Source organism: Xenopus laevis, chromosome 2S (genome assembly GCF_017654675.1).
Source record: "Xenopus laevis strain J_2021 chromosome 2S, Xenopus_laevis_v10.1, whole genome shotgun sequence".
Lineage (NCBI taxonomy): Eukaryota > Metazoa > Chordata > Amphibia > Anura > Pipidae > Xenopus > Xenopus laevis.
In genome coordinates this window covers 125,313,515-125,434,018 of record NC_054374.1, presented here as the reverse complement: position 1 = coordinate 125,434,018, position 120,504 = coordinate 125,313,515, and the positions used below count along the sequence as shown (strand labels likewise).

The following is a 120,504-nucleotide window of genomic DNA, read 5'->3' as shown; positions in this document are numbered from 1 at the left end:
GGGCAGATTTACTAAGGGTCGAATTTCAAAAGTTAAAAAAACTTAAAAATGTGACCCTCGAATTGAAATCCTTTGATTTCGAATATCGAAGTAGAAGGATTTTTAGCGATCGATTCAAAGGATTTTTTGCGATCGATCGAAGGATTTTTATTCGAACAAAAAAAAAATTCGAAAAGTGCTCTGGAAGGTCCCCATAGGCTAACATTGCACTTCGGTAGCTTTAATTTGGCGAAATATGAAGTCAAAGTTTTTTTTAAAGAGACAGTACTTCCATTATTGAATGGTCGAATAGTCAAAGATTTTTACTTCGAATCGTTCGAATCAAAGTCGAATGGTCGAATATAGCCTATTCGACGGTCGAAGTACCCAAAAATTTACTTCAAAATTCAAACTTTTTGAAATTCGAACCATCACTCGAGCTTAGTAAATCTGCCCCTTAAAATCGAAATTTGACCCTTGATAAATCTGCCCCATAGAGAATCCTGAAGGTGAAAAACATTTTCCAATTGTTAAAGGGGCCATCTGCTATCGAGTTCTGCATGAGCTGGAGTATTTTCAGATTTGAAAAAAATCTTGAAAAAGTTTTTTTCTCCTTTAAAAACTGGACGTAAAAAATAGAAAAAATAGAAAAAGTCCCAGAAGGAGCTTGGAAAGGCAGGGCAAAATTCGAGCTCAGGCGTAAGGGTAAATTGTATCCTGTATCACATGGTGACTTTGTTATTCAAATCTATCGAAGTACACATAAATAGGTCGAAATTCGATTTTCTTTTTTCACCTCGATCTTTGATAAATCTGCCCCTAACAAATCCACCTTTCTTTTATACATGTAGGGGTGCCACCTGTATGGTTTGGACAAAGACAGTTGGTTGAAAGAACCTGTCCCAGAACATGTAGAAAACTGCAAATTGAAGCCTGAAACTCCCCAAATCCTGTTTATTGTGCCATAGCCCAGTCCCATTACATCATACCCCACCCCTAAACATCATCACACCAACCCTGATGTCACAGTCCCACCACTCTGATGTCATGGGCTCTGCCCCTGGATAATCAATGTCTGGTTCCCAAACAAGCAAAAGGTGGGGGGAACCCTACATACATGTTAGCACCTTGGCAGTGGTCATTTAATGGTTGGGTGCAATGCCCATAATAGACATAGTGATAAATAATGTAGATGAGATGACCAATTGTGAGCAATAGAGGGCCTGACTTCAGGATACCTAGAAGAAATAACTGGTTTATAGTATGAGCACTGTTAAATCTAAAACAGTAAGACAATGCCCCAAACTACTACCTGACTGCTACTAACATGATCTTCATAAGATTATTCTTATATAGACAGACCCACGGCTACATTCTGGAGCTATTGCTGGCTTCAGGTACCAAATACAAGTATCATAAATCATTTCGTGGTTCCCACTATCTGTCACTTTTAATCTCCAATGGACCTTGTTTGATGATCCCCCTAATTATAATAAACTTGATGTCCATTATGCTACCAAAAAAAAACAAAATCAGTTGCGGCTAGTAAGTTTATTATGAATGTTACGCATATGTTCACTATTCTGTACTTTAGATTTCAATGTCATTCTACCAATGTACAAAATCTTACAAGGACACTCCCATAAGTTTCTTTTATGTGTAGTTAAATATGTGATTTCATATTGTTACTGAGCAACATCTAAAGGACAAGGAAACCATAGTTTCCTGGAGGGGTATCAGGCACATACGTCTTCCAATAACAAATACAATTTACAAATAGCCTAAAAGAGAAGGAAAATCATCATTACAGGGAGAAAGGCCAGTTATTATTATCGCTTGCCTGAGACTTTGGGTACCAGCACCAACCTGTGACACTATTGTAGAAATGCCACATCATCATCTTCTTCTTACACTTGGTGGCTCATTTATTAGCCATAAGTTGAGGAGTAGTAATATTTTTATACACCAAAATTTGGATTTTCACTGCTGTGCACAGTGGCTGCAATAGATCACTGGAAGACAGAAGAAGATGGTGACATGAGACTCCTACAGTAGTAACTCAGGTGGGTGCCATTTTCAGTGAAAAGGAATGCCGACCCAATATCTCAAGTAACTGATATTAATTATTGGGGTACAAGGGGGTAACTGACAAATTAGAACCCCCCAGTGATTTTGCCTTTCCTTTTCCACTAAAACCACTGAAAATAACACACCGTTTTTGGGACTTTTCTGTATACACATTTTACATTATACATTTCTTAATGCAATTGTAGATGAAAGCAGCATTTGTTTCTCTTAAAACGGTTGTTCACCTTTGAATTAAGGGGCTTATTTATCAAGGGTTGAATTTCGAATTTGAAAAGCTTTGAAACTCTAATACAAAAAGACCAACCGAATAAGTCAGTTTTTGATTGAATAGGTCTGTATTCTGTAATATAATAATATTTTCTGTAGTCTGTAATAGAGCATTTGATTGAATTCGAATCAAAGTTTTTCCCAAAAAAAACTGTGATTTTTCAAAGTCCACCAATTGACTCCAGAGAAGTTCTAGGAGGTCCCCCATAGGCTAAGACAGTAATTTGTCAGGTTTTAGATGGCGAATGGTCGAAGTCGAATTTTTAAAGAGACAGTACATGATAAATTTCGATATTCTAATTTTCTCTTTTTTTTTCAAATTCGAACAGAATTTGGACTATTCCCTAGTCGAAGTACACAAAAAATAGATTGAAATTAAAAAAATTTGAAATTGAAAATTCACCTTGACCTTTGATAAATCTGCCCCAAATTGTTAGTATGATCTAGAGAGTGATATTCTCAGACAAGTTGCAATTGGTTTTCATTTTTCATTATTTGACGTTTGTGAGTAATTTAGATTTTTATTCAGCAGCTCTCCAGGTGGCAGTTTCAGCAATCTGGTTGCTAGGGCTCAAATTACCCTAGCAACCATGCATTGATTTGAATAAGAGACGGAAATATGAATAGTGGAGGGACTGATTAAAAAATGAGTAATAAAAAGTAGCATTAACAATACATTTGTAGCATTTGTTTTTTTTTAGATGGGGTCGGTGACCCCCATTTGAAAGCTGGAAGAAGAAAGCAAATAAAACAGAAACTAGAAAAAATAATTAAGGATTATTTGAAAAGTTGCTAAGAAAAGGCCATTCTATACCATACTAAAAGTTAACTTAAAGGTAAACCACCTCTTTAAAAAGTCAAGTGTAAATGATTTCAGGAGTCAGCACCAGCAGTGCATAGGGCAGCCACCAAGCAGGTATTTTACAGTCTGTTAGTAAAAATGCTGCTTGATGCCAATTGTATTAATGGGGGGAAACAATAGAATAGGAAGAGCAGTTTTCTCTTCCATTAAAGGTGGGAACCCTAGCAGTTAAGAGTATGGATTCTTTCAGACAGATGCTACTTTTAATAGCAATTAAGTTGACACATGAATGTTAAAGCCACTGAACTTGTTTAATGCATTAAAGCAAAGTTGCTTTTCTCACTACAAACACCAGGTGTCATTTCCACACTCACCAACAGAGGCCGCTGCTACACTAACAGCTGCGTAAGCACACTTGCTGAAGTTGCATAGCTCCTCCCCCGAAACACTGCCGCCCAATTGGACACAATGACGGACGTCAGAACACTGATGGCGCATAGCTTGTTCTACTTCAATGCGCATGCCCTGATTACGTCATGAGAGCTGCGACGACCTATATGAGCCGAGTGAGACAGTGACTCGCTCCTTTTCTTTCCCACCCTCCGCCTACAGTGGTCGTTTCTGCGTGCTTCGGCGGTATAACATCTAGGCCGCTAACATGATCGTCTGCAAGGACTGCATTACCGGTGAGTTGGCTCTGGCAGACTGGACGCGTGATGGGGATTAGCGGCAACTTTTGGAACATTCCAGCACTACCCCCGCGCTCAAGCCAGGGCGATCACTTTCAGGTTTTGATTAGGAGAGACAGTCAGGGGTTAACGGAGAGCGTTACGATTTCTAGTCCGGTTATTACTGCGGATGTATATGAAGTCTCGGACGGAGGGGCGGCAGCTCAGGACGGAAAGAAAGCGGTGGCCCGTATAATGGTTGGGAACTGTCCCCCTTTGTCGCCTGAAATTCACTCGCTTTGTGCCTTCGCGGACTATTTTTCCGTAATTCGGCATGCAAGTACCGGCATTTTTATTAAAAAATAACTATAAATGAGATATATTTTTCCTTTTTCAAAGACTGGGGTACAGAACCCAACATGTGCTAACTCCAGACTGCTACACAAGTCGGTCCCAGTGCATGCTGGGTATCGTAGTCTTACATTAAACTTGGCAGTTGAAAAAATTGTTACACAAAAACTACATTACCCAACATGCATTGGGAGACCCCGGATTGGCACATTAGGGCAAGAAAAACTTTGGCTGGTTTCCAACGTACAAACCAGCCAAAGGCACAAAAAGTAGCCCAAATCCATACCTTGGCTAGTTTGTACTTTCAAAACAAGCCTGGGTTTTAATTAAGTAGCCCAATTTGGCTGGAAATCCGCTGTGTGTGTGTGATCGGCGAGACTTTTCACATGGCTACAAATGCTGTGGGGAGGGATGCGGCCATATTGCTTCCGGGGGCCCATTCCCTGTAAGCTTCCATTGGCATAGGCAGGGGCTTAATGTTTATGGGTCACATGCAGTGATTGCTGTCACTCTGCTGATGCTAAATGTCCACAATTGCATCAATATCCCCCTGACAGTGCTGCTTTTGGCCATTTCCACTAATGGAACCCAATTCCATGTTGTTAGTTGCCCGCCAGCATATCACAAACTTGTCACTGGAGCCGATTATCTCATTACTAGGCTCCTACTTTCCCTAGCAACATGGGATTTTGAACAGCACTCTGGCAGATTAATAGGAGAGCATCTGAATAAAACTCAGGTTATTACAAATGTACTACTGTAGCTTTCTGGTATCAGCGATGCCTGCTAGTTATTGAGTATTCTTTGTGGGCCTTTTTTAAAAATTGCCAAAATTCTCTCTGCTTGCAGGATATGTGCCAAAGTCGGTAAAGCTGGACATAGACGTGCAGATAAACCTGCAATATTGGATGAACGATCATGCGGTGCCATCTCCCGACCTGCCACTAACCATTCCGATCAAATAAAGTAGTAAAAGAACAGATCAGCCGATGTTCTGCCCCTGACAGCAATCGTACGATAGTTATGTCTGACAAAGCTGTTTACAGTCTCCCACTGAAAATGTTACTATCGGCAATACATGCAGAGATATTATCAGCAGCCGACAAATCTTCTAGCCTGTCTGATCGACTGAACGACAGGCTGAGACCTGCCACAAAAGGTATTAACATGTACTTGTAAAGCACCAGCATATTCTGCAGTGCTGTAAAATAGTGGTTTATACAAAAACATACAGAATTACATACATAGTGACCAGTAACAATACAAAGGTGAAGAGAATTTTTAGTTGCTTATATTATTTTAGTATGCCCGTCGATAAGTTGGCAATGCTTAAGGTAAATGCAAGTTGTGTGCACTTTCTTTCCATGTAATTTTCCTGTAATGTTGAAATTCTCAAATGATTCTGTTCAACCCATTCATGTGGAAATGGTTTCCTTCATCACTTAATTTTGATGATTGGATGTGAATTAATTTATTTCCACACAAAATGCACGTCAAAAAATAAGTGCTTTAAAGTAATTAAAATATAATGCCGTGTTGTCCTGCACTGGTAAAATTGATTATTGTTTATATAAATAAGCTGCTGGGTAGCAATGGGGGCAGCCATTCAAAGGAGAAAACACTCAGGTTACACAGCAGATAGCAGATAAGCTCTTGTCTAATGGTGTTATCTGTTATCCATTAATTAACCTGTGCCATACAGACATTTTTCAATTTCCACCATTGCTACACAGCAGCTTGTTTATATGAACTATAGTTGTGTTTCTGAAGCAAACAGATCAGTTTTTTTCATTTTTTTTTTTTGATATTTTCATTACTTTAATAAAACACTTTAAATGTTTTGGTGTTACTGTTCCTTTAAGCTTAAGAGATTTGGTAAATTCATATTGGGGTTTTATGGGCAGAGGCCAGTTGAGCCATTCAGAGCTGTTAATTTCACATTTCTGCCACACTGGCTGACATCTGCCCTGTTTGATGGACTTCTAAATTAGGGAATTGGGGGGGGGGGGGGAGGGAGAGGTTTTATGGCTTACTGATCAACCATGATGCAGTGAGCATTTACGCATCCATTGATAGACCATGAGCTATTTAATTGCTTTTTTGGTTTGCACAGAGATGCAAGAGAAAAATTCCTCGCGCTTTCTGTCTGGCTTAATATGTAGCTTTTCAGATTGAATAGAGGAATATAAATGCAGCCTTACTCTGCTGTTACGGACCGTCTGTAGGATGAAAAGTAACTTTTTTAATCTTACTTTTTCAGTAACATTCCTTTTGATTCTTCCATCTTGGCTGCTGCTTTTCATCCAGGAACACCAGGACTAAGCAAGATCTAGCAGACTCTAAACAGACGGATGGCTTGAATATTGAGAAATGTGTAAGTTGAAATAAACACAATACTTATTCTGCAAGAAGCTTGGTACAGATGGGACAAGGAAATTGGGCAATTTCACATATTTCTGCCACACTGGCTGACATCTGCCCTGTTTGATGGACTTCTAAATTTGGGGGGGAGGTTTTATGGTTCATGCTGATGCAGTGAGCATTTACGCATCCATTGATAGACCATGAGCTATTTAATTGCTTTTTTGGTTTGCACAGAGATGCAAGAGAAAAATTCCTCGCGCTTTCTGTCTGGCTTAATATGTAGCTTTTCAGATTGAATAGAGGAATATAAATGCAGCCTTACTCTGCTGTAACCGACTGTCTGTAGGATGAAAACTAACTTTTGTAATCTTACCTTTTCAGTAACATTCCGTTTGATTCTTCCATCTTGGCTGCTGCTTTTCATCCATGAACACCAGGACTAAGCAAGATCTTACCGACTCGAAAAAGACTTGTACATTGAGTTTTTTTTGTTTTTTTTTTATGGCCCTGAATTATTTTTTTTTTTTTTTCTTGTCGCTTAGATTGAATAAAGCCCATCATTCTCCACTGTAGACATTGCATTTTGGTTTAATCTGCAATAACTCTTTCAGACAGACTTTGATTGGCAGAACATTTTTAAAAGAAGTGGACCTTCAGTTTGTGGACAATTTTCACACTTGAGTAAAAGTATTCAATCTGCCTCTGGGCTCCAGGTTTTTAGACTCCTCTGCCAGAATGTCTTTCAACATTGTAGCGAATACCTCCTGGCTCTGAAGGGGTTTGTTACTGTGCAAAAACAACCGGGTTGTAACTTTGTTTGGATTTGGAGAATTATTGACTTGCCTAAATAAATACGCTTACGCAGATTACGTTTAAAAGTGTCTTATGTACAACTGAAGGTCTCCTATACCCTAATATTAACCTGCAAATTAGTGGGGTAAATCCTATCCTTGGGGAAACACAGATTAATGATGTGAAGTTAAAAGCAGAGCTCACACTGGTTTAATGTGGCGTCTGTCGCTGCTCTCGCAGGAATCCGGCAACTTCAATCCAGAACTAACCACTTTCAGAATAACCCGCTGTATTAGTTAACAGCTTATTTAAACACACTGGGTGGCAGTGGGTGAGTAGTTTAACTAACGCGTTTTGTGCCTACAATACCGGCACGTCCTCAGATAGAGATATAGAAAGCCTCATCTGTTCATTGGTGTGGTCCTTGCTCAGACCCCTGGTTTGTAGCAACTGCACGTGTGCTGGAAATTTCAAAAGGGAAGGAATATTACAGAAGAGCCAGAAAATGGTGCCTATGAGCTTGGCTGTGCTTACTCTGCACCTATAAGTGAGTAAGGAGTTAGGGGTACTTTCAGCGGTAATCACCTATGTGGGGGACTATGTAGGGTAGGGTTTTTTTAATCATTGGAGGGTTTAGTTATCCTTTAATGAGCCAAATCAGTCCTATCTGATGGGAAAATCAAACCTGTTCAATCACCAATCAAGCCCAGTATTTGGACAGATAACCTGCCAAGTCAGTGCTTATATCTGCCTGTATATAGCCACCTTTACCTGAAGCAAACCATTTTTATTAGATAACCCAGGGATGTGCAACTCAGAATCAACATGTTAAGTATATTCTCTTCTAGTTCTATAGCACCAGCCTATTCTACAGGACTGTACAGATATATTACACGAGTATACGTGCCTCTCAAGCTTACGACCTGACCCCCCTGCAACTATCACAAACACAAATGTACACGCATTTAAAAAAAAAAAATTTTAATAATTTTAGGGTTTGGATGGAGACTGGAACCCACTGTGAACACTGACAACATACAAACTCTGTGCTGTGGTTGAATTCAACCCCATCATTCCAGCTCGGAAAAGTAGCCTAACCAGGACTAGGTTTCTTTAAAATAAAACCAAAAAACATTGACAGAGGTGCAATAGATTAGGACTCAGGCTATTGACTAGTTCATTTGGTCATGCCTGTCATCTCAATTTCAGCTTTGTTTCCAAACTGGACAGAGATCAGGGCTGTGATTGGGCCATTGCAAGACATTCCATTTTTAGTTCTTGAGCCTCCCCAGTGTTTCTTTACCTTGTGTTTGGGATCATTGTAATAGTTGAAACAGCTTTCAGAACTTTGTGCCCAAAATTAGCCTGAGCTGCTGAGAGCACATCAACTTTAAAGCGAGAATGGAAGTGTTGACTGAAGACCAAGCTGCTGCTTTGCATATTTCTTCTGGAGAAACCCGAGCACTGAATTCCCAGGATGACGTTAATGCTCTGGTAGAATGAGCCATTAAAACCTTGGGACTAGCCATAGCACTTAAAAGAATAAGCTTTGCTGATGCAATCTTTAGAAGCCTTCTTTCCACTTCTGAAACCCCTCTGGAAAAACAAAAAGAACTGTTGTATTTCTGAAACTTTGTTCTTTTAAGGTAGCATTTAAGGCACCTAACCACATCCAAGTTGTGCCATAAAAGTTGCTCCTCATTTTGAGGGTTTGAGAAAAAAGTAGGTAGCACCACCAGTTGATTAAGGTGGAAATCTGATACTACCTTTGGTAGAAATTCATCACTCAGCTTTAAAACCGCTTTATCCACAAAAATAGAAAGATGTTTTTCAGACATTAAGGTCAAAATGCTTAAAAGGAATTTCTTCAATAGGCTCAAAAGGATCAGACATCAAAGCTTTAAGGACTAAAGGAATATCCCACAGAGGTTTCTCGGCAGTTTGGTTTAAAGATGCTTGACGGCTTGAACAAATCTAATCACTAAGGGATGGGAAGCCCATTGAACTGTATTTAGAGCAGACAAAGCTATGTGACTTTTCAGTGTATTCAAGCCGAGTCCTTAATCAAACCCCTGTTGTAGAAATTCCACTACAGATTCAGCAGTAGAGTGGAGCAAATTCCCACCATGAGTATTACACCAGTCAATGAATATACCCCAAATTCCATAATATATGTTGGGATTAGAAGTTTTCCTAGACGCCAACAGCGTGTTTATCACTTTTTCAGAGAGACCCTTTCCTTTTCACGATCTGCCTTTCAATCTCCACACCGTTAAAGATAGTTTTTCCAAGTTGGGGTGCAGAAGAGGTCCTTGAGACAGAAGGTTATAAATCAAGGGTAGTTTAACTGGGTGATCTAAGGCCATCAGGAAACAACTGTCTCCTCCACCACCACAGTAATGATCACATCCGCACTGTCCTAACAAATCTTCCTGAGGACCTTTTGAATTACTGGAAAGCCAGGGGAAAATTCCACTTCTTCGAAAATGCATCCACAAACAGGGCTCCTTTCTGCAGAAATCTGGAGCAAAATGTCTTCACCTTCACATTTTTTGCTGTTGCCAGGTCTACTTGGGGCATCCCCCATATCTCTGTTAGCCTCTGGAATACTTTCTGATTCAGAGCCCAATCTCCTGGGTAAATCTGACCTGCTGAGAAAGTCTTCTTCTGCTTTCAGTTTGCCAGAAATGTGAATCGCTGTAAGATTGGTCATATGTTTCTCCGCCCAGTAAAGGATTTTCAGGGCAATGTGAAGAAGTGAAGAGCTTCTTGTTCCCCCTCCTGTTTGCTGATGTATTTGACTACTGAGTAATTGTCCTTTACAATTTTGACTGGTTTCCCCGTAATCTGTTTTCAAAAAGCTAGAACAGCTTTCCATACTGCAATCAATTCTCTCCTGTTGGATGACCAATTCTTTGCACTCTGGGCAAGAATTCCATCTAGATGAGCTCCCCAGCCTGTAGCACTTGCATCTGTATTATTTTTTATCCAATTTGGCTCTCTTAAATTTAATATTTTTCTGAGAGTGGAAGGGTTCTCCCATCAGGTTAGATCTTGCATGGCATTCAAACTTAAGACAATTATCTGTGAAAAATTCTCGATTTTGTTTCTCAAGTTGGTCTTGTTGCAGCATCCTTGTGTGGCACATAGCCCATTTGACCGCATCAATAGTAGAAACAATCATCTGCTGACACTGTTTTACTGTTTTGCAGTTGTTTACCCGAAACATCTTCACTTTTTCTGGAAGAGAAATAACTTCCTTTATTGTATTGAAGAGGACTCCTAAAAAGTTTAGGGTCCGAGTAGGAACTAGTTGTGATTTCTGCAGGATTTACTAACCAGCCGTGCATCTGTAATGTCCTCAGAACAAATTGAGTGTGGACTTCTAATGCTTCTGGACTTTGACTCTTCATCACTACGATGTCGTTTAGATACATGTAAATCTGAACACCCTGAAGTCTTAGGTGAGCAATAACTGGTGCTAACACTTTGGTGAAAGTTCTAGGAGGCGAGCCTTCAAACCCTTTTTTTTAAAAAAATAAATAAAAAAAAAAGCTTATTATTGAAATCTTACCTTTTTTAAACTTAAATTTAATCTCAGATCCAGAGAAATTTAATGGAATTGTAGCGCTACTAGCGCAGCATTCATTCTTTTTATTCTCTTTTATCTCTAAGGCACTGAGGATTTGTTGGTTTTATAGCAAAGTTAGCTCTCCTTACAAGACAGTTAAACGTAGTAACGAGACCACAGTCCTCAGTGTTCTGCTTTTCTCCTACGTGTGGTGTCCCAGGGCTTAGACCAACGCAGCTAGTTTCTTCGGGACAACTCCACCTCTATACTATTTTCTAATTTCTGACTTTTATTCATGAATGGCTGACGCTTTATTTTTAATTGTTTGATACCATGAACTCACTTTAAAATTACAACTTAGATTATTCATCAATTGTGTGTAGATAATTTTTATTGAAAGTCACAGCACCTAATTAATAGCACTTAAGCTCTTTAATCAATTTAATTATTTGTATATAACACAATCGATTGGAATACCATTAATTGTATGTTGGTGCTAAATTGATTGAGAACAAAGCATATGATTATAATAGCACTAAGTACTTATATAATTAGATCTCCATTAAATTCAGTAAGGTAGTGTGGGGTTTTACTGCTTTACTTGTTTTTAATATCCCTATTCTGGTTTATAGACCACTACACAGCCTGAAATTGGGTAATACAAGTGAGTGAACAATAATTACAGTGAACTATATTTTTTGTTTGTGATCAAACACCCCCATATCATGATGCTTGTGCCACCATGTTTCACTGACTTCACACTGTACTGTGGCTTGAATTCAGTGTTTGGGGGTCGTCTGACAAATTGTCTTTGGCCCCTAGACCCAAAAAGAACAATCTTGCTTTCATCAGTCCACAAAATGTTGCTCCATTTCTCTTTAGGCCAGTCAATGTGTTCTTTGGCAAATTGTAACCTGTTCAGCACGTGTCTTTTTCAACAATGAAATAAGGCTACGGGCAAGTGCGCCAGTAGGCTTCCGTCTATCATGTCCTAATAAATGTTTTTGTATTTTTAAAACACCTTTTGTTATTTTTAAAAAGACTCACATCCTGTTTGTTTTGCATTATATGCACCCTTAGACTGGGATGAATGGTGAGTTTATCTCCCATATTATTGTTTCTTTATTGGACTATAGAATATTTAGGTAGTGCCTATAATTGAACTGGTATTTCAGCATCATTTTTTTTATTTCCTTTAATTTTTTAACTTTAGACCTTCTTTGATCTTCCTGGAGCTGATCATTGGCTTAGTCAGCATTATATATGTATACAGGTTATAGCAAATAGTACTAGGGTGTAACTTAAAAGATACAAGGAGGTTGGGTCAACTACATTGAACTACATGGTTTTAAAAGAAAGGTTCACCCTGGTTTTAAATTTGGTGACTAATGTGATGCTGCCAAAGACACCTATGATTAAGTACCAGAGGGTATGAAATGCGTAAGGTGGGTCATATGGGGTCAGTATGTACTATTTTTAATATGCTAGCTTAATAAAAATTTGACTTTTTATAATTCGCATTTCACGGGATATTCTTGCTAAATAAATATATGCTGGTTAACTGCCAAGGCTACCATTTTTTTTTATTAGATAGATAGATTCTGAAGCACAAATTTCCAATGAAACCCAAAACTGAAGATGGCTGGCCTTATTTTTCTTTTTTATTAAGAACCAGTGTTAAAAAACCTTAGAGCACACAAAATTGAAATACAAAGAAATAATAATAAGTCAGACAGTTATAATGAAAATCTGCTTTAGTCTTAAGAAGGTTAAAAAGAAAATATACTTTTTTGAAGTCTGAAAAAAGAATTACCTAGCAAAACCCACAGTTTGTGCCAGTGGAATGTACATTATTTGCAAGGGAAAATGACACAAGGTTTTATTTATTCCAGTTCATGTGTGGCTCTATGAACTATCTTTTAGGAAGCATTAAACAATGCCTGTGTATATGCCCCATATACTATGCTATGTTTGAAATGGAAAAATATTATACTTCAGCTTATGAATCTCCACAGGGGGTGGAGTTTTGGGCAGTATTTGCTCTGGGCCTGTAATGCATGGTTCCTCCCGGACGTTGTACATTGGGGCCCTGGATCTTCCTAGTCACTCTTGTCTTCTCCTTGATAATGTCTGTATTCTGGCTTCAGCTCCCATGTGTTCTTGTGAGTTCCTTTCATGTTGTAAATGCCGATGTCTCTCAGAATTTCTTTCAGATAGGTCTGCAGGGAATGAATAGGAACAGCTGGGTTACAACTCGTGGATGAAACAATAAAGAGATTGGATTGGTTGTACAGTCAGGTAGATTCCATTCATATCACAGGCAGAGGTGGGAGTGGGCATTTCTTCACTTGGATATTGAAGCACTATTATGATTAGCAGCCAGTCCTAAGTGACTGATTATCTTTATTTATATAGCACCAATTCTGCAGCACTTTACAGAGGTTCTATATCATTCACACCAGTCCCTGCCCCAGTGGAGTTTACAATCTAAGGCCTAGTAAAAGGGCCAGCATACCTGCCTGTGTTTGTTGGAGGAAACTGCAGTATTTAGAGGAAACCCACTCATACTCAGGCAGAACATACACATTTCTTGCAGGTAGTGCCCTGGCAGGAACTCACCCTAGGGTAGAGTCCTGCACGGGTCAATTTTTTGGGACCCGTAGCCGACACCTGCAACCCGGACCCGCATTCTTAACCGATTGGACCCGCAAGTACCTTATCCGCAACACAGACCCGCTGACCATCAAGAATCAGGAAGTGCTGTCATTGTAAACCAGAAGTGACATCATCGGAAGTAGATATGATCAGGGAAAAAAGACATAAAACAGGAAGTGCTGTCTTTGTAAACCGGAAGTGATGTCATCGGAAGTAGACATGCCCAGAAAAAAGACGTAAATATCACTATTGAGAAGACCCGTGGCCCGACCTGCATACTAGCAGAACCGCCAACCGTGTCTATACCCGCACCCGGAACTTCTACCCACAACCCACAGGGTACCGCAGGTTTTTGCGGGTAAGCGACCGCTGCAGGACTCTACCCTAGGGTCCTAAAAGTAATTTCTGCCACTTGTATCCATGACTTTTACCAAATCTCAGGAAATAAATGAGGTAGTACCATGTCTTTATACTTCTGGGTTTCTCCTAGATGTTACAGTACGATTAGACCAAATGAAATACATTATCCTCAAATAGCAGAGATCTCCCTTCTTGCCCACTATATGGAACACCCACTGGCAAACAAAGCCTTTAAATGATGAATATGACAAATTGCTGCATTATTACAATAGCCATGTGCAAATAACTCAATGTATAAATTCCTGTTAGGAGGTGCCCAAGGGCAGAAGAGACAGAGACTGGTGTCAGTGAGGTGCCGATAGCTGTAGTTTAGCTGCATCTGAAGGACTGTGGGTTGTGTCTGTGTTTTGCCTCTATTTTAGCAATTGGGAATAGCAGCATGCGTCACTTCCTTTGTTGCACAGTAACTGGCAGTTGTAGTGGTAGTTGAGGAACACAAGTATGCGCTGGCATCTTGAGCAGGTCTCACACAAACACAGGATGGGCTCATTTGTTATTGGAACACTAAAGTCCCCCGGCTGGGTTATAACATACAACAAAGGCTTAAAGCAGACATAACGGCTGCAGCCAAAAATGATTTTTTTCAATATATCTTCCTTTAAGCCTATACAGTTCTCAGAGTGCAGCTTTTTAACAAAAACCCCTCCCTCTCCATACTTGCTGGCAGCCCAGGCTCTAATGCAGGAGTGCCCATACTTTACTAATGTGAGGTCTACTGATAGGGGCATATTTATCAAGGGTTGAATTTCGAATTCAAAAAACGTTGAAATTCGAATTCAAAAAGACCAATGGAAATTAAGTCAAAGGTTTTTTTTGGTAGAATAGGTCCGTTTTCGATGAAATAGGTCTGTATTCAGCCGAATTTGAATCGAAGTAATATCACATTGAATCGAATTTGATTTTAAAGTTTTCCCAAAAAAATAAACCCATTGATTTTTCAAAGTCCACCAATTGACTCCAAATAGGTTCTATGAGGTCAACCATAGGCTAAAACAGCAATTCGGGAGGTTTTAGATGGCGAATGTTGAAGTCGAATTCCTAAAGAGACAGTACATAATAAATCATAATATTAGAAATTTCGATTTTTTTTCAAATTCGAATCAAATTTGAACTATTCCCTAGTCGAAGTACACAAAAAATAGCTTGAAATTAGAATTTTTTTCATTTGAAAATTCACCTCAACCTTTGATAAATCTGCCCCTTAATGATGTTGTCCCATTATGATCTACATCCATAAAAGCACTGTTAGCTTTCTGTTCCATGGAGAATATTACTTACATATTATATTGATTTATGGGAAAATTTATATTGCTATATTTAACAAACAACTATTTCTTATGTAACCTTAGCATAATAAATATCTGAATTGAAATCGTGAAACAGGAGGGTGATATAGACGAGCTGTTTGTTGACAGTGTCTTGAGATCTACTGATCATCAGCTAAAGGTCTACTGGTAGATCCCGATCTACCTTTTTGGCACCCCTGATCCAACGAGTGAGACAGACCAGGATTCCTATCAGCACTTGCCAAGTAGACAGTGGCGCAGCACAGTGGACACCACTTATTCTTCATTATCCGATTGCTATGCTATAAAACTTTAAAGGAGAACTAAACCCTAAAAATGAATATGGCTAAAAATGCCATATTTTATATACTGACCTTATTACACCAGCCTAAAGAAATGATCCAGGACTTCAAACTTGTCACAGGGGGGTCACCATCTTGGAAAGTGTCTGTGACAATCACATGCTCAGTGGGCTCTGAGCAGCTGTTGAGAAGCTAAGCTTAGGGGTTGTCACTAATTATCCAGCAGAAAATGAGGTTGGTCTGTAATATAAGATGATGCTACAGGGCTGATTATTAAATTCTGATGATAATTGCACTGGTTTCTGTGCTGCCATTATTTGTATTAATTACTAATCAGCCTTATATTGTGACATTTCTATTCTATGTATACTGTATATTGTGAGTGGGTCCCTAAGCTCAGTAAGTGACAGCAGCACAGAGCATGTGCAGTGAATCAGCAGAAAAGAAGATGGGGAGCTAAGGAGACATCTTTGGAGACACAGATCTTTACTGCTAAAGGGCTGTGGTTGCCTTGGGCTGGTACAGAAACCCGAAACATAATGTGAAACATTTATATCCTACTTCTTTAGTTAAGCATTAGTTCTCCTTTAACAGCCTTGCCTGTTCCCAGCCTGGTTTAAATTACCTTTTGCAAAGACAGAAGCATGTGGCACACGGCAAACTCAGCTGCTGCAGAAGTGCCCAAATGCTACTATGCAGCCTGTCATTAAGTTCAATTTAGTATGCCTGCATGCAAATATAATTTAACTGCATGAAAGGCTGCAAGAAGAAGTGCTGCTGAGCATTTAGAGTATGGCATGAATACATTCTGTCTTATTTGCTTCAGCAATGCTCTATCAACATGTGCCAATAGGACAACTGAGCTGGCAGTTTTTAGACCCTGGGTTGTTGGTGCTTCCTCATTGGTAAGTCTTCTAGTTCCTCAAGGAAAGGAAATAGAGTAGCCAAAGTGAGTTCTTCTTTGCAAGCAAAGTGCAGTTTTTAACATTCCACTGGATGGCAGCAACTGACTACATGCAACTGCCAGCTGCGCAACTAAAGGAAAAAAACTATATTATATAAGACTAACGATGCTAATAGTGCTGTTTGCAAAATTAATATTATTATTATATGGGATTATACCCCAAACCCATGTCTTGCAAATAAAATGTTATAGTTAATATTCTGAAAGTTAAGCATACTAATAGACCCACTGTAAAGTACCTGTTATCCAGAACCCTCGGACCTGGGGCTTTCCAGATAACTGATCTTTCTGTAATTTGGATCGTCATACCTTAAGTCTACCATAAATTCATGTAAATATGAAATAACCCAATGGGCTTATTTTGCTTTCAATAAGGATCAATTATGTCTTAGTTTGGATCAAGTACAAGGTACAGTTTTATTATTACAGAGAAAAAGGAAATCATTTTTAAAAATTTGGATTATTTGGATAAAATGGAGTCTATGGGAGACGGACTTTCCGTTATTTGGCAAATGTCAATTTTCACAGTAGTAGGTTCAATTTGTGAAATCAGTCATTGTCATTACGGGGCTGTTGTGTCACATTTCTATGTATAAGACGGGTGCAGCTGAAGGAACAGTCCGGCATCACTCATGTTTAATAAAGGGGTGGTTCACCTTTAAGGTAACTTTTATTATGTTATAGAATGGCCAATTCTAAGCAACTTTTCAATTGGTTTTCATTATTTTTTTATTTTTTTTTAGTTTTATAGTTATTTGTTATTGTTACTTTTTTTTACTGATCCTTCTATTCAGGCCTCTCCTATTCATATTCCAGTCTCTTATTCAAATCAGTGCATGGTTGCTAGGGTAATTTGAATCCCAGTTACCAGATTGCATAAAAAACTAATTAAAGAGCTGCTGAATAAAAAGCTAAATAACCCCAAAACCACAAATAATAAAAAATGAAAACCAATTGCAAATTGTCTCAAAATATCACTCTCTACATCATACTAAAAGTTATCTCAAAGGCATACAACCCCTTTAAGCAATATACTTTCAACAAACACCAAAGGAATAAAAAAGTAACATGAAGAAGTGTTCATGTAGCAAAACACACCGGCCAAGGACCTTGGGCAGGGGGACTGTATTCAATATGAAATAACCCCACTTAGCTAGTAAAATGGGGGGGGGGGGGATATAACAGTGTTGCAAATGGAGGTTTAGGGTGGCCCATCTTCTGTTTAGTGGCTTCTTTAGTTGGCTGCTGTATTGCCTTATGTTTTTGTTTTGAAAGATTTCCATGGCATTGTAGAGTAGATGGCACAAATTCTGGTGGAGATGCCAAGCGGAGTGCTTTTAACTTTGGCCTAGGGTTGCCAACTTTATCTTTCTATCTTTCTTCCTATTGATAACATCAAGCATCATTTTTAGTGACCAGTTGATTCTATTCTATTACCCCACTTCATGTCATGGTATACTAATTCAAAGATACAAGAAGCCCCAAGCAAATAAGAAGCAGGTGCTTGTACATACGATTCAGTAATACACTACAGGGGCTGTAGTCAGGGACAGCGGAATAACTGGTCATGGCAGATTCCAATAAAGTTGAATGTCAATTTTGTCCTGGGCACCATGAACTCATTACACTGGGGGACAATAGATACTGACCAACGCAGACATTCCCATTGTCATTCAAGCATGAGGAACAAATGTTCTGCCAGCCAACACAGGTAACAGCTACATTTCAAGAAGATAGAATTACATTAAGGACTGTAAGGGTAGGGGCACACGGCGCGATTTCGCCGCGATTCTGCGCTAAGCGAGTTGTCGCTGCGTTTTTTAAGCCGAAATAGCTTTGCTAACTTTGGCGCTGGCGTCAATGCAAATCGCGGCGAAATCGCTGCGCTAATTCACACGCGGCGATTCGTTTTCTATTGTCGTCCGAAGTTGCCTCGCTGGGCGTTTCCGGGCGACAGTAGAAAAAGAATCGCCGCGTGTGAATTAGCGCAGCGATTTCGCCACGATTTGCATTGACGCCAGCGCCAAAGTTAGCAAAGCTATTTCGGCTTAAAAAACGCAGCGACAACTCGCCCAGCGCAGAATCGCGGCGAAATCGCGCCGTGTGCCCCTAGCCTAAGAGCTGAAGGGACCAGGGCCCCAAGAATTGTAGGAAAGGGATTATGTCTTGCAATTGTCTTGCTTTAGTTGCACTACATCTACCTGAATAGCTAAAGGGCTGCAGGTAGGGTCGGACTGGTGGGTGCAGGGCCCAGCATGGCTGCCGTCCCAGGGGCCCCCACACCCCTCTACAGGGGCCGCCACCACCCACCCTCCACCACGTAAATGAAATCTGCGTTCAGCATATTGGGGGAGGGAGATCAGCAGCATGGGGTTTTTATGTTTTTTATTGAAAACTTTACAACAGAATATAAGGGATCCGCATACCTCCCAACATTTTGGGAAAAGAAAGAAGCTCTCCCAAGAGACCTGCTTATCTTAAATAGTTATAAAAGTATCTATTCTGGCCTCTCTGCCAAATAAATTAGAAATTTTTATCTTTTTCTGCTGTCAGTGCAGGAGATCGAAGAGAAAGTCGAGATATTTCAGTAACAAACCCAGGACTGCGGGCTGAGCTGTCAAAATCGGGACTGTCCCGTGAAAAACTGGACAGTTGGGAGTTATGGGATCGGTTCTGAGCTTGCGGGGCCCACCAGGTTTTTTCCCAGTGTCCCGCCTGCCCTTGGCTGCAAGCTGAAAATCCCTGTATTTTTAATATATAAATATAAATGTACTATAAAATATAAGGATATTAGAAGTCACATGAGTTCCATGAAAGTGCAAGGCCACAAGCACAATGAATTTATAGGTATAATGAAACATGTAGTAGTTTTCATTCATTGTGCCTGTGGCCTTGCACCTTCATGGAACTCGTGTGACTTCTAATATATTTTACAGTGCATTAATATTATATTAATTATTAATATTTATATTATTTAATATTTAAATAAAAAATACAGGGATGTCCAGCCAGCAGCCCTTCAGGTAGAATGAGGCATAGAGGAGGGGCAGGCAATATATGATTGACAGCTGAGAGTTTTAAATGCGTTTATAACAGTTATGGATGTTTTAATTAAAAAAATAATCTGGGTTTAATGATTGATTTTAAAAGAACTTCTATTATACAGCTTTTTATGGCGACTGGTCTTTAAAGCATGGAATACATTGTTTCTTATGGTGTGCAATTTCAATAAGTCATGATGCACAGGTCACACCTTTTAAGGAGCTGTTCACCTTACTTTTAATATGTTACAGAATGTCCCATTCTTGGCAACTTTTCAATAGGTCTTCATTTTTTATTTTTTCTACTTTAAAATTGTCGTCATGTTCTGCTTCTTTCCAGCTTGCAAAATAGAGGTCACAGACCCAAGCAGCGAACAAGGATTGCTTTCTTAGACTACAATTTTATTGTTACTTATTTATTACCCATCATTCTGTTCAGGTGATGTATTATTTCTACTCAAGTCTCTCATTCAAATCACTGCCAGGTTGCTAGGGTAAATTGGACCCTAACCAGATAGCTGTTAAAAGCTGTGAACAAAATGCTAAATAATTGAAGAAAAAAATGTTATTACCATGTAGACAGTGATATTCTGAAACAATTACAAATTGTTTCAGAATATCACTGTCTACATGGTAATAAAATTTAATTTCAAGGTGAACAACCCCTGTAAGTACCTTTATAAGAAAATATTTCAGGTGGTACATGTGGCTTGTGTGTATTATACTATAAAATAACATTTATTATACAAAATAATATGTCCTTTGTGCTTTATACTGATCTGGTAAGACTTTGCAATATGTTAACTGTTTTCTAGGGTCAGATACCCTGTCAAGTACAAAGCTGATGACTATGTTGCTACTGTTTTCATTACTTTGTATTGCTTCTATATGTACAGGTACTACACTGTTTTCACTCTGATAAAAGCCAGGTTTCTAGGCAAAGGGAAACTAGCAACCAGGCAGCAGTTTAAATGGCAAGTAGATGAGTCACTGAGTAATTAAAGTGAAACAATCCAAAAACAAAAAAGGCGGTATCACCGTGACTGTGACCCTTAACTGCATGGTAGCCCAATTCTTGGTCCGGGCCATAAAGATATTAAAGTGATGCTGACACTAAAAAATTTATTTTCAAAATATTCATCTACAATAAAGGTCATGGTAATCGTTTTCGTCAATAGTTCTCCTTTTGTTAGTAATTGGTTTTTGAAATTCATAAACCTGACTGTTTTACCAACCTGACCGTCCCTTCTTAACCTGTCAGAATTTCTTATGCTAACGGACTCCTGCTGCACAAATATGGCAGCCCCCTCATACAGGAACAGGGTAGTAAGAAAGGTAATGTAAAAGCATCAGGCAAATACTTTTATGGCAAAATTATAAATAGCATTCAAAGGCAATGATATGGTAGATAAAAAAAAAAAGATTATTTTCTGTTGTCTCTCTCTTTAATGAAAGACTTGCACTATGGGGAGTGGGTAACATGAGGGCAACATTTCAGCAAACCAGATAAGTGAAAACATAGAATGCGAATGGCATCTGCAGGGACTTATCTTTCCAAAGAACAATATGAAAATGATGCCTTTGAAGTAAATAAGGCAAAACAGTCCCAGCAGCACATGGCAGGCTGAAAAAAAGCACTGGGATTTCAGAGAGAAAATCCCTAAGGCCATCAAAGCAGTGTGTGCAAGCGTGTGCTGCAAAGTGAAGCCGGGCATCCAGCAAACGAATACAAATCAAAGGCAGCCAAGGATATTCCATCTGCTCAGAAAATGAGCCCAAAGGAGAATAATAAGAGCCATTGGAAGGAGGGTGCATATATATGCTTAATAGATGCTAGTGTTCCACGTCTGCTCTAACAAATCAAATCCTCTTATGCTCGTAGAGCACTGCGGTTAGGCTGAAATGCTGGCAAGTAATTGGAATAGGAGGAAAGTGTCACAACAGGAGTGCTCACAGGTAGGGTGATCTTCTCATGTGAGCTACAAAGCAGCAAGATGAGAAATCAAAAGATTTAAAATACAGAGATGTCGGCAAAAACTGTACGACAAGTGGCCTGTTAAATAGGTAACCCAGGTTTGCCTATATGTTTTTCTCATTTCAGTATTAGAGCCATTGTAGTCAAAAGAATGCTGTCCTTGTGACTTGGATTAAAATTCCCACATCCCTTATATGAAAACAGCAAACGCTGCAAGACAACAGTCACATTAATATTTTATATTATTATTAGTATGTGTAATTACAGAGTGCTACATATATTATGCACCACTGCCTCCCAAATGAGATGCGTTAAAAAGCAAGCAGATGAGGAAACATTCATTATTTCGGGTTTTCGCTGAAACATGACAAAACGCATTGGGATTAATATTATTAGGCAGCCTTATGGATGGCTGCGATTTTCTAGCTGCTGACTTGTGTGGCTGTAAGCATTACCACCCTACAGGGACAAGGGAGTGCATATATAGGTGGTGGTGGTGTGTGTGTGTGTGTGTGGTGGTGGTGTGTGTGTGTGTGTGTGTGTGTGTGTGGTGTGTGTGTGGTGTGTGTGTGGTGTGTGTGTGGTGTGTGTGCATGTGTGTGTGGTGTGGTGGTGTGTGTGTGTGGTGGTGTGTGTGTGTGTGTGTGTGTGTGTGGTGTGTGTGTGGTGTGTGTGTGTGTGTGTGTGTGTGTGTGTGTGTGTGTATTTATTTGATCCTGTTAGGTTTGGCTCACTAATGATATAAGATATAATATGGTAGGAGGTCCATGGTGCTGAATATGTATTACTGTCTGTACTTGTTGACTATATTAAGAGCAGTGGGGGTTAAACCTTGTGAGATACTGATTCACCTGTTGAGTGTGTTTATTGGTTACCTTTAAATAGGAAATTATGTCATGATATTATGTGATACTTGACAAAGAAGCGGGAGCTTCGAAACGTTGCAGCAATTTTTTCATATAAAGGACTTTTTTTACTTGCAATTGGAAGTCTGGACTTTTTTGTTTTGATATATGTTTTGTCCATAATTTGGACTAAGTCACTGATTGGGATACCGCTCCACACCAGTTTGTACGGATATATATATATATATATATATATATATATATATATATATATATATATATATATATATATATATATATATATATTATATATTGCAATGCAAAGCGACAAGGAATTTATAACAAAGTTGTGCTGTTAAAAAAAAAGGTTGGTTTTATTGATTCTGACGTTTAAGTTCCGTATTGGAACTTTCATCAGATAGAAAACTATATAAAATATATAAAAAACAGGTAGAAAAGCAATTAAATCTGTGTGCAAGCAGTGACTCCCATCCTCCATGAGTGATTTGACCCTATCAGCATTATAAAGCCTTAGATCGCTCACTTTCAAATAATCATAGCCGTTCGTTAACCTTGTGAGCATGCTAAGGAGCCCTGTTAGTGGCTGTTATAAAAAGATACCCAGGCTTAGCTGGAATTAGACATATGAGAGTTGCTCAGCTGCCTTATGAAACAGCCTGTGTTTACAACAATAATTTCCCTCCCTGCAATCCCAGGCTCGCAGGTACTCACCACAGGCTGCTTGGTAATGTCCACGAGATCCTTAATGTTGTAATACTGGTGCTTTTCAAATGCAGAGAACAGCATATCCAAAACCTGGTGCTTATCTACTCGAGCTCGCTTGCCATCATCCTTTTTCTTCTTCTCATACTCAATCTGCACAGACAATTATACATGAATTATCAGTCATCGGATTTCATTCTGCAGTTGATATATTTATATTCCACCAAAAGTAGGTAAACATAAAGCAATATCTATCATGGCTATAGTTTTACATAAGGATCAGCAGGACCCAGTGATAAAATGAAAATATATACAAGGCCTCTCGGATGAACCTCCTATGCCTTAAACATTAAGGGCTCACAACTGGACCTAGTGACTCCCTTTGTCTGGAAACCACTGGCAGTGTCTGTTTTCCTGTTTTTCAGATATACACGCAGTTTTTAGGCCGAAAAACAGCAGTAATGCTAATGTTTGGTGTTCCCCACTGAATTGAATGGCACCCTATCAGTGGCAATTTAATTTTTAGGCTAACAAGAATCAGTCCTGACATCATCAGGTATTTTCTTTTTAAAGTGTTGGTGTGGGGGGCAATTTAAATCTCAAACATTTACCCCTTTAGGGTTTAGAAGCACAGAGAGGTGGAGTCAGAAGCAATTTTGAGGATCTGGAGGCGGAGTTGCTGAAAATGTTCAGACTCTGACTCCTAATAACTTTAAATACAAGCACTGGAAATAATCAAATCAGATTAAAGAGCTTCTATGAAGGAGGATATCGCAGAAGCAGTTCTGTTTCTAATAACAATACTTTTGTTAATTTTGGATTGTATTTAAAAGCTGTTGTACAGCTACATGCCAAGTTCAGTTAAAATATAAGTTGCTTAAGGTTTCCCAATGGTTTTATGTAGTTTAACTTCGATTTTGGTTTAGATTAAACCAAATGAGTCAGAGGTTACATAAACAGAGTCAAGGGATTTATGTACTGACTACACAGCCCTGATATATTAGGTGCAACATTTGCTAAGAGCCTAATCATCTACAGCAATAAATTAGCAGGTAGTTGTCCATCACCTGTTTAGGTGGTTGCTGTGGGTTACTGCACCTAGGTGATCTCTGAGCCTTTTATTGCCTTCTTATGCATACTCCCAAAATTCTTGCATGGTGCAATACATGCTCCATAAACAATTGAAAAAATTTGAATGAAGTGAGAATAACATGGAATTGTAGTACGGGGAGGATCAGGGTGGAACTGGCCTGCCAGGGTACATGGGGATCCTCTGTTTCACCCCACTGTATAACATTTCCCATCAACTCTCTTGTTTCTACCACAGAGCCATGTACTACAGATCCATGTACTACAGATCCCATTTAGCATGTGTACATCTAATGGTTCATACAAGGGGTCCTGGCTGTACTCTAATGAGCCCTAGGAGACCCAGCCTGATACAGATGAGGTGTTCACATGAATTGCAAGCTAAAGTGAAACCGCAATTTTACATTCCCTTATTTTTAATTTTTCCCTCATTTTTGTGGTCCCACCTATATACTATGCATAATACCTTTCCCTGATATTACACCATGCCTGCTCCTTTGCATTTGCACACGCTCTTGCTATAAGTGGTGCACAAGCAATGTTGCAGACTAAAAAAGCAGGATTTCTGTACAGCAGACCCCACAGTCCGGGCACCCCTCTTCCCCACCGTGACCGGGCCTTGCTTCCTCTATAGTTACACACCTGAAATGAAGACATTCACTGAACTGAAGGAAAGTAGGTTTCACCACCAGCAGAGAAAGGGTGTTGATTACTATAAGGACAAACAGTTTATACAATGAGGCATTCATCAGTGTGCTGGAAGAGTTCCTACCTAAACCCAGGGAATAATTGGATTGATATTTTGGGATGAGGAGGGCTTTATTTTCCCATGAGGATCAACTGACAGTTGGCCTTCTCAGAGTTTTGCTCGCAATTCACTGAATCAATAGGTGTTTCTGAAAGGTTGAACTTCGTGGGCTTATGAAACGGATGATGTGAAAGCTACACTTGGTTGAGAAATGAGGACAGGAGCTCCAATGCATGCCTACTGCAGTCCATTGTAATTACATATGCACATGGATGTTGCTTAATTTGTTTCTTAATCATATTAACCCTTTTGCTGCAAGGTACCCAGCAGGTTTAGTTGTGCTTCAGGAAAGGCATGTTGCTAGGCAATGTATTTTCCCATAGTAAAAACACTTATGTAACAGGAGTTTCTGGAATATATTTGTTTCCCAATCTTAACAGTTTCTAGGTTACAAATGATGCAAGCCTTGTGATCTATCTCTGCCAACTGTAGACATTGTACCTTCTTTGTCTAACTGTCTTGTATAATAATAAGGTTCTGGTAAGCAAATTACCAACACCCCAAGAGCTCCACTGGCCTTTTTGATGCCAACATTTTACTAGAGGTATGGGATCTTTTATCTGGAAAATTGGTATCCAGAATTCTCCAAATTAGGGGAAGGCCATCTCTAATTGATTTCATTTTAAGCAAATAAAGTTTTTAACCATATACATTTTTCTTTAACAACAAGAGCCAAGCCACAAGCTTCTGGTGCCCATGAAAAGCTCTATTTATATGAACCCCTTATTATAGAGCAACCACCAAGATGTGTTTATTGAATTGAAGCTATCACTTACATGAACTTTTCAGCAGTGTAAAAACTAGTTATTTGGCCCCGTAACAAGATCATTGGATTCTTAACATTGGGCACAAGAATTTTTTCCTCCCTTAGAATAAATTGCTACTGCTACTTGTCAGTCAAAGTCCCATGGGGCCTCCTATGGTTCCTGGGCCTCTAGCAGTTACGCAGTGATCCCCAACCAGAAGCTCGTGGGCAACATGTTGCTCTCCAACCCCTTGGATGTTGCTCCCAGTGGCCTCAAAGCAGGTGCTTATTTTTGAATTCCTGGCTTGGAGGCACGTTTTGGTTGTATAAAAACCAGGTGCAGTGCCAAACAGAGCCTCAATGTAGGTTCACAATCCACATAGGGGTTACCAAATGGCCAATCATAGCACTTATTTGGCAGGAACCCCAGGAACATTTTTCATGCTATTGTTGCTCCCAAACTCCTTTTACTTCTGAATGTTGCTCACGGGTTCAAAAAGTTGGGGAACCCTGACACAGGGTCGGTTTCCTTTATAGTTATACCCTGGCTTTTTATTAAAACGTTCTGTGAGTTTGTAGGACAGACGCTGTTGGTAAAAAAAAATACATCCATCAAGTTCAACCTTTAGTCAAACAAAACCTCCCTACCTTCTAGTTGATCATATGTGTAGCACATAAAAGGGGTGCAGAATTTAATTTTGGTATTACATGCTTGTGCTCACGGGGGGAGGAATAAATAACTTGTGCACCTATTAATGATGACACACTAGAGCAGGATGAAATCTAGTTTAACACATGGTGTTATCTCTGGTGGCTTAAATATGGCATCTGCTTGTTATTGCACACAAAGGGTGGATTTTAGTGCAAAACGCAATCTTTCACATTTTCTTGTTGAAATCTGTCCCAAGTGTGCAGTGACAGGGGGATGCTGCCTCGCTGGTATTTCACCATCTGTTATTCCAGACAAGCCCAGGGTTGGTATTACAAATTTAGCTACAATATTGTTACCAGTAAATGTGTAATCACTGATTGCTCCATCTCTGGCCTGGCCCAGATATGACCCAATTACTTCTCCAGATTCTTCTCTGTCCCCACTAGCCAATGTACAACCTTTGCCCTACCTATAGAACCCCCACCCACCTCTTTATTTCATCATCCCATCCTCTATTTGGTATGAGACTCTATGGTTTCTTACAAAAAAAAAATAAGCTACAGATGGGGTGAAAGGCAACGGATCTGCGTTCTCTCTAATAGCCGTGTGTGATACCCTCCTTAGTGATCTCCAAACTATTCCAACAACAAGGGAGTCACTCAGGGTTGTGAAAAGGCTCCCATATGACCCTGTCCTAATTAAGCCTGGCAATTTGGATTACTGGCGTCAACTTATCAACTAATAACAATCACTCAACTAAAATATGAATAAATGTGACAGTAAGAGCAAGTTAAATAAACCTGGTAACAGAACACCAGAAATACAAAATCTTTTCAAAAACGGTCATCTAATTTAGATTACTGGTTTAACATTTAATAAAATCAGTCATTAGTGTGGAGCTTTTGATAAGATTCCCAGGGACACACCCGTAGCTTAATAGCTGTGGGTTTAGGGCATCATCTATTAAATCACTAATCGTAACTTTCACCTATGTATCCAAACAATTAATTCAAATTCCACACAACTTCTGTTCTCTAGCTTACCTACTCTTCCTTATCTTTTATGTATTTGTTATTTTATGTTCTAATAATATGAGAAAAACAAAAATAAAATCTTTGAGAGAAAAAAATTCCACACAAGACATGGAAACAGCAAGACAAGAAACTCCACATTGATGTTCATTCTGACTTCATAAAATAATGAGCATTAGGCGCAGTATTATGCTGGTGCCAGTCTTGCGTTTATGTACAGCAGCCTGTGTGTGGCCCTAAGAATCAAAGGAAGACTGGTACTAAAATCATAAAGATTTTTCCTTAAAAAAAAAAGAAAGAGAATGGTGTTTCAATTTTTTTTTTCATTTTGAAAATACGTATACTGACTTTTTCCCTATTATCTGATGCACATAGGCTCATCAACTATTTTCCATGTGATATTTAACTCTCATCCACAAAAAGCCAGTGGTTGTTTGTTATTTCACAACAATACAGCCTGATTATTTGCTTACCCAATGTGGAGGATGGGCAAAAACAAGTAAATGCATCTGAATATTACATCTTAGGCTAAAGGCACATGTGGTGTTCTCCATTGGGGGTAAAAAACATGTGCCATTAGCCTTCTCTAATTAAACATTTCACATTGCTAGATGTAAATACTTACCAGTAAACAGCATCCATTTAGCATATTTACCAGATGTTATTCCCTTTCCCTACATCAAATTCACTCAGTTTTGAAAGATCTTGGTTTTGGATGTACAAATTGTTAGGGATGCACCGAATATACTATTTTGGATTAGGCCGAACCCACGAATCCTTCGTGAAAGATTCGGCCGAAAATCGAACCAAATCTGAATTTGCATATGCAAATTAGGGATGGGAAGGGGAAAACATCTTTTACTTCCTTGTTTTGTGACAAAAAGTCACTCAATTTCCCTCCCCGACACTAATTTGCATATGCAAATTAGGATTTGGATTCGGTTCGGCCGGTTAGAAGGATTCGGCCCAATCCGAATAGTGGTGAAAAAGGCTGATTCCTGCCCGAATCCCGAACCAAATCCTGGATTCGGTGCATCCCTACAAATTGTAGCGTGTGAGATGGCGATAGCATAGAAACTTCCGAAGACTGAAATATTAGGGTAATGTTGTATACAGATGCCTATTTGACAACCTTGTTTTCATAATAATCCAATTAGCCAGTGTGGATACCATACACCGTCACACTATTTCTCTCATACATGGTGCCTCATGGTGCTACTTTGGTGTGATAAGTAAAAAGGGACCTAAGGATTGAAAGCTCCACCAAGCAAGGGTCAGATTTAAATGGAGAAAATCAGGGGAAGATAAATGAATAGGCTACCATAGACTATAGCCTAGGGGCCTAACTAGCTTTAATTATAATTTTTATATTCTTTTCTTTAAAAAAAAATAATGTCTTACCTTAGCAGCTGAGCCTGGGTCCGGGATGGATGGGTGCATGGTTAGTACCTGCTGAGAGAAGATTAGGAGGCAGACAAGGCAAGGCACGCACACATGAGCTCTCTAAGACATGACAGGTTAGGCATATGCTAAACCCAAAGAGTCTTAGAGAGCTCGGCCACACACCTTGTAACCACACGCCTTGCGTTGTCTGGCCTCCTAATCTTCTACTAGCAGGTACTGATTGTGCACCCATTCCAACTGTACCCAGGTCCAGCAGTGCACATAAATACAGAAGAAGAAAAAAAACATAAGTAACTGAAAAAAAACTATCTCATGGGTCCCTTGTGTCTCCAGGTTTCTATTGTTATGGATTCTTCCAAGGGAGACACATTCTACCAACAAGACTCTATTTTTCCCTTCTTCTTCTTCTGATTCTTGCACTCCACTGTGCACAAATTGATTCCTCCCTTTCTCTTCTCCTTTCTTATATATATCCAGGAATTCCATGATCCTGCCTTCTGCATGGGGCCAGTGGCGGGCCAAGGTGAAGGTCAGGAATGGAATAAGAAACAGAAGAGGTCGCGCCCCCCTGCCACTGCGCCCTAGGCACATGCCTCTTCTGCCAACCCCTAGTTCCGAAGCTACAGATCCTCATGCAATTTTCTATATTTATATTTGTAGTCCTATGATTTTTTGGCAAATTACCATTAGGCAGCTGGAGCAAGCTTCGATATCAAAGCAAAGAATAATCTCACAAAAAAAATTCTAGAAGAGGGAGAAAAAAAACCTGATGCTGCAAGATCATACACAATGTCACCTTTATAGCTTAGCAGAAATTCACAGCTGTAGCTGCACAGTCTGCTGGTACATCTTATGCCTGCATGCCCCCATTAATTTCACTCACTTTCTGCACTGCTGGTACACAGCCAGCCAGCTTTGCACTCCTTTCTCATCTGTTTATGGAACACACTCAGTAAAATGATTTCCAACTGCCTTTATATTCAGTAGAGAACGTTTTATATATTACTAGCTAGAGAGTCGATGTTTGGTACCTAATGTAACTACTGGTGCACATATTTCCTTGGCAAACCCCATGCTTTATGAACAGTTCATCAGAGAAGATGCAGAGGAAGAATGATTCTATACAGACTTAAAAATACAATGCCATCTGCTATCCTGATGCCATTATCTAGTGCAGGGGTCCCCAATCTTTTTTACCCGTGAGCTACATTCAGATGTTAAGAGTTGGGTAGCAACACAAGCATGAACCTGCTTTGAGGCCACTGGAAGCAACATCCAAGGGATTAATGAGCAACATGTTACTCAGGAGCCACTGGTTGGTGGTGTCTCTTAACCAAACCAATTTTGCCTGTTGCCATGAGTTCCAATCAGTTTGACCCTTCCATGTGATTAATATGGGTAGTGCAGACATTTTCTACAGGCACCAAAGCCAACACCACCCCTAGGAGTCATGATCAAGAAATTGCTAGACTTGCGGATATCCATAAAGGATCGTATGCCTGAATAGGGACATTATTTCCCATAGGCAAAATTCCAAAGACAAAATGTGTTGGTTTGGGCTGATGCATAAAAAAAGAGAGGCCATTTGTGACCTAACTTTATTCTTATAAAAAGGGAACACATTAATTTTAAATGCCCTCTGATTTTAAAATATAAAAATTCACATTGAATTGAGAATTTTGGTAGCGCCACATTGATAAAAATCTAGGAAAACAGGTTACAGCTGTCATGTACAGGGAACAACTCTCCTGAAGCAAAGAACATAGTAGCTGTAAAACATCTGTATAAATGCAGATGAATAATAAACTATGCAGTGAACAAGTTGGGCTTTTGTTTTTGCTATTTTTTGTGTTCTAGGACCTGGCATACAATCTCTGGGGTACATGTAAGACATGCCCCCCACCAAGCCTACATATATCTATGTGTTGCCTACGTTTTTCCCCAGCTGTGGCACAAGCTTCACCTATTAAGAACAGTGCCATATGACTCATTTCTGAACTTCAGAACTGTGGAAGATAGAGCTGTATACTCCAGCGCTTTGAGCCCAAAGAGCAATGCATTTCATTATAGTCACCCTGCAACAGAAAAGTGTTCGGCAGACAGTGGAGAAAATTTAAGAGGCCTTCAGGGTATACTGCTGACTCTGTAGCATATCACTGCTCATTACCATCTCTCTCTGTCAATGGCAACTCAGGAAATCGCAGAGGTCTGAATGTTACAGTACCATTATGTTTCTTGTCGTTGCTTGAATAGCAGTTGACTTACTTATATAAAATCTCTACTTACCACATTTATTTACTCCCCAAGATTCATTAACTGATACTCCCTGATCATTTTGGCTCTGGACCAACTAGCCAACCAATAGCCAAGTTTGTAAATAATTTTTCTTAACCATATCCCTGCTTATATTATAGACTCTTTATTTACTACATAAAAATTAAGGGAACTGCTAAAATGATTGAAGCCCTCTAGGAGAATCACATGCTGAGGGTGTCATGCACCTATAGTTCTTATCTATAATTCAAAAAGAGCACTTCAAAATATTGATCTTCAAATACTTTTATTCTATGCACAATAGCACTTCAATAAAAATGTATTTCAAATTGTTTTAGGCTCTTTAATTACCAATGAAATTGAATAATTCAAGATATTAATTTTTTTTTTAAATAAAAATATTTGTCTCATCAGATATATGGATAATCACTGCATTTCATTTTCCTTTATTACCATATGTTAAATATTTGAACACAATTACTTTGGGATTGAAGGGAAGTCTTACTGACATGGCCCAACAACATAATTCCACATTATTGTTATGCTGCAGACCTATTCATCTGGGCAATAAATGCAACTTGATCTGTATTGCCGATTACTCTATATAGTCATTGGTGAGTGCTCCTTTGGCCTAAACAATGTATTACAGCGAGCTATCTTCAGTTAGCTAAATTTGATTCTGACTCCATGTAGAGAGACAGATCGCTGATTATTTCTGAAACAGTACATAAATTGTAATTCATATTCATAAAGTTTATTATTTCCATAAGAAACTTGTGATACATTTTTATATTCAAGATAGTTCCACTATTTTTTAAAGAAGCATGATCAAGGCAGGATCTAACAGCCATGAGTTTTGATTGGTCTGTTACAAGAAAATAAGAGCAAACATCTGATTGGTTACTATTGGCAACTGTGTGTAATCAGCCCTACTGTCATATCCTTGTGATTGATGGGGATAGAAGTCACATAAAAAGCTGGCCATACATATTGGCATTACTTTTTATTATAGAGGGAGGCAGAATGGATCTTAGTCTCTCTCTCTCTGACTTAATTTAAAACCTTTATCCTGTTTTAGGTAGATAGTTTTATATTTTTCTTTCTATACCTGTTGCTCAGCTTTGATTGGTTTAAAAATAGCATTAAGGTGCCTTAGCTCCATTTTTTTTATTTTTAAAAAAATAAAAATAAGTAATAGTATCCAGATGTGGATTTCACCATGACCAGCACATCATGGACAGGTTTTTAATACCATTATCATGTGTTGTAGTCCTATGTAATGGGTCATATAAAGTGTATTTCATTGGGGAGGGGAGGATGCCATATTTTTGGGAAACTGCCATTGTATAATAACCTGCAAAAAACTGGAGAAAATGAAAACTGTATCATTGTATAAATTACCTCAGACGTTACCCCATGGAGCCACAACATATTAGATCAGTTTTGTTGCCTCAAAAAAAAAATCCAAAACGTTGGCATTATAATAGAATAAACATCTTTCTTTGTTCCATCAGCAATATCAAATAAAACCAGTAAATGGTTTAGACAAATTTGAATGAGAAAAATATTATTACACTTACATTGTATTGATGATTTGACACTGGTTTGTAATTTGATGTCACTGCCTTTTCTAACTGTTGTGATTGCCTCTTTGGTTTGGAAGATTCTTCAATCTGTTTTCTTAAGAAAAATAATGAAATCAATTACTGCTGGATAATCAGAACATTTCATTTAATAAGCCTTGACATTTGAAGGGGAATACATTACAGTACATTGTAATCAGGATAGGCCTAATTGATGAGACAAGCCATTAAATAGGAACAAAGGAGCTGATCTAATTGTATGACAGTTATGAAACTGTACAATTCACAGGTGCATTTATGGAACTTTGTATAATTTAATTTTTTTAAACTTTACTTTGGCCTAGTAAATAGAAATGCTAAAAAGAGGCCAATCAGTGCGCCAAAATGAGAAAGGTAACTACGGCAACTGTAAAAAAAAACAAAACACAGAGACTGCCAACTGTATGGTATAATACACTGCTCACTCTATGGTATAGTGCAGGGGTCAGCAACCTTTAGTATCAAGAGCCATTTTGCCTTCCACTAAAGAATAATAGTCTGGAGCCACAAAACATAACAGATTATAAAATTTTAAAAGTTTTAACCTTTTTTTTTTAATTTTAACTGTTACAAAAACAGAATACAACAAACAGAAGTGCAGTGTGTATGTGTAGGCCTACTTTGAAATAAATTAAACACTGAATAGCCCTATTAAATGCTAGTGTTCTCATCTGTTTAATGTGACTTCTGTTTTCGAAGCTGCATGCTGATCTTCCTTCTCTTGAGTGTGTGACCGCGGTAAGGACTATGATGAATCATCTTTCTGCGGCTCGGTCTTGCCTGTAACACCTGAGACGTCTATACCACCCTCGCACCTGCTGGCAGCTTCCTGAGTGTGCGACCGCGGTAAGCTAACCGTTAAGTTTACCGCGGTCGTACACTCAAGGAGCTGCCAGCAGGTGTGAGGGCTGTATAGATGACGTGACAGGCAAAGCTGCAAGACCAAGCCGCAGCAAACAGGATGAAGAGCCGCATGAGGCTCCAGAGCCATAGGTTGACTACCCCTGGCTTATACTTACCACTGTGACCAAAAAATCTATACTGCAAGTTTGGATTTCAAACACCAACCCCCAACCATCAAGCTATTCTTGGAGAAACTAGTTAGAGTGCAAACATTTTGCAAAACATGGGAAACTTTTATTAATATCATACCAATTTTTTATATTTGTGAAAACACAAATATATGCATGTTTCCAATTCCATGGATTGGTACATATGACCCACCCATAACCCTATAAATGGGATTATGCTGTCCCCACAGTGACCTAAATAAAAAGGCCTTACAAACTAAGCCCTGTCAGAGAGATGGAAAACCCTATAAAGAGTCTCTGATGTGATCATTTTTATTCTTATAACCGCTATGATTTATTTATTTTATTAGTTTTGTTTAAGGTTATATAAATAAAAGCAATAAAATGTTGTTATGACCAACTGTACTAGACATCCCACCTTCTGTACCACTTTGAGAAAAGTGATAATAATGGCAACAATAGGTACACAATATAAGGATTATATATATGTTTTAAGCCTTCATTGTTCTGATGCAATGGAAATATAATAGGGATGCACCGAATCCACTATTTTGGATTCGGCCGAACCCCTGAATCCTTCGTGAAAAATGTGTCAGAATACGAACCGGGTGGGAAGGGCAAAACATTTTTTACTTCCTTATTTTGTGGCAAAAGGTGACTCGATTTCCCTCTGCCCCAAATTTGCATATGCTAATTAGGATTCGGTTCAGCCGGGCAGAAGGATCCTGGATTCGGTGCATCCCTAAAATATAAACGTGACATTTTATCAATGTGGTGATGGTTTGACTTTGTACAATTACTGCTCCAATAAAAATAATTTAGAAAAAATAAAAACATGGCCAGCAAATGCCCCAAATATTATGCCCCAAATATAATGGCAGAAAACATGGCTACAAGCCTTACTAAAAGGAAACAACTACTGGGGTAATATAAAAAAGCCCTTAAGTTTGCCACAGGTCTAGTAACCCAAAACAACTAGTTATGTTTTTGCCTTTAGACAGCAGACCCCTAAATACTACCTGCTGGTTGGTTGCTTTATCTACAAAAACTTGGTTGAAGCTTTGCCCCAAGTCTAGGGTACCTGCAGTGAAACCTCAATTTTGTATACCATGATTAAGTTTTCCCTCATTTTACACTTTTTTTTGGTGGTCCCACCAATACAGAATGCATTACCTCCCGTTGAGAAGTCAATGAGAGTTATCCTAGGCAAAGCTCAAGTTTTTTGGTTGATTTAAAGGTTTTTATCTGAAAACTCGATCAATTAAGAGTTTTCAGGACATAAACCTGATCAATCAAGTGATTCGAATCAGAGTTTTTTTTCATTCAACTTTTTGACACAGTTTTTTTCATAAATACCCAAGCATTCAAAAATTCCAGTTTATACGGCAGAAAAACCCTCAGACAACTCACAAATTAGATTCTTGATAAATAAGCTTTTTTGTAAAACTTTTTTTTTTTTTTTTAATTATTTGCCTTCTTCTTTTGGGCAGTTTTCAAATGGGGGGTCATTGACACATCTAAAAAAACAAATGCTCTATAAGGCTACACATGTATTGTTACTGCTACTTTTTATTACTCATCTTTCTTTCTTTTTAGGTCCTCTCCTAGATATATTCGTGTCTCTTTTCAAATCAACGCACTGTTGCTAGGGTAATTTCAGATGAGTGCAATATTTGTAAGTATGCCTAGAGACATAGCAGTCTGCTTCTCCAGAGAATTTTTGTGCAAAAATGCATTCAGGTGTTTCACAAAAAAATGAAAAAGGGAAGGTTCAGAAGGCTTGGCACCACACTCACCTTAAACTGTGGAAATTTAAATAAATAATGCTAATTTTCCATTGTTACTAAAGGTGGCCATAGAAGTAACAATTAGGATCTTTTTTGGAAAAGCTCTTTCCAAGAAAGATCGTTCATTTCAATACATGTGTAGAGCTGAATAGTCAGATATACAAGTAGAGACAATAGAATTCTACCTGTATCTGATGATTCAGCACTGGCTGATGTTTGGGTGCCTTCAAAGGTACCTGATCAAAATTTTCCATCCAGCCTGATCGACGAGCCGACTGATATCCAAGTCTTTTGCCGACATCGGTCGGCTTATTTCCCACCATACACGCACTGAATAAAGTACAAATATTTTTCTGTACGATATTATCTGTGTGTCTATGGCCACCTTAATATTTTAAACAGCTAATTTCAACCATGCTTTATTTATTAAAGCCCCACACCAGCCATTCAAGTTTTTACAACCCTGAATTCAGCAATTTCCCATATTCATAATGAGATGTCCTTTCCTGTAATTTAGAGCTTTCTAGATAATGAGTTTCAAGGAAAGGGATACCATACATGTGCTAGCAAGTGGAGGCCTGCTAGATATCTTTCCAACTCTATGTAATAAACTACTCTGAAAGACTGTGCCATGACTACTGCGGCACAATAGTTTACTGCCAGCATATCAATAAAACTGAGGAAATTTGTTAAATATACTGCTTGGAAGAATAATGAATATTTACTCGGTGAGCTACAATTTGCCGAATCTAATTAATTTCTTTAAGCACACTGCAGGACACTGCTGCTTTGTACTATTTACAAGGGAGCAGCAGCAATGAGCGAATTAAATCTCGCAGAAAGCTATTTCAGGGTATGTAAATACTCTGAGGCTAAGGGCTTACTGTTTAAAACAGCCATGTGGAGAAGATATAGGGCAATGACTGGCATTTAGATTTGTTACCATGACAATGAATGATTGCAAAGTTTCCTTTAATAATGATATGCATTATGTTTGTGTGTCATGCACATGTTGATTATTCAGGTGAAAAACAGTTATTAAAATGCTTGTCTCAATTATTTTGATGATCACTCTTACATTTTGAAAGGCGCTCTAAATATAGCTTGTTTTAACTATGTATGGCAGTGACCAGCAGCCAGCAACGGAACACGAAAAGAAACGTATTATTAGTATGTTTTATTTATATAGCATTGACATATTCCCCAGCACTTTATAGAAATTATACAGCAGTCCCCGCCCCTGCGGAGTCCCTATCACACTGACACACTATAGTCACTATTATTTGGAACCAATTAACCTGCCTGTATGTTCTTTTTGATCTGGAATAAAACCAGTTTAAAGGAACAGTTCAGTGTAAAAATAAAAACTGGGTAAAATATACAGAACAGAACTCTACTTCCTGCTTTTCAGCTCTCTAACTCTGAGTTAGTCAGTGACTTTAAGGGGGGGTCACAAGGGACATAACTGTTCAGTGAGTTTGCAATTGATCCTCAGCATTCAGCTCAGATTCAAAAGCAACAATTATGACCCATGTGCCCCCCCCTGTTCTGTTACACATGCAGTCACTCCAGCCTTTTTACATTACATTTTTGGCTAACTAACTATATTAGAAACATTATTTATTTTGCACAGCCTATCTATTTACCCAGTTTTTAATTTTATACTGAACAATTCCTTTAAAACACACATTGTTCGTTGTTGGGTTTGTCATTCTTTACTTCTCTTTATGTTTTGGTCAAGCAGAAAGCTTAAACTCTATTTAGCTTAACAGACATTTCTAAAACACCAATACAGTATATTCTGCAGCGCAGAACAATAGATAGGTGTATGTGTCAAACACACAAATTACACTTACAGGCAAATAGACCTAGGTCTGACCTCCAGCTTCTAAAACATGAATGGGAGAATGTAATATTGGTCGCTAAATGCAAAAAAAGTTCACAGTTCATTCACAATGCAAATAAATGTTCACAAAGAGAATCATTTTGCCTTTGCAAACACTCGCGAAAGTAGGATAGAGATTGCAAATCTTATAGTTTGCGATAGTGTGCAGTGTATGTAATAAAACTTCTTAATGAAAATGTTGCTACAAAAGCTTAGGCCACCTATAATCAGGTCTTGAAGGTTAGCAATGTGCAAATTAGATTTGCAATGCAATAAAAGTCTAATTTAGGATATTACATTGAGACATGCACATTTTATTCACAAATTTGTTCTCTCTGCAAATGTTATAACATTTCCCCCAAAGGCTTTAATACGGTTACAAGCAGTGTCGGACTGAGGTGTCTATGGCCCGCCAGGGCTGCAACCTCAAGGGCCCTTCTCTATACCTCCCAACTGTCCCGTTTTTAGAGGGACAGTCCCTCTTTTGACAGCTCAACCTGCAGTCCCTTGTTTGTACTGAAAAGTCCCTTTTTTCTCTGCACTCTGAACAGCCAGAAAAAGAAACAACGTTTCTAACTTAATTGGCTTTAAGTTCAGAACAGCCACAGCTTCATATAAGATACTTTGTAACAATTTCGAGATAAGCAAATAAGTAATTGTAACAATATAAGATAACAAGTCCCTTGGGAGAAGTTAAGACTCACAGCTTAACAGCCTCACGAGGAAACTTCGGGCGACTTTGGAAAACGAAGCACTGCGTGTGCATTGTCGCAGCTGATTTTAATTTTAGCCGGCAGAGGGCAGGGGGAAGGTAGTTTGGGGAGGTTGCCACCCCGAAGTATAGGAGATTTGTCGCTGGGGCGACTAATCTCCCCGAATCTGCTTGTGTGGCCTGACCCTTAAGGGCAATTCACCTTAATTAGAAAACTGTAATAACTAAAAAAAATGGGCATGGTCAAAAAATACACCACTACGCACGCCAACTTGTTGTCCCTCTTTTTATTTCCAAAATGTTGGGCAGTATGCTTCTCATAACATGTGCCCTTCAGCACCACACTTACTCCAAAAGCTGCATATATTTTACAGCAACTGGCTGTGATCAGGTGAGGGGCCAGAGCCCAAAGGTTTTTCCCCTTTTACATTACCACGGCTAACACTAAGAAACCAAGTCTCTAGCTCAAGCCTGGGAACTGTGCCTCTAATAGTAACTTAACTATGCACTTACACATCAAACAATAAAGAAGGAAAGGCTGAATCACTGTGGGGGTGCCATAATAACCTATTTGAGCCCCTATGCCAGCACTCCTATTCACTGAAACTTTTGCCTGTCCAGAGAGTTATACCACCGAGTGCTGTGCCACGACTTTCTTTTCTTTCCACAGATTCTTCTACTGCACAGTACAAGATCCACAAGAATGAAAATAGTTGCGTAAAAGTTGCTAGAATACTAGCAGAAACAAACATGTTTTTCACAAAGAGAAGTGGCAGTTAGGTGTCTGAGGTAAGTGAAAATAATCTCTCGCTCTCCCAGTGCTCAACACTTTTAAGGCTCCAACTCAAGTGACATACGGCCACTGCCCACAAGAAGCAGAGCTGCAACCCTGTGACATGATCATTTAGGGGCTAAAAAGTCCTCAACTTTTGGAATTCTTCTCTTTCCTTTTCCCAAGACAAACATATAAAAATAAAGACGCTGAAAATGTGTTTCAAATTCTTGCACTGCATACATTTTGCACGTTTCCTAAGTACGTGTAAAGACACCACTAGGGATCTAATTAATAACATTTCATCGTGTGTCCTCATTTTCACGTTCACTGTTGCTCAAATGCAAAGTATGAAACTGGGAGGCTTCTGCTGCACAAGATTTTTTATGAAGATATGAAAGATATGGCGTTTCGTTTCAGTTCATCAAAGGAGCCTGAAATACTTTTATTAGCTTGTCTACACTTTGGGAAATAATTTAATGATTTCTTTTGCGGTCACTTTCATTACTTGAACAGCGCAGAATTTTTTGAAAGATGAACGGCTTCTACAGGAATAGTCATGGTAATGTCTCAAGTTAGAGAGACATCAAATAAAGCAGAACTCTGCCTATATCTATAGAAATAAGTCAAAACAACTGGACTTGGTGTGTTATTTTCCTTGAAGATGTTTCACCAGTCATCCAACTGGCTTTTGGATGACTCAGTCCAGTTGGATGACTGGTGAAATGTCTTCAAGGAAAAACCCACAGCAAGTCCAGTTGATTTGACTTATTTCTATAGATATACCATGACCTGGATGAATGAGAATCTTCACAAACAAAACTATGCCTAGCCTTACTCTGCCTTTTCTCCATTGGGGTAAATCTGGATATAAACCCAATAGTACTGATAAGTAAACTGTTTTGTTCTTTATCTACAGCAGGGTTGTCAAACTGGCAGCCCGCGGGCCGCATGCTGTGTCTGCTTACCATAAATAAGATTTAAAAGGTATAACTACAGAGATTAACTAGCCCCTGCATTGTTTAAACCTCAAATTCAGACTCTAATCCTTGCCCAGTGTTGCTTGTGTGTACCATTCTCTGCTTGACAAGTGCTGCTTGTGTGTGCCATTCTCTGCTTGCCCTACGCTACCTGTGGGATGTAAGCCTGTTAGGGGGGTTTGTTAGCATGTGGAAATTGTTGTTAAGGGCTCCTAAGGTGTTTGATCATGTGTTGGAGGGTTGCTGTATTATTCACAGGGGAGTATGAGGCATATGGATTTAAGGGTCTGTTTTAACATGACTTCAATTTTTCAAATATAAGTGATGAGGGATTTCCCTGCAGTGAGGACCAACCATTTGGTTTTTTGGTGTACTACCACTGTTAATGTGGATATGATCTTAAAAGTTCTTGTGGTAATATGGGTGTGGTTTACAGTGGGTGTGGTTTAAAAGGGGGAGTGGCTAACACTGACTTCCATTATCGGCCCTCCACCACATAGGCCAGTAAAATTTTGGCCCTCAGTACCACAGAAGTTGGACAGCGCTGATCTATAGTATTGTACATCAAAGACATAGTTTAATTGTTTATAATAAACACAGTTAATTTCCTTACTTATATAATGCTACAATTTTTTATGATCTGCTGTACACAAATCAAATGAAACACAATGGACTCCTTCCCCCAAACAGTCTGGACTCGTTAAAGCAATTTAAGATTATGAACCGAACCCATATGAACAGAATACAATCATTTGCCACAAATATACTGTAGCTCTGCTATTTAAAGGGGATATATACCTTGACTTTTCACTTTGCATTATTCGATTTTACATGTTAAAAATGTAAGTGCCGTTTTTAGTATATCTTTTGGATATGGTTTTTTTAGAAAAAGAAATCTCCAGCACCTCCCTTTTCCTCATTTCTTCTGTTGAATGCCTGGCAAAGTCAGGAGAGCCAACAGCCCTGAAGCTGGCCATAGACGTGCAGATATAACTTCAATATCGGACAAACAATAGTGTGGTGCAATCTCCCAACCTGCCACTAACTCACTCAAATAAAATAGCAAAAGAACAGATCAGACGGTGTTCTGCCCCTAACAGCAATCATAAAAAAGTTGTGTCCGACAAAAGTTGGTGCCAGTCTCCCACTGATCTGTAATACATGCGGAGAAATTATCGGTAGCCAACAGAATTTTTCTAACCTGTTCCATTGACTGAACGACCAACATGGCACGAAAAATGACGGGACACTCCACACGGCCCGAAAATTGTACGAAACGAAGATTCGAACGATCAAATCTTTGCATCTATGGCCAGCTTTACTCATAAGCATAACCTGGTGATGTCAGTGAGTGACAAACATAAATCGATTATTGAGAGGATTATTTGCCTGCGATAATCTTCGCTAACTCACAGTGGCCAGTTAAATGGATGTTAAAAAAAAGCCTCCTCTGGTAACTTCAAGAGTCGAATTTCCATTTTTTAAAACAGAAATTTTTAAAGCACAATCCTCCCATTGACCTGCTCTGACATCTCTAAAACCTCTAATAAATATTCACTCTAATAAATATTTATTGGTGTGTATTCTTTGTTTACTTTCTTAAAAAACTATAATATAAGCATGCTTCTCTTCTTACACACTTTTCCCAATTCGGATCTCTTTCCCTCTATTTACCTTTAGATTTCATCTACTTGAGATCTTCATGATTTTCCTTATTTTCTTATTATTTTACTTTGGCTCACACGTCCTCTCTTTCTTTCCACTTAACTTATATACATCCATATACCACTTATTTGTCTTCCTCCATTTTTTTTCTTCATATCTGCGTTCTCACTATTTTACTTTTCACACAATTCCCATGTTCTCTCCTCTATTTCTCCTTTCTCTATATATTTACTCCATATTTCTTCTTCCCCTTTTCTGTACTTCCATTTACTAACTGCTGCAATTTTTATTACATCAACCCCCTTTATTTCATGATCTTCCATTCTGCTCCATTTTGTCCCCTTCTGGCTGCAGAATAAAAGAAAAACGTCTATATATTTAAAATTATTATCTCTTGAGCGGCCACACCTGCATGAACAGTGACTGCCAGTAATATAAAATATTTCAAAACCCCATGTCACTTTTGTGCTTCTTTCATTCTGTATTTAACTATGTGTGATTGAAGAAACCACTAAAAACTATCCAATACCACTGCAACGGCCAAACAAGGAAAGAACCAAAGTGAATTGGCTTCTTATAGATACATATTCTTACTGTTGAAGAGGACATGGGGCGGCTGCTCAAAAGATAATTTAACATTTTAAAATCAGTACTGGGGATGGCAATTTCCTTGGGGTCAAAGCCACATTGCCCCCCCTATTTGATGCACATGGGTTGTTCAGTAGTCACTTGTTTAATCATGTTGTGAATTGCATCTATATCATTCAATATATCCCTGAATATGTTTAGCCCTTTGTGTGCTAGCCGTAGTAAGCAAGGCCAGCATCTTATGTTGCTAAGCAACATATATCCTTTCCATAGACAGACTATAGCCTCGATATGCTGACTTTATGCCATTAACACACTGGTATTTAAATGTCAGCCTTATAAATTCCATGATCTGTGCCGCTTAATAATGTTAACAGTATTTTTTTCAGTGTTGTAATGCAGTGCTCTAAGTTTGTTCCACACAACCTTTTGTATTCAGTAGCGAAGACTAACTTTTAAAAGTTTCACAAAACATTGGTCTCACAATAAATAACATGCTTCTAATTGTGACAATGGGGGTTATTTATAATTACTGGAATTATTTGCACCTGGGCAGTAACCAAGGGTAATGAATCAGATGTTTGCTTTCATTGTCCTACCTGCAGCTGGCTCATGTAAATTTCTGAGTGCCAATGTGGCAAAAACTAAAATATTCTGAAGAAGCCATAAGCACACATTCACAACTGCAGCCTCAATTGCAGGTTTTAATGAATTAGATGCAATTGTTCCAAGAACAAATCCACTTACAGCTGTAATCATGCTGGACCTGTGGGGGGAAAATGACTTTGCTCACATTTGCTAATGAAACCTATAATTTTCTATAAATCCATAAATGAAAGTTTTTTCTTAATTGTGTTCACAGCAGTATTTATGCCACAAAGCATTTGAGGGATAAATGGTCCATACAATAGATGCCATTACATTTTACATAGAAATTGCTATATTCTTGGTAATCTCTGGCAAACCAAGAGGGAAAGCATGGCCTCCCAAATTCCTGGGCTCCCCTAGGGTCCTGAAGCAGGGGCTTGGGGGGAGCTGCAGACCTATTTGTACGTCCTAGATTTACTTGGAGCTATAGCGTACAAATGTTTACAGTTTTCTTACAGCTGTTGTGCTATCCTTGGTAAAGGATGAGTACTGAAACATTGGACCTCCATAAAATGTTTAAAAATATAAAGAATCCCATAATATAGACAACTCACATTATATATACTGTATATAACCCAAAAAGTAAATAAAGCCATTCAAAAGGCATTAAGACAATTTGTCATCGCAACATCTCCCGTCAGGACATTCAACAACCTTACTGCCCCCAAATAATTTTGCTGCTTAAAATGTAAAGTTTATTTCTGTACCATAATCAGAATAAATACATCCAAAATACGTAGCAAATACTGTACTGTGGAGCAAAAAACACTTTTATATGGGTTTATAGTAGAAGCATCCATCCCAAGGATCAAAAGACAAGTAAAAAAAACCTTAGAAAACAAAGCTATGATTCTCAGTTTCAGCTATATCAAGTAATCAGAATGTACATGGAAATGTTCGCATTAGTTCATCACTTATTCTTGCTAACTAAAAACTGAGCAAACCAGACAAGTTCCAGCAAAATATAATACACTGTGCTAATTTATTTTCCTAAGATTGTCAGCCTTCTTTGTACCATGTATTTGTGTGTACATACGAATACTTGCAATAAATGCTTTGTTAACATAAGCTCCCACCAGTCCAATTTTCAGTAAAAGTAGCTGTAGTGTAGAAAAGATAAAGTGCCCCTGATTAATTAGTTGAAAGCATATGCAGATCTGTAATCCAGGGAGGAAACTAATATCCTGGCCCTGAGCGCAGGAATCAAATTAGTTAGCACATACACTGGCAATGGCAGAACACAGACTGCACAGACAGAGACAGAGTTATTAGACCTTCAACAACAGAATTTCTGTAGAACAAGGAAATTAGATGAGATCAGGGCTGTCCAACTGGAGACTTGTGGGCAAGAAGCAGCCTTTCAATCAATATTCTTTTATCCATGGTCATCTGTCTGTTTAAAGGCTCCATGAACATGTATTGCTATGTATTGCTAATGTATTGCTATATTATATTATAATCTATTCTACAAACATGTCATATATGACTTGACCTCTAAATGGAAGGCATTAGTATAGTATGCATTTACATATCTTACTGCTGTTTTAGGAGATCTAATGACTGCAGGGATAAAGCCAACCTCACGTGAGACAGTTCCCAGGATATATAATATGCCCACTTTATTTACTATAAAATGATGTCCACAAACAGGCCTACAGGCCTACTTCTACGTTTAGAAATTACTTCATGCAAGGAGATCATCGGACAAATTGTTTTTCAAGTCTAGTGCGATTTATGTGCAACTGTGCCTGTACAATCAAACTGAGGGACTCCTGTAGGGACTGAGGAACAACATTCCATTTAATTCTACTTTAGCTACCGTATATACTCGAGTATAAGCCGACCCGAGTATAAGCCGTGGTACCTAATTTTACTTAGGAAAACCAGGAAAACGTATTGACTCGAGTATAAGCCTAGACCCAACGAAGACCGTTGAACAAGCAAGTATAGCCGGTAATTTTTGGCAAAATTAAACTACATTTCATTCCTTTTATTAACAGAAAGTTCCCATGTATAACCCTTTATGCTGCAATCACTACAGCGCAAAACTAAATCACTGAAAATTTGTCCCCCCCAGTGGATTTATATTACAGACATTTTTCAGCTGAGACAAAATATACTGAAATAGATATATTATGAAGACAGCTGCCTTACCGGTAGATTTGCTCCAAGGGGAGGGGAGAGGAAGCTGCTCCCTGTAGTAGGCGCCGAGCGCCTTCAAAGATTTTACGACCGGTGGGGCCGGGTTGCCCAGAGTTGTTATCGGGTGGGAGGGGAAGCTGCTCTCTGCTGCTGGGCCCATTCAAAGATTAATCAATTCGCTGGGGTACGGGCGGCCCGGAGATGCTGGCAGGCAGAAGAGGAGACTGCTGTCTGCAGCAAGCGCCTGGCCCCTTCAAGATTTTTTGTCAGGGGCGGCCCTGAGTTACTGGTGCACAGGAGGGGAGAGTTGGGGATACTGCTTCCTGCAGCCGGCTCTGTGCCCCTTCAAGATTTTTCACAGGGGGGTCTGGGCCCAGAGTTGTTACGTCGCTGAGAAAACCCACATGATGACGTTAGCGTGTGCACCACCGCGACTTCAGCCGGCAGTGCTCCACAAACTCCTAGTATAAAGTTCCGCACTGCTGCTCCTCCTGCGCCGGAAATCAACGCCATTGTTTCTGGCTGGGAGGGGGGGTGTTCCCCGTTGACTCCTTAGTATCGGGGCCCCATGGATGGGTTGCGGGCCCCATCCGGGGTGCAGGGGCACGGGACTCCGGTCAGTAGCACAGCTACAGATCATGTGGGATACAGATTCCTAATAGTTCTCTGCAAATTTACCGGTAAGGCAGCTATCTTAATATACCTGTTTCATCTACCAGAATTTTTTTTTACTGACTTGAGTATAAGCCGAGGTAGGATTTTTCAGCACATTTTGGGTGCTGAAAAACTCGGCTTATACTCGAGTATATACGGTATATGTACAATCATCATATTTTGTGAGCAATGCACAGAGAGATTTGTGGATCCTGCATACTAAAGGATTGTGTTTTTACACCAAATTCTCTGTAAAATTTAGAGGGAACAGTTATAAAAATCCCATCGGTAAACTTAAATGGCATTAGCCCATTTGTAACAATCTTACGTTGAATCTTTCTGTTGTACAGTGAATTGGTCACACAGAAACAGCCCAGAAAATAGTGACTATTTATGGCATTTGCCAGAACCCACAGAAAACTGCATCGTAGGAGATGTAGCACTTTTGCACTAACGGAGCAGAATTTCAGTTTACAATCCAGAAATTCAGTGCTTAAAGTTACAAGAGATGGCTTTTTGCCACCCCATGTACATGACCGCTTGCAGCAAGGTTCCCACTTTTCCTTATGGCAGGAGCGGCCCTGTTTGGTGCTGGTAGAATTATGTAGCATAAAACTATATATTAATATTTTTATATTGTAGTGACAATTAAAAATATATGTTATCTACCTTAAGTACCAGCTAATTTTGACTCGTGTTAACTGGAAGACAATTTTTGAACATTTTGTGCTCTTTTAAAATCATATTGTTTTTTTTCCCCACCCAAGCTTCCTAAACTAAATATTACAAATTTCTCATATTATAGAAAAATATGTCTAAACAATATTATATGCATGCAAATCCAACTGATTTGGAAAGCCCCCTGTCTAGTGACTGTGGCAATACCAGATATGTAAAGATCCCTGTAAATCCCTGAACTGTATAAACAAAACCCAATTAAACTGGGTAAATATACAATTTCAAAATTCTCACAAGATGGTATCTCTCTCCATCTACATTAAATAAAATCTATCCAGCGACCACAGATCAGTGCTGGAGATGTAATAAAGTGGGCACCCCACTCCATATTTGTTGGTCATGCCTCCATGTCAGACCATTCTGGCAACAGATCATTAAACATCTGAAAGAAGCCCTAGGGGTAGACTTACCTGCAGCCCCAGCAACATTGCTACATCCATTGCTACTATTCATGATCCCAGGACCAATAAAGAACTAAAAAAGGCTTCATAAGATTTGCACTGCAGGCAGCAAGGGCAACTACACCAGGCTTTGGAAATCGAGACAACCTCCCTCAGTGGGAGAATGGAAAAAGGCAATAGAAGCAATGATAAGAATATAGGAACTGATTTCCTATGCAAATGGAACACAGGAGAAATATATAGCAACATGGACAATATAGAAAGAAACAATGGAATATAAAAAAGCCATAGCACCAGAAGCCCCGTAAATAAGAGACAACAACACTGTAGGGCTAACAGACAACTTGCAGAATTTGTACCAAAAATGATAAAAGTGAGACGCTCAACCAAATTGAAAAATACAATAAGATTGGTTACATTCTTCCTCCCCTACTCTATTTTTCATTCACCCATTTTCTCTCTGTTCTCTTCTTTCTCCACACCAACAAGTTGCTATTGCAGAAATGATATTGAAATTGTGTATGTAATGCAATATGGTGTTAATCTTTTATTTGTTGTATACCTATAAAAGGAAAAATGGAAAAATATATATATAAAAAAAAAACTGAGTAAATATGTCTGATCAACTACAAACTGCAAAGCTTTGACAAGGTTTTTAAACTTCCACTGCATCTTGCATCCCACATGTTCTTAGGCACTGAGAAAAAAAATATTGAATGGCAGAGGTCTTCTGAACAATTTGATGCCAATAAGAATATGATTACCAAAGTAATTTTATTTTTATGATATGCCGCACATTAAAGTGGAAAAATAGATTTTAGTGATTGCAATGATAAAATATTTATGGTGTGTGTGTGTGTGTAAAGCCCCCCACCAGTCAAAACATAATGTGTCAGCTTAAAAGGGGTGTGCACTTGAGTGCAGAGAGAAGATGGCTGGAAGACATGCAATAGCGATACCACAAAGCAGGAATAACAATTGGGGCCCGCATTCATCATCTTTAATAGCACTTTGGACCCTTTATCCATATATTGTATGTTTTACAATCAAAGTATGTAGGTTCCAGTTTTTTTTATTAGTCAAAGCACAGTTCCATAGATTTAGCATGTGTTTTTGCAATTACCCATTTGTCTATTAATTACTTAGTCTGTTAGTCAAGTTTCCAAGCCGTGCATATTTAAACTGCATCAGAACAACTTACACAATCTGCTGTCCCTTGAATACAAAAACACAAAAACACAACAGTTGTTATTTGGCTTACCCACCCTGCATCAAAGATGTAAGAATGCTTGTTGATGCTACTATTTCAGATCAGACATCTGAATTCCTTAAAGGAAAACTATACCCCCAAAATAAAGACTTGAGCAACAGATAGTTTATATCAAATTAAGTGGCATATTAAAGAATCTTATCAAACTGCAATATATATTTAAGTAAAAACTGCCCTTTTACATCTCTTGCCCTGAACCAACATTTTGTGATGGTCTGTGTGCTGCCTCAGGGATCACCTGACCAGAAATACTACAACTGTAACTGTAACAGGAAGACGTAAGCAAAAGACATAACTCTGTCTATTAATTGGCTCACGTGACCTAACATGTATGGTTTATGCGGTATGTTTTTATGCACCGTGAATCCTACGATCCCAGGGGGCTGCCCTTATTTTTTAAAATGGCAATTTTCTATTTAGGATTACCCAATGGCACATACTAGTAAAAAAAAGTATATTATTATAAAAATGGTTTATTTACATGAAGCAGGGTTTTACACAAGCTGTTTTATGCAATAGCTTTTTAAAGAGACCTACATTGTTTGAGGGATATAGTTTTCCTTTAATTCATAATTCAGAAATGTCCCTCTGATGACTATCCATCAGATCAGAAAAGTAGTAAATCAAGAAATTAATCTGTCATTACAAATGGCCTTCAAAACATAGGTCTCTGTTAAGCATCCAATACTTCACTCCTTTGTACCAAATTTCACTGCAAGTCTGCACCTTGCCCTCATGTTTTGGTTTCCAGCCTGCAAGTGGCAGCCTTCTAGATGCAATTTTTATTTTTAAAATGTGAGCAGCAACTCCTGAACACCGGATTATAATTTTTGTAATTGTGGTGCTGCCATGATTTTTTACTTAAACGACAATGAATATACTATCACAAATCTATTAATGTATGCAAACTTTTTCAAAGGTTAACATCCCTTTTAACACCAGTTATAACTAATGAGCTTATTAAAAGAGAAAGAAAGGTTAAATCACTGGGGGTGCCGATGTTAGTCACCCCCTAGTGATAATGATTTACCTGCTACCCTGTGCTGGTGCTTCTGTTAGCAGAAAACTGCACTGGCCCAGGGTACTTTGAAGAGATCACTAAGCATTTATTATAAAGTTATAATTCAAAGGCCATGGCTCCTATGTTTTATAAAAATATATTGAATTTCCTTTTTCTCTGTTATAATAGAATAGTAACTTGTATTCGATCCAAACTAAGATATCATTAATCCTTATTGGTAGAACCAGCCTATTGGGTTTATTTCATGTTTAAATGATTTTCTAGTAGAGATAAGGTATGAAGAGCCAAATTACAAAAACATCCGTTATCCAGAAAGCACCAGGTCCAGAGCATTCTGGATAATAGGTCCCATACCCGTTTTGCATTATTTGTGATGCTATATACAAAAAACGAATTGGTCAGTTGGTCTTGTGTGAGAAACCCACAGCAGATCAAATTCCCTAGCCAACTACATTAGAGATGACTGCTTGATTCTGAACATGTACAGGCCATCAGCAGTAGCAGAAGGTTCTGCGCTAGTATCTTGGCACTTTGGCCATACATGTAGCTGGGAACACTGTTTATAATCTACTAATCCAAAAGCCAATCACTCCGATGAATAAAACATTATCTGGCCACCTTAATACATGCAGGAACAGAAAAATAAAAAAAGCAAAAAGTCTTACCTCTTCATTTGCATATAATTGTCACTAGCAGCAGGTCTACACTCAGCACGATGCACCACAATACCTTCCAAAGCAAGTTTATCTAGAAATAAAAGACATCAGGGAGATATATGTAAAATTATTTATCATTTTACCTAAAGGATACACCTGAAATATTCAGCATATAATGTTTTGTTGATAGCAAATCTCATTAGTCACCCAGTGTGTCCCAATGCGAATTTAAAGGTTTACTTTCTTTTCTACAAAATCTGGCACGTGTCACACACATGAAGTCACTGCTAATAGCAGTTTTCTTATAACCATAAAGGCATTAGATGGCACATTAGAGAACAAATCTTGTGATCATAGGATTGTAAATGCTGGAATTGCTGTTTTGTGAAATTTCAAATAGAAACACATAATATTACCCTCCATCATAAGGGATGCCATACTTTCGCCATCATTGTGATGTAATTCTGTTAGCATGGGGGACAAAATCAAAACCCCTAGTGCTACTGAGCACTTATTGATAAAAAAAAAAACAATTTATGCCACTACATTCCCAGAGTCATATTTACACAAAAACTGAATTTTTTTACATACCGTATATACTCGAGTATAAGCCGACCCGAGTATAAGCCGAGGTACCTAATTTTACCTACGAAAACTGGGAAAACTTATTGACTCTAGTATAAGCCTAGACACAACTACAGCCCTGTCTCCCAGCAGCGCACATTCTGCCAAAGCGACCCCCCCAGCGATCAACCGGACTTCTTTGTAAAGTTGATGGTGACAGAGAATTGCCAAACGGATTACTGTGTGCATTGTCCCACTGTCCCACTACCATGTGCAGAGGGTGCTGTTCGATATTGCCATCACTGTTAATCTTTCGTATAACCAACAGAGGGCGCTGTGTGATAATGCAGTCACTGTTATTCTTTCATATAACCAACAGAGGGCGCTGTGTGATATTGCAGTCACTGTTAATCTTTCATATAACCAACAGAGGGCACTGTGTGATATTGCAGTCACTGTTATTCTTCTATATAACCAACAGATGGTGCTGTGTGATATTGCAGTCACTGTTATTCTTTCATATAACCAACAGAGGGTGCTGTGTGATATTGCAGTCACTGTTATTCTTTCATATAACCAACAGAGGGTGCTGTGTGATATTGCAGTCACTGTTATTCTTTAATATAACCAACAGAGGGCGCACTTATTCTTTCATACAACCAACAGATGGCGCTGTGTGATATTGCAGTCACTGTTAATCTTTCATATAACCAACAGAGGGTGCACTGTTATTCTTTCGTACAACCAACAGATGGCGCTGTGTGATATTGCAGTCACTGTTATTCTTTCATATAACCAACAGATGGCGCTGTGTGATATTGCAGTAACTGTTATTCTTTCATATAACCAACAGAGGGCATTGTGGGATATTGCAGTCTCTCCCCAAGTGTACTGTTGGTATAGGAATTATTAAAAGTGACTGCAATCTCAGCTACTCGGGTCGGGTATCGCTGACCCGAATATAAGCCCAGGTAGACTTTTTCAGCACATTTTGGATGCTGAAAAACTCGGCTTATATACGGTATTTGAATTTGTTTACACCAATAAATCTGTAATTACATAATAATTTAGCCAACATAAATCCATACTGATGGCAAAATCATCCAGGGGTATTTCATGATTAAATGTTACAAGTTTTAAGAAATTGTGTTCCAAGTCGTGGAAAACCCCCAGGTCCCAAACTACGCAATACAAAATAATAGAGCTGTAATATGTTTTCTGGTTCCTTCCACCACAAAAAAAACATAACATCATTCAGATGCAATGTACATTCATTATTTATTTGTTTTAAACTCCAGATACATGTAGCTAATAGGAATTTAGTTACATTGCCACATCAGATTGTGGACGCATCTTTTTGTTGATGCGGTCCCGCGATCCGACCGCCAGTATGGTCCATGATCGGAGCAGCCCAATATCGCCCACCTCAATGTGGGCATATTAGGATAGAGATCAGCTCTTTTGGCGACATTGCCAAATGAGCAGATCTTCCTGTGTTTGGCCACCGTTACACTTTGCTACTTAAGAAATGTATCTTTTAGAACAGTTTACAGAGTTGGTGACCCCCTGCCCTTCCAGAGCTGTTTCAGAAAGACATAATAAATAAATTTTTAATTTTAAACTTCAATATCAGAAAAATGGTCCCAAACAGAAAATGGTAAGTAAAACCTAAAATGTAGAGTGGCATGGCAGAGCAGAGGAGGAGAGGCTGGTAAGGCAAGAGCTTTTTTATGTACAGAGACAGCTAAATATGAATCAGAATTTTGGTGAAATCTTAACGATTATATTTACAATTATTTCTTAGGTGAAAGAGACATGATTTTATTAATTTAATTTAATTTAATATGAGGTATAAAGGTATGGCAGAATCAACGATACCCCAAGTTGCCAAGAAATACATTAGTATTAATAGCAAAAACGTTTTTTTTTTGTTTTGTTTTTTTTTTTTAGAGTTTTTAGACGGTAGTTAAGAGTTTTGATGAAACGTTGTGGCCATAAGTCAAGTGGTAGGGTGTCCAATCAGGCCATGAACAGTGAGGAATGGTTTTAGTCATTTGTATACCAAGCACTCATATAGTTTTGAGATAAAGCGCAATAATGGCACATGGGATGGAGGTTACTAAGATTGGAGGGATCACAATAGGGTGAGGAGTGTATGTTTTAATATAGACTAATATAGAAGCTCTGTGGAATGCTAATCAGAGAACAACCACTGGTCCCACCATTTTACAAGATTTAATATAAATATAAAAGCATAAAAAATGAGAGCATAACTACATTTGCCTTGATTCTTAGAAAACATATTTCTGAGCTACTGTTTCTACCTGTATATCTGACAATTCAACTCTTACAGTTAGTATTGAAAATGAACAATCTTTCCTGCAAAAAGATTGTAATTGTAATGTCTATTGCCACCTTTAGACATCTTAACCTGTAGCAGAAATCAGTAACTTCCTTATCTAGTATAAAGCTCTTCCCTCTTTAGTATGCAGAGCCTTCTTTCTCATTTGAATAGGAAGTTGGTCAAAAAGCGGCCTACTGCACATGCTTGCTGCCTTCTGCTTCAATGGAAATCAGACATATGCAGTATACAGCTCTTTGACTTCCTGTTCAAAGGACAAGGAAGGCTCATTCCTGGTAAGAGATCTGAAAACCCATTATCCAGAAAGTTCTGAATTACGGGAAGGCCATCTCCTATAGACTCAATTACAATTTTAAAAAATGATTTCCTTTTAATAGAACAGTACTTTGTATTTGATCCCAACTAACATATAATACATCCTTACTGTAGACAAAACAGTCCTATTGGGTTGAATTAGTGTTTAAATGATTTTTTGAAGACTTAGTAGTCTACTAGTTGACTTGGTGTTGGGACATAAAATGTATACAAATTGAAAGCAAAAGAAATAAGTATTATTAGGGCTCATTTAAATACAGTGGAGAAGGGTGTAAAGTGAAAAAAAACCAGACCAAAGCTACAATGTTTTTCACGCTTAACACCCTGTCCCACTGTCAGAGACTGTAGGGGCTTCCCCGTGATTTCAGTGTGCCTGAAGTATTATCAAATTAGGTCAATTATGCTGAAATCATGCGGTTGCATAAAATACTCAAGTATTCATGGTGATGTACTACCAAATGGACTTTGTGCATTTTTGTCCTCCTAACTGTGCCTGTATTTTATCCAGCCACCTAGATTATAGGCTCTACCAGACAAGGAGCTCCTTCCTACTGGGTCTCTTATCACATAGTGTTTAATAACTATATACAGTATCTATACTTATGCTTTTCTTTCCTGTGTTTACTTTCTGTGTATCCTAGTAAAAGCAACGCAATTGCATGTGATTCAACTTAGTGCAGCAAGAGTATCGATAAATGCAAAACCAGCTGCAAAGGTATTTGCTGGAAATCTTGCATTTATTCATTCCAATAATCTTTGCAAATTATATATAATTCCATCACGTCAATCTTTTATACATATGTTTAGATAAACTGAAGTACACTGAAACTGTACTGTACTGTACTGAAAAACACCATTGCAGTTCAGGCTAAACAATTTAATTAAGTAACTGCTAAACCTATTATCCAAAAATGATTTTGCAATGGCCTGATGCTTATGAAAATTAAAATAGACAAGCAGCCTCTCTGCACAAAGAGGAGAACTAGAGATGTATAAACTGTAGAGATGTTGTTGGTTACCATGACAACAGTGCACGCGGAGACCCATTAAAGATCAATTTTATAAATTAAAATGTAACGAGCAATGGCTCAAGAGTTGGCACAGTTGTAGAGCATAAGTGAAAATGCTTATGAGAAAGGAATTTTGAGGGATTGAGATGTATATCTGACTATGCTATAATCCTTCCTATTCAGCTGAAGAATAAACCTGCAGCTCTCTTAACCAAGATTCACATATGCTTGAAAAGCTTTCATGGTAGGTTATACTAAACTGCTTAGATTGTAATTAATTTGAAACCCATTAAACACGTCTGTCAAGCATCAGAAGTTGTGTCAATGGACAAAGGGAATAAAAGGGAAAAATAAGCAGTCAGGAAAGAATAGGACATTAATATAAACCCCATAACTGGCAGTACAGTACATACACAAGCAGGGGACTCGTGTGTTGGGAGCAGTGCATAAGTTGGGCCCTTTACTTAAAAACAAGATAGGCAGCTTCTTAAAAACCCATCACCCACAGGGCCCTTGCACAGCTGCACAGTTTGCTCAAATGTAATTTCCACTCTGAATTATGGCATATTTAAAGCAGCGTAATGCCTCAAGGGCCAAGGTACAAATTTGGGTCAACTAGTTGTGAACCAGAGATGCATTCTTCTGTCCTGTACTTTCTGCGTGCCACTGTAGAAATCTATTTATCTTTTTTTAACAATCTGCAAGCTCTACTTCACTTTTAGCATCTGCTCAGTGAGCCATCTATTAAACCCAGATAGTCTCAAGTTTGGAATACTGGAACTGCTTGTTATGGACTCGAAAATTGGATGTCATGCAAAAAGACACTCCCTGCAAAAGCTATACGTTATCTATAGCTATACGTTAATGCTATACATTATCAGGTAACCTATTAGACAGACAGCTCTGAATAGACTCCATTTTATTGAAATAACCCAAATTTAAAAAAAAAAAAAAAAAAAAAATAATAAGGATTTGCTTTTTCTCTGCAGTAATAAAACAGTACCTTGTACTTGATCCAAACTAAGATATTATTACACCTTATTCGAAGTAAAACCAGCCCATTGGGGTTATTTAATGTTTATATGGTTTTCTAGTAGAAAGGTATTAAGATCCAAGTTAGGGAAAGATCCATTGTCCTTAAAACCCTCCTAGGTCCCGAGCATTCTGGACAATAGATCCCATACCTGTACAAGATTGCATAAATGTGACGAGACAATAATTGTCCAATAAAATTAGGGTTGACACCAGTTGCCAAGTACTGTAACACAAGGCGATGCAACAGGGCTTGGCGGTGATGTGGTTGTCACGAAACAGAGACTGGACAGATGGGGGCAAGTATGGGTAGTAGGACAACTAAAATGGGAAGGAGAAGTGCATAACTGAGCAGTAGTTTTAAGATATTTTTCTCAAATTAGTATTTAGGATAATTGCACACTGGTAACTTTGCACTAATGAAAAATATTGTCAAACCTTTGTACTTACCGTATATACTTGAGTATAAGCAGACCCGAGTATAAGCCGAGATACCTAATTTTACCAAAAAAAACCTGGGAAAACGTATTGACTCGAGTATAAGCCTAATCACACACACACACACCGTACTATAGACACAAACTACATACACACACACTCTCTACCCACACCATCATACACAGCCACACACATATGTATATACACACACACTCCCCACACAATAATGACAAGGCACAGAGGAGGCAGAAAGCAGTGGATGTAGTACATTTGCCCTGAGCTTGCCATCAATTACCGTAATCCAAAATAAACAAATCAAGGTTTTTATGAAACACTGCTAATATACACCATGCAAATTATTGTAGCTGCAACACAAATATATTGGATCCAGAAGGGCCAAGCACCTTGAATGTAGAACATGTGATTTGCACAGTATTTATGTACGGTACATAAACGGATTTCTTTTAACACTAGCCTCTGAATCTCATTTCTGCACAACACAGGGAAGCAGGTACAAGTGCAACAATAACTGGAGGGTCGCACACGCCCGGGTCGGGTGACAGGGACCGCCTGGAGGGTTGCTTGGGCCTGCAAGTGAGGGAGGATCCACGGCCTGTAGTGGTTGTTGCAACCGCCGCACTCCTTTAAGCCACTCCCTGTACTGTGAGCTTGTTTAGCAAGAAAAGGCCCCAGTTGTAGGACTTTTCTGCACGCCCGCTCTAACCTAGGTTTGATCCCAGCCCGCAGGGAACACAGGAGCCAGCGGGTCGGTAAAGGTGGGGGTCGGGTAGTTTCCGTCCATCCTCCCGGATACTGGGAGCCTGCAATTTCCCTGCTTTCTCGCCCACTGCCAGCCCCTCACATCCTCCCCGGGAGGTGGCGGCAGTGTTGGTGGTGACGCGGGCGGAGGGAGGGGCGGACGGCAGGGAGAGTGGTTACCTCAGACTTTCACACTCCGTGGGATCATGGAAGTGCATGCTGAGCCTCAAGCTGCTCCCCCATGCTGCTTTATTTCCGAGCATGCATCACTCATGGCGGCGCCTCCTCCCCTCTTGCGTCCCTTGAGATTTAAAGTTCCTAATACCGGTAGTTCTCTGCAAATTTACCGGTAAGGCAGCTGTCTTCTTAATACCGGTATATCATCTACCAGAGGTAGATTTTTTTCAGCACATTTTGGGTGCTGAAAAACTCGGCTTATACTCGAGTATATATGGTAGGTACTGAGACAGCTTGCTTCAATTACAGTAAAACTACAGGAAAGTATTATCCTGGTTGGGTATATAACAGATAACCATGGGTATTTCATATAAATTGCATGTCATGACCATACATTTTCCAATGCTAACTGCAGCAGACAAGTGCCCAGTAGTCTCTCCTGCGGGTTTAAAGGAATTGTTCAGTAAAAAAATAAAAAGTGGATAAATAGATAGCTTGTCCAAAATAAAAAAAGTTTCTAATATAGTTAGTTAGGCAAAAATGTTATGTATAAAGGCTGGAGTGACTGGATGTCTAACATAACAGAACAGCAGGCCCGGATTTGTGGAAAGGCCACCTAGGGCATTTTTGCTCGAAACATGTAGTGTCAATAAAAAGGAATTTTTGCAGCAGAGTTCTGCGTTTACCTGGTCTGTTCCACTAATAGACTTTGTGGAAAGGTCACCTAGGCCCGGGGCAGCAGGATTCTAGGGGGGCGGCATGCTGATGCACTGGAGTAAATTTCCCATGCGCCAATCCCCACTGCTCCGGTCCAGATGATGAAAATATGCACAAATAAAGGGGAGGGGACAGGGGCGACGAACACCAGTGGGCCTAGGGGCGCCCACTATGTAAATCTGGCCCTGCAGAACAGAACACTACTTCCTGCTTTTCAGCTCTCTTGGTTTCTGCTGATTGGTTACCAGGCAGTAACCAATCAGTGGCTTGGGAGAGGGCCATATGGGTCATAACTTTTGCTTTTGAAACTGAGCGGAATGCCGAGGATCAGTTGCAAATTCACTGAACAGTTATGCCCCATGTGGCCCCCCTTCAAGTCGCTGACTAAGAGAGAGCTGAAAAGCAGGAAGTAGTGTTCTGTTATGTTAGAGATACAGTCTCTCCAGCTTTTATTTACATTTTTGGCTGACTATATTAGTTACATTTTTTATTTGGGACAGGCTATTAATCCAGTTTTTATTTTCACACTGAACTGTTCCTTTAATTTGAAGGGTGCAAGGATGAAACCTATGCATGTATTACAGAAATTATCATTATTACCTCATCAGGTAATGTGATAAAGTAAAACTAAGCACACTCAGTGCTGCTACAAAGGCTTAGTGTTACTCTGATGAATAGATTAAGTGTCAAATGCTCATATAGGGCAATGTTTACGGTATTTGCATGCTGGATGTTACAGCTCACTGCATTTCCTTTAGAGATATAAAAATAATTTAGTACGTTTCTGAATTTAAAAAACAAACTTTTTAATACAAGAAATTCCTATATAATGTGACTAATTTGTTTAAAAACTGTATGGCAATTTAATACAGACTTATTTTTATTGTCTAGCAGCTTAATTATCAGAGAAGTGCTCACAGTTAAGATGTTGCCTCACACAGTTAAATGCAAATTGTATTTTTCCCAGCTGTATTGGTGATATCTTGCTGTTTGCATAGTTCATACGCCACCTACTGCAAAAGCGAGCTGACAGCTCATGCAATGCTGGAAGCATTTTCATTCCATCATTGTGGCAGGGCTGAATAGGGTTCCTTTTTTATTTTTCTTTACAACCAAACAAGAGAAAGGCCGGACTGCTATTGTATCACGCTGCTGATCAGAATGGAACAGAGAATCAACAGAACGGACAAAGACTCTGAAGACAAATGTAACAATACAGAAGATGGAGATCCACGAACAAAATGTAAAACATCTCTCCTCACTCTCAATGTTGGTGGCTATCTGTACATAACGCAAAAACAGACTCTCTCCAAGTACCCGGACTCTTACCTTGAAGGTGTGGTCAATAGGAAAATTTTCTGCCCAATTGATGCAGACGGACATTACTTCATAGACAGAGACGGGTTACTATTCAGGCATGTTTTGAACTTTTTACGCAATGGGGAGCTTTTGTTACCAGAAGGCTTCCAAGAAAACCACCTTTTAGCACATGAAGCTGATTTTTTCAAGCTGAAGGCACTAAATGAAGCTGTGAAAGCCAGATGGGAGAAAGAGCAGCAGGCTGCACGGGAAACCACTTTTTTGGAAATAACAGATAACCATGATCGGTCTCAGGGTCTCCGGATCTTCTGCAATGCCCCCGACTTCATCTCCAAAATCAAAGCCCGCATTGTGCTGGTTTCCAAAAGCAGGCTGGACGGATTTCCAGAGGAATTCTGCTTTTCCTCTAACGTTATTCAATTTAAACATTTCATCAAATCGGAAAATGGGACGCGTCTCGTTCTGAAGGAAGACAACACCTTTGTCTGCACACTGGAAACTCTTAAGTTTGAAGCCATTATGATGGCACTGAAGTGCGGCTTCAGACTGCTGACGAGCCTGGATTGTTCAAAAGGGTCAATTGTTCAGAGTGATGCACTTCATTTTATCAAGTAATTACTTCATCGGTTAAACGAAAGGCAGTGGAGAATCCAGCCCAGTCTTATTAAACAGCAGCTCCTTGGCTTCGCATAATGTACCTGACTCGTGAGCAAGCAAAGAGCTCTGCTGCACATGAATACATGTGAGCCAAGGGTATGTACAGATCACCTAAAGTGACATTTAACTCCTGACAACCATGCTGCAGAAATTCCTGTTCTTTGTATAAAAGGAAAACTAGAGATTTTTAGAACACATTCACTGTAAATAAACGGTTCTATGCTGCTAAAATATTTGCCCTTCACTGCAATCATGTTTCTACACTATTCTGTGTAACAACCGTACACATTTAATCAGAGGAAATTGTCCATAAGAGCTCTCCATGGAAATCTCCCAGCTTTCAACGTCTCATTTTTAAAGCACAATGTCAGTCTTGGCTTCAGTTTAGCATTGCGTCATACTCCCCAATATACAACTAATATTATTACTGTATATCTTGTGTGACTGTAATAAAGATATTTTGCGCAGCATAGGCATTGAATGAAATGTTTGCATTTAATGTTTCGACACATCCCTCCTTCTGAAAATGACTGTTTAAATGTAGTCTGTAAAACGGAGGATGAATCACACAAAAGTATTTTTGTGCATGTATTTCTGACACCTTAGATGTGACTGTTCTCTTTGCATGTTAACATATTAACCGATTATTTCAGGTAAAAATAAAAGTAGTACAGCAAACCAATGCATTTACAAATGCATTGGTTACTTACAGTAGAAGATTGTAGCAAACAATGCATAAGTAGCTACAGACTAGTTTTTATTACATCCTAAAGATTTGTATAGCAAAAAAGACTAGAATGACCAGAATGCTTGGGGCCTGGGGTTTCCATAATTTGGATCTTCATACCTTAAATCTACTAGAAAATCATTTTAACATTAAATAAATCCAATAGGCTGGTTATATAAGGATTCCTTATATCTTAGTTTGGATCAAGCACAAAGTATTGTTTTATTTTTACAGAGAAAAAGGGAATCATTTTTAAAATTTTAAATATTTGGATAAAATGGAGTCTATGGGAGACAGCCTTTCCATAATTCAGAGCTTTCTGGATAACAGATCCCATACCTGTATGACAATATATTATATATACACATCGCTCATAAACAGTAGATTCATACAATAACTAGCAGGAGGTTAAGATAATAGATGTGTGTGTAGAAGAAGTCTGAAATGCCTTTAAGTTTTCTGGCAGCTAGAGTATAATTCTGTGCATTACCACCAAGACGGCTTCTAGCAGTACACATAACAAAGAATACATTGTTTAATATCTGATGCACATTCCAATGCTTTTCCATGTATGATTGTATTACAAAACTGTAGCACATTTTAAGTAATTTTGATTGTAATTGCTACTGGATTATGATGAGAAACTATTAAACAGCTTTATAATATTCCTAAGAAGGCAATGACTTGAGCTGCCTGTCACTGAGCACATGCACCAGCAAGAAGACATACCAGCATATATGTATTATTTTTATTCACCTGTCAAACTTGTAGCAATATGACCTGACAACTTTTGCAACATCTCACACTTCTGCTGTCTTAGGCTACATAGTGCACACAAAGTGTGATCTTGCCTTTTTAATTTTAAACACAAACACATGTGTAAGGACACACAAACCCAAATGTGGCCACAATGCACTTGTACGTATTTTGCAGTTTTTCACCGGGGAAATGGTAATCGGAGCATGCATCAAACGCGGAAAAGTTGTGCATGCTGGCTTTTTAAAAATTCTTAGGAACCCAAAAGAATTTAAACATTAGAATACTTGTGAGTAATGTTCAGTTTAAATTTGCAATGAAAAAACATTAAAGATACACCTGTATGCATGAATAATTAAATCATGCCTATAAACCATAAATGTGCAAGTGTTGCAGGGCCGGAACTAGGGGTAGGCAGAAGAGGCACATGCCAAGTAGGGGCTCCAAGCACATGCCAGGTTGCCTAGGGCAACAATATGAAGATTACCTAGACACATGCAAGATGCTGGAGCAGGCAGACTAGATAGCTATATCTGTAGCACCTGTTTTTATATTTCTCTATCTTCTAACTAGCTTGCAGTTTTAGAAATTTGATTTCCACTCAATAACTTACTTTCTACTATACATTAACTGAATATTGCCAGTGGGTTTTAAAGTGATTTGTATATTTGCAAATAAAAACAGAAAGTCAGTTCTACTTCTCAGTGCCACAACATGACTGCCCGCTTCAGGAGCACTCTCCTGGTGCGGGTGGTCTAGCACCAGCTGGGAGGGGGGGTGGATAGGATTTAAAAACAAACAAAAACTATTGTTTCCCCCAAACCAGAGTGGGGGCCTGTAATAGCCTGCACCTCTGGTGGGAGGCCATTTTTGTGTGATAGGTACCCTTTAAAGGATTATTCGAACCGTAGTTTAAAAAACCTCTCCCCCCCACCCTGGGTAGACCCCCCTCCCTCCTACCCCAAGCCTACCATAAACTCTGAGGCCAGAATCTGCACGGAGGAGTGAGTAAAAAATTAGGGGCATTTGCCCCGGGGGGGGGGCAGGTAGGCTGGGGGGAGGAGGGGTCTACCCAACCCCAGGGTGGGAGGGAGGATTTTTTTAAACTATGGGTTGAAATCTCCTTTAAAGGAGAACTAAGCCCTAAAAATTAATATAGTTAAAATTTTATGTTTCATAGACTGAACTTATTGTACCAACCTAAAGTTTCAGCTTCTCAATAGCAGCAATGATCCAGGACTTCAAACTTGCCACAGGGGGTCACCATCTTGGAAAGTGTCTGTGACACTCACATGCTCAGTGGGCTCTGAGCAGCTGTTGAGAAGCTAAGCTTAGGGGTCGTCACAAATTATCCAGCAGAAAATTAGGTTGGCCTGTAGTATAAGCTGATGCTACAGGGCTGATTATTAAATTCTGATGCTAGTTGCACTGGTTTCTGTGCTGCCATGTAGTAATTATCTGTATTAATTAATAATCAGCCTTATAGTTTGACATTTATATTCTATTTGTACTGTATATTGTGAGTGGGTCCCTAAGCTCAATAAGTGACAGCAACACAGAGCATGTGCTGTGAATCAACAGAAAAGAAGATGGGGAGCTACTGGGGCATCTTTGGAGATACAGATTTTCCCTGCTAAAGGGCTGTGGTTGCCTTGGGCTGGTACAGAAACCCAAAACATAATGTACAACATTTTTATCTACTAGCCTGTTCATCAGCTGGCCTCAAATATTTTTTTTTTTTTTAAGATTCAGAAGTGCATAAAATGTATACAGCCAGAGAGATGTTATCAGTGGCGTAACTTTAGGGGAAGCAGCCCTTGTGGTTGTTGCGTGCTCTAGCCCCTCAAAATTTGCAGTAATCAGCAGGTGTGTAGAAGATGATATTTGGGCGGGGGCAAGAGTCAAATCATTACGCCTCTGAATACTACCTTCTAGCAATTACATTATTTAACAAATAAGTATGTTAATGAAAGACATAAATGAACATATTACTTGAAAGTTGGGTAGAACAGTGAACCAGTGACCTTTTTGGGAGGTCGTCATCTTTCTCTCCAAAAAAAAAAAAGAAAAAAATGGAGAAAAAAAATCTCACAATTTATTTTACATGGGACCGAAATGTAATTTAGAAATGGTACCCTCTATAAACAGTGTTTCTTTAACTCATGCAGTCTGGCAGCTGCCCCAAAGCAGGCGGCCATCCTGTATCATCCACCTGATGTACTACAACTTCCAAGATATCCCTGACAACTGCAGCTTGACAGCAGCTAAAAGGCTGTTGACACCTGCCCTTAAAGATAAATGTTAATACAAACTGTGAACCAAAGATAAAAGCCTGATCTTGGCTAATAATACGTGTTAATATTCCAATTACTACGACTACATATTTGTAGACAGAATGCTGATAAAGTAATCCTTGCAGTCTTACAAGCAAACCAATGAAATGCTATGGCAGGTGCTGTTAGAGAAGCATTAGTACAATAAGTGATCTGTAAATTACTTGGGATTGTACATAAAGGTTAATTAATCATCAATAACTTCAGACTGTTTTACACAAATGTTTACTGAATGCCATCTAACACCTTCCACCTTTATTATTTTAAAGAGTATTTAAACTATTTGACAGTGCCTCATCAATTTGTCTCACAGGCTGTTTTACAAAATAAACAGAAAATTAAGGAATAGAAGCGTTTGCATTTGCTTTCCTACTTATACATTGTTAGATTACAAAATAATCATTTAAAGGGATTCTGTTGTGATTTTTATGGTGTAGTTTTTATTCCTAAATGATATTGTTTACACTGCAGATAACTCACTCTACCATATAAAAATGCATTTCTAACCCAACAAGTGTATTTTCCCTGGCCTTGTGTAGTGTAATGTAATGTATTTGCCACAGCATATACGCCCATTGTACTTTTAGTGCACGCCGTATGCAAATTAGCCCACGCTAGCGTAACTTTGAACTGCTGGCGTAATTTCGCTGGCGCAACTTCACCAGTGTTCGTTACCCTGCGTGCAACTTTGGATCTTCGTGAATTAGTGCTGTCCAGGTGAATTTACGCCTGGCAAAGTGCGCAAAGCCAGTGCTGGAATATTTTCGGCGGTTAGTGAATTTGCCCCTATATGCTTTTGTGAAGAGTTGACTCAGAAGTGGATATCCAGCAAATCATTGATGAACAATATACAAAGCAGGGCAACTTTTTCAACTGAAACTAGGCACTAATGTGCCTTGAGAAACTATGCCTCAATTACCGGTAAGCATGCAATTCAGCCATTTTTTCCCAAAGAAAAAAATACTTCCAATTCAAGGGGTACATTTTGGGGATGATGCATTTTTATGCTAATGCCCTACTTCTCCTTTCCCTCTTTGAAGCTGTAAACCGAAACATCTGTCACTTGTATTCACGAAGAAACATTTTCTCTAGGGGTATGAATCAGCAAAAGTCTTTGATAGCCTGCAGCTTGAAAGGGTCGCTAATGAATACTGAAGACACAACACTAGAGAAATTTGCTCTGAGAAAAAAGATGCTAAAATCATATTTGCTTAAATGATTCAACCTCAAAGACGTACAATATCAAACTGCGGTAGTTTTATATTTAACTATTAAAATGAAATACAAATAAAAACCTGCTTGGAAATGAGAAATAAGGAACACAATGTCCTTGTCAAAGTCAGGTCCCTAGGATCTTTGCTTGATTCTTACTAAAGCTGGCTATATATGTAAAGATTTTTTAAAAGATCTTTTCGTTATCGTGATACCAAGATTATCTTGAAAGATTGTTTAAATGTACGATTTGTCCATCAACTAATAAGACCAAACGATATTGTCTAGTTGAAGCGGGGAAAATTGAGGGTAGCTGCCTGCTTGGTCCTGCAAATATAGATAGATTTCACTGTGACCGATGAAAGTTTTTTAACCTGGCTGATCAATTTTCTGAGATGTCGGACGATAAAAATCGTAAGATGTTCGATTCCCACTAACTTCATGCTAATTTAACGGATTGTTTGGATTGCACTAAAATCAGTCGTTCACCAAAGAAAAATCTTTGCGTCTATGTGGACCTTAAGTCACGTTTTTTATATGGTCTGTGTTCTGGACAATGTTCTGTTCAATTGGGCTCTTACATTTCCGCTGTAATAAAATGTTTTAAAGGCAAAGCCTGAGGATGGTGTGCTTCATATCCCGTTATTCAAAGTAAGGAATTTGGCTGACTTGGAGGCAGCTTGGGAGTGGATGCACCCAGGAAGAAGTAAGTGGTATGCTGAAGAAAAATTGTATTGGACTGTTCAATTGGGCTCTTCTACAGTTCATAAAGACAATTGACTCCTGATGGAAAGGGAGCAAGGGAGTGTTCGTGTTACTAAAATAGACTCCACTGGTGCAAGGACTCCCGTCTCCCATAATAGGTCCCAACCCTGTACTAGCACTGTATAAATAAAGAATAATACTATTTCTCTGTATTGCCTTTGGTTCTAAGGAAACTGTGATTCAACAGTCAGCCAGTCTAGTGGGACGGAAAGATCTCTAACAATCTGAAAGGGACTTTTATTGCCATTAAATAAACAGCAACAGATTCAATATTCTAAACCACTCACTACACTTGAGTTGACCTTTTGAAAAAACAAAAGCAGGAATGACACAAACTAAGATGAACTGGTATAGAATTAGCATTATTATAGAACAAAACTACCGCAATTAACCTATGGCCTTTTTTTTCATCACGGTAACACTCAATCAAGATTCACATTGATAACACAGGAAGCAATCACGATGAGCTCTAACTCTGCGCCCAACAGTGACTAAAAATCAAATTTTCATATGATAATAATATGAGAATATATCATATAAATTGTAATAAATGTATAATATGTCATGAATTATTCAAATCTTTTTAAATGAAAATCCCCCCCCAGAACATGCCCCTAAATTGAGAAAGCACAAAATGTTTAATTATTATTTAGTTAGCTTTAATAACGTTTCACTCCTTTTTATATAGAGAATTGTAAGCCAGTGATATACAATTATGTGCAGTATAAAGTTGAGAAAAGTTCAGAGATTCTAGGACATTGGGATTGCGTTACATGTCTCCTCAGTGAAGAAGCGATTTAATCGATTGAGTATTTTTTTCTAGGATTTGGCTATGGCTGAATTGTTAAGTGTTAAGATTAACCAAATTTGAACCCTTATGGTCATGTGAATGAATGTGATGGTGTTTTTTGTTAACAGATGATGCCATTATGTCAGTGAAATTCTCAGAATACTTCTTCTTGAGCCAAAATCCAGACTTTCCAAATGTCTTCTGCTCTAAATGTGCCAGGCACTGATGATGGCATTTCCATTTTTTGGTAATTTTAGTCTATCACTAGTGCACCAGAGGCCTATTAGCCAACAGATACTTTATAAACTGCTAAGAGAACAGCACCAGAACAATCATGAAAGAAAAAAGCAATGGCTAAAGTGAAAGATAATGAGAGATGCAACTGAATTAAGCTTTGCTTGCAATTCTGACCATACTCAAAGGGGAACTATCATGAAAGGAAAAAAGCAAAGTCTAAAGAGCCGAAGTGGAAACAAAATAATATCTTATATTAAACAAAATGCTCCTTTCCACTTTAACTTTTCAGACTTTGCTTTTTCTTTCATGATAGTTCCCTTTTAAGGAAGGTCGAAATTGCTTAATTCAGTTGCAGCTCTCTTATTATATTAACTTGATATAAACTGTTGCTTTAGTATTAATTTTGGGGGTATAGGTTTCCTTTAAGCAAAAGAAAACTGGAATATATATTTAAGTAAATATTGCCCTTTTACATCTCTTGCCTTGAACCAGCATTTCATGATGGTCTGTGTGCTGCCTCAGAGATCACCTGACCAGAAATACTACAACTCTAACTGTAACAGGAAGTGGTGTGGGAATCAAAAGACAGAACTCTGTGTGTTCATTGGCATGTTTGGTTTGTTCTATTTAGGATTACCCAATGGCACATACTACTAAAAAAGTATATTATTTTTAAAATAGTTTATTTACATGAAGCAGGGTTTTACATATGAGCAGTTTTATAGTTTTCCTTTAAATATATGCTATTTTTTTTGTATGTTTTACATATATTATTAAAGGAATAGTTCAGTGTGAAAATAAAAACTAGGTAAATAGATAGGCTGTGTAAAATAAAAAATGTTTCTAATATAGTTAGTTAGCCAATAATGTAATGTATAAAGGCTGGAGTGAACAGATGTCTAATAAAACAGCCAGAATCCAACTTCTGCTTTTCAGCTCTATAACTCAGAGTTAGTCAGCGACTTGAAGGGGGGCCACATGGTACATTTCTGTTCAGGGAGTTTGTAATTGATCCTCAGCATTAAGCTCAGATTCAAAAGCAACAGAAATGACCCATGTGCCCCCCCCTCAAGTCTCTGATTGGTTACTGCCTGGTAACCAGGGTAACCAGTCAGTGTAAACCAAGAGAGCTGAAAAGCAGGAAGTAGTGTTCTGACTAACATGTTATACATCAAATCACTCCAGCCTTTATACATTACATTTTTGCCTAACTAACTATATTAGAAACATTTTTTATTTTGCGCAGCCTATTTATTTACCCAGTTTTTATTTTTACACTGAACAATTCCTTTAAAGGTAATGTCGTGTTGCTCCTAGTATGTCCTATACAGTTTACACTCTGGTTCGTAGTTTGGCTCACCGAGGGTATTTCATCAAGCTTGTGGTACTGCACATAGAGTGTGGCCAATGTTAAAGCATATTTTGCACTTGCATGGTATTCTCAGGTGCTTTAATCTAGAACTGGTACAAATGGGTGCACATTTTTTTCACTACAGGATATTGCTTTTTTGTCCAAAACCTTGAATCGCAAAAGGTGATCACATACTCTTCAAGTAATATTAGTTAGCTAGGAGCAAAACTCAAGCAGATTCAATTAAATGGGATCTTTCTTGTAACTGACCTGGCACATAAAAATCTCCTAAGACATGAAATTTTCCTTTGACTTTTTTTTTATGGGCACTGGAAAAAGTATAGACTTAAGTTGAAAAGAGGATGACTTATTAACTACTCAACAGTGCAGATACATTTTGAAGAATAAATTGGGATCTCAGATTTTTTTTAAAGGAAGTACTGTAAAATCTGCAGTAGCTTGCAGCTCCCTCACTTTAATGATATAATTTTAAATATTTTCAACTCCAAATCTTGTTATATTTAGCTGTGTTTTTTTGTTTTTTTTTTTAGAAATGCAATGTTTTATACATGGGGGGTCTTAGGTTGTTAACATATATTTAAATACTTTTAGATAATTTAGTGGTTTGGAATTAGGAAAAGTTAGTTAACAGAAGGCAGAGTAGTTAGGCTCTGGCCACATAGAGCATTGGCTGTCTGCTTGCATTTTTTCAGCAGGCTGAGAGAAGCTCCCTTACGCTCCTCACTAAACCTGCACTGACAAGCACAGCTTCTGCCTCCACTTGGCAAGATGAAGCGAAAGAAAGCAGGGGTCGGCCCAAAAAATCGCCATTCAGTTCTGTTTCATGTTTCTGTTTTTATGGAGGTGCGTAAGGGAGCAGATCCCCTTCTCTGAGCCTGCAAAAAAATGCAAGCTGAAAGCAATAGAGCCAATTGCTCAGTGTACCCTCAGCTTTGCAGGAATACGAGAAAAATAATTATCTTTGAGATGCAAGAATTATTGTGCAGAATGGAAATTAAGTATCAGTAATTGCTCTTTTAAAATATCAGCCAACTACATACATGTACATTTTAAGTTTAAGGAACAGTATATCCCCTTTTTCAAATTAACTTAACTTTATACTTCCTGATCACTATGCACACTATGAAAACAAAATCACCAGTCCACTGAGAAGTCTCTTGTTATCACAAGCAGCTGGTAGAAGTAAGCGGTTTATCACAGAGGGTTTCTCCGTGGATTGGTCATTTGTCTTGATTGTGCTCATAGGAATCAGGAAGTAGAATATTACTTGGTAGAGGTTTTTTGTTTGTTTGTTTTTTACACTTAATTGTAATAAAATCACAAATAAGAGGTACAGTCATTATAGTAGTATGATATAGTAGTTACATCTTTATTTGCATTAAATGACATGTCAACCCCCCCCATTAGTAAATTTAATATGTTACCAGGCAGTTTACATGATTTAAATATCTGTCACTCTGGGCACTCACAGGTTAAAATTCAGCTTGCGGCATTCTTCATCCTTCCCATACTGCAATTCACTCAGTCCCCTCACTTCAGAAAGTCCTTTTGTGTTTGGCTTATTACAAATGCGCAGTTTGATCTTTTTATCTTTACGCATGCTCACTAGTTTCAAATTTCCCTTCACTCTGATCATAGCCATATAGTGATTTTCATCCTCTACCACACCTCATTCCAGTTACTATCGACAAAGTGCAGATAGCAGGCATCAGTCCGCTTTTGCTCCTGAAACTTGATCTTAAGGTGGCCATACGTAGAGATCCGCTCATTTGGCGATGTTGCCAAACAAGCGGATCTCTCCCCGACATGCCCACATTGAAGTGGGCGATATCGGGCTGATCCGATCGTGGGCCCAACGATCGGATCATAATGCATTCGAAGCGAGCGGTCAGATTACAGGACCGCATAAACGCACAGATGCAGCCGCAATCCGACGGGATTTTTTAACCTGCTCGATCGAGATCTGGCCGACTTTCGACCAGATATCGTTTAGGGAAGCCTGTCGGATGGCCCCACACTCGGCTTGGTCTGTCGGCAGCTTTTAATCAGCCCTTGTATGGGGGGTCTTAACAGAGAGTAGACAGTTATACTATGAGCACGCCTTCTGCAATGATTTTAAATCAGGTCTGATCCTGTTGTCCTGCATTTCTATCATACACCTATACTGTGCCCGATGATGTGTAGAGATAAAAAAAAGCTGCCAGGTGGGAGAGAACTTTGTGCTTTGGAAAACCTTGCACTTTTTGCAACAGAAGGTAAAATAGACTGTGCAAACCATGCAGTTAGGTTAGGAGACCTGTGCCCTAACCAGTGGCTTAACTAGAGTGTGCTGGGCGCCCCTATAAAGAAATCTTCTGAGGGGCATGGCGCACGCGGATCCTCATCCTCCTGCCCACTTCCCATCCTGCCTCTGCCCCACCCACTTCTCACCCCGACTCGCCTTCCCCTTCCTTACCGCAGGTAAGAGACCGGCTGGGGAGGAGGGTTTTTTATGAGCTATAGAGGAAGCAGACACCACAGTCTGGGCCCTCCTGCTACTGGGTCTGCATCCTCTATAATGACGCCACTGGCCCTAACTATATACATGTTTATGCAATTTTGAATTTACATGTCCTTTAAGGCATGGCATCAGATCAATAAAAACTTCCTTAAACAACAGTTAGTAACAGAGAAAAAGAGAAGCATAAGAGAAACATAAACAGGAGTTTATGGTAAACTACACTAGCCCTTGGTCATGGCTCTCATTAAGAAAAGTAATAAATCAAATTGCCCCATATTTCATCATATTTATGCATAGTTGGTATTCCATTCTCTTTACATCCTTTTGGGAAGGCCTTTTCATGTGGTACAACTTAAAATAGTTTACATCAAAAAGCTTTTGTTAACATAATGTAAGTCCAAAAGGTTGCAGACATTGAAGACTGTGGAGAAATTAGTAATCAGTTGCTGTAATCCTATATACTAACCGAAGGCCTATCTATGTCCCGAGTGGAGGGGAGGCAGATGCGCACGCAACTTCGGTTAGGATCTATGAGATGCGCGCGCAACTTCAGCCGAAAGACATAGATGCGGCCTTCGATTAGCAGATGTGCTGGAAGGTTAGGATCAGAACAGGTTAGGATCGGGGAGGCAGATGCGCTGGAAGGTTAGGATCTAGGGAGGCAGATGCGCTCACCGTCTCCTTCTGCCTCCCGCCGCCTCTTCTTTCCTGCTCACTCAGGCGGCGACCGCTGGAAGGTTAGGATCTAGGGAGGCAGATGCGCTCACCGTCACACTAGGGGAACCGGTTGCGTACCTGCACGAAAGTCTGTATAAGCGTCGGCCATCTTGCTACTCCTCTGCGACTTTGTCATCCGCCCACTGCCAAATCCGCCCACTAAAGTCTGTATAAGCGTCGGCCATCTTGCTACTCCTCTGCGAGTTTGTCATCCGCCCACTAAAGTCTGTATAAGCATCGGCCATCTTGCTACTCCTTTGCAAGTTTGTCTAATGGCGGCGCTAGCGTCACTCTAGGAGGGGAACCGGTTGCGTACCTGCACGAAAGTCTGTATAAGCGTCGGCCATCTTGCTACTCCTCTGCGACTTTGTCATCCGCCCACTGCCAAATCCGCCCACTAAAGTCTGTATAAGCGTCGGCCATCTTGCTACTCCTCTGCGAGTTTGTCATCCGCCCACTAAAGTCTGTATAAGCGTCGGCCATCTTGCTACTCCTTTGCAAGTTTGTCTAATGGCGGCGCTAGCGTCACTCTAGGAGGGGAACCGGTTGCGTACCTGCGTGGGTGGCCATTTTTAGCAAAACGGGCTATATTATCTCCAAAAAATATTGATGTTGACATGATAAACAACCAAGTGATTGCATTACTTCCTGGACAAAGCTGTGTCTTTCTGAGTACTGACTGTATTGATTCTGAAGACGAAAGTGAGAAACTTAACTTCCCATTAGAATATTTAAACACTATCAACAATGCTGGATTACCACAACACAATCTTATACTCAAAGTAGGAACAATAGTCATGCTGTTAAGAAACCTTAAGGGTAGGGGCACACGGCGCGATTTCGCCGCGATTCTGCGCTAAGCGAGTTGTCGCTGCGTTTTTTAAGCCGAAATAGCTTTGCTAACTTTGGCGCTGGCGTCAATGCAAATCGCGGCGAAATCGCTGCGCTAATTCACACGCGGCGATTCGTTTTCTATTGTCGTCCGAAGTTGCCTCGCTGAGCGTTTCCGGGCGACAGTAGAAAAAGAATCGCCGCGTGTGAATTAGCCCAGCGATTTCGCCGCGATTTGCATTGACGCCAGCGCCAAAGTTAGCAAAGCTATTTCGGCTTAAAAAACGCAGCGACAACTCGCCCAGCGCAGAATCGCGGCGAAATCGCGCCGTGTGCCCCTACCCTAACACTAAGCAAGGTTTATGTAACGGTACACGGTTGGTTGTGAAGAGCATGAGACAAAATGTTATCAAGGCAGAAGTGCTTACAGGATCCCATAGCGGTGATACTGTTTTGATTCCCAGAATTGACCTTACCAGTTCTGACCAGGAATTACCTTTTAAACTTAAACGACGACAATTCCCCATTAAGGCTGCATTTGCCATGACAATCAACAAATCACAAGGACAAACATTGGATAAAGTCGGCATTTACCTATCTGAGCCTGTGTTTGGTCATGGTCAACTTTATGTTGCATTTTCAAGAGTGCAGCGTTCATCTGATGTTAAAGTCAAGATTTTAAGTACAGCTCACCAGGGAGAACTCATTCAAGGACAGGAGAACATTTTCACAAAAAATGTTGTTTATAAAGAAATTTTTCAGTAACACTTTACTACCAATAAACTCAAAATTTAAGAATTCTAATAGCAGATAGGTAATAACAAGCAATAGGCACAGATTCACTCTACATCCCCACAAATTAGCGTCGCCAGTTGCTGCCTGGGGATGGAGAGTGAATCAGCACCCATCGCATTTTGCTGCCTCACTGTTGTTACCATTCTTTCATTAACGATTCTTTAGAGAATCGGGGGTTTACTGGTGAGAATTCTAATACACAAAATATACACTACAGATTTAAAAGGTAAGGCAGTACATAATATGTGGGATATCTCCTCTACAACCCCTACAGAAACATTTCCGTATATTAACTGGAGAACATCACCAAAAATACATTTTGTAGACATTAACTAAAATTAATTTATTTTTTTTCTACATACTGAGCATGTGAGTGTCACAGACACTTTCCAAGATGGTGACCCCCTGTGACAAGTTTAAAGTGCTGGATCATTGCTGCTATTGAGAAGCTGAAACTTTAGGCTGGTGCAATAAGTTCAGTATACAAAACATGGCATTTTTAGCCATATTCATTTTTAGGGTTTAGTTCTCCTTTATAATGGTTGTCTCAAAGGTTACTGGCTGCCATTTACCTATATGATTATGTTTTTGTAATAGATTGTTTGGGAGTTTCATTAATCAATTAGATCTCTCAAACTCTGCTGTGGAGGATGTAGGGGAGAGCTGAAATATTATCGGACTAGTGAGAGATCACGGCATTCATTTTGAAAATTCTCTTTTGTATTAAAGAATACAAAATATAGTGAATTAAATAATACTTTGAACGGAAACTGGAAAATCTTACAAATATTTCAAAATGACTAAAGCACTTCATGGCTAATATTTCTTGGCTCACTTAGAAGTTTAAGTTTTCAGAAAGAAGACAATTTAATATTTAGTTCCTGTCTGTGTCTTGCTCAACTAATATAACCAATTTAGCGTTGGTGTGATGTATGATAGATACATGATTACACAAAACACTTTCCCCCGGTTCTGCTTACCATTTAACAAAACTTCATACTATAAACAACAAATTATAATTTTGTGGTGGTGTGATGCTACAATAATATTTAAGTTCATCAGAATTTATTGAAAGCAAAGAAGAAAAAGATCTTAAAGTGGTAGTGAAGTCTAAAATAGAATAAGGCTAAAAATGCTGTATTTTGTGTACTAAACATGAACTTACTGCACCACAAGCCTAATCAAACAAATGATTTATGCTTTCAAAGTTGGCCACAGGGGGTCACCATCTTGCAACTTTGTTAAACATCTTTGCAAGACCAAGAATGTGCACATGCTCAGTGTGGTCTGGGCTACTTGGGGATCGTCATAAATTATCAAAACAGCACAATCATATAATCGGCCAGAAACCGATGCAGCAAGACTGATTAATAATAACCTATACAGACTGCACTGGGTCCTGTGTTGTCATGTAATCTAATGTGGTTTTTGTATTGTTTAATACAAACTTTTTCCAACTCTGCAGAACCAGTGGCTGCTGCAAAATAATCCTCCAAATAGAATCCCAGTTTATCTGTTTAAATCTGGCTCCATGATCTTTGTCCCTGCAGCTGGAGTTGGAAACAGTAAAGGGGATATAAATGCAAAAATAACATCCAATACAAATCTCTACACAGTCACCGACTGCTCTACAGGGAAACAAACAAAGCTGCTTGAGTTCTGCCTGGCTGGGAAGGCAGGGGCACCCCCTGCTGTTAATAAGTATGATTGTTTCCCTGCAGAACAGTTAGGGACCGTCCACAGCAGAAAGGAGAATTTCACTGCATTAGTCAGGTTTCTTATAATTAAAGTATATCGGAGAAAGGTTTCTTTTTCATTCAAAAAAATAAAAATGGGATTTTATATTTTTGCCTTTACATACCCTTTACATACATAAGATACTGACTTCATGCCACCTTATAAGCATTGCCCCATATCTTGCAAAGCGTTCTCTACCTAAAAAAGAATGTGGGCACCAATGAAAGCATCCACAATTTAGAGTACTCGATTGTCGATTAATATATTGCATTATATTGCAATATATTAGAGTACTTAATTAATATATTGCATGCAACATTCCAATAAATAACCCTGCTCTTAATCTATTCTAAAAGTAGAATGAATTATAAGATTGTGTGCACTTGATCAGTGGCGTAACCAGATATTACTGGGCCCCACAGCAAATTATTTTTCAGGCCCCAATAATTTCTAGAATGACATACAAGATTGTGTGCACTTGATAGTTTAATGCACATAATGTGTTGTTCCATTAAAGCAAACATAAATGGAAGATAAGGCCTACTTATAAAATAAGGTATAGATTTCCTTCTAGCAATGAAATCGTTTCATTAACAACAAAACAATAGAAAAAGCAACAAGTAAACTAGAGTAACAGCATGACAAATATGCTAATTAACACTCAATCCTCACCAGTAAGTAGGCAAAAAATTTAGTCTGCTCTCATAAACCTTTAAAAAGATTAAACATAAAATAATGAAGCATCACTGTGGTAACATAGCAGGGGTGCAGTCCACTAACATATGGTGTCCCTGAGGACTGCTGCCCTCCCCCAATTCTATTATCATGATCTGAGCTCCAGCATCTCCCAAAGCAAATATCTCAATATCATGAAGGACTCCTGCTGCTAATCCAGGCAAATTAACCTCCTTGCTTAAAATTAGCCTGTCATGCATTAATCAATGAGTGGATACAGGGTCAGCAAAGGAAATGTAATTAACAAATACTGAGATGTTTTATCCAAAACAAGGGCATAAGAAGTGGTCTACTTTTCCACCATGCAGTTCAAGATATTATTCAACAAATTATAGATTTAACTATCATTTTTCCCTCTGTTCCACAGCCAGTGTACCCCCTTCACCAGAACACGAGAAGCTGATTAGCATTCCTAGGAGTTCTGCATTTCATTCAAACCCGATATAAAACCTTACAATATCTTGTAAAAGTATTCGATGCCTTAACCAATGCTCTGGTTTTACTGGAATATAAAACCTAAACTGAATTTATTTTGTTGAATTTGCTATGATGCTATCAACACTTTACTTCTCTGTAAGTATAGGTCAGCCTTCCAAGAGCTCTGCATAACGCTAGTCAGTAAAATAGGGTGGCACAAAAGATGCCATTACTCAAGAGAATCATTCCAATGCTTATCTTGAGTTTGCCAAAAACATGAGAGTGAACTTGCTGCAATGTATTAAGCTAGGAATGCCACATCACCATCTTCTTATTTCAGTATCTTCCCTGATTCTGGTCCAGGAGTGCATGAGCAGTGAAATGAGTGAAAAGCCAAGCTTAGAAGATAAAAAAAGATCACAATGTGGTGCTCTGACAGAAGTACCCCAGACTGGTGCAGTTTTCTGTGAACAGGTGCATCAGCCGGGGGGGGGGGGGGTTATAATCACCTCAAGACTTTAGGAGACTTAGGTTTACTTGTAGATTTTTAGGGTATTCACCTGGCAATCTTCCATAGAAGTATAAAATATGAAAGTAATAAATACGAGTTTTACAGTAAGTCAACAAAAACATGTGACAACTTAGGGGACCGGCACCCATAAAAAATATTCAAAATCCTATTTTATCACATTAGGCAAACAAAATTAATTAATTAATTGGACTCTAGTTTCCTTCAGTCTGGGAACTCATAATTATAGCAAGCAGGCAGGAGCCATTTGTGGACAGTGTTATTAAGACAAGCCTTGCATCATCTCAGAATCTTGTTTGTGCACCAGAATGGGGGACCCGATGTCCATCCCCATGTCCTGGCTACACAATTAAACGGTGAAGAGAATGGGGGAATGTGTGGACAGCAGTGACATCTAGGAAGTGCTGAATGGAAAGTGAAAGTAATTGTCTGCCGAACCTCTATGCCTAAGGCAAAGAGGAGGGGCAGACAATATTTGAGTGACAGCTGAGATATTTAAATGAGCTTACAAAAGCTATGAATGCTTTAATAAAAATAGAAACTGTATTTCATGCAGGGATGCAACGAATCCAGGATTCAGTTCGCGATTCGGCCTTTTTCAGCAGGATTTGGCTGAATCCTTCTGCCCGGCTGAACCGAATCCTGCAAATTAGGGAAATCGGGTGACTTTTTTGTCACAAAACAAGGAAGTAAAAATGTTTTGCCCTTCCCACCTCTAATTTGCATATGCAAACTAGGATTTGGATTCTGTTCAGTATTCAGCCAATTCTTTCGCGAAGGATTCGGGGGTTCTGCCGAATCCAAAATAGTGGATTCGGAGCATCTCTAATTTAATTAAAAAAGGACTGTTATTGTACAGCTTTGTGTGTCTTGGTGACTGGTCCACTTTAATTCAAAAGTACAGAAACAACTTAAGGACAACTTAAATGGGTACAACTCCAAACTATAAATAAATTAATAAATAAAATACAGGTAGAAATCAACACTCAACCTTCATTCCAGACAAAGAAATGTGTGTGATGTATTTGAACTTCCTCTTAAAAGCAGATTAAGTAAAGATATAGGTGTGATATATAGGTGTGTTCAGATCTAAATAGATTATCTCAAACAATGGATCCATCTAGGGATGTTGGGAATGTTGTATGTGGCATACAATCAACCAGTGACTTTTAAGATATACCCCTGATGCATCTACAATTCTGTGCAATGCAGTTTTGTTAGCCAAAAAAAACACACCCAATATCCAACACATAGTACAAAGATGGCATGTGAAACAATGTTAAATACTACGTGAACAATAATTTAAATGGGCATACAATCAGAGCTAATACAGGAAATATGCCATAAAGTTAATCAAAAGAAACTGCATTAAGTGGATTAAAATACCAAGGACGTTCAATCCAATAACAAGAGTGCTTGATCTGCAAAAACCTCAATAAAACGATTTTATGCAAAGATTTATTTTATAGATGCTGTCAAATACTTCATATAGATGAAACATTTCAACTCTCTGAAACTTTATATCCGAGTTCACCTTTAGCATGATGTACAACTCATTCTAAGGCTTCAATTCTATTGCAAGGATCATTACTTGCTTGCTTTTTCTTTGTTCAGGCCTTCTGCTATTCATCTTTCACTTACTGATTTCTATATTGAAAGGGACCCTAACACAGAGCCTTACCCACTGAGAATAATAAAGATCAGAATATAAACCACTAATAAATTGTCTCAGAATAGCATTAGTTACAGTGGTGCTTGAAAGTTTGTGAACCCTTTAAAATTTTCTATATCTTTATATGAATGTAACCTAAAACAACATCTGATTTCCAAACAAGTCCTAATGGTATATGCAGAAAACCTAGTTAAACAAATATGTTTATATTTGGTCATCGACTTATTGGGAATAAAACAATCCAATAACATATCTGCGTGTCGCAAAATTAAGTGAATCCATAGGATTATCATATCATTTGAAGATGAAATCAGAGTCTGGTGTTTTCACCAGAGAATGGGGGAATGTGTGGACAACAGTGACATCTAGGAAGTGCTGAATGGAAAGTGAAAGTAATTGTCTGCCGAACCTCTATGCCTAAGGCAAAGAGGAGGGGCAGACAATATTTGAGTGACAGCTGAGATATTTAAATGAGCTTACAAAAGCTATGAATGCTTTAATAAAAAATAGAAACTGTATTTCATGCAGGGATGCAACGAATCCAGGATTCAGTTCGCGATTCGGCCTATATTGAAAGGGACCCTAACACAGAGCCTTACCCACTGAGAATAATAAAGATCAGAATATAAACCACTAATAAATTGTCTCAGAATAGCATTAGTTACAGTGGTGCTTGAAAGTTTGTGAACCCTTTAAAATTTTCTATATCTTTATATGAATGTAACCTAAAACAACATCTGATTTCCAAACAAGTCCTAATGGTATATGCAGAAAACCTAGTTAAACAAATATGTTTATATTTGGTCATCGATTTATTGGGAATAAAACAATCCAATAACATATCTGCGTGTCGCAAAATTAAGTGAATCCATAGGATTATCATATCATTTGAAGATGAAATCAGAGTCTGGTGTTTTCAGTCAATGGGATTACAATCAGTTCTGAGTGATAGACCATTTTATTTAAAGAATGGGTATCCAGCAAAGCCTGATCACACAAACGACACATTTGTGGATGTGTATCATGGCTCACAAGGGAAGTGTCTGAGGACCTCAGAAAAAGAATTATTGACGCCCATAAAGCTGTAAAAGGTTACAAGACTATCTCTAAAGAGTATGGACTCCACCAACAATTCAAAACGGTTGTTACCCTACCTATGTGGTCGACCAACAAAAATAACTCCAACTGCAAGGCATCTAATAGTCTGAGAGGTTACAAAGGAACCCAGGGTAACTTCTAAGCAACTGAAGGCCTGTCTCACATTGGCAAATGTTTATGTTCAGGAGTCCACCATCAGGAGAACAATGAACAGCAGAAAGCCACTGCTCTCCCCCAAAAATATTGCTGACTGTCTACAGTTTGCTAAATATCATGTGGAGAAACCAGAAGGATATTGGAAGTATGTTTTGTGGGTGGATAAAGCCATATTAGAATAGAGAAAGAAAAATACTACATTCCAGCAGAACATTTTCCCATCTGTGAAACATGGTGGTGGGAGTGTTCTAGTTTGGACCTGTTTTGCTGCATCTGGGCTTGTCAAGACTGATGCAACAATGAATTCAAAAAATTCTAAAAGGAAAATGTCTAGACGTCTGTCCATGAACTGCATCTCAAGAGGTTTAAGCAGCTACAAAACAGCCCTCAACAACACAAGTCATTCTACCAAAGAATGGTTAAAGAAGAATAAAGTGAATATTCTGGAATGACCAAGTCAAAGTCCTGACTTTACGCAAAACAGCAAATACCTAAAGCAAGGGGTTCATGTGAGGAAACCCACCAACATCCAAGAGTCTAAGCTATTCTGTATGGAGGAATGGCCTAAAATTCCTGCAGGAACAACAGTTACAGAAAACGTTTAGTTGCATTTATTGCCACATGCAGATATCTTCTTGGATAATTTTTTTCCCCAATAAATACATGACCAAATATAATTATTTTTGTTTCATTTGTTTAACTAGGTTTTCTACATCTACTTTTAGTACTTGTTTCCAAATCAGGTGATGATGTAAGTCACATTCATGTAAACATATTGAAATGTTAAAGGTTTCACAAACTTCCACACACTTTTACTGTATGTGTGAAAATTGATTTTGGTACAGAATTATCCAATATTGGTGTGTATTGGAAAAAAATGGGATTCCCATAAGAGAATCATACTAAGCAAATCTTTGCATTTAACTACAATTGCTCTTAGAATATGAAGTTAAGTTTTATGAATAATTATTTTTTTTTAACTGGAAAAAGCCATACAGTGTATGCCAGACAGTGTGCTTGGATCAGCATGCTCTTATTGGGTATGCAAAATAGTGACAAAAAGAGTCACGCTATAAGCAAAGATGTCAACTTAAGCACATCAGTCAATTGCATAAGGCTTGGCTTTTTTTTTTTTTTTTTTTTAAACTGCTACACTTTAACCAAGATTAGAATTTAAGTGTGCAAACTTGTAGAGCAGCACATACATTTCCAAGTGACATTTCTCATCTAGCCATAAAATATATTAATGTAGCCACTGGTTTGCAAAGGGAATTATAATATGACATTTTTCCCAGCAGAGCATAACTAACAACAAAATAGATTAATGCATTTGACATGGGCTTCGGGTTTTCTTCAACCCATTTCATGCTAATATAGAATGTACAAGAAAATCAGATAAAGCTATATTTCAATTAGTGTAACTTCTCTATACACCTTTCCACATTAATTGCATCTTACAGCAAAATCAAGGCTAATATAAGAACAGCTTTGCTTCATGTGCCACTTACCGATAACCCTGTTTTCAGATTTGTCTTCGGATTGACCTACAAGACAAAGAAAGAAAAGACGTTGGCAAACATCTATGCTAAAAATAAGTCTACATATTAACTCTCTGTTAAAAATAAAAATCCAGAAAAAGGAACTTTTTATCCTGAATGTTTTCAGAATTTGTTAATTGTTTTCTCTGGGTATTTAAACTTCCCCACACTTCAAATACACAGGCAGGCAGGTTAATTGGCTCCAGGTGACAACTACGCTAGGTTAGTGGTTTTGAAATCTTTCAGCCCCACACTGAGATTGACTATTTGGTATGCTCCCCTTTAGCTCATAACAAGGTTATGAATGAAATTAATAGGTTAGGTATTTATAAAGTTATAAATAATTTAAACAGTGTAGTAACCGCTATGTAGGCATAGTTCAAAAATATTTAGGTTAATAGTGTTTACCTTGACTCACACCTCAAATGAACTTCATTGGGAGGTACAAATCTGACTTGCCCCAGTGGATCTAGTCTCTAACCAACTACCCTGAGACGGCTCGACTCTTTTTTTATGAATTACTTTCTTTTCAGCACTATGCTTCCATCTTTTCCTATACAGCCCTGGGGGAGCATATACTTAGTAAAGAACGTCTTTGCAGATTCCTATACTGTGCATGCGCCCCGTTTCAATGGTACAGGGAATACCTAGAAAAATTGGCAGGTTAGCAATTACAATCAGCGGGGGTGCCTAACAAATTGCCCTTCCTTATATAACAATAACTTTAACCGTAAACTTTACCTATACCCATTAATTCTTTACCCGTATTCAGTGACTTTTACACCTTCTTTGGTCTAAGGAAGTAAGAAAACCTTGCCTCAAAAGCAGCAACGCCATTCTCCAGGGCATTAGATCTTCCTAAAAAGGTATTTATTTCAAACAGCTAAATTTTAGAACAGCTGTGTGTCCCTTTCTCAAGTATACAACATTGCATCAAAAATTACTACCAATGGTTTCAAAATTTCAAAGCCCACCCATATCAAACATTGCCTTTCCATTAACGCTTTTCTAAAAAAAAACAGAAGAAAGAGAGCACAGTATTGAACAATTTGAAGAGTGCCAATACAAAAGCCACCCCCTTTTTAATAGGTGGGACATGATCAATGACCACTGCCCATAGATCACAAACATTATTCCCTTCCTTGGTTGCATATGAATCCCAATAAGGGATTTGTGTTCAGTGAATCTGGTCTTAAATATTGATCCTACCTATGTAGATAAGGGAACATGTACATTTAATTATATAAACACAAAAACATAGTAGGGCAATATCCCTGAATCATCATACATTTATGATACTTATTGCAGCCCACTTTATAAATGAAAACAGTTTAGTGGTAAGCATATATTTCCCTTTTGCCATCAGTTGACTTTTTCATTAAAGGGGAAGTTAAACTTAAGTTCAACTTTTGGCTTGTATTTCTCTATAATAGTCATGCTTTATTTTGCATCCTTCTTGATTTCTCAACTTTCTAATTCTGCTTTTTTCCAGGCTTTAACTAAAAAGTCTATCAGGTTGACTTTTCGGTCTATTCAGGCCCTCAGCTATTTACCTTCTTTGTGACTTTCATGCTTCTTTGCAGTTGTTAGATCAATTAGCCCTAGCAATGAGATAGATATCTAAACTGCACAGTCAAAGAACAGAAAATGCAAACAATTAAACACAATAAATAAGGAAAGACTAATTGTTTATTGTCGTAAAATACTACAGTATACAACATACCAAGAATTTATGATGAACCCACTTAATATTTACAATATCTGATAAATCACAGTATAGCCTGTCACAGAGTATTCTTAGGACAGCATACCCTGTGGCCAGAATCTCTGCATCCATAATGAAAGCCTTAACACAGATATTTTTTATGTCCAACATGTTCCTGAAGCTTTTACATACATTAATGCTAAATTTGTATATTTGTATGTTATGTTTTGTTACCATTTAAAAAACACTCAAATGCAAATAAACCCTGGTTAGCAAACTAGACCTGTAGGTAAAAAAATTGCATGTGGATAATTAGAAGAAATAAACCAAAGACAGAAAATTGCTGCAAGGTCAGTATAATAATGAGGAATGTGTTTGTAACAAAACTGCCTAAAATGCTTTATCCTTGCCCAAGCCATATCTGTAAGGTACTTTGCCCTGTAAGACCCCCTTAACACATTTGTGGCAGTACTGTCCTAACCTGCCTTAATACACAGATTTGTTTTTATCAGGGCTACCTGGTAGACAATTCACATCCTGACTGAACATCCAAAGTTGCTTTTAAAATTTGTACTTTTTTTAGTACTTTTGTTATGAATTGAAACCCAACTACCATGCAAGTTTACTTACGTTGAACAAATCCTTAGTAAAGACGCTAAAGGGGGCAGAATAACTCCTTATTCAACATGAGTTGAACATTGGGCTTGTCCTTAAAATTCTTTTTTGCCTTTTTAAAAAGGAAGATATATAGTTTTTGTTATTGTAAAAAAGGAAGTGAAGGTACTCCATGTTTGGTCCTTGTGAAGCAGATAATTACATTAGCAGTATACAAACCCCTCCCTCCCTACTTTTTTGCAACTGTTTTGTGAACAAAAGTCTATTATGTAGGGATCAAACATGGAGAAGATTAAATCCCCCTGTTTAGCACTAGAGATAACAAGATACTGAATTTTCACATTTAAAACTATAGGCATAAAATTATGAGCACAAGCCTTGTTCATTTCATTTATGTTGGTTGAACAAGGGAGTCTCCTGGATCTAAATATGCTATGACTGTTGCAATAAAAATGTACTACTGGCCTGATTGCTCACATGGAATAAGGCAAAGGCTTTTATGTTTTTTCCAAATTAAAACTAAACTCAAGAGACAATAATTAAAATTGTAATACAACAGAGCTATAAAGGTGTCCGACATTTCTGGGGTTTAATTCAAAAGCGATTGCATATTATGCACATTGTTTTTGCTAAATACTATTAATGTTGGTACTCAAGGAGTGTACCCAGCACTGCCCATTTCTTCACTTATTCTCAAAATGTCCCACACTCTTCCCTGTAAGCACAATTAGGCATATTTCTCTTACATTATTCTTTCTAAGAATTAATGCAATACTTTTGATTTTTAAGTCAGTAAGCAGGATGTTGAAACAAAACTTGATCAATGAGCAAAACACCACAGGGTCTATTTATTCAACACTTCTGGCAGCAAAGCATAAAAATGCGAGGAACGAAAGCCTTCTTTTAACACAATCACTTCATTTCAGGGGCTCAAAAGTAATTGGACCAATTAAAACTGAAAATAACATTTTTATTTCTAATACTTGGTTGAAAACCCTTTGCTGGCCTGAAGTCTTGAACTCATGGACATCACCAGATTCTTGGTTTCCTCCTTTTTAATGCTCTGTAGCGGCTTTCAGTTGCTGTTTGTTTGTGGGCCTTTCTGTCTGAAGTTTAGTATTCAACAAGTGAAACGCATGCTCAATTGGGTTCAGATCAGGCGACTGACTTGGCCATTCAAGAATATTCCACTTCTTTACTTTAATAAACTCCTGGGTTGCTTCGGCTGTATATTTTGGGTCATTATGAAACGCCTCCCAATCAATTTGACTTAATTTAGCTGGATTTGAGCAGACAGTATGTCTCTGAACACCTCAGAATTCATTTGGCTGCTTCTGTCCTGTGTCACATCATGGATAAACACTAGTGTCCCAGTGCCACTGGCAGCCATACACACCCAAGCTATCACACTGCTTCAACCATGTTTTATAGATGATGTGGTATGCTTTGGATCATGTGTTACACGCTTTCTCCATACTTTTTTCATGCCATCATTCGGGTAGAGGTTGATCTTGGTTTCCTCTGTCCAAAGAATGTTTTTCCAGAACTGTGCTGGCTTTTTTAGATTTTTTTTTTTTAGCAAAGTCCAATCTAGCCTTTCTATTTTTGATGCTTATGAGTGGCTTGTACCTCGCAGTGCACCCTCTGTATTTACTTTCATGCAGTCTTTCTTTTTTAATGGTAGACTAGGATATCAATACGTCTACATCCTGGAGAGTGTTGTTCACTTGTTTGGCTGCTGTGAAGGGGTTTCTCTTCACCATGGGAATTATTCTGTGATTATCCACCGCCGTTGTCTTCCGTGGCTGTCCAGGTCTTTTTTCACTGCTGAGTTTACCACTTTCTTTCTTTCTCAGGATGTAAAAAACTGTAGATTTTGCCACTCCTAATATTGTAGTAATTTTCCGGATGATTTTTGCAGCTTAAGGATGGCTTGTTTCACCTGCATGGAGAGCTACTTTGAACGCATGTTGTCTGTTCACAGCAAAATCTTCCACATACAAGCACCCCCCTCAAATCAACTCCAGAGCTTTTATCTGCTTCATTGTTAATGAAAGAACGAAGGAATTGCCTACACCTGCCCATGAAATAGCCAATTGTCCAATTGCATTTGAGCCCCTGAAATGAAGTGATTGTGTTAAAAAAAGGTTTATTTCCTCATATTTTTGTGCAATCTTTTTGTTCAACCCACTGAATTAAAGCTAAAAGTCTGCAGTTCAACTGCATCTGAGCTGTTTCATTCAAAATTCATTGCGGTAATGTACAGAACCAAAATTAGAAAAAAGTTATCTCTGTCCAAATATTTATGGACCTAACAATCTCTTTAAGGTGTTGTTGTGGTAAAAAGTTATGGTGACACCAAACAGAAGTCAAAAACCTACATTTTCATATTTACTTATAACTAAATGTTTATACAGTTTGACTGAAAACTAAAGAATCATCCAAAATTTACATATAACAAAAACTGCTGGTATTTCACTGAACCCCAAACCAAACACCGCATTTGGTGCATCCCTAGCCCCAGTGGTACTGGTTTAGTATTTATCCTGCACTAGGTTTATTGAATTAACAAAAAATATTGCAAACAAAGTACAAATAAGCAGAATATTTTTGATAAGACCAAAAGAGATCAAAAGACGTATCATAGCTAGACATGACATTTACTGCTCATAAACAATAAAAAAGCACATTTGTTTGTCAAAAAGAAAAACTCGGCCAAAAGAATAAATGCGCATACAGAGTTAAAACACACAACAGGAACCAGCGGATTCTCAAAATACAAAGAACACAATGCTTATTACAGCACATGCAAGAGAATACATTCAGCCCTCTTGCAGGGTGTCTCACTTTAGAGATATAATTAAGGAACATTGGAACAACTTTAATATAAGCAGTTGTTTCCCCTACTCAATGTAACTGGAGGAGTCTTAAGGTGCCCATAGATGCAAAGATCCGCTCGTTTGGCGATGTTGCCAAACGAGCGGATCTTTCCCCGATATGCCATTAACAGGCATGGCTATATCGGGGGTAATCGGATTGTTCGGCCGTATGGCCGAACGATCAGATTACGATGTGCCATGGGCTCCGGCGGGATCGGTCGGGTCAAAATCAAACCTGACCGATCGACTGATCTCCGCCGGACAAAAGATGTCGGCACACGCCACACACGATCCGAAAATCGGACGCATCCTCGATTCGTACGATCGGATCTGTGTGTCTATGGCCACCTTTAGTCAGGCTTGGTTATTTTACAATTGCGTGCTGCTTTCATATCTACCACTAGGTGGGACATGGAAGCATTTTATCAATGCAAGTGTCAGGGAAGAGTCATCAGGTTGCCATCTCATTGCTCTATTGATAGGCTGCTGGGGGAAAGGGAGATACTTGCAGCAAAGCAGTAAAGAGTGACCGAAGTTTATCAAAGCACAAGTCAAATGGCTGGGGCACCTGGCATGGCAGCCCCATGTTTGCTCTTTTAAAAAATTTCAATGGTGGATTCTGCTTGAGTGTTATAAAGATGCATGATAGAATTTCTTCATATAGCCACAAGTGAAACCCTATTACTCACATTGATCTGGTTTTATTGCAGAAAAATGCAAAGGGAGGCAATTTCCTGTGTTTAAGGAGGATCACTGTAATAGGTTTTACTTGCAGCGACAACAGACAGTCATTTCTGGGAGATTTTCCACCCACTAGAGGACAGATTTAACAGCAGGAGATCAATCCTACCATGTGCCATCACTATAAGAGACTTGTGAGAAACAAGTCAGCCCTGTTGCAGCATAATATTTAGACATTCTCTGCAGTCCCCATTGTGCCTGCAGGAGGATATACGTTTTTTGTTGGATTTTTTTTTTTAACATGTTTTGTGGTATTTCATGGAGGGTTTGTTTGGTTAAGAAGATTCAGTTTATGTAATTTAGCCATTAGGTTGCTGATGTTCCTTTTCATGTTGTCAATAGCAAACATTTGAATCAACCTGCCTCTTGAAATTGCCTTATGTGCTAACCAGTTGGCTTTACACTGTCCCTAGTATTCAGCTGAAAAATAAAACCCTTAGGCAAACTGGCTAACTATGGCAGCTATGGTCTCTTTATGGTTAGCATTATCCAATGACCTCTCAACACAGCACAGGCCTTAATTAATATGAATATTGTGTAGTTTACTATATGAAGCATGCAGAAGAAAAACATTAAATGGAGAATTCTCCATGAATCATATAGAGCCAAGCGAGAAACATTTTTGCTGAATTTCGTAACAGCTTTACTTTTTTAACAGTTCATTATGGACACTGGATTCCAGCTTGCATCCAATTTAGCATCACACATTGGGAATCCACTTTTGTTTATGTTAGCAAGTTAACAATTTTATTGCATTATAAATAAAGCTGGCTTCATAAACGTACATGTTTACTGGTGGTTCCGCCATGCTACAATGATGTCATCCATCCCTTCAGCATTCTCTTTGCATTTCCTGAACTCAGAAAGTCATGCAGTTGAATATCTGCTTTCCTTTAGACTGCTGCCATCGTCTATTGTCCTCCTCAGCATTCCTTTCCATGCTCTGCTTGTACTTTGTTTGTGCCAAAAATCTGATTTGTCAGAGTTATCTGAATAGCCATCTTCCCACTGATATGTTTGTAGTTGTCTGGGGTTTTCCAAGTCGCATGACATTTTCCTCTAAGTGTATGTCTGGGCTGTCTCTATAATTTTGATTAAAATAGGATGTTCTAAAATTAAGACTCCTCTTCTTCCACTAATACATTAGAATATCTCTGTGAATCCCTGGCACTTTCCATATAATTTCTCATCTTCTTCTGTCAGCTTTTTGAAATATGCATAACCATTCATGTTAGAACATTCCTCTCTTTGGTATTCTGATGTTGAGGAATAACTCAGATGGACTTCCATTCTGTACTACAGTTTATTCTTTTGCTTTGATGCCACTAAGCCATTTGTCGACATTCTTTTCGAACTCTGAGGATGCTGTACTAGCTCTTCCACAATAACTGTTGTATGGACTTGCATTGAGCTTGCTAAAGTCTAAACTTGATGAAGGTTTGTAACTGTTCACATTAGTGCTCGGCAAACCTATCTCGTCATCTGCCTCAGGATCTTTTGCGTTTTTCGTCTAAATGCAGTGCTATGCTTGTTACTACGAACAATTCTTTCTTTTTGATACTTAGATATTTTACCACTTATTTCCTCCCTTATCTCATTCTCTTTCTGGTTTAGCTTTTATAAATAAATATCAAGAAAAAGGCCATACAAGGATTTACTAGTTTGAGTAATCTTCCTCTTAGAACAAGATATATCTGTACTAGCACTTGTGATGTGTTGTAAGACAGTACAGAGTCTGTTGAGTTAGGAATAGGCCATAGGCATTTCAGCTTCAAATAAAGAGGACTTATCATACACTTTCCTGCCAACATCTTGAGGCCATGTTTATAGCAGAAGATGCACGAGACATTGTCATGATTTCATTTTGTTTTTTGGAAATGGTTTCATTGACAATGTTTGCTATCCAGTTCTGAATACTGGAGATAGAAATGGCATCTGCTGCTTCTGGCGGCACATTTTGAGGCACTGTCGGAACGGAGGTTGACCTGCAAAAACTTCTGGCCTGGGACAATCCAGACCTTGCTTTGCATATTTGATACTGAAGCTGTATCATTAAAACCACGTGAAGATGGTGTACTGGAGAAAAACGCAATTAACAGGGTGCTTCCACTAATTAAGCTTGCGTTGTCCCAGCCACAAATCGACTGGCTTTCTTCCAAATTTTGGTTGGAACATTCAATTATCTCAGATCTCCTTTGCATCAACTAAACCCTAAAAGTGAATGTGACAACAAATGCTGAACTAATTGCACCAGCTTAAAGTTTCAGCTTCTCAATAGCAGCATGATGATTCAGGACTTCAAGCCTGTCACAGGGGGTCACCACCTTGAAAAGTGCCTGCGACACCAAAATGTGCACTAGGCTCTGAGTAGCTTTTAAGAAGCTAAGCTTAGGGGTTGTTGCAAATTATCAAGCAGAAATCGAGGTTGGCCTGTAAAATAAGATGATGCTACAAAGCGGATTATTAAATTCTGATACTAGTTGTATTGTTATCTGCGCTTCCATGTAGTAATTATATATATCAATCACTATTGTTACATTTATATTCTGTGTACTATATATTTTGAGATGGCCTCTAAGCTCAGTAAATGACAGCAGCACAGAGCATGCACAGTGAATCTGCAGAAATGCAGTCAGGGAGATACTGGGGCATCTTCAGAGACACAGGTCTTTATTGCTAAATGCCTGTGGTTGCCTTGGATTGGTACAGAAGCCCAAAACATAATGCACAACATTTCTGCCCTACTTCTTTGGTTAAGCATTAGTTCTCCTTTAGGGTCATGGCACACAACATTTTCTCTGCTGACAGATACAAAAGCAGAGAAATGGTTGATTTGCCCCTGTCTGCCCCATTATGTGTGCAAATGGACAGTCACGGCATTGACATGTCACAATGCACACCGAGCAGATATTTGGCATGGATACACTACAAGCAATTACAGGCATTCCTCTGCTGGCAAAACCAAACACTACATGTGCCATTAGCCTAAAAACTTTGACCAAGGAAGAAGAAAAATACGAGTGTAAAGGCATAAATATATGAAAACAGAACTTCTAAATGTGACAAAGCAACAATACCATAACGAATTGTATACAAACTGAAATGCAACTATAACAACTAAAATGGTAATTATGTTTTGACAGAATACCCTTAACTGAAGCAAATCCTACCTACAATACACAGATGACATGTTACATCAACATAATTATAAGATACCCACACATCCTGGTAATATAAAGAGGGAGACTAAGAAAAGGCACACTGGCACACAAGCTGTGAATGCAGGTGAACACCTTGCAAAGATTTATTACCGGAAGTGCAACGTTTCGGGGCAAGCCCCTTTGTCAAGCATACAGGATCTGTGTAAGGTGGTACATTTATAGGTGATTCAATCAGTTAATTGACAGGTGCAATCAATTAGTGAAATTAAACAATTGTTTAAACAGCAATTAGCTAATAGCATTTAGTTACTGTGATGCAAATACAATGAAAAAGCATATAAAAAAAGTCTTATAGTTCTCTGAAACGAATAATGAAAAAGAAAAAAATGAAAAAGAAATTAACCCAAGGCTTTGGTTCATTTCCCGTATAATAAAAGTTCAAAGTCCAGTGGGAAACCTTATAAGCCCAATTTTCTAATGTAGCAAGAAAATATTTCAACAGTGTTGCAGTACCTAAAAAACAAACATGGACATAAAAATGGTTACAAAATGTAACTATAAATTCTTACCCTGTCTGAAGGAAAAAATAGAAGAATACCTGTCCCTGCATCAGGAAATTTGCACATAGTTTTCTTATCTGGAAAAATTAAACAAAGAGAGTTAGAACACCCAGAAAAAGATAAATTCATAAATAGCAAGCCATACTGAACTCTTCATTAAGCCCTTTTGGATATTTAGTTTGGAGTAACCAGATCCAATAGCATTCTCTCTGTAATAAAATTCTCTTTTTATCCTGTCCTTGTTGTATTCTTATTTTCTCTAAAACCTGCCAACGGAGTTGTGCTACTCTGTGGCAGTTTGTGAAAAAATGTTTGGCAAGCCATGTTTCTTTCTTATATTTACTTGAAGCTGTTAGCTCGACATTTTCACTTTTTTGGGGTTGATAATTGCGGATAGTCGATTTATGTTCATTTAGCCTTGTTTTTATGGGTCTCGAAGTCTGCCCTATATAGGCTAGGCCGCATGGACATTTAATGCAGTAAATCACGTCTGAACTATCGCATGTGAAAAATCCATTGATTTCATGTTTCGTACCCTGCTGCGGGTGTGTAACTGTGTTGCCAGGGATTATTCCGTTACAGTGTCCGCAATTCCTGCAGGGAAAAGTGCCTTTATTGTGCGTTAAATCACCCATCTGTAGCTTACGTTTCTGAGGTTTAATTAGTTGTCCAATATTCTTACCCCTTCTGTAAGAAAAAAGAGGGGGAGCCTGGAACATATGCCCAAATTTTGCATCCATTTTTAGTATATCCCAATGTTTTAAGATAGTATTACGAATGGCCTTAGAATTTTTATCATAAGAACTAACAAAAGGGATTCGTGATGTTGTGGATGTAGATGGAAGCTTTTTTTGGTTAGTAGTTTATCCCTAGGGATTCTACGTACCTCCTCATATTTTTCTTGTAGGCTTTCTATATTGTGTCCTTTTTCTTTAAATTTTTTAATCATTTTAGTTGCCTCAGCTTCGTATAGGTCATCCGTAGATGCAATGCGTCTTGCTCGTAAAAATTGGCTTTTTGGGAGACCTTTTACTAAGCCAGGTGGATGAAAACTATCACTAGGTAATAGATTATTTCTGTCCGTGGGCTTAGTGAACACGCTTGTAACAAATGCTGCACCTGTAGATTGAATATTCACATCCAAAAAGTGTATGTCTTTGGGGCTAAATTCTAGGGTGAATTTAATCGAAGCATGTACTTCATTGAGATATCTGAGAAAATTCTCCAAGGTTTCACGGCTGCCTGACCAAAGAAAAAAAGTGTCGTCCATGTAGCGCATATAATCATGGATGTACTGTGTGTACTCATTATTGCAAAATATAAAACTTTTTTCAAAATAATCCATGAAGATGTTGGCATAGGCAGGTGCCATGTTCGCACCCATGGCGCAGCCTTGCAATTGTAAGTAAAAATCCTGGTTAAATTGGAAGTAATTTTTTCTCAGTACAATATCCAACAAATCACAGATGAAATTTATTTTATAGCTGGGTAATTTCCCCTGGGACAGGTATGAACGAATGCATTCTATTCCTTCATCATGGGGTATAGACGTAAAAAGGTCTTTTACGTCTAAAGAACAGAAAAAGAAATCACTCGATGGAAATGCTACCTTCTCTAGCCTAGTCAAAAAATCGGTGGTGTCGATTAAGCATGTGGTTAAAGTGGGAAGAATTTCCTGCAAAAACATATCGATGTAAATGGCCAGGGGTTGCCATATAGAGTTCACGTTGGAAACGATAGGCCTGTAAGGAGGGTTTGTTTGGCTTTTATGGATCTTAGGCAGGAAATACACATATGGAATGTTAGGATGTGCATTAAATAGTAAGCGATATATATCTTCAGTAATTAAACCTTCCAAAACCGCCGAATTTAGAAAAACATTCAACTCGTTTTTAAACTTCAAAGTAGGATCGCCTCCTAACATTTTATACAGCATGTTATTATTCAAATGGCTTTCTGCTTGCTTATTGTAGTCAGCGGTATTAAGCATTACAATGCCCCCACCTTTGTCGGCTTTTGTTATAATTACATCCGAATTAGCCTTTAATGATTTCAAAGCCAATCTTTCATTTGCAGAGATATTACATCTTTCTTTTTTATTTTGTTTCTGTAAGATTCTATTAACATCCAACGTCACCACTGTTTCAAATGCCTCAATTGCATGGAAATTGCCCGGGGGCACAAAATTACTTTTTGAGCCCAATTTATTTTTTAATGCAGCCACAGTTTTATCGTTGGGTGTAATAGAAGGCCTATCGCAAAAATATGCCTTCAATTTAAGTGATCTTACAAACTTAAACATATCCACGAGTGTAGGGAATGAGGGGGCCGTGAAAGATGGCACAAAGTTCAGTCCTTTACTAAGTGCTGAAAGTTCAAACTTGCTGGGACTGTATTGAGAGAGGTTGAAGATAGTATTTACCTGCGGTTCGTTTTCTTCCGCGTGGTTTGTTGGGACGCTGTCTCGTGCCTTTCTTCCCCTCCTGGTTTTGCGTTTTGTGTGCGCCGACCTCCTCCTAAAAAAGAGACCGCAGAGTGCTGTGATCCAGCTGGCGATGACTGTGACAGTTCCAGCGATTGTTCGGATGCTCTGTCTGTTGAGATCGCAGATGAGGTGCGGTATCTTCGCGTAGTGCGCCTGTAATCTTTCCAGGAATAGACCTCCCCCTTGCTGTAATCGATGGTGTCTCTTCTGAATTTGCGAAGCTTTACCTCCAGGATGTCGCGCTGTAACCGCTCCATCTTTACTTCCAACTCTCTCAGCATCATGGCATTGGATTCTGCGCTGTTGCGATATTCTTCCTCCATGGTATGTAGTTGCTGCTTTAACTCTTTCGTTCCTGTCTGCAACTGTTGTATGGTAAGGGTTATCAGGTCCAAACTGCAGCGATTCAGTATTCCTTGCCACTTCTGCAGAAACTCCTGGTTGTCCTTGAAAAGTGCAGGTTGTAGCATGACCCGCAGTCCTCGTGGGATCCGTTGAGCTTTGGCATATTCGGCAAGGGAGGACATATGCAATGCCCATGATATTTCCCTGCGTTTAAGGTTTTCCAATTTACGGAGAACTTCTGTCCCACTTAATGTAGTAGATGTAGGCAGGCTCTGTGTAGCGTTGAGGATTTTCTTTCTCTCAGCCTCAGAGAAGCAAAAAGTGTCAGCCCGACGATCCGTAGTTGCGGCAATGTCCGCAAATGACATAGCGGTATAGTAGCAGGGTGCTGAGAGCTTGTAGCCGAACGATCAGTACAAAGTAGTAGTAGCTCACGCACACCTGTTCTGTGTAGATAATTCCAATTTCCTTGGTGCACAGTGATAGAGGTAACCGGCAACCTCAAATCTGATACTAAGAAAAGGCACACTGGCACACAAGCTGTGAATGCAGGTGAACACCTTGCAAAGATTTATTACCGGAAGTGCAACGTTTCGGGGCAAGCCCCTTTGTCAAGCATACAGGATCTGTGTAAGGTGGTACATTTATAGGTGATTCAATCAGTTAATTGACAGGTGCAATCAATTAGTGAAATTAAACAATTGTTTAAACAGCAATTAGCTAATAGCATTTAGTTACTGTGATGCAAATACAATGAAAAAGCATATAAAAAAAGTCTTATAGTTCTCTGAAACGAATAATGAAAAAGAAAAAAATGAAAAAGAAATTAACCCAAGGCTTTGGTTCATTTCCCGTATAATAAAAGTTCAAAGTCCAGTGGGAAACCTTATAAGCCCAATTTTCTAATGTAGCAAGAAAATATTTCAACAGTGTTGCAGTACCTAAAAAACAAACATGGACATAAAAATGGTTACAAAATGTAACTATAAATTCTTACCCTGTCTGAAGGAAAAAATAGAAGAATACCTGTCCCTGCATCAGGAAATTTGCACATAGTTTTCTTATCTGGAAAAATTAAACAAAGAGAGTTAGAACACCCAGAAAAAGATAAATTCATAAATAGCAAGCCATACTGAACTCTTCATTAAGCCCTTTTGGATATTTAGTTTGGAGTAACCAGATCCAATAGCATTCTCTCTGTAATAAAATTCTCTTTTTATCCTGTCCTTGTTGTATTCTTATTTTCTCTTTGTTTAATTTTTCCAGATAAGAAAACTATGTGCAAATTTCCTGATGCAGGGACAGGTATTCTTCTATTTTTTCCTTCAGACAGGGTAAGAATTTATAGTTACATTTTGTAACCATTTTTATGTCCATGTTTGTTTTTTAGGTACTGCAACACTGTTGAAATATTTTCTTGCTACATTAGAAAATTGGGCTTATAAGGTTTCCCACTGGACTTTGAACTTTTATTATACGGGAAATGAACCAAAGCCTTGGGTTAATTTCTTTTTCATTTTTTTCTTTTTCATTATTCGTTTCAGAGAACTATAAGACTTTTTTTATATGCTTTTTCATTGTATTTGCATCACAGTAACTAAATGCTATTAGCTAATTGCTGTTTAAACAATTGTTTAATTTCACTAATTGATTGCACCTGTCAATTAACTGATTGAATCACCTATAAATGTACCACCTTACACAGATCCTGTATGCTTGACAAAGGGGCTTGCCCCGAAACGTTGCACTTCCGGTAATAAATCTTTGCAAGGTGTTCACCTGCATTCACAGCTTGTGTGCCAGTGTGCCTTTTCTTAGTATCAGATTTGAGGTTGCCGGTTACCTCTATCACTGTGCACCAAGGAAATTGGAATTATCTACACAGAACAGGTGTGCGTGAGCTACTACTACTTTGTACTGATCGTTCGGCTACAAGCTCTCAGCACCCTGCTACTATACCGCTATGTCATTTGCGGACATTGCCGCAACTACGGATCGTCGGGCTGACACTTTTTGCTTCTCTGAGGCTGAGAGAAAGAAAATCCTCAACGCTACACAGAGCCTGCCTACATCTACTACATTAAGTGGGACAGAAGTTCTCCGTAAATTGGAAAACCTTAAACGCAGGGAAATATCATGGGCATTGCATATGTCCTCCCTTGCCGAATATGCCAAAGCTCAACGGATCCCACGAGGACTGCGGGTCATGCTACAACCTGCACTTTTCAAGGACAACCAGGAGTTTCTGCAGAAGTGGCAAGGAATACTGAATCGCTGCAGTTTGGACCTGATAACCCTTACCATACAACAGTTGCAGACAGGAACGAAAGAGTTAAAGCAGCAACTACATACCATGGAGGAAGAATATCGCAACAGCGCAGAATCCAATGCCATGATGCTGAGAGAGTTGGAAGTAAAGATGGAGCGGTTACAGCGCGACATCCTGGAGGTAAAGCTTCGCAAATTCAGAAGAGACACCATCGATTACAGCAAGGGGGAGGTCTATTCCTGGAAAGATTACAGGCGCACTACGCGAAGATACCGCACCTCATCTGCGATCTCAACAGACAGAGCATCCGAACAATCGCTGGAACTGTCACAGTCATCGCCAGCTGGATCACAGCACTCTGCGGTCTCTTTTTTAGGAGGAGGTCGGCGCACACAAAACGCAAAACCAGGAGGGGAAGAAAGGCACGAGACAGCGTCCCAACAAACCACGCGGAAGAAAACGAACCGCAGGTAAATACTATCTTCAACCTCTCTCAATACAGTCCCAGCAAGTTTGAACTTTCAGCACTTAGTAAAGGACTGAACTTTGTGCCATCTTTCACGGCCCCCTCATTCCCTACACTCGTGGATATGTTTAAGTTTGTAAGATCACTTAAATTGAAGGCATATTTTTGCGATAGGCCTTCTATTACACCCAACGATAAAACTGTGGCTGCATTAAAAAATAAATTGGGCTCAAAAAGTAATTTTGTGCCCCCGGGCAATTTCCATGCAATTGAGGCATTTGAAACAGTGGTGACGTTGGATGTTAATAGAATCTTACAGAAACAAAATAAAAAAGAAAGATGTAATATCTCTGCAAATGAAAGATTGGCTTTGAAATCATTAAAGGCTAATTCGGATGTAATTATAACAAAAGCCGACAAAGGTGGGGGCATTGTAATGCTTAATACCGCTGACTACAATAAGCAAGCAGAAAGCCATTTGAATAATAACATGCTGTATAAAATGTTAGGAGGCGATCCTACTTTGAAGTTTAAAAACGAGTTGAATGTTTTTCTAAATTCGGCGGTTTTGGAAGGTTTAATTACTGAAGATATATATCGCTTACTATTTAATGCACATCCTAACATTCCATATGTGTATTTCCTGCCTAAGATCCATAAAAGCCAAACAAACCCTCCTTACAGGCCTATCGTTTCCAACGTGAACTCTATATGGCAACCCCTGGCCATTTACATCGATATGTTTTTGCAGGAAATTCTTCCCACTTTAACCACATGCTTAATCGACACCACCGATTTTTTGACTAGGCTAGAGAAGGTAGCATTTCCATCGAGTGATTTCTTTTTCTGTTCTTTAGACGTAAAAGACCTTTTTACGTCTATACCCATGATGAAGGAATAGAATGCATTCGTTCATACCTGTCCCAGGGGAAATTACCCAGCTATAAAATAAATTTCATCTGTGATTTGTTGGATATTGTACTGAGAAAAAATTACTTCCAATTTAACCAGGATTTTTACTTACAATTGCAAGGCTGCGCCATGGGTGCGAACATGGCACCTGCCTATGCCAACATCTTCATGGATTATTTGAAAAAAGTTTTATATTTTGCAATAATGAGTACACACAGTACATCCATGATTATATGCGCTACATGGACGACACTTTTTTTCTTTGGTCAGGCAGCCGTGAAACCTTGGAGAATTTTCTCAGATATCTCAATGAAGTACATGCTTCGATTAAATTCACCCTAGAATTTAGCCCCAAAGACATACACTTTTTGGATGTGAATATTCAATCTACAGGTGCAGCATTTGTTACAAGCGTGTTCACTAAGCCCACGGACAGAAATAATCTATTACCTAGTGATAGTTTTCATCCACCTGGCTTAGTAAAAGGTCTCCCAAAAAGCCAATTTTTACGAGCAAGACGCATTGCATCTACGGATGACCTATACGAAGCTGAGGCAACTAAAATGATTAAAAAATTTAAAGAAAAAGGACACAATATAGAAAGCCTACAAGAAAAATATAAGGAGGTACGTAGAATCCCTAGGGATAAACTACTAACCAAAAAAAAGCTTCCATCTACATCCACAACATCACGAATCCCTTTTGTTAGTTCTTATGATAAAAATTCTAAGGCCATTCGTAATACTATCTTAAAACATTGGGATATACTAAAAATGGATGCAAAATTTGGGCATATGTTCCAGGCTCCCCCTCTTTTTTCTTACAGAAGGGGTAAGAATATTGGACAACTAATTAAACCTCAGAAACGTAAGCTACAGATGGGTGATTTAACGCACAATAAAGGCACTTTTCCCTGCAGGAATTGCGGACACTGTAACGGAATAATCCCTGGCAACACAGTTACACACCCGCAGCAGGGTACGAAACATGAAATCAATGGATTTTTCACATGCGATAGTTCAGACGTGATTTACTGCATTAAATGTCCATGCGGCCTAGCCTATATAGGGCAGACTTCGAGACCCATAAAAACAAGGCTAAATGAACATAAATCGACTATCCGCAATTATCAACCCCAAAAAAGTGAAAATGTCGAGCTAACAGCTTCAAGTAAATATAAGAAAGAAACATGGCTTGCCAAACATTTTTTCACAAACTGCCACAGAGTAGCACAACTCCGTTGGCAGGTTTTAGAGAAAATAAGAATACAACAAGGACAGGATAAAAAGAGAATTTTATTACAGAGAGAATGCTATTGGATCTGGTTACTCCAAACTAAATATCCAAAAGGGCTTAATGAAGAGTTCAGTATGGCTTGCTATTTATGAATTTATCTTTTTCTGGGTGTTCTAACTCTCTTTGTTTAATTTTTCCAGATAAGAAAACTATGTGCAAATTTCCTGATGCAGGGACAGGTATTCTTCTATTTTTTCCTTCAGACAGGGTAAGAATTTATAGTTACATTTTGTAACCATTTTTATGTCCATGTTTGTTTTTTAGGTACTGCAACACTGTTGAAATATTTTCTTGCTACATTAGAAAATTGGGCTTATAAGGTTTCCCACTGGACTTTGAACTTTTATTATACGGGAAATGAACCAAAGCCTTGGGTTAATTTCTTTTTCATTTTTTTCTTTTTCATTATTCGTTTCAGAGAACTATAAGACTTTTTTTATATGCTTTTTCATTGTATTTGCATCACAGTAACTAAATGCTATTAGCTAATTGCTGTTTAAACAATTGTTTAATTTCACTAATTGATTGCACCTGTCAATTAACTGATTGAATCACCTATAAATGTACCACCTTACACAGATCCTGTATGCTTGACAAAGGGGCTTGCCCCGAAACGTTGCACTTCCGGTAATAAATCTTTGCAAGGTGTTCACCTGCATTCACAGCTTGTGTGCCAGTGTGCCTTTTCTTAGTATCAGATTTGAGGTTGCCGGTTACCTCTATCACTGTGCACCAAGGAAATTGGAATTATCTACACAGAACAGGTGTGCGTGAGCTACTACTACTTAATATAAAGAGGGAGAGCCATGCTCACAAGGGATTATTAGACATTAAGGATTTTTAAAGTAAATACTAGCTCACTGCAAAATGACCAAATGATCTGGAGGTTCCCAATCAATGCAATGTACACTTTTGGATATGTAATTCCTTATCTTACTATACCCCAGAACAGTAGCTTTATATGTTATATCTAGTGATTTATCAAAGTGATTTCATTTCAATAAGTTGATCACGTAGAATTTACTCCTGCTTAAATCTGTCTCCCCTTGGCAGCTCCAGCACAGCCTCTCGCTTACCACTGGAGCTCGTGTGAAATATATGACATGATGCTACATTGTTTGCACAGTGTCAATACATAAAAGGGCAAGCTCTCAAACATTTGCTGGTGTAGAAAGATCCAACTCAACAGCACAAACAGGGCGGGTGTGAAAATTTAAATAAATTTAAATAAGAATGGGCATTCTGCCCTCCCATTTGTTTAATTCCCACAGTCGTCTGAAAACCAATAGAATTCTAAGACATGTCCTTTAATTAAAAAAGTGCTGCCCAGCTGTTTACACAGTGCAACAATTATTCAAGCATGCTATGGCGATATTTTTAAAAAAAATGATGTAATGATGATACAAAAAGTTCAGTTTAGCTCTTAAAGGGAAACTATACTAGGTGATCTGATTATATACACTGATTTGGTAAAATTAATAGGTCACTTATGATATAAATTATGTGAGTACAAGTATTTATTCTGAAGGGTTTTGCTTTCCATTAACCAGTCAGGTAACATAAAAGAGCCTAAGAGAAACTGCGGTGAAAAATTCTACAATAAAACGATTTGATAACATTTGGTACAATTGGGATACACTGTCTCTTAGGGGTTACTCATTCCCTCAAGAATAATAGAGAGATTTACATATCTCTAATGGATAAGATATACCCTGTCCTAAGAAGGTATTTAATATTTGGAAGATATTGGAAGATGTAAAATTTCCACGATTGGTGGAGCACTAGCTTTAGATGCTGATCTGATAGTACTTTTTTGTTTTCAAATTTCGTTTAGTTTTGAAAGCGTTTATTCGTTTATTTCATAAATCTCATGCTTATCGTATTTTATGTTAATTTCTTCTGATAAAGGAAGCAGGAGACTATGTATAAAACAATGTTTAACTAGCTAATAATTATTGCAAATTATGGAACTTTTTGTATGGATCACACAATGTTTATTGTAAAAAAAAAAAAAGTAAAACCAAATAAACACAAAGTTACAAAAAAAAAAAAAAGAGAGAGACAAAAAGAAAGAATCCTTACACTGCAAGTGCCCAATATTTAAGCCATATCTCAAAGAAGACAACATTCAACGTAAGACTGCCCAGATCTAAAGGCTTTACAGGTTGGCAGTTTGTGCTCTACGGATGTCATTTATGAAGTACATAACTGGAACTATGATTGCATTGTGCTAAATTCAGTCTTAACATTATTGTATTAGTAATGCTTGGATAAGTCAGATCTACAATACCTGACATTTTCACTAAAGATGACAAGCAACAGATAGTAGCATTTCCCCTAAAGAAGAGCACTTTGTTCAAGTCAAAAACTTTCCTGCTGCTATGCAATTTGCTTATCAGTAAATGCCCTCTTTCAAGTATTCCAATAGAGAAATTATCTAATAAAAAAAAAAGATAGGTTTTACATGCTAGTATCAGATTATGGAAAATGTCTGATGCCAAAGTATGCAAGAAAGTCAAGAGATAAGAATTCAGAAGAATGGATTCATACCTTGTTATTATTATTTTTTTTTTTTTTTAAATATTAGTGCTGCAGAAAGACTTTGGTTACAAACAAACAATACAAACTATAGTGTAAAAGAAAGCAGATATGTAGTCAAACAAATCAAAATTTTTTGCCACTGTTAAGGTCCCCATAGACACAAAGATTTTTTGTGCCGAACGACCAATTTTAGCGAAGACCGACCAATCCTTTGAAATTATCGTGTGTTTAGGGGGATTCGAACGACCGTACATCTTACGATTTTTCGGCAGACATCTGTCAGGAAATTGATCGGCCAGGTTAAAAAATCTTTATTGGTCCCAGTGCAATCTATCTGTGTTTGCAGGAACAAGCAGGCAGCTATCCTTTGTTTTCCTGGCAATATCGGCTGAAATGGTCTTTTTAGTTGATGGACAATTCATACGATCGTACGATCGTTTCGAGATAATCGTGGTCTCACGATGACGATAGGATTTTTTTTTTTTAACATATGTTTTTATTTAATTTTCATGGAAAAAAAACAAAACAAAATCAAACAAGATAAACAAGTGATCTTTAAGAAATTTGGAGGAGCAAAGAGAAAAAGAAAAGGATTCCATAAACCATACTGTTTAACATATAGTAATATCAGACAAGTTATCCATTTAACTTTACTGTTTCTATTAAACAGCTCTTTATATGGTGGTAAATCCCATAACCGTAATTCAGTCCTTGACGCTTATAGGATCGGATCTTTTAAACAATCTTTACATCTATGGCCAACTTTAGGTGATCATGTCCATCCTATAATTCGTACTAAACACTTATCTACTGCAGTTGTAAGGAATGTGTGTGTTTTCTGGCCAAAAGCTTACTGTTGCTGACAGTTTCATTTAAATGACAGGGGCAGGTGGCACAAAAACAGTATTTCTTCCCTGGTTGAGATACAACCATAACATTACAAAGCATGTTTATAAAGAGGTATGTAAAAATATTGGCGTAAAATAAATGTGGCATTTATAAAGCTGTGCATTTTTGTTAACTCCCATTTTACAGTCCCATCACCATTTCTGAAATCAACAGGCAGTATCCAATATGGTTAAGTGGTGATATTTATAAATGTGTATATTTTTATTTACTCCATTAATGTACACGGTTATTTTACTCAGCCTCACAGCTGCTGTAATTTATTAAATTAAAGTAAATGGGTTGAGGAGAAATCAGTAACGGAACTAGGTGGGGGTGGGCCCTGGTGCGAGTCGTGCAGCCGGGCCCGCCCCCACCCTCGTCCGTGTGATTTTTCAATGCGGTTGCAGCCGAATCAAGCTGGCTGCAGCCCGCGCGAACCTGCGGGGGTGCGGGCCCTGGCCCAGTTGCACCCCCTGCTCCCCTGGTAGTTACGCCCCTAGGAGAAATTTTTTTATAAAAGGAGTACATTTTGATGTATACCTGTACAGGTATGGGAACTTTATCCAGAATGCTTGGGTCCTGGGGTTTTCCAGATAAGAGATCTTTCTGTAATTTAAATGCCCATACCGTAAGTCTACTAAAAATCATTTAAACATTAAATAAACCCAATAAAATTATGTTGCCTCCAGTAAGAATTAATTATATCTTAGTTAGGGTAAAGGTAGTGTTTTATAATTACAGAGTTAATGGAAATATGCTTAAACATTTTAAAATATTTGAGTAAAATAGAGACTAGGAGTAGAGTGGTCACCTTTTGGGGCAGAAAAGTCTGGGAAGGGGACGGGATGGTGAGGTCACGGTCAGAGCGAATTACATCATAGGGTGGGGCTATGATGTGGCGATCGACAACTGGCCAATCGCCACCTTAATCAAGGAGGATCCTGCCCAGTCTTCCAAATTCGTAGCATAAAGTTAAAATGGTGATGAGTGCTGTATTGTGACTTTGTTTCTTTTAAACAGTTTTATAAATGTGCCTTAAGGCTTGGCGTTTTAACCATTTTACAGGAAGGCGGTCTTAAAAAACATTTTCCTGTTGCATTTAACTACCTCATGTTGCCATGCTAATATTCTAAGCAAATGGTTGTACAGGTATAGGATCCCTTATCCGGAAACCCGATATCCAGAAAGCTCAGAATTACGGAATGGCCGTCTCCCATAGACTCCATTTTATCCAAATAATCCAAATTTTTAAAAATGATTTCCTTTTTCTCTGTAATAATAAAATAGTAGCTTGTACTTGATCCCAACTAAGACATAATTAATCCTTATTGGAAACAAAACCAGGTTATTGGGTTTATTTAATGTTTAAATGAATTTCTAGTAGAGTAGCTTAAGGATTTTACATCTAAACCTATAGAACATGAAGTAAATGGCTGGCAGAGCGGGGCAGCAAATGAAGAATGGTAATTGGAAATAAAGATCTGCATACAGAACAGTCCATAGCTGCAATTAGTTTTACTGAAATGGAAAATACAAATTTCTTTTTTCCATAAAACTCACAGCACGTAAAGTGGTTGTAGACACATATCAGCTCTGTAAATGTTTGTGCCTACCATTCAGATCACAGAATATATATATATATATATCTCTATGCTAATCAAGCCATCAGTGCTGGGCAAGTAAAACACATACATATGTGGTCTTAGAACACAAAATTCTTAATGCATAGTCATGAGGCCTGAAAACTGTAAATTATTTTACAAAAGTAATATGGAGGTTAACCTTCAGACAGTCAAATTTAAGCAGCCAATGCTATTAAATACATTTAAATGCATGACAGAATCATGCCAGCCGATTATATCAACTGGACCAAAAACATTAATATTAGAGATTCATGTAGGGTAGAGCTGAATTGCTGAACTTACTTTCTCGTCACCCTGAGAAAAGGATCCACTGTCAAAAGCAGGAAGTCAGTGGGGGTCATTTATCAACACTGGGCAAATTTGCACATGGGCAGTTACCCATAGCAACCAGATTGTTGCATTCATTGTTCTACCTGCACTGATTTGTTGCTATTGGTTACTGCCCATGGGCAAATTTGGCGAGTGTTGATAAATGAGCCCCAGTGAGCCAACCCCACACATCCAGCTCAGAGGGTATTAAGAGAAACTTTAGGGCAGTTGCAGATATCTTGAAAACACAACTTTTGAAAAGCAAGATCAATTGTAACATTTTTTTTAATGACATTGGCTGTTTAAATTCATATACTGTATTTTTTGGAAGGTGAACATATTAGCATTAGAATAAAAATGGCTTTTTTAACTCGAGTGATCACAAAAACAAGTTATTCCCTTTTCTGCACATTTCTACTCATCTCTTCTACATTAGTATTCTTAGCTGCTTTTTTAAAATGAATCTCTCAAAAGTCAAGATGTTCATAATTAGTAGAATTATTTTCCACCAAGTCCTAATTTTTACAACGTTCGTTCATTAATAATAATTAGACAAATGCAATGATCATTAGACCAGTTATCGAAGCATTTTCAAAAGTAAGAAAAGTTTTGTCTTGTGTAAAAGCAAAAAAATAAATAAACAAACATTTACTATTTGTGCAAAGTGACAGTTTACACTTGCGTCTATTGTTGCTCCGGCTATTGGAAGTAGTGTCCTCCTGCTGTTATTTTTCAGAGTTGTAATCAAGCCCATATCATCTCTATGGAAATGGCTTAGAAAAGTTTTAATAATTTCTATTAGACGTCACACGATGTTGGCCCAATATATTTTCCTTTCTTTTTCTTTTGTAGTACAGAAATAATGATCTGTAATAGGATTACATTAGTAGGAAGACAGAAGGGCTGCTGGGGGGCCAACAGGTACACAGTGGGAACCCTACAATGATTTTGTGTAAAGTAAAGCAACATCTAATTAATCCATTGTATAAACTATACTACAAATTGGTTTTATAATTTTTTAGTGTCAGTATCACTTTAATGAAAATGTTCACAACCGGGTACAATGTATCATTTATGGTGGACTTATTCTGGATCCAGGTGTACAATGTAATCTTCTCTCTATTCCAGATCAACCTTAAACGAACCCACTGCAGGCAAATGTGAGCGATTAACAAAATGGCAACATAACTACTTACTAATATTTTCTTATCAGCACGTCAAACTATTGCCAAATTCTGGAAATCCTCAATAATACCATTTCAAGTGTTCAAACAGAAAGTTGACTGTATCATGATGAACGAGAAACTAGTCAGTTTTCTTTTGCAATACATGACAAATGTTTGAAGGTCTGGAGCTCTATAGACACCCAGATCTGGAATCTGTCACTTTACTTTCCATATGAGGATGTACACATGAGCCTTATAATAATGATTCCTATCAGGAAGCTCAAGGAAATATATTTACATTAACACGAAAGTTAATTGTGTAATACAAGCTCGATAGAGGGGTGGAATTGTCTGTGCTGTTTTTGAGAAATGTATTTTTTTTCCATTTGAACCTTAAAGGAGAAGGAAAGCTCCAAGACAGTTTATTGTCAACAGATTAGCCACAATAGTGCAAGCTAGAGCACTATATTTATTCTGCAGAATGCTTTGCCATACCTGAGTAAACAGCTCTAGACACTGTCTCTGTTTGTTTAGGATATAAGCTTGGTGTGATATCACTTCCTGCCTGAGTCTCTCACTTACAGCTCTGAGCTCAGATTACAGCAGGGATGGGAGGAGGGAGGGGGAGAGGAGCAAACTGAGCATGCTCAAGCCCTGCCCTGGAGGTTTATGCTGAAAACAGGAAGTCTAATACAGAAGCCCATGTGTACACAATAAAAGGGAAGAAATGTGGCGTTTCTTTTGACAGAGGACTCAGAGCAGCATTACTTTGAGGGTTTACTGGTGTATTTATATAAACCTTTCTGATAAAGCTTACTTAATGTTAGCCTTTCCTTCTCCTTTAAGTAGATTATGTTTAAAAGTTACTTAATCTTGTAGTGGCCGTGTGTCCCAGAACGTGCGGAATATTTTGTTTGGAAAGAAACTTCAATAAAAAAAAAGGATGTTTAAAAAAAAATTAAAAGAGAAAGGGTTATGAATTGGGCTATATGTCCTGATCTTTTTCTCTGTGTATGTTAGCAAGAATGCCACAGTACAGGTATGGGATCTATTACCCAGAATGCTTGTAACCTAGGTTTTCCTGATCTTTTTGTACTATGGATTGCCATACTTTAAGTCTATTTTTAAAAAAACAAAACAACAAAACATAAAATAAACCCAAACAGGATTTAGTGACATCAACTACAAGGTATGATTTTATGATCAGAGAAAAAAAAAAATAATTTTTAAAATGTGAATTATAATGAACTTATAATGAACTTATAATGAATCCTATGGGAAATAGCTTTCCTGTAATTCAGTGCTTTCTGGATAAGGGTTATATTTATAATAGATACCAGAACTGCGTTATTTTACGTTTCTCTGTAAAGTATGTGCATCTATGTAATCTGCCTAGTGGAGCTTTATCAAGAGACAATAACTTGCCCAAGTGTGTTCTGGATTTTGAAATGAAAGTGCCCAGAGAAAATACAACTAAAACATGATGAAAACATTAAAGCTCCAAGCATATAATGTTATTGTCAGAATTTATGCCCCAGTGTCAAAAACACCGGCACCACACACTCACCATTTTTTTCATAGTATACACACACATTATATATATATATGGGCACATAAATGATCACATATACAATACTTTTAATAATCTCACCGGATAAGCTTTCAGTAAGCACTGTGAGAGTTTGTCCCCCCACAGACTGCAGCAAAAACGGATGTTCCCTCGGCGTTGATACTAAGGATGATGCTGGCTTCCCTCCAATATCCTGAATGCTTGCAAGTTCTTCATTAAGGGTAAATGACACCTAAGAACAATTTAAATGTTATTACTACTCTACAGGGCTCCTGTATAAAACATCCTGCAAAACATACAGAGCCTTTATTTAATTAAAAACGACATATCTTTGGCAAGAACTTTTCTTTGTCTACAATCCCACAAAAAAAGGAGACTGACAGTTTGGGAGCATAAGAGCTTTTTCCAAGTGTTTTTGGAATGTAGTCAACATTGTACACGGTCAAGCTTATATTATTTTTAAATATTTTATCTTTTACAGAGTGAGATGTAATGCTAGTGTTTTTCTCTATTTAGCAAGATCAAATATAACTACCAATTGGTATCAACACATCATATAATTATGCATTTAAAATGCCTCTTCAAATGGACAGATTATATAATTATGCATTTAAAATGCCTGTTCAAATGGACAGATCACTGCTATCTATTAGTCTTAACTAATTCTAGCCACTTATTTTAGATAATTGTTAAGGTGAAGAAAGGTTATAGTTCAGGGGTCTCCATATTATGTAGGATGTGTCCTTAAAATTCCTTTAAATACAGTTAAGTTTACTCCTACAGCTTAATGCAATGTATTAAAAGGTTAAAGGGCAGTATACTGCCTTGTTTAACATAGAGATTGTACCAATTGTTTTTATCACAAAAACGTTATGGTTTTGTTATTTCTGCTGCTAAACAGGAAAGCTATTCCATGTTTGGTCCTTGTGAGTACCAAGCACAAATGATGCCCACAACTAAGTGGGAAGGGGTTGTTATCTACCTTACAAGAACAAAACATGGAGACACTTCCTTTTAACCTTAACCCAAGAAATATCTAAAACCAAAGATTTTACATCATAACAGCAATGGAGAAAAACATGTTCAACACAAGACTATTCACTGTATTCATGTTGAACAAGGGGGTATACCACCCCTTGAAAGAGGAGGTAACCCCAAAAATAAAAACGTGCCTAATGTAAGGCTCTAATTCTAAGCAACTTTTCAACAAACACTGGAAATATACATTCGATATTGGCAATTACAATTATTATAGTAACAACTGTAAATTGTAAGTTCTTGTGAGCAGGGTACACTGATCACATTTTGTAATCCTTTTTGAAGTATTTTAAGATCATTGTTATAAATTAATATAAAAGTGGCACGGTAATTTCAGCAGTGTACGTTTTCAAGAAAGAATCACAAAACAAGCACTAGTAGCAGAGCTTTTAAGCAATTATTTGCAATGATACTGGAGAGCAATTTGGTTTTTTTGATGCTGCATTTTTTAATAGAGGGAAATTGCCGTGTGCCACTGCACTTAAGGCTCTGTTTGTAATTTTGCCTAGATTGGTGTTGTCTCCCGACATAGCTGCTTACAAGTTCTCACCTCAAAAATACTACTGCATGAGAAGATTAGCAGCCCAAGGAGAGAGGGATGTCATCACTGGGGAGAGGGCTAGCAAAACCTTAAACTAACCTCTAACCGCTAATTTCTTTTCTTGCAATAAACAGGGCAAGCATGTGAAATGGACTATAAATACAGATAAAATAAAACTATACCTGTTTAAATATTCTTTTCATCAGCAGGATGAAGACATTTTTTTTATAAACCCTTTTCCTCTCCCATTACCTGTGCGACGAGCAACGCTTAAGGTGGCCATAGACGTACCTCCCCGATATGCCCACATTGAGGTGGGCAAAACCTGTCTTATCGGATCATAGGCCCTAGGGCCCAATGATCGGATCATAATGCATCAGATACGGGCGGTCGGATCACGGGACCGCATACACGCACAGATGCGCCCGCGATCGGAAGGGATTTTTTAACCTCCCCGATCGAGATCTGGCCAGATATCGATCAGGGAAGCCCATTGGATGGCCTCACACGGGCCAATAAGCTGCCAACTAGGTCTGTCGGCAGCTTTTTCGGCCTCTGTATGGGGGTCTTTTGAAGACAGTGGGAGCTTAGGGAGATGCGTGGCTGAGTGATGTAGGGAGGAGGGTTTCGGGTTTTGGAGAACTGGGCTGATTTCTCAATCGGCTACAGGCTCTTTACTAGAGATGGGGTGCACCTCAAAGATGATGGTGCAGCTATTTTGGGGGAGAAGAAGATGGATTTTAAACTAGGTGTGGGGGGAGGGTTCATGAAAGATTCAGTGGAAGACAGGTTATAAGAGATAGTGGGCAAAGGAAGGGAAAATGGGGGAAGATATTTGTTTGGTGGTACTGTTAAGGATAGGGAGGACCACATGTAATTTATTCAATATGGTACCAGTATTAAATGTATGTTTGCAAATGCAAGGAGTCTGACTGGTAAAATGGGAGAGTTGGAGGGAAAATATGATGTGATTGGTGTGGCGGAAACATGGCTGAATGAGTCACATGACTGGGCAGTTAATATCAGTGGCTATACTTTGTTTCGGAGGGACAGAGGCAATAGAAATGGAGGAGAGGTATGTCTGTTTGTTAGGCAGGGGTTAAAAGCTTATATAAAGGAGGAGGTTATGTTAGCAAATGAGGGGGCAGAAGACTTTTGGGTGGAGTTCTTCACCAATTTTAAAGAATCTAAAAAATTAATTGTAGGAGAAAATTAATAGAAAAGGCTGTTAGTTTGGGTAAAGTAATGATAATGGGGGATTTGAATTACCCAGATATTGACTGGAGCAACCGTACTGCCAGATCAGTTAATGGGAACAAGTTTATAAACTTGATGCATAACAATTTTATGGCACAGGTTGTTGAGGAGCAAATGCTATTCTGGATCTAGTGATCTCAAATGACCTCGAACTTATAATAAATGTGCAATAGTGACCATAATGTTATATCATTCAATGTCTGGTGCAAAAAACAAATATGAATTTTAGAAAAGTTAATTTTAGTGCCTTGAGGGCTGCCCTTCAGAGCATTGATTGGGGCATTATGTTTCAGCTAAAAACACAGAACTGAAATGGCTGTCATTTAAAATAATATTAAATCATTCACATGTAAACATCTTTGCAAGATTAATCTTTCAACACCATTGTATTCTACAGGGCTTTTCTGGTATCTGTTATGTATCCTATGCCTTTTCTCTTTTTTCCAGGTTTAATTGCTGCCCTTATGGCTACACAGCAGCTTGTTTATATAAACTATAGTAGTCTTTCTGAAACAAACACAGAACTTTTATCAGTGCAGATTAACACTACATTATAGTTTAAAAAACTTCGAAATTCCTCCATCAAATTTGATACTTCGATAGTCAAAGTATTTTTTCAATTGAAAACTGCAGTTTTCACTCAAAGGAAAAAATCGTTCGATCAATTAAATCGTTCGAAACAAACGATTTTACAAAAAATACTTTGAGTACTCAAAACTTAGCCAAAGTTTATAGGAGGTCCCCCATCGGCAGGTTTAAGGTGGCGAAGTGTCGAAGTCAACGTTTTTTAAAGAGACAGAGACAGTGCTTCGATTTTCTAAGTTTTTTCAATTCGAATCTAATTTTGGCCTATTTGATGGTCGAAGTACCCAAAAATTACTTAGAAATTAGTTTTTGATTTCGAAAATTCACTTCGACCCTTAGTAAATCGGCCCCTTACAGTTGTGCTCATAAGTTTACATACATACAGTTTTTGACAATAAATGGCTTCAGCCAACCACTAACCATGGGGCTAATTCACTAACCCGCGGAGTTGCGCTAGCGCAGCCTTGGCCGCACTTCGCCAGGCGAAGTTTCGCCAGGGTGCCGCTAATTCACTAAAATCCAAAGTTACACTCAGGGAGGGAAAAGGTAGCGAAGTTGCACTAGCATTAATTTGTCAAGCAAAGCGAAGTTACGCTAGTGATGCCTAATTTGCATACAGCGCCAAGTTAAAGTACAATGGCTGTATATGTAGCAGCAAATACATTACACTACACAAGCCTGGGAAAGCTTCATAAAATAAAATAGAGTTGTAATTTTGCCCTATACATGTGCCCACTGTATAGTTTAGGTGCCATATGTTAGGAAATGTAGGGGGGAAAGAGGGTACCCCAAAAAAAAGTATGATCTTTTCAGCCTATCACCCTTAAAAAAGTAAAAGACGCCAGCGCTTTTTGGGCAAGCCCCATCTACTCTATTGCACTTCTCCTGGTCTGAGGTGGCGAAGGCAAGTCTAGCGCAAGAAGTAACGTTCAGTAAAATGCGCAAGTTAGTGAATTAGCGTAGTTACGTCCCTTCGCCATAGCGCAACTTCGCCTGACGTAAGGGTGCAAAGTGGCGCTAGAGTAGGTCCACTTCGCTAGCGAATTTATGCCACCTCCCGTTAGTAAATTGGAAAAGTAACAAAATGACGTCACGCTGGTGAATATGCGCTAGCATTAACCGCTTCGCACTTTAGTGAATTTGCCCCCATGAGTGAATTGTGTTATTCATATTCTCTGAAAAATGGTTAAGAAATCTGCCAGGGCATGTAAACTTATGAGCACAACTGTAACAGGTATAAGTGTGGGAGAAAAGACACAGTTCAGTTAGATTTTTTAGACTACAAGACTCTTTATGTGCAGGGTTTTCTCTCTTTTATTGGTTGTTGTTGTTGTTTGTAATCCTACATGTTCTATGTTTAAACCTATTTATTGTACAGTGCTATTGAATATTTTATTTATAATAATATTAATTTATTGGCTGAAAATGCATGTGTGCTTTCGGTTTGTACATAAGCACTATACTTCATATAAACTAGAAGACTGACTAATATTTGGCAGTTTCAATATTGGAATTTCAATATTCAAATTGCAAATACAATTAAAAAAAAAAAAAAGATTTTTTATTACCCATATATGAACGTTGTTCACCTTTAAATTAACATTTTGTATTATGTAGAGAGCGATACATTTTTATTATTTGTGGTTTTGAGTTATTTAGCTTTTTATTCAGCAGATCTCCAGTTTCAGCAATTTCAGCAACCTGGTTGCTAGGGTCCAAATTATCCTAGGAACCATGCATTGGTTTGAATAAGAAACTGATTTATGAAGAGGGCTCAAATAAAAAAACAAGCAATAAAACGTAGCAATTGCAAACATTGTTTAACCTTACAGAGCATCTGTTTTTAGATGGGGTCAGTGACCCCTCTAGAAAGCTGAAGAGAATCAGAAAACTATAAAAAAAAAAAAGAAAAAATTCTATAACATACTAAAAGCTAATGTAAAGGTGAACCACCCCTTTTAAAATGTTATCCGATATATTTTTATAAAGACCTGCAGTGTTTGGGCATATAGCGCTCCCCCCCCCCAAAAAAAAACCTTCCTTTCTGGTACTGCAACTTCCCATTCAGAACACATCATTATCCATACTATCACATACATGTTCTCGGATGTGTAATACATTTAGGTATGGAACTGGCCTGTAAAAAGAACGCTGGACACCAACTTGTACTAATAGGAAAGAAATGTAAGAATATAGAAGGGCTGGTATTTTTCCAGTAAATGTTGGCATTTCTGCAAATGTTATTTAAAATGCTTTCCTAAATAAAAATTGCTTATAGTAAGAAAAGAAAAGAAAAAATTTAAAAACTGCTTACCTCGGTTTTCCCTTGATTTCTACAGAAAAGAAAAACATATACATTATAGTCAATTAAAAGTTTAGCAATTTCTCAAAAAAGAAGTGAATGCAAACACAAAGGGGCAAATTCAGGCGCAACTTCGCCGCACTTCGCCAGGCGTAGTTTCGCCAGGCGTAGTTTCGCCAGCGCTCCGCAAATTCACTAAAATCCGAAGTTGCGCTCAGGGGTAGCGTAAGGTTGCGAAGTTGCGCTAGAGTTGATTCGCTATGTAAAGCGAAGTTACGCTAGCGAAGGCTAATTTGCATACGGCGCGAAATTCAAATTTCAATGGAGGAATACGTATCAGCACTACAAATGCCTAGAAAACCTTCAAATCAGCAAATAAAAATTTTATTTTGCCCTACACATGTGCCCACTGTCTAGGTAAGTTGCCATGAGTCAGGAAATGTAGGGGGGAAGGAGGGGAGGCCCAAAAATTTTTTCGATCTTTTTCAGCCTATCACCCATAATGTAGAAAACACGCCAGCGTTTTTTGGGACTTAGAAAAAATTTTGACTTTATTTCAAACAATCCCTATCTACTCTATTGCGCTTCGCCAGGTCTGAGGAGGCGAAGAAAGTCTAGCGTAAAAGGTAGCATTCAGTACACTGCGCAAGTTAGTGAATTTGCGTAGTTACATCGCTAGCGAAAATTCGCCTGGCGTAAGGGTGCGAAGTAACACTAGCGAAACTACGCCAGCGTTCGTTAGTGAATTTGCGCAGTAACGAAAATGCCAAACGCTAGCGAATTAACGCTAGCGTTCGGCGCTTCGGCGCTTAGTGAATTTGCCCCAAAGCTGGTAGATATCGGTTAAGTGTTCATGATCCACACAAGTCGTATAACAAGGAATTATATAAAAAAAAAAAAGAAACACACAGAATGTGTGCTTTTAACAGCAGATCTCCATTTTTTAAGAGAGCAAGCACCTACAAAAAAAAGTTAAAGGAATACAGTTTGTTTAACATACTTCTGCTAGTTACCATTAATATTTTTTTTAGCTAACCCTCTTGGTCTTCAGAGCCTCTGTGGGCAATTTATCAGCCCTGTCCAATGAATTGCTCTGCTAGAAATCTGATACCAAGAAGGAAGACCTTTGGGACTTGTAATATTCTTAGCGACTTTTCAATTGGTTTTGATCTTTTTGGGTTTTTGAATTTGCTTCCCAAGCTATCTAAAAGGGCCTGAGGCTACATAACCCTGCTGTACACACAAGAGCCAAAAGAACTCCAATTTACCACATAAACATTCAAATTTGCTTACAAAGAAGTAAAATGTTTTATCTAAACTCCCCATGATATTAGTCAGTTGTGTTTATAGGACTATTTAAACAGCTAAAAATATAAAAACCCCAGTCCTACACCAAACACAATATCTAGCTGTTGTTATAATAACAATATCATTTATATTAACATTTGGAGAAATATAAAGATCTTTGAAGAACAAAACAGAACAAAACTTGGTAGCTTGGGACCCAGATCCATACATAAACCTTTTATGGTAAAATACACTTACTTAACAATTCTCAGCTTTCCAACTTCTCCTCTGCCAGTTGCTTTTGCCCACTGCTGGGCCAAGTACTTTGGGAGCTAAACATGATAAAATATAGGGGGGGGGAATAAAAATCAGCTACGGTTTGGTATCTATTGTATTACAGATGCACTGTTATATATTATACACCTCTTGGCACAATTCCTTTGAGACATTAATACTATATGTACAGAGAGAGATACTTTTGCTTTAAAGTACAAATAAACCAAACACACAAACATTTGATTTTGTTGATCTATCTAGCAGAAAGCAGGCCTATGCAGCTAATGATTCAAACCAGGGCTTGATGACCCCCCTTCCCCACTGTCCTCCCTGGTTCCAGTGAGATAGTAGGTCCTCCTCTCTTTATAGAGGGCTAAGTGCAGGACCAATATACTACTCCAGGATTCTGGGTACTTTATAGAGGCATGGTACCCGTTATCCAGAATGCTCGGAACCTGGGGGTTTCCGGATAATGGATCTTTCTTTAATTTGGATCTTCATACCTTATTATGTAAAAATTAAAGTAGAAGCTTGCATCGTGTATGGGCCAGAGAGGGAGAATAGGTGACTTACCGTGGAAATATTGTGCGCTGACCACCACTCAAAGGCCATAGGCCAGGTGGAAATAAGGGATTGCCCCATTAAGGGGATGCTGGGACCAATGGGTATTTTAGTCCAAATCGGTCACATACAGAACCCCATATTATAGTGTGTGTTGTAAACCAATGCTCCCTATCTTGGGCCTTTTCTTAGTGGGGAAGCAGATTAATGACGTTGGTGAATACGGTTGTATTGAGAGAGCCAGGCCAGTTAAATTCCGGCCAGGTGGCAACCCTATCTCTCACCCATCTGCCCCTTGTGGCAATTCATTCCCTAAGAACCTCAAAAATCTTCAAGACTTCCCTGACCTGAACAAATATGGGCAATGAAACCTATGTGAGAGGATAGAAGATGTCCTATGATATTGAGGGCAGAGGTCCATGCTCAATGCAGAGTCTTTAGAGTGGAAGTGTATATATATATATATATATATATATATATATATATATATATATATATATATATGAAAGACAGTATTGTTGAAAAAGTGGGTTCTGGCAAATGCCAGAGGGGCTGCTATAAGGTGCCATAGAAAGTCAGTGTTTGGTGGGCTGTTTGGGCCTCTGTGTGGTCTGATTGGGCATCTGTGTAACTGAAATACCAGGGCCTATTTTAATTCTCAGTCCGGACCTGGTCCCATCTGCCAATGAGATTCAGCCCCTGTGGCCCTTATGGGCTTGGGAGGTTGTCCTATTGGCTCCACTTTGCTACAGCTGGGGTGCAAACAGGCCCAGACTGGCAATCTGTGGGTTCTGGCAAATGCCAGAGGGGCTGCTTTAAGGTCCCATAGAAAGTCAGTATTTAGTGGGCTGGTGGGGGTTGTTTGGGCCTCTATGTGGGTTGATTGGGCCTCTGTGTACCTGAAATGCCAGGGCCTATTTTAATTCTCAGTCCGGACCTGGGTGCAAAACTAAGGCAATACCGTATAAGTCAATGTTACCTGCTTAAATCAGACACCGACACAGAATTACGTGGGTTACGCTACTATGATATATAAGGTAGGTCCTAAATCAAATATATAAGAATTAGCTGAAGGCAAAGCACTGGCTCGTCACAAATTACACGAGCCTCTTGTATCAGTACCAGGCAGCTCGTCGCTCGCAACTCCACTTATTTACAGTCTCAACCCCCTTGTGAAGCGGTACATCATCCTGCCACCCCAAACACATGCTCAGAAGGCCTGAACATTTAACCACAGAGCAGTTCTTTCCCACCTTAACAAGCCACATCCCGGTATTCTGTTTAGCTCCATTCAGATCAAGTTCCCCTTTCTCGGCAGACATGGCAGCGATCAATACAAACCACTGCAGGCACTGGAACCGAGAAAACACAGCACAACACGAACTCAAGTGCCGGCGCACACAAATCGACGGATCGCGAAATAGGACACACTTCCGGAAGCGCTCACAAAGCCTCTGTAGGACGCGCGTACTACGTATTGTTAGTGTGAGGCCACCACGGTTGCGCTTAATGCTCGTAACCTACGATAACCCAGTGCGTGTTTCCTATGAAAAGTAAAACAATTACACGTCTAGATGTTTAGAAACGTAGATGTAAGGCACAAGCTGCAAAATGCAATTAGTATTGGGAGAATAAGAAGTGAATATACTAGTGAACCTCGCCGCAGACTTTGTTGTTGACTGTGTCTAATTTGCACTTTGTGTAAATACAAATGGTTGTCCCTCAGTCCCTGCAAATGATCCATCTTGACGGAATGGTGTCGAGGCATCGGCTCACATTGTCTGCTGTCACTTAACCTGCTGTTTGATGCCAATGCTATTAATTGGCAAGAAAGACAAAAATATAGGGAAAATTAATAAATATTTGTATGTAATTTATATGTAGGGTTGCCAACTTTTTGGCAAATATTTACTGGCGTGGGAGCAGGGCCGGGCCCAGGTATTTTGGCACCCTAGGCAAGGGTTTCAATCAGTGATCCCCCACTCCCACCCAGTCCTGCATTACCAATTCCCACCTTACCATTCATATTGCCCCCCTGTACCTGTGCCCAGGGCCGCCATCAGGGGGGGACAAGTGGCCCGGGCATGAAGAGGGGCCAGGCAGTGCTGCAGTTTTGAATAGAGCCGGGCCCCCCTTGAGAGCGCCAAAGCCGTGCATGCAGCCAGCTGAACAGCCGAAATGCTGAAGTGCCGAGAACAGACGAAGGACCCCAGTGTCAGACTGGCCCGGCGGGATACCGGGAAAAAACCCGGTGGGCCCCGACCCTCGTGGGCCCCCGCTGGGCCAGAACCCCTCTACAGATATTGCAAAAAAAAAAATAATAATTCCGGCGCTGCGCAGCGCCGCATGCGCGCCGAACGGCTCCTTCACTGAGCCAACGCATCTTAGTAGGGGGGCAGGGGGCCCCCTGGACAGCAGTCCTGGTGGGCCCGGGCCCCCCAGTCCGACCCTGAAGGACCCGAAGCCACGAAAACAGCCAAACTCCCAAAGCGGCAAAAAGTCCCAAAGTCATGAAAATAGCCGAAGTCCCGAAGTGGCGAAAAGACCCAAAGTCATGAAAATAGCCGAAGTTGAAGTTTTGAAGCGGCAAAAAGACCTGAAGTCACGAAAACAGCCGAAATTGAAGTCCTGAAGCTGCAAAAAGACCCAAAGTCACTAAAGGAGGCGAAGTTGAAGTCAGTAGCGTAACTAGAGGGGGCGGGCCCTGGTGCGTTACGCGCAGCCAGGCCCCGCCCCCTCCGTACCACCCGCATTTTCAGTGGCGTGCGGGCTGCCGGGGGGCCCTGAGGGGGTGCGGGCCCTGGCCCGCTCGCACCACCTGCTCCCCCGGTAGTTCCGCCACTGGTTGAAGTGCTGAAGCCACAAGCTCAATTCTAATGAACACCAATGTGGGGGTTTTTTTTAATCCCCTGGCCACCAATGTATTATTTTAATATTCTATAGGCCCTACCACCAATGTTTTTTTTAAAAAATATTTTTTGGGGCGCCAATTTTTTTTTTAACTTGTAAGGGGGGCCCTGCCACCAAAGTTTTTTAAAAAATTTTTTTTTTGGGCCCCCAATTTTACGGGGCCCTGGCGCCAATGTTTTTTTTTTAACTTATAAGGGGGCCCTGATCATCAGTAGCTTTTTATAACTTCTGTGTGGGGGGGTTACTTTATTAGCGCTGATGTCTGTGTGGTATTTGGGCGGGATGGAGTGGGGCTTTGGTGCTAGTGTTGTACGGGGCCCCGTGATTTCTAATGGCAGCCCTGCCTGTGCCAGCATCATCATGTTGCCCCATGTACCTCTGCCAGCACCTATCATATTGCTCCCATTTCTAACTGTGCCAGCATAAGCCAAAACATCCATCATATTTTTACCCCGAATCTGTACCTATGCCAGCTGCAACCATAAAAGCCATCATATTCCCCCTAATTTGTACCTGTGCCAGCAGGAGCAAAAAATCCATCATGTTGCCCCAAACATCTGTGTATCTGTGCCAGCATCCACCATATCGCCCCATGTACCTCAGCTAGGGTTGCCACCTGGCAGGTATTTTATCGGCCTGGCCGGTAATAATGATGGTTGATCCCAATGTTATTAATAGGGAAAAAAGATAAATATATAGGAAGGCCGGTATTTTTTTCCAGAAAAGGTGGCAACCCTAACCTCAGCCAGCAGCAGCCAATCCCTCATATTGTCCCCAATCTGTACCTGTGCCAGCAGGAGCCAAAGATCCATCATAATTCCCCAAATATGTATCTGTGTTAGCAGTAGCCAAAAATCCATCATATTTCCCATAAAATATGTATCTGTGCTAGCAGCAGCCAAAAATCCATTATATTTCCCCTAAACACCTGTTTACCTATGCTATCAGCTGCCAAGAGGGAGGTTGGGAGTACAAAAGGTGGCTGAAACAAGCAGTTTATAAAATTGAAAACTATTAAAGGCCAAGCAAACCTGGGTTAAAAAAAAAGAAAGAAAGAAAAAAATCCCCTAAAAGTGCGCCCCCCCATGATTGCGCCCTAGACAGGCACCTACTCTGCCTACCCCTAGTTCCAGCCCTGCGTAGGAGAGGATATTCGGCACAATTATGTCACAGGAGGTGGGGTTATGATGTTAGAGGGCGGGACCGAGAGTGGAATCGTGAGGGAAGAGTAACACTAAAAATTAAAGTGTATCAAACAAATGACAAAAATTTAATTTGTTTCAAACAAATGACAATATAATGTACTGTTGCCCTGCACTGATAAAACTGGTGTGTTTGCTTCTGCAACACAAATATAATATAACCAAAGCTGCTGTGTAGCCAAGGGGACAGACATTCAAGCAGAGGATATACAGTAGATTTTGATACATTCTGCAGAATCCTATTATATACAGAGCGTACCTGTTATCTGCTGTGTATCCTGTGCTTGAATTTCTGTCCCCTTGGCTACACAGAAGCTTGTTTATTGAAACTATTATAGAGTTTCTGAAGCAAACACACCAGTTTTATCAGTGCAGCAACAGTACTTTATATTTTCACTACTTTAAAAGACTTTAATTTTCCTACTACTTTTCCTTTAAGTAAAGTAGAATAGAAGTAAAGGGGCGGGCTGGGGGTGGATCGGAGGCAGGCCAGGAGCAGATTGAATAGTGATTACAAATTTGGCAGCTACATTGCCGGTAAATTTGTACCTTTTATTTGTAGATATTTTATCAGCTAGGCTGGTGAAATACCAGCCAGGTGGCAACCTTCATTATATGTTTGAGTTATCTACTTATATTGAACAGTGCTGTAGAATATGCTGGGCCTTAATATTAGTTAATAGTAATCATACCATTAACTTATAAAGTGGAAATAGTATGCAGCTAATCACCAGTTATTAATCCTCTGGTCACTTGGTCCTGCCAACAATAAAATAGGGCCCCAGCAGAAAAATAATAGCATGCATGGCCATTCTATTGATCCACCCAGGGCTCTCCCAATTATGCCAAAATCCTGCTTTTTTCCCATGCCTTGCCCACTCCCCACAAACTCCACCCCTTTTGTGATGTATGAATCCTACTCTGCCATGGTGTTCCTGCCAAGCCTGGTTTTGTGGAAAAGCCACAAAAGCCCGGGCCTAGGGCGGCAGAATTTTAGGGGGGGCAGCATGCCCAGCCACACCCGCATTGGTTAGGGAGCACTGGGGATTCGCAGGAGATATAATAGTTTTTAAAATTTCCTGTGCACCAATCCACAGTACTCTGATGCTGAAAATTTGCACATGTGCACAAAGGAAGAGGAAGAGATGGGGTGATGAACGGCAACGGGCCTAGGGGGGCTTACTATGTAAATCCGGCCCTAGTTCCTACTTATAGTACCCCCCTGTACACCCCTAATGGCAGTCCTAAGAGACCACCAGTTTTTTTTAAACCTGGATTTTGGGAAATATGTAATAATTATTTTTGATCATGTAACTTCAGAAGAGACAGGGTTCAGTAGCCCAAGCCCACATTGGCAATATGAGGCAATTTAAAGCCACTATTTATTGGCCTTGTATGGGTTGTGTGGGCCTCTGTTCACTTGAAATGCCAGGGCCCATTTTGAATTGCAGTCTGTACAGTGTTGGACTAGCCTGGGATACCAGGAAAACTCCCGATTTGCCCAGGTGTCAGTGGGCCTTCTTGCTTCTAACCATTTAGCCTATTTCATGGTCATCTCTTCGCTCCATGGTGCTCACTGGTATAACCCCGGGCCGGTTTTCTGCTGATAGGAGCAATGGCCCGGAATTTCAGGTAAGTCAATACAATCACTTAGGGGTGCTTAACATTTGGCACCCCCAAGTACGCAAAGACTTTCATTATCCTTCAATGCAAAAAGTCAGGTCTGTACAGAATGTTTGCTGAGATGAGATTAAAAAAATGTGATTGGCCTGCATTGATCTCTGATTTTAACCCAACTGAACACCTGTTAGATCAATTGAAATACCAACTGTGAGCCAGGCCTGATGCCTAACAACATTGCCCAACCTCGCTAATGCTCCTGTGACTGAATGGATGCAAATCCGACCAACAAAGTTCCAGAATTTAGTGGGAATTATAATTAAAGCAGCAGAAAGAGGAGCAACTTTATATTAATACCCCCGGTAGTAAGGTGTTGGATACTTTTTACCAGATAGTGTTTGTTTCCTTGTAGAAAAACATGTCCCACTCTCTACTAAATTCAGCACCCACTTCTTTCTGTCTACCCTCATTTATTTTCTGTTTTCCAACTGGCAGTCTTTATAATAGTAGTCTTTATAATGTTGTCTAATGATGTTTTAGAGATCAGATTTCTTATTTCTAAATTAAATGCACATCAAATGTTGCAGAAAGGAACAAATCACTAAACTCAGAGTGTAGGCCATACTTTAATTTTGGTCAAATGGCTTAATATAAAGATTGAGTTATATGCATTTCTTTTCATTTTCTTTTGAGAACATTTTGCTTAAATTGCAGCAATAGTTTATCTTAAGTAAATTGACTAGCCTGTCTCAGAGTAAAACGCATTTCACCTAAAATATAAGCTGAAGGTGTTAAACACCCCCCCCTGCACTTCAGGTAAAAATTCTCTAAGCCTTGAATTATAGTTCAGTTCTGCCTGCAGGATTATTATCCCAGCTCTTTCCTTCAAGCGTTTGTAGATAAGCTGAGGTAGGTTTTTCTTTCTTGCATAAATCTAAAGTCTCTATAATTATGTACACATTGATTTCCCTTTTTTCTGCCTCAGTTAAATTATTTGTCCAGCTTTTCTTCTCCATATAATTTTTTGTTCGTTACAGAGGCACAAAATACATGTATTTATGTAATTCTGATACACCTAAATTGCAAATCAGATGATTCTGGGTGCAATTAGAAAGTTCGCTTTGTAATAGTAAAGGGATCCTGTCATCGGAAAACATGTTTTTTTTCAAAACGCATCAGTTAATAGTGCTACTCCAGAAGAATTCTGCACTGAAATCCATTTCTCAAAAGAGCAAACAGATTTTTTTATATTCAATTTTGAAATCTGACATGGGGCTAGACATGTTGTCAATTTCCCAGCTGTCCCTCGTCATGTGACTTGTGCTTGCACTTTATGAGAGAAATGCTTTCTGGCAGGCTGCTGTTTTTCCATCTCAATGTAACTGAATGTGTCTCAGTGAGACATGGGTTTTTACTATTGAGTGTTGTTCTTAGATCT

The 120,504-nt window shown here is 38.8% G+C and overlaps 4 protein-coding genes, 1 long non-coding RNA gene, 2 other non-coding genes and 1 pseudogene across 10 annotated transcripts; 5 read left to right on the top strand and 3 right to left on the bottom strand.

Annotated features, from left to right (window-relative positions):
- The first annotated feature begins 3,664 nt into the window (after positions 1 to 3,664).
- On the top strand, positions 3,665 to 7,385 carry LOC108709794. Its single transcript, XR_001934693.2, has 4 exons — positions 3,665 to 3,822; positions 5,005 to 5,314; positions 6,416 to 6,529; positions 6,901 to 7,385. It is a non-coding gene; the product is annotated as an uncharacterized LOC108709794 (long non-coding RNA).
- On the top strand, positions 6,216 to 6,346 carry LOC121400856. The gene has a single exon (XR_005965979.1). It is a non-coding gene; the product is annotated as a small nucleolar RNA SNORA31 (small nucleolar RNA).
- LOC121400855 lies at positions 6,701 to 6,831 on the top strand. Its single transcript, XR_005965978.1, has one exon. It is a non-coding gene; the product is annotated as a small nucleolar RNA SNORA31 (small nucleolar RNA).
- Positions 7,386 to 12,523: 5,138 nt separating the features above from the next.
- gtf2f2.S (general transcription factor IIF subunit 2 S homeolog) lies at positions 12,524 to 114,852 on the bottom strand. 2 transcript variants are annotated; one of them, NM_001088797.1, is given in 9 exon segments: positions 12,524 to 13,101; positions 23,103 to 23,246; positions 32,677 to 32,776; positions 49,678 to 49,759; positions 79,907 to 79,942; positions 105,569 to 105,719; positions 111,223 to 111,241; positions 112,756 to 112,829; positions 114,588 to 114,687. In NM_001088797.1, coding segments are annotated over 9 exon segments (795 nt in total). In that variant the 5' UTR covers positions 114,657 to 114,687; the 3' UTR covers positions 12,524 to 12,981.
- Positions 57,959 to 59,067, top strand: kctd4.S (potassium channel tetramerization domain containing 4 S homeolog). The gene has a single exon (XM_018249945.2). The coding sequence runs from the start codon at positions 58,204 to 58,206 to the stop codon at positions 58,975 to 58,977; it is 774 nt and encodes a 257-aa protein (XP_018105434.1). The 5' UTR covers positions 57,959 to 58,203; the 3' UTR covers positions 58,978 to 59,067.
- LOC108709792 lies at positions 85,387 to 88,334 on the bottom strand (annotated as a pseudogene).
- On the bottom strand, positions 89,151 to 93,680 carry LOC121400671. Of its 2 annotated transcripts, XM_041584354.1 has the most exons (3): positions 92,020 to 93,680; positions 89,636 to 89,674; positions 89,151 to 89,550 (listed from the first exon to the last, which is right to left on the bottom strand). In XM_041584354.1, exons 1-2 carry the CDS (start codon positions 92,793 to 92,795, stop codon positions 89,671 to 89,673), a joined length of 780 nt encoding a protein of 259 aa, XP_041440288.1. In that variant the 5' UTR covers positions 92,796 to 93,680; the 3' UTR covers positions 89,151 to 89,550; positions 89,636 to 89,670. The 2 variants fall into 2 exon arrangements, with proteins under 2 accessions (XP_041440288.1, XP_041440287.1); XM_041584353.1 differs by having other exon boundaries at positions 89,151 to 89,674.
- Positions 93,679 to 98,034, top strand: LOC121400672. 2 transcript variants are annotated; one of them, XM_041584356.1, is made up of 3 exons: positions 93,679 to 95,166; positions 97,511 to 97,549; positions 97,635 to 98,034. In XM_041584356.1, the coding sequence occupies exons 1-2, from the start codon at positions 94,391 to 94,393 to the stop codon at positions 97,512 to 97,514; spliced, it is 780 nt and encodes a 259-aa protein (XP_041440290.1). In that variant the 5' UTR covers positions 93,679 to 94,390; the 3' UTR covers positions 97,515 to 97,549; positions 97,635 to 98,034. The 2 variants fall into 2 exon arrangements, with proteins under 2 accessions (XP_041440290.1, XP_041440289.1); XM_041584355.1 differs by having other exon boundaries at positions 97,511 to 98,034.
- Positions 114,853 to 120,504: the final 5,652 nt, after the last annotated feature.

What these genes read in the sequence shown, in the direction of transcription:
- kctd4.S (XM_018249945.2), top strand. Translation starts at nt 58,204, where the DNA reads ATGGAACAGAGAATCAACAGAACGGACAAAGACTCTGAAGACAAATGT.
- LOC121400671 (XM_041584353.1), bottom strand. Translation starts at nt 92,795, where the DNA reads ATGTCATTTGCGGACATTGCCGCAACTACGGATCGTCGGGCTGACACT.
- LOC121400672 (XM_041584356.1), top strand. Translation starts at nt 94,391, where the DNA reads ATGTCATTTGCGGACATTGCCGCAACTACGGATCGTCGGGCTGACACT.
- gtf2f2.S (XM_018248133.2), bottom strand. Translation starts at nt 114,656, where the DNA reads ATGTCTGCCGAGAAAGGGGAACTTGATCTGAATGGAGCTAAACAGAAT. An exon ending in GCTTACTGAAAGCTTATCCG is followed by an intron (nt 49,760 to 105,568) that starts GTGAGATTATTA and finishes TTTTATTTCTAG; the next exon opens with ATAAACTTGCTTTGGAAGGT. An exon ending in ACATTACCAAGCAGCCTGTG is followed by an intron (nt 13,102 to 23,102) that starts GTGAGTACCTGC and finishes CATTCCCTGCAG; the next exon opens with ACCTATCTGAAAGAAATTCT.